Source organism: Citrus clementina, unplaced genomic scaffold, assembly GCF_000493195.1.
Source record: "Citrus clementina cultivar Clemenules unplaced genomic scaffold, Citrus_clementina_v1.0 scaffold_4, whole genome shotgun sequence".
Taxonomy (NCBI): Eukaryota; Viridiplantae; Streptophyta; class Magnoliopsida; order Sapindales; family Rutaceae; genus Citrus; species Citrus x clementina.
Genome location: NW_006262274.1, coordinates 1,539,274 through 1,681,699, shown reverse-complemented (window position 1 = coordinate 1,681,699; position 142,426 = coordinate 1,539,274). Strand labels below are relative to the sequence as shown.

The following is a 142,426-nucleotide window of genomic DNA, read 5'->3' as shown; positions in this document are numbered from 1 at the left end:
TTAAAAAAAATCTAGATAATCATTAATTATTATTATTATTAACAATTTAATAAAAAATATTATTAATTATTGTTAATAGATTAATTAATTATAATGCTTTTTATTCTTGTTATTAATAATAACAATAATCTATTAAAAAAATATTTATGATTATAATAAAATAATAATTATAATTATAATTCATTTAACAATAATTATATTTTTTAATTAAATAGAGGTTATTTTGAGAATTTAATATTATAGGGGCGAATTCATACTCTAGGGTTTTAATAAAATAAAATTGAGTGTATAAGGGGTTAAACGAAATTGTACATTTCAAAAAATTTATAATATTTATGAATAAAATATAAATAACAGAAAGTATAAGGGGCTAGATGAAATTTCACAGGCTGAGTGTACGTTACACTACATGTAACGTAGGCGGACCCTTACAATTAATATCTATTGAGACTAATCTAAATCAATTTTTATTATAGTGCAGCTTAGATTTCTACTTCCACTAATAATCAAGAGCATGCTCTACCTATATTTGTAGAAAAAAAAAAATTATCCTTACCATTTTATACGTGGGTTTGACTCCCATGACATGCCAATAGGACTCAAACCAAGACTCTCATTCTAATCTACCAAGCATGGTGTCAACTTATCTTATACAGGGGTAGATCAATCACTTTTTATTATGCTGAGCTAAATTTATGGTAAGTATTTGTGTAAATATTGATTCATGTGTAGGAGTAAAACAACAAATATATTAAGCAACACCATGTCAAAACTTTTAGTAAAACACATATATTTAATAAAAGAATAAATACATATATTTAATAAAAAGAATGACAATAATGCAATAAATAAATACATATATCTAATAAAAGAATGATAATAATGCAATAAATAAGCTTATAGTGTCAATTGTTAAATTAAAAAAATTATTTATCAATTCTTTTTATTTTAGTGATCTAGAATGTGAGATATTTGAATAGTTTGATTTAATGAAAAGAAATAAAGAATACGACCATAAAAGAAATACACCATGAAATTATGAAAAATATTATTAACTGTTAATATATCATTTTATAACTTTCTAATACTAGTGATAATGTTATATAATATATATATATATATATATATATATATATATATATATATTGACATTTTTTTCTAGTTAGACAAAACCATAGCATTTTTTATAATAAATTCAAGTAGTACTAATTTAATTCAATTTATTTAGAGATGGCAAAAATATCTGGGTCTCACCTGGATCCACAAAGATCTAGAAAAATCTGGATTCGCACATTAAAAAAAGCGGATCCGGATATTAAAAGTTAGGATCCGTGCAGATTTGCATCCGAAAACCAGATATCCAGATCCACATTATTTTTTAATTAAATTATTTATTAAATAAAAATATATAAGTTAAATAAAAAGTAATATAATTAATTAAAAAATATATAAGCTAAATTAAATTATAAGATATATCAGGATCCTCATTATTTTATGTGGATTTGTGGTATTTTTATAATTTTATTTGTGAATTTTTGGTTGTGTTCGACTTGAATTCATGTTATTTTTTATGTTTAATTTATGTCGTGGTATTTTTATTTGTGAATTTATGGTATTGTATGTTACTCTAGGTATTGAATTGTTAATTATTGAATTAGGATTAGATTTTATTTGATATTATTAGGTAAGTTATTAAATTTTAAATTATATTTTCAAATTGTTACATTTTAATTTATGTGGATCTGGATATCTGGGATATCCGCGCGCAATCTGTGCAGATATTACTTGCGTCCGGATCCGCATATTTTTTTGTGGATTCATATGCAAATCCAAATATGAAAAATATTAATATGGATCCAGATCTGGATGCACTCACATCCGGATCCAGATCTGGATTTTGCCATCCTTAAATTTATTCCATAAATATATGACATAATTAGTACATAAAACAACTCTCTAACTCTAATTGGAAAAGAAAGAGTTGAATTGGGGATATATTTAAAAGTAAAATAAAAATATATTATTATTATAAACGAAATTTTCTAGCTTAGGTCTGCCGCGAATCTTATGAATTTGGAATAAATTTTGATTATTGTAGGAGTAGGCATAACCAATTAACAATCAAAACGTGGAAATATTAGAATAGTAATCACACAATTTAGTCTAGTTTGCCCTCTTACTTTATCTTTCAAATGTAACCACTTACCTTAGTGTACCTCACATTATAATGCCATTGTTATAAGAAAATAAATAAATAAATACATGAGTTATAATTAATCATTTCACTATTGAGACAAAATTTTATTAAGTAAGAGTGTTCTCATATGTATGTCTAAAACACTTATATTTTCGAAAATATCTCACATAACAATAAAGAGTTAGGGAATTTTAATCTCACCCAAAATCCAACGAGTAAAAATATTAAACAAATGATAAGTAGAAAATAGATAGAGAAAAAAATCAATCACACATTATAAAAATTTACATGGAAAATTGTTATACCTGAGATAAATCACGGTCACTAAGGACGACGAGAGAAAAATTCACAATGTAAAAAATTATTATAATCAGTCTAATATTTTCTTCACACCAAAATTCCAATAACACACAATCTCTCAGTAGACCTATCGTTTCTCTTAAATTAGAAGCTGTCTACTTGCAGAGAAATTGATTGTTATGTTATGCTAACAAATGAACTCAATCTCCTTATATGTAGTGATTGTTTCTTATAAGAAAAATATTCATTTTCTTATGTAAGTTATATTCCTCGTTGAATAAATTAAGTTCCAAAGGGACATTACTTATTACTAAAATAGAAATTCTCCTAAAGAGGAAAATATTTTAAAAAATTCTTATTGAAAAAATGAGACATATTTCATAATAACAAGAAGTTTAAAATAATTTATTTCGGTAAATTTAGTATTTCATATATGGAATTCTGAATTCAACATTAATAGGCTTGACAGTTTCTTGTATGAATTTTGCGGTTGTGAATTTTTTGCTCTTAACTCTGGAATTTGCATCGTTTCGATGGCTAAAGGAAAAAATTGCCCACGATGAAAAGGTCATTTTAGGGCGCCCATGAAGATGTTTGGTTTGATTTTTAATGTGCATAATCTGGGTTGTTATAAGGAACTGCAAAGGTGAAGAAATGAGAAAATAAAAAACGAAGTGTGGAGTAATAATAGGAAGGAAGAAAAATAGTAAGTTGATTTCCTTTTAATGAAACCTTTTCATCCGGTTGCACTTTTGTTCTGGAGCATTTATTACTAGCGTTAGATTTCTGTCCTTAAATCCAACGGTTCAGCACGGTTAGTTGTTAGTAATAGAATGTGTAACATAGCAAGGTCCATACATATATGTATGTATATATGTGTGTGTGTGTGTGTGTGTGTGCATGTGGAGATTTGTCATTGGTTGGAGTAGGAAGTTGATACGACGTTGACAAATGACATGGCAGTTCTAGAGCACGCAAGACGTTTTTAAAAAAGATGACGGGAAATTCTTACTTTGTGTTTTCATAACAGTAAAAAAATTTCATCATCTAACAAGCTTTACCAATCTTCTTTGAATATCATCTTGCTGTCAACTGAGAGTGTTTCGCGCTCCGCCATCTTTTGTGTTCAAGACGTGAGCAATACAATCCCGTTATCATCTTCATTCGAATTTGTTTTCACAGCATGGCTTCATGTGCTTCTGCAGTATTATGACCAAATTATTGTTCAATGTTGTTTTTCAAAATCGCTGTTTCCATGAAGCAAAAATGAGAATCAAAATTATTGTTCAATGTTGTTTTTCAAAATCGCTGTTTTGCATGAAGTAAAAATGAGAATCAAAATGTTATTTTGAAATTTATTTTTAAAATTTAAAAATATATTCAGTATTATTTTAAAAAATAATCTTTAAAATAAGAAAAAGTAAAACATATTCGGTAGGATTATTTTAAAGAATTATTTTTAGAATAATTTTCATAAACTTAAAATTAAACAATGTATAATCATTTTCATTATTTAATTAGTTTGATTATTTTAATTTAAAAAACAAATTAGGTGATCTTGTTAATTTTTTTGTTTAAAGAAAAATGATAAACTCTTCATATTTAATTTAGTTAATATATTAAAACATAAACATTATAATGTATATAAAAAAAAGATTATTACCAGATAAATTGATTTTTTGATAATAATAATAGTAGTAGTAGTAGTAGCAGCAACAGTAGTGGTAGTAGTGATAGTAGTAGTAGTAATAGTAATGGTGATGGTAATAGTAGTAGTAGTGGTAGTAATAGTAGTGATACTAATGGTAGTAGTGGTAGTAGTGGTAATGGTGGTGGTGGTGGTGGTAGTAGTAATAGTAGTAGTCTAGTGGTAGTAGTGGTAGTAGTAGCAGTATTGTTAGTAGTGGTAGAAGTAGTAGTAATAATGGTGGTGGTACTAGTAGTAGTAGTGGTAGTAGTAATAATGATACTAGTGGTAGTAATAGTAGTAGTAGTGGTAGTGGTAGCAGTGGTAGTAGCAGTAGTAGTCGTAGTCGTAGTCGTAGTCATAGTAGTAGTAGTAATAGTAGTAGTAGTAGTGGTAGTAGTAGTAGTAGTAGTAGTGGTAGTAGTAGTGATAATAGTAGTAGTAGCAGTGGTAGTAGTGGTAGTAGCAGTGGTAGTAGTGGTGGTAGTGGTGGTGTTAGTAGTAGCGTGGTAGTAGTAGTAGTAGTAGTGGTAGTAGTGGTAATAATAGTAGTAGTGGTAGTAGTAGTAGTGGTAGTGGTGGTAGTAGTCGTAGTGGTAGTAATAATTGTAGTGGTAGTGGTAGTAGTAGTGGTGGTGGTAGTAGTAGTGGTAGTTGTAGTGGTAGTGATAGTAGTACTGGTAGTGGTAGTAGTAGTAGTAGTAGTACTGGTAGTGGTAGTAGTAGTAGTAGTAGTAGTGGTAGTGGTAGTGGTAGTGGTAGTAGTGGTAGTAGTAGTAGTAATGTTGTTATAAAATTTTCTAGAAGAAATAATAATAATAATAATGTTGTTGGTATCATTATTATTATTGAGAGATGGTGGAAGAAAATTGCTCATTTTAAAACTTAATATTTATTGTGAAACAAGAAAAATTATTTTCTTATTTCATTTGATAAAAGTGTAAAATAAATTTTATATTTTTAAACATTTTTTTAGAAATAATCTACCGAATATATATTTAGCATTTTCTAAATTTAGAAAATAAAAAACAGACATTGAGAACAATATCCGAACCATCCACGACGCCATCTACTTTTCTAAGGAAAGGGGGTGACAAAATTTGAGAATTCAATCCAATTTATTAAGATAATTGACTATGAAGTTTCAACTTTCAAGTGCTATCTGTTTGGTTTGATTTGAAATCTGAAAATAAGGCCTTAGAAAAAGTTTTAAGATGTGTCATTTGAGCTTCCATTATCCAGAAATTTTTTCACTATTATGAATACCTGCCGATAAACGACTTCTACAAATCAAGTAAAGAATTCTAATTCAGCTATACAAACTTCTGCTGCTTAAAACATTAAGAGACTACGATCAAGGAAACGCCGCTTTTTACATCTCATAGTCAAAGTGAACCAAAATGCAGTTGAGGTTTCTGTCACATTTCTATATGTCAACAATTAGCAGCTATAAACACGCAGAAAATTTAACAGAAGAACAGCATCGCAGCAAAACTATCATAAGCTTTCCAGTTTCCGTAATCTAGCTGAGTTATCTCGAGTGTTGTGACAAACTCTACTGATAATTTCCCATGTCAGCAATTCATCAACACTTGCTACATACATAAAGATTCACTGCAGGGTTAGCAGCTACATAAATCTTTCCGTTATTGATCCTTCATTTGTTTCGCATGAAAGTTCTCTTCAGGTTTGTTTTGTTTCACAGGAAAGTTCTCTTCGGGTTGCCTTTGCCACAAAAAGTTGGCTGTCTCTATCCACCTTGGATCCACCAAAAACTTAGCTTCCTTTGCTGCCCAGCGAGACTTTTCTGTTCGAGCATCTGTTGAAACCACATGTGTCACTGATGGATCAAGTTCTATCAAGCACGTGGCTCCTAACTGCTCCGCCATCTTCCATAGATAGTGAGTATCTGCTGGGAATTTAGTTGGAAAAACATGACTGAAGACAAGTTTACACCCCTTTAAGACTTCCCCCCGGACCATTTTGAGCACCTGCCAGCAAGATATGATGATCAAAAGTCCTCATAAACGTAGATCTTCCTATTGGAGTTAGTGTGCAAATAAATGGAGTTCTATAACTGAGAAATGACTTTCATAAACCAACATTTATACATGAGATAATAAATCAATTTGCAATGACAGAAAACAGATTCATTGGAATTAGATTGCATATGAAGACCAAAAAACAAAAAAAGTCATGGTAAATATCACTCATAGAAGAATATTAAGGACCCAACCGATACTGGTCATGATCACTGTCAATCATCCAAGAAATGTCTTACCTGCCTCACATCTCTGCCAGCAAGATCGTTCGCAAGTTCCTACAAAATGATTTCCAGTAAATAGAGTCAAGCACCTAAACAAACAATATCGAATTTCATCAACAACTGCTGAGGAAGAGAGATGTACATCGAAGAAAATATTGTGGATTCGCTTGAGAACTTTAAGAACAGATGCAAGTGCACCCTCTAGCTCACTTTCATCACTCCTCAACTGAGATAGAGATTGACAGTGGTAGCCAAATTGGCGACAACTTGAAGCAAAGAAATGATATCTTTCCATCAGTATCAAATTGTCTCTGTGCTTCGTCCATGCCTACATAATGGACGTCATCACGAAAATGATTCAGATAGACACCATCATTTCATTTCAGAAAAGTTCAAGTCAAAAAGGAAATCAACAATTCTTCAGCATGTTTTGTATATTTTGAACTCCCTTTAATATTTGCAAGAAAAAAAAGAATAGCCATGCAATTACCCCCAAGCAAATCATAGAAAAGGGGGAAAAATTTACTAGCTCAAAATTAATAGGCTCCCCAAGTATTATTCAGATGTACATTATAACAATTCTCATCACTTTATTGTGATGATTTATTACCGTACAGATAACAACAGATAGGAAATTTAGGTAGGAAATTTAGGAGGTTGAAACTTACGTTTTCTGTGTCATCAAGAATCAGAACAGCACTTTCTTGCCCCAGTACCACATCAAGGCCCTTCTGATGTCTTTGAGTGCCATCATCTCGTGAAATCACTCTAGCATTGAAGTACTCTCTGCTGGGATCAAGCAACTTAGCCATTTCTAAGGCATAAGGCCTGTCACCCATAGTGTATATGTACATCTCAAACATTTCACTTGCTTCTTTCAAAAATGTGTGGACAAATGGCCTCAATTTCGTCATCATATTCATAAATGCCAACATAAAGAGGCTCCCTTTTGAAACATCTACTTGTTTCACAACAAAATGAAAAACATAAAGCATTAAGAAGCCAATAAAACCCATATTGTGGAATATGATAATCCGACACAGCAAAACTTATAACCAACAAATATGTTGGTGAGCTCATCATTCAAAACATAATTGCAAAAACAAACCATGATGAAGTCAAAAGCAAAGTTGATAGCTAAGATTCTCAATAAGAGCTCGTATTAAATTTGCAGGACTGACTAACACAAAGCATAATCCTACTTCTGAATTAAATTCTGTCATACTCTTCAATTCATCATTGATTTAAAGGATCCTACCATAACCTTCATCTTATCTGCTCTTCCATGCACCTAATAATGGTTCTAATTACCCCTCTCGGCCTTTTTTTCAAGCAATAACAAGCTGGTCTATCCTTTTCTTTGGATTTAAATAGTTGCTTCCATGCTCATACTAGCAACATCATCACAATTGCTACTACAGTTAAGACAACCTAGAAGTGTCGAACTTTAGCTTTTGTAACTACTATTTCTCTCATTCTTTTCTTAATGCCAAAGAATTTTTATTTGTTAAGCCTTTTTACTTGTAGATTAGCTTATTCTTCTGAATAAAAAATCAAAAGTTAGAATTAAACCAATGATGTGAAACATTGAATAAAAATAATCAAAATTTAGAATTAAACGAACAATGTGAAACAAGAAAACAGTGCCTAATATGCCAATTATGGAATCATATATTAAGCTATTACTATCTACCTTGAAGAGAATCTGCTTGGCTCTTCAAGTAATCCTCCTCCGGAGTCAAATGGAGAAGCAAAGTCGAGTTAAGTAGCGTGTGATCAAGGTCAAGTATTAAATAAAGCTTTCTATGACGTAACAAATGCTTCATATCTGTGTTCCGCAAACGATCAATTTCATCATTTCCAAGCCTTAGGCCCTACAAGAAAAGTAGTTACTACAACTCATTAATCAAGTTAAAAGTAATAGAGAGCATATTACACTTTGCTAGTATAGTCATGTTTTCATATACCGATATGGAATACCCTGGAAGATAAAATGAGAGAGAAAGCACAGTCAACAATCAGGGTTCGTGATTCTACAAGTACTTGTTGGTAATCTCTGAAAAGTATACCTTACATATGTAACTGAATGTGACACCAGATTCCTCTTCCAACCTTTTTCCACACCTGTAACACATGCCCCCAAGGGATCCCGGATGTGGACAGTTATCCATTTCTAAGGACACTTCTGCACAATACAACATGTCTGCTCCAATTCAATCCAGCCAATTGAGTGTTTGAATTAATAAAAGTAAACCTAAAATGAAGGAGTGCATGATGTACTAAGACATTATATCATGCCATTCCAATAAAAGTGGTTTCTACGTGATACAGTGAGGCACACATATCTTGGACAGCTTAAAGATTAATGCAGTGAAATACAGAAAAAAAAAACCAATTACTACTTGGATTAGTCTATTACCAATAGTTCAAACTCAACCAGGTGGACATGTTGATTGAGGTTTACAATTCCTTTGAAGTCCTATATATCCCATTTCTCCAAAACAAATGTTTTCTCATATCCTTGGGCATCTATCAAGTTCAGTAGTTTAAACATACCACCTGAGAAAACTAAAATAATGAATGCAAATCACATGACTTCATGATTTATCTCCTGCAAAGGGTGGGTTGTCTATCCAAAACCGCTCACAGTGTTGCACCGTTAATTAGGCAACTCTCCAACAGTTCATCCAGTGGATAAAAATAGATCACATACATGGAAAAAGTTTACCTGTCTTTTCTTCAAGATTTCCAAGTAAGGTTGGCCCCGGACGCTCCTGTATGGTTTCAACTATCTGCGTCTTGCGCCTTTTTATCCTGTAAGTTAATTCATATAAGCAATGATTGAAGAAAATAACAGGGAAAAGGACAAAGAAAAAGTGAATACATTTCTTCCCTATGACTTCTATAACCAGTGTAAGTAAATATGTATCGATATATAACCCAATAAAAAGGTAGTATTATCAAAAGATTATTATTTGGCCCCACATCCAATCTTCATCCCCCCAAACATTTCCAAATGGTCAGATAGCTTATCAATTTGCTCTCAAAATAAAAAAAATTAAAGCAACCTTAGAATCTCTCCCTATTCAAAATGAATTTAAGCATGTGATAGCAGTTATGTATAAGAGTAGAATTGAACTAAAATATGTTAGATATGTAAACTCAACAGGAAATGATCGAATGGAAGATCAATAATTTGGACAGGCACATCATATATCAGTACAATAGGTTAAAACTTCCACAAAAATGAAAAATATAACAAATATCAATGAAATTCGACGAACCCTGATGAATTACACCATTCATATAGAATGAGAAAAAGCTACAATAAGAAAAGAAAGAAGCATTTTACCATAAAAATGCTCCAAGTAAAAGAGTACTCATGTTGCAATAATGGCAATACAACTAGTATGCACATGCAAAAGGATGTCATATTGATCTCAAACCAGAGACAAAATCATGTTGATATGCATCCAACTTCTACCTTGCCTTTTATGATTAATATACATAACCATTAACTCAAACAGCTGACACACCAACAAAACATGCCCTAAAAAAGGTTAATCAGTTAAATTCATTCATAACCCAAAAGGAACTATAAACTACCTTTCGAGGTCTTTGTCATCCCTGGCTTCCTCATTCTCAGCTTCCTCGTCGATAGACTCTTCGTCCTCATCTTTATCTTCAGCTTCTTTTTCTGGAGACGACCCTAACGAATTAGAATCAAGCTCAGCATCAAGAAATGCAGCAAAGTCATCACTGCTGGATGAGTTTACTGGAGAATCAGTCGCGAGGCTCATCTGAGTTATTCATCAAACACAACATTGTAATCTAAATGTTGAAATATTAAAGTTGGAGAACAAAAGGTACAACCTACAAACTATAACACACACAAAAGGCAGGGAAAAAAAATTCTGACACATTATTTTCCAACTATCAATATTTCTTTTCAATTATTAATATTCAAGTTTTTTTTTTAAAAAAAATAAAAGAATGGCACTGTTTTTCTTTAACCTTAACCCTCAGTTTCACTCAAGAAAAATGAAAATCTCCATTTTCATGGCAATTAAATGGTGGTAAACGGAAAGCCCATGCAAAAAACATTATTTTTTTCTTTAGAATAAAGTTAATAATGTTAATGTAGAGGGGCTTACTTGCCTCACGGTGTGGCCGCTCAGCTGAGAGATGCAAGAGGGTTGATCGATTTGGTTTCTTTGGCGGTCGATTTTGGCTGGACAAGAGTGAGAGGGAGAAGAGAGACTGTTAATACTATGAAGATTAAAATATTTGGATAGGAACTGGCTGCATTCTAATCATGACCCGGGATTTGACTGTAGAGCCCACCAATTGTTCGCCGCCACCTGGTATCAAAAACATAAAAATAAGTGAAATGCTTAGTATTGTAAATATTATTTAACAAACAACGTAGAAAAGCTAAAACCCACTATAAAAATTCATAAATAAGCAAAGGTTATGAATGAATTTAACTGATTAACCTTTATTAAGGCATGATTTGTTGGTGTGCCATCTGTTTTGAGTTAATGGTTATGTGCATTAATCATAAAAAGCGAAATAGAAGTTATATGCATATCAACATGATTTTGTCTCTGGATTGAGATCAATATGACATCCTTTTGCATGTCATATAGGTGATAATGCAGATATAAACAATCCAATTATATCATGAATTATTGCTGTAGACATTGTAAGTTGCCCTAACTCCGACTTTAATAAATTGAGCTCACTAGTGGCGTCCACAACAACAGCAAAAGAAGATATCGACGCAAGAGAACTACGATAGTAATAGAACCTTCCCTTATGGATTCCAGGAATGTGGTCTCTTAACATATGAGAAATTAGAAGGCTGATTAATAAAGGAACAAACAAAGCAGTCATACTAACACTCCAAGTTTTCTTTACTGTCCTTATAAGCATAGCCTTGTCCATTTTTAATGTATTTATGAAGACAAAATATATTCCCCCAATTGTCGATACTGTATGAGCAAACACCATCCCTCTTGCTTGAGTTCTTACGGTCCGATATCAAAACATCTTGATTCGACCTAAGAAAGAAGGTCCTAAGATAATTCCACCCTGTGCCACAGAAAAATAATGTCCACTCAATATGAATACATGATATGCTACTAGAGGCAAAAATTTTACCAATTCAACCAACTAGTGCCTAAGATTCTCTTCCGCAGACATCTACATTTTAAAAAATGCAATATGTCTGCATTTTGTAAAATGCGATGGAATTGGAGTTACAGATTGCAGTATTGCATACAATCCTCTGATTCACATTTCATAAATGTAAAGAAGTCTGCACCAGAAAATTTCATAAAATTGAGTAAATAGTAATCATCAAAAATACGAATTTCATTTGATTCAAAGGTCTGGGAAGAAAGTAAAGTATTTGGGAGATTGAAAAAGCCAAGCTGACTTGAAGCATCACAACGGGGAGAACAGAAGAGATAATCCGCTTGTTAAGATTAATGCCATGGTAAGAGAATTTCGCCCTCCAGTTATATACCAAGCAAGAAGTGAAATTGCGCTAGTTAACGCAAAACTACCGATTGTATTTGCCAAACTAAAATTCTTTTTAGTTTGGAGAGTGTTTCAATTTCATTTTGTCTTGACGAAAAAAATGAAATAAGAGAAATTTGGTCAAAATTTTCATCTACTTTTTTTTTTCCTGATGACCAGCTCAATGTTGAGGACTTGAGGGTAAAACTAAAGGTGGGCGTCGGTTCGGCATAGGAGAAAACCGAAATTTTTCTGTTCGGCTTGAAAATTTCAAAAGCCGAATAACACTAAAATAAAATAATAACCGAACCAGAACTGATGGGTTCGGTTCAGTAACAGTTCTGATTAAAGGTACTGTAATAGATCGGACCTGGGGAATCTCCTCTCTGCAACAACAAATATATGGTTTTTCACCATTTTTATTGAATGCACAGAACACAATCACACAACTCAATTAGCTGTGAAGAAAAACTAAACATAAAAAATTTACAGCAAACACACACGCATACACACACGCATACATACATACATACATACATACACGCATACATACATACATACATACATACATATATATATTCTCCATGCATAATTACGCTGCAAAAACGGACATCAGCAAAAATGAGTGTGTATAAAAGCAAAAACAAAATCATGTTGCAGGGTGATTTTGATCTATTAATAGAATGCACTCCAATTAAAATTACGAAATGAAACCAAATTAAAGTACCTGCGAGCTGTAATACGCAGTGAGGGGCTTAGAGAACTTGGTGACCAGTGACCACAACAGAGTCAACAACCTTGAAGGAAGCGGCAGCGGCAGTGACCACAGCCGAGCCAGAGCGAAGCAGCAGCAGCAGCAGCAGTGGACATAAAGGAAGCAGCGATGGCTGCTAGATCGTGAAGCCAGAAGGAAGCAAAGACAGTTATCTGCAGGCGGCAGCAAGGTCAGAAGAAATCGGCAGCGGCAGCAGCTCCAGAAGGAAGCGGCAGCGAAATTCGGCAGATTTTTGGGTTAGAATTTAGAAAATAGAAATTAGGGTTCAAATATATGTTGTGTGTATAACTTTACCTGTTTTCAGAGTAATAAAAATGCTATTGGAAATTGGTTTGGTTTCGGTTCTGAAATTTTGAACCAAAAATCGAACCGAGTGGTTGGATTCGGTTTCGGATTAAACTATTTGGATTTTTAATTAGAATTTACCGAATCAAAATAAAAAAATGTAAAAGGTTACAACAAAAAATAACTGGACGAGGAAAAAAAAAACTAAAAGAGAATTCAAATTGGTAGTTTAGCTGTTCAAATTCCTTACATTTTGTTTTGAATAATGCTCAATTGTATTTCTCAAATAATTAGTAGTTACAATTTTTTTTTAAGGAATAGAAAGAAAATTATGTAGATTTAGTTTCCAAATAATTTTAGTTAATTGGAGTTAAAGTCTTTCATTTCTTAAAATTTAAGATGATGAAATATATATATATATATATATATATATATATATATATATATATATATATATATATATATATCAATTTTAATCTATATCTTGTCATTTGCTTCTTTTTTTTCCCAGCCATAAAAATTCTTAACTCTCTTAAACAAAAATTATTTACTCTCTCTGATTGTTAACCTCACAACCCTTTGTTTCATTTATTTTTCCTCTCTACATATCATTTGAAAGCACAAAATTATTAATTTTAACCACCAGAACTCGTCGTCCCCCACCGAAAAATTCATCAAACACAAGTCTAACAAAAAAATTTGTGATTATGCTTGTCTATTGACAACGGCATTACTACCAAATTGTGTGTTTGCTTCAATATGATTTGGAATCAATTAATTTGTTATACATGGTATTAGAAATTTTACTTCAAATCTCAACTCTAGATTTGATTGGTAAAAAGATTTACCACACAGTCATAGCCCATTTAAGTTTTTTCCCCCTGCAAGAGTGAATGATCGAATGGTTTAAAGAACTCTTTTAGTAAAGGCCAGTTCAACGTGAAAGTGAATTCAAGAAAACATATCTATTTGAGAATATAGGGAATGAAATTTAGTTGACTCATGAGTCATGAGATGATTGCTTGCAATGTTCATATTTTAGGGCAGTTAATATTTGGATTAAGTATTTGCTAATAACTTTTATTGCCAATATATATGACAACAATAAAAGAACTGAGCAGTTCTAAGTTATCAAATTTATAATCTTAAGTACATGAAAAAGGATGTGCAAATGGGAACATGATCTCTACTCTATATTATGAATTCAAATAAAGAAAGAGAAAATAATAGTAATTTTGAGCAAACAAATAGAAACTTTCCCTTATGCTTTTTAACATTTATAGTATTAGGTCATAATTAATATGAGAATTTGCTTTAAGTGGTCTATAAAATAAGTCCAAAACAACTTAATAAGACAAAATGACAAGCAATTTGGACTTCTTTAACCAATGAAACAAGTTGGTTGCTTCAATCTTCCTCATCAATGACTTTGGTGCTCAACTCCTTCAGTCATCCTAGAAGGATTTCAACAACAATGCTGCACAAAACTAACAATAAAAGAAAATAAGAGGGGAAATGAATGAAAACAACAACGAAGAAAAATAAGTAGTATCAATGGTCTGCAGAATACAACTTAAGCCTATAGCTTGAGGCAATCACTATGCACAATAAAACTCAAATCACAGATACAAGTGAAGAACTAAAAGCCAAAACAACTTCATATATGAGTAGTGTAACAAGTCTGGAAATGATATCCCATATATAATGGAGGTAGGCCCTAAAATATTACAACATGTTTAACTCAAACATTTTGCATTAAATTAGTTCAATATTAAAAAAAAAATCTAAAAAAAACTCAAATAACAGATTTATGAACTAACACAGTGGATATTTTAAAACAATACAATAACAAAAAGTGGTTTAAAAGAATTCAATCACAAAACTAGTACACTAACATAATCATCATTTTACCATACTATAGGAATTGAAGAAGTTGGCTATTAAACATATAAATTTAAGTGAACATAATCAATCAAAGTCTAAGCATACTTACAACAATCCTCTTCATGATTCTATTGATACCAATTTAACGCATTGCTTCATTCTTTAATATTTCTGCAAATAATTAAAAATAAACTTTTTAAAGAGATCTTTAATATTGAAAGGTAATTATCACAAGATTTATTTGCAATATATCTAGATTTCATGTTTCAATACTTTTTCTAATTGGATTCAAAGGACAAATACACTCATCATATCCAAGTTTACCTTATAAATTGCACTTCCTCTTTTTCTTGCCAAGAGCCAACTCAATACCACTTTTGATTCAGCCAGTGTTGTTAACATCTTTCTTTCGACCCTTGGTTTGTGAAATATTTGGATCCAAAAGTAATGGCTGAGATGAACTAATACTAAAGCAAGATCATCTTTTTGTTGCCAAACGGTGGCTGGTTGGTTTGAAATACATGACAGCTTTTTGGCTAGCTCGTTTATACCATCCATGTAAATAAAGTATGCCTTGTTTGAAGATGCAGCAACACATCCTAATTTAGTAGCTTGGTGGCATATATGGCTTAGTCTCAAAGCCTCTAATTCTTCTTTACCATCATTTAAAAAAAAAAAATCTTTCAAATCTATCTTTCTAAATTTACTTGCCTCTTGTTTCCATCTTGAAAGAATAAAATGATTTGGCAGCTTATCAATGTCTAAACAAACAAACACTTTTTTCAGCATATGTCTATAAAGTATTCCAACAAACTCAATTTTTTTACAATCACAAGTATCCTCATAAGTTTGCAAATTTAACTTTACCATAAACTCTTCAGATTCTCCAAACTTTGTTCTCACTAGGTATTTGAGAAATTCGGCATCACATTCACTTTCTTCAACTTTTTATTGATTAACTTGACTCCATTCATCCTTGAATTTATTAAAAGCATTTCTGGTATATAATTGTGATGCATGTTTCAAAAGAAATTATCCATCATTGACAATTCGATATTTGTGTTCTGATTCAAAATCTTCATCACTTTCTTTTTCAATAGTCCTTTTCAATGCTTCCTCATATTTCACAGCAAACACTCTAAGATTTGTCGAGGATGTTATAAAGCCATAAAAAAATGAATTAGTGCCCTCACTTTGTCCTGTAGTATTCATTCTAGCAAAAAAAAAAAAAATACTACGATTATAAACAGGTACCCAAGAAGCAGATATTTCATATAGATGATTTAGCCATCCATTGTCTTCCAATTTATTTTCTATAATCAAACTCTTCCAAGTTTCTTCAAATCCCTCTACTTTGTAAGTAAACATGATACATTTTTTCAATCCGATCTTGAATATGGACTTCTTGAAATACACATATGACAGTTTCTCGACAAACTTCTTCTTAATACGCCAAAGGCATAATTGATGGTGAGTATTTGGAAAAACCTCGCAATTGCCCCTTTCACTACTAAGTCTTGGTCAGTAATGATAGAAACTGGAGTACGTCCTCCCATGGCTTCAAGCCATGCCTCAAAAAGTCATTGAAATGTTACCTTTGTTTCATCTTATATAAGTGTAAAACTGAATTGTATTGACTGTAAATGGTGGTTCACTCCTGTGAATGGTGCAAATGGCATATTGTACTTGTTTGTTCTATAAGTTGTGTCAAATGAAACTACATTCTGAAAACAGTGATTTGCCAACCGTGATCAAGTATCAACCCAAAAAAAATTGGTTGCTTGCCCTTTTTCTAATGTCCTTGCCCTTTTTCATCACATTAGATTGCATAAAAAAAGTTTGAGGATTCTCAGCTTGCTTTTTACTAAAATATGTAAGGACTAATTGGGCATCCCCTTCATCTAATTGCCTATGACGCACTTTCCTCAAATGATTATAACAATCTCTATTGTTAAATCTCATTTTCGAACCTTCTAGAATTGAACAAACTTTTGCAATAAGCAAATTTTCTCTATGAAAAGCTTTAGTCAAATTCTTAGCAGCTTTAGTCATATGTTTGTTTGACTTCATCTTCATTCTTCTAGCAGGAGTAACTACTTTATGATTGTGAGAGTCCTTGAAAATCATAACTTTCCACTTGTTTGACCATTTATCATACATAACCCGCATACTAGCTTCACACCCGTATTTGACTGTTGAACAATTTCTACTCTTTTTTTGTATTTACCTCACTTGCATCTTTTTCATTGTGTTCTTCCATAAAATTAGGCTTATTACTCTTAGGCACATACTGCCCTTGATGGACACAAGTAAATTGTCCACTGGTCACCTCATTATAGCCCACTCTACTCTTGGAAGAAGATTGAGTTCGAATCCAAAACCCCTCATATCTACCGTAATCTTCATAGTAGTTTCTAGCCTGCTCTAATGTTTAAAAAATCATCCCCACATATAGTGCCTAATTGTTCAAGATTTTTTTCAACCTCTTCGCCATTATTCCCCTATAATGTGTCAAATAATTGAAATAACAAAATGATTTAATAAAATGAAAAAATAAATAATTTATAAAAGATAAAAATATTGAAAAAATTATGAATTAGAAAAGTTAGCTAAAATTAACTGTAAAAAATAAATAAAAATATTACAACATATCAAATCTTCTATATTTTCAAGTATTTTCACCAAGAGTTGTGAGGTTAATAGTTGGAGAGAGTAAAGAATTTTGTGGGAGAGAGTTAAAAAATTTTAATAGTTGAGGAAAAAAAAAGCAAATGAAAAGTTATAGATTAAAAAGAATTAGAGAATTAGAGAAGAGAAGAGAAGAGTGGAGGGGAGAGAGAGAGAGAGCACATCACATGAAGGAATGGAGAAAATAAAAGAGTGAGAAAGATTTGAGGTGGGGTCCATATGGAGAGATAAAATATTAAAAGATCTTGAAGATTTAATTTCAATAAATCTCATCTATTGATTCAATTCAAATCTAATGGATATTAATTAGTATAAAATTGAAAATATTTTTGGGGGGCTGCTGATCCATCCCCTACACACACACACACACACATACAAGGTGGCGGAAATATTTTTCCTAATCACATGCTGTTAATTCCCATATAAAAAGAAGTGTTGAATAATGATGGATGGTTTATTAGAAAATACTATAATTTAGGTCTTTCTTGCATATTTAACTCTGACTTGGTTATTTAAAATTAATTAATTAATTAACTAGTAACAAGAAATTTTTAATTTAAAAAAAAGAGAATTTTGTATATAATTTTTGGATTAGAATCCTGTCTTAATTTAAATTCTTTTGAATTTTTAAAGAGTTTTCTGCCACCTGTAAATAAGGATAAAGATCCTTAAAAAAATTATGAAAAGTGAATTTATAATTTCTCCAAAAATTATTGATATCCACATAAATTATGCGATTGTTCTCGATCAAGGATCATGACCATCATATTATGTGCTTTGAAATGGTAATTTTTAATTGAGTCCTTATTATTTGTAGAAAAAAATTCAGAGATCAGAAGTTTATAAAATGAATCGATTAAATCCTTTCATGCACAAATTTATGTCATTCAAGTCCTTAACTTAATTCCTCCGTTAAAAATATTAACAACATTGAGGACATTTTAGTAAAAAATAATTGAGCACATCGTCATTCTTTATTTTTGACAAGAGGTAATAGTTTAAAGTAAACTCAAGTAATCTAAGTTAATGTTACAAAAATTGCCGCATTCTTTGTGTGAGAGAATAGATCGAAAGAACATGGGATCGCGCCAAAAATGTTGTATAAATCTACCATGACTTTGACCAAACCTTTGTCAGCATTGATTGAGTTCAATTATTGGAGAGAACCTAAGTTTAAAGGTTGGTAACTCCATTTTTCTAGTTATTTTTGCAAGTATTTTCTGGTAAAGTTGTTCCCGTGTTTAATGATCTTTGTGAAAAATTAGGCTTGTCAAGTCCATTTTTCTAAATGATGAACTATGTTTAATTATTGGTGGATTTTTTTATTGAATGTTGTATTTTTTTAATTTACTTTTTATAATTTGCTATTTATGTAATTATTAGACCGAATATACCATATTTGTTTATGTATTTATTGAACTTAATTTGCCTATTTTATGGGCTTTCCTAAATTGTTGTATATATACTATATTTCTTTTCAATTAATTGGTATCTTTATATTCATAAGACTAAATTCATCGTATTTGCTTCTTTGTTCATTTAAAACTGAATTCTATGTGTTATTATCAGTATTAATATTTATACATATCAAACTAAATTCACCATAGTTGTTACTTGCTTTCTTTTTTGTTGGGTTATTTTTCTCTTTTCAGTTTCTATTTTTTATATGTATTAGATTGAATTTGCTTTTGTATTTTTTTTTAACCAAATTACATTTAAAATTTCATTGAGGTTGAGCTTTTTTTTTTACTAAATAAAATTGTATTAGTATAGCATTTTTTGATGCAATACTTTTTGTTTAAAATTGATACAGGTACTTGTGTTACCTTTTCTTTTGTTGGTTAAAGTTAATGGGGGTGATGTATGAGATAGGAATAGGATATAGGGGAACCAAAGGAATACAAGATTATTATGTTGTTTCAAGAAGTTCAAGAAATCATGGTTAAGCATGGATACAGTCATATGGATATGATTGAAATTTCTGTTGTATTACCATGAACTACAAGTAGGCAGAGGAAGCTCATCTCAAAGGATAGTGAATTATAGTGGGGGTAATTCCTAAATTATGTTTAACGTAACATACAATCAGGGAAATCTCACCCGCTCAAAGTATTAAAATTTAATCGAACGGATAATGTTTAATTTGTCCAAAAGTAGCAATGGAGGGGAAACTGGGTGAATTGGTTTGTTTAGAAAAATAAGTAACCGGAACAAATGGTTTGAAGACTATTTGTGGAGGGAGAAAAATTAAAAATCAAAGAGGGAATGCTTTAGGGTTTATCAAAAGGGAAAAAACTATCCGTGAAAGAAAATTTTCAAAACATAATCGACCCCGTCAACAAAGTCGATGCCTATTCATCTGCAAGTGGTTGCTGTCAGCGTTTCTTCCTCATGCGGCTTGGCTGATCGGTCGAACGTAGGCAGAAAGATTGCTTGTCATTATGTTGCTTCACGGATTGGCTTTTCGTTAAGCAAACATCGTAAGCCTATCATCAAACATATCACATATGGATTCGATAAATTCCTTGATCGATCATTTCTAGTTGCTAATATTTCTTTATTCAATTGATTACATGTTCTTTTCCTTTTGTTTTTTATTTTAATTTTTTAAATTGACATTACATTATTGTATATTCTCTTTGGTCACTCTTAGTAAAAAGCAAAGATCATTCAATACATACCCATTGCCTGCTTTGATTGCCGAATATACTGATTATTGTTTTTGCTGAATTATGTTCTATTTAACTTGTTTCCTTTTTAGATAGTTGGCCATTTGAGCACTGATCTATGTCATTGATTGATTTTGAAAATACTGATTTCAAAGTTGAATTAAGTATTTATGAATTTTCGTATTGGGTTTTAGCACTTATATGTTGTTTGTTAAATAATATTTACAATAATAGGAAAAGACATTAATTTGACTCCGCCATTTTTTATCTGCATGCTAAATTTGAAAAATGGAATCAACTCTTTAAATAGTAGAAATGGCACTTTGTATGGAAATTAAAAAAAAATAGATAAGAAAATAGTTATGATTAAACTCCATCTCCTACCATTTTATATGATAAGTAATGGAAATATAAAGTAATATGATTTTGTTTACACAATATTAGTGTTTAGGCAATAGGCACCTCTTATTTTGTATTATGTATTGTCATTATAAATGCAATTTGAAAATAGTTAACTTTTCTTTACCAGAAATATTAACAGCTCTATTTGGTTTGAGTTTTTTCACTATTGTCAAATTTGATGGTATTTTATTTACATGGAGTTGGTGAATAGGGAAAATGGGATGCATTTGGGAAGAAATGAGAAAGAAAAATGAAGCAGTTACATGTGCTAGTCCTGCTTGAAACATGCAATCAGAATTTTTTGTTTTTCAATTTAACTGTTTGCAAGAGAAAATTATTCGTCTTTATTAGAGCATTTAAGAGATTAAATTGAATAATCAATTTTTTATCATGGAATTTCAATTGTAGTTATGAATCCATAGTTGTGTTCTCATGTTGAGTAATTTTGGGTTTATGAGGCTTGCGTTTCCAATATGAAATTTTTTATCATAGAGGAGAAAAGAGCAAGTTCAATATTTCATGCGTAAAAGAAGTTTCTGGTAATATCTCTTTATTGAATTTAGGCCTATACTTTCTTTGTCTTAAATACTGCTTGTATAAGTTTGCAATTTCATTCTTCCATGTTTGCATGATTTACTTGATAAAAAAGAAACAAATGACTCTCTTAAAAACTTGTTTGAAAGCATCAGTGATGAGCATAATTTATATACATATTTTACCCTTAATAATATAATTGCTAGTTATATTTATTTGTTATTTTTAATTAATTGAATTGTTTTATTGAATAGGGAATTAATTGGAGATTGTTGATAAAAAGGTCATGAAAACACTTCAAATTGAGAAGGAATAAAGATTAAATTGGAATACAAAAAAATGCAACCAAGAATTAATGGAAGTAAAGAAGACCAAAATTGGAAGTCAATCTCTTCAAAGGATGAACGGTGGGCATGCATTTGGAAAGCAAAGATTTGGCAATTTGGAATGCATGTGCTGGGCATTAAAAGAAGAAATCATTAATTGGCCTTTTGCTTTTGTGGTCAAACGTGTGCTTTGTTTTCAAAGTTTAGTAAGGAATAATTTTAAAAGGCCTTGGTGAGTGGGCTTTATAAGTCGGTGGAGAAGAATTAATGCAATTAGAATCCAATAAGGATTAAGCAAGTCAGTAACATTATATAAAGGCAAGAGGGCCACGGGAGGAAGGGAGAACTGGAGACGCAAGGATTCAAGATAGAGAAGAAAATCTGCAGCAATTCGGCTTCCCCATGGCTGAATTTATTTATTTTGTTGCTCCCAATTCAAGTATGTCTAGCTAATTTTCGTATACTGAGGTTAAGGATGAAACCCTATTCAATGAAATAATTATATCTTTTTATTTAATTAATTCCCTATATATGTTCTTTGATGATTATGGTTTTTATTTCACATGATTAATTGGATGTTAATAAAATCTTTTCATCAATTCTGTCATGCATTATTGATTGTTAGGATTAATATTCGATTAATTCTATGCTTGGATTTATAAAGTTTATACATGATTATCTTTGATTTTATGTCTTTCATTAAATTATTTACATGGAGTGCTTAGGAAACTTTGACTCTTTGTTATTCAATATGTTTACATGAGATTCTTAGATGTCATATTATTAAGCAGAAAAAGAACCTACACTAGATTTAATTACTTGGGCTTAATTGTTATATCCATGAGATGACATAGATTGATTTCGAGTTGTCACTCTAAAATTGGGGATTAATTAATAATTAGATAATTACTAGTTGAATAGTGGTGGATTCTGAAACCTTGGTAATTCTTATCTTATTGAATTCTCCTTTATTTTAATTTCCTTAGTTTAATTGGTTTAATTTTCTTAAGAACTCAATTTGCTCAACTAGGTTAGAATTAATATTAATTTTAGATTTAAATTAGACTTTTCAATTTATAACAATCCCTGTGGGATCGACCTCGTTACCACTATTCTATTTCTAGATTCGTGCGCTTGCGAGTATATTAAAATTTTCACAACAATCAGCCATGACTGCAGCTCAGAGGACTATAGCAGTAAGTTATTTCTAACTTTGTCTGCACAGGCTTATAATCAATCTATTCCTGTGATATTGTGCTTATCCTTCATATTTTTTGCTAAAGAATTGATAACATATCCATAATTTTGCAATCATTATTATGAACCAGGTTTGCAGATATGACAAACTAAGGAGTGATGTTATTTTGCTGACATAGAGGGGGAAGTGTTAAGGATCGCTTTTTTTTGTTATTAAAGCTGGTAATATCTTTTGCAAAGCATATATTGTTGCACAACCTTTTGACATAATAGTGATGCAACTTTTTGATGTAGTAATGATGATGATGATAATGTAACCAAATAACATTTAGCGTCAACGTAAATGGGAAGAATATTTGTGTTCGTGGGATGGTTGCATAAATGGATTAATTCCTCATTGTGATGGTTGATAAGAATTATGCAATCAATTATAGTTTTATAGAATAAAATCTGTTAATGTAGCAACACTATATACATAATAAGAGAAAATTCAGAATTCCGACCATTATAGTTGCATTATTAAATTCTCCAAATTAGTAGCTTAGTCCACTGTGTAAGGCAACCAACTTGGCAATTTAAATTTTTAATTTTGGGTTAGGCCTTTGATTGTTTGGCATTGTTTTTGCTTTTAATCTTGTAGCTGTTTTTGGGATTTGCTTCATTTGTTTGCAGGTAGCACGGTTGATATGAAAAGAGGTCAAATAAGCTCAGCCCTAAAGAATTGATTTCGTTCCATATGCTGAAATTGAAATAACATGGGCGAGACTGAGATGGCTAGATGGTTTCTTGCTCTAGTAATAGATTCATTTAAAAATTAATATGTGAATTTGTAAATTTATGAAGTTATCAATAATTTATTTAATTGTCACATTGTTCGTAATTGTTTAAGACTATTGGTTCCTAATTGTTTAAGATTCGAGAGGGAAATTACTATTAGTTATATCAGTGGGAAAATGTAAACAAACCTATCCAATTAACATATAAATAATGTATATATTAGCCAATAATGCTGAAGTGAAATTGAACTTCCAGCAAAGAAGTGAAATTGAACTTCCAGTAAAGAAGCAAAATTTAAGTCCTATCCTAATGAAGGATGTAATCTCTTTTCACTTTTCAAGCATCAAAGCGAGTGGGCTTACAGTAGAAAAAGTGTTGGTTGTTCAAGCAGCCTTACAGAATGAGAAAGGAGCAACAAAAAGCACACTGAGCAACCTCTATAGATGCAAGACCAATAACCAATCAACATTGCACTTGGTATTAAGTCAATTGGGTCCGAAGATCTACAACACTTTCTCGACTATCAAAAGCGTACAAAATCAAAAACATATTAACTATGCAGGTGAGAATGACAATCAGTTAAAGTAAAAAAGCTAATCAAAAGTAAAGTTTCAAAAATACACTAATCTATCCAACAATATTATCTACATCCACGAGCAAGGAGTATCCACTACGTTGTACTTTTGTACATGTGTGCACGCAACGTATGACATCCTAGTCAAAGCATACATGAGACACACACACACACAGAGAGAGAGAGAGAGAGAGAGTAAGACTACTAACTTCATTTGCAACAAAATCAAACAAGCTGGAACATCTTTTCTGCTAGACATGTTATTTTGCCTGAAAAATTATTTCTGAGCGTTGATAGAAATTTTAATAGGAGTTCTAGATATAGCATAATTGCAAGCAATTCCATGCCAATCAACTTTGCCCAGTTTATACAATCCGGTAAAGACATCTGATGTTCCTCTTCAGTCTATGGAACAACTGCATAAGAAACTTATATGCTATTTAGAAGAAAAACAGGACATCCAAATCAGATAATATAAAGTTGTACGATCCTTATGGGATCTTGCAATACCTCTATAATTTAAAGGGAATTCAGAGAATCATGCTCTAATTATAAACAATTTTTGTGCAGAATAATGAGTTCTCTAATTTCATCCCTTCATCTTAGAATCTAAATTAGAGACTTGCTCTAAATGAACATATAAAGGATAAATAGATAATAAATCTAAATTGGTAAAGCTCGATAAATTGACATTTTTATCAATATTTGACATAATAACAAGATCATTTCATTCGCAGGAACCCAAAGGTACTAAACTGGTTCAAACATTGAGTTAAAGAGTTTGGGGCAACAGAATCAATACCACTGGCATAACCATTACAACTACTGTTCAAATAGAATGACATAAAAGTTTAGGACTAAAATTAAAACCGTAATCATCGAAAGTAAAATCAATAAATAAATGCTTGTCATGTTAATGTACAAGTGTACACAACAAGTAATATACTGATGAGTATTCATATCGTCTCTACAGGGATTGACGTTATCGGATTTGTTACAACAATTTTAATAGTGTAATTTAACTCTAAATTAAAATAATTTATGAAACTTATGAACTAATTAAATTAAAAATGGAAATAACAAAATGCAATAAGGAAAATTTTAAGTCAAATATAAGGATGTAATCAATAGGAAATGAGTAGTTGAGTGATTAAATTCACTGAATGTTTTTTACTATTTTTGCAATTAAGATTATGTTGCTACAACATCTACTACAGCATTAGACAGAATCTCTTATGTATCCTCAGTTGTTGTCAGTTAGATATCTTATATCTAAATACAACCTAACAATGAACAGTTGTTACGCTAACATTAGATTTAACATTATACGTACTAGGTTCTAATTGCCCTACAAGGTGAATCCTTATGTCTAGTTTTCCACTAATTTTAGATCAGGCATGCCTCAATTCAAATCGAGATTAACTCAACGTGAGAAATCCAATCTAAAACCATGTATTGTCTTAATTTGTTCCACTAAGTCAGACATTTTTTAGACTATTTCTTAGCTAATATCCCACTAAATGGGCGGTCAGCCGAAATAGGGAATTGCAATAAGTAAAATTAATACAAAATGTTATAGTAAATACAACGCAACACACATATTTCAGTCAAATAATCATTAAGTTTGCTTAACACTCAACCACAACAAAGTTTAGTTCATGATTTGCAATAAAACAGGAACAAGAATTGCTTTAGCTACCAGATACATTCTCATAAATATTAAAAAACAAGAAAATAAAAACGAGAAAGTGAAGTTCGCTTATCTTGCGATTTCTCCTTCTTTTTCTCCTTAAATCCTATGTTGCAGCCCTCAAATCTCTTTTATTCTCTGTTTTCTTTTTATTTTTCTCTACTATTTTTCCTTGAGTGACGGCTCTCTCTTTCTTTTCATGCGTGCTCCTTTTATATCTTAGAATTAGAGTAACCAGAATTGTGTAGCTGTATGTCTTCCATTTTTGGAAACCTTGGATCGTAATCTTTTAGTAAACACGCACGAAATCTCAACTGCAGTTGTTACGAAATTGTTGCAGCAACAGCTACAACATCTTTACTGTTTCAAACTTGTTTTAATTCCACTACAGTTAAGTTCTCTAATCATCTCTACAAGTCTGCTGCAACAGTATTTCATACATAAAACTTGAGTTTTCTGGTCACCTACAATCATGCATATAATCTGAGCACAAAATGATCTAAAAAAATCAATTTATTGAAAATATACTTAAATAGACTCTCATGCAATAAAAACACATCATTTACTTTCTAAGTAATATTGGTTTGCGGCTAAAAGAATCATGATAACTCTCATTTCATAGAGTTATCGTGGTGGAATATAGGAGGAACATCGATTGAACTATCATCCATATGGCTAAAACTGCCAAAGGACTCACCGTATGGTTTTCAATAAGAAAACCAGTGTTATTAATGCGCTGGACTTACAAATGTCACAACTTAGACAATGAGAAGTATGTTTTCCATATCATCTAAAATTACAAAACTAGCTTTGTTCAAACTTTTCTTGACTAGGAATTCTTATTCTACACGTAAATCACTCTCTTGTTATTTCCTATGTGGTTAAGCCGACTGAAAGACAGTAACATTTGAAACCAATTTCTTCTTTTAAACTCAACCTCATTGTCATTAATACTAACTCTAGTTCTTCCATCACTTTATCATTAAAAAAATAATATTTTCCCTAGCTCCTTCATCATAAAAGACCAGTAATCCATGTGCTATACTTTAGCTTATACTTATTCAGGAGCCAAAACTTTACCCAATGTAAGAGTGGTTCAATTTACAAGCCCAGTCACAACATCTCTCTATCAACCCAAAAAACGATATATGGACAAGTATTGATTGCAATTAGCACTATGGTGTAAGTAAAAAAAATGTGTCTTATATAAGATAACATGCATACAAATAACTATAGGAGAAATATTCCAAGCTAGAATATTAAGACCTTAACTACTACAATTAGTATAAAAGTTAAGGCTCTTCTTGGTAATTGTTGAAAAAAAAAGTCTGAAGTGAAAAATGAGAAATAGAATCTGTACTTCCAAATATCAAAAATGCGATTAATGTATTTGAAAATCAGTATTTTTGAGAGAAAACCATTGAAAACGCACAAGTATGAAGAAAAAATGTTTGCTTCCACCCCTCCCCCCCCCCCCCCCAAATTCTACCATCCAAAAATATACAAAACAACATGTTTTGACTATCATAACAGTTGTCAAAAAAAAAAATATTATGAATTTGTATTTCCCCCCACATAATAGCTTCCATTTTGTTAACAAAAAAAAAAGTAAAAAAAAAAGGTTATTGAGAAAAAAAAAATTGCAACAAGAAGTGTAGAACTAAAATCGAAACCCTAGAAATTTACCTTTCTCTTAAGAATCTGAGCACGAAGAACTCCACTTTGAAATCGGCGAGGAAGGACCAGCAATCAGAGATGAGGATAGAAGTGGAAACCTCCCAAGCAGCGTCGGTTTGTTGAAACTAAACGAGCTACTAATTCACTACCACACGATTGTATGATTCGATCTTATGATTGAAGACATGAACAGCTTGCGCCACCTTGATTTGTAAGTCCATTTTTAGGTCTTTTTAATTTAATATTTGAAAATTTAATTGTGAAACGAGGTTGTTTTTCTTTATGGCGACCATTGTAAAAAGGAGTTGTTTGGGTTGACATGTTTTTGCCATCGTCTCCAACTGTTTCAGTCAGTCACATTTTTTTACTATTATGTACATATGGCACTTTTTTTTGGTTAGTTAATCAAATCAGGGACTGTAAGTTATGCAAGTAACTTAAGGAGTCCTTTATATTGGGTTTTTGAGGAGCTTTTCTTTCTTATTAGTAATTGTCCTGTCATTGATTTTGAGGTGGTCAGTCATGTCATGAAAGTGTTTTAATAAGATCTGAAAATCTTGTCAATATAGGTGTTAGAGTAGGTAGTGATAGGTTTGAAAAATTTAGTGAGGATCACTTTATTATAGGGCACTCGTCTGATGAAGAGAATGATCTCTTATAGATGTATGAATCCATTGTTGATAATGAGTGGAAACCAAATCCAAATAGTTTAGGTAGTCTGAAAGTAGAAAATACGTTTGAATCTATTGCATTATTAAAAGAGGCTATGGTGAAATATGCAACCCAAGAGTTTTTGAGTTTAATAAGATAAAAAAAAAGATCATGTTAGGCATAGTTATTTTATAGATGTGATGGAGTTATAGGGATAGCAAGTTACATTTTCATGTGTAATTTCCAAGAGTTATAATGGTTATGTTTTTTAATGATGCTCTTTAAATTTGAATTAATTTATAAAAATTGACTAAAGATTTTGTTTAATTTCTTGCAGATTTTTGTAACCGAAAATTGGTAAATAGGCAATTAGACTGAAAAAGAAATAATACCCAAGGGTAAAATTGTATGTTAAATAATTAATATAATATATAGGGGTATAGTTGTCATTTTATGTTTAAGTTAACATTTTCTGTAACTTTTTAACAGAAGAATTAGGTTAGGACTTGAATGACATAAATTTGTATTTGAAATGATTTATTCGATTCATTTTATAAACTTCCGGTCTGAGAATTTTTTTCTACAAATAGTAAGGACTCAATTAAAAATTATCTGCTTTGAAATATGAAAAAATGAATACCACATTATGGTACTCGACTATTTAGCTTTGTTATATTATATTCAAAAGGACTCGTGGTTGAATAAATAAGATGAAAGTTAATTCTCTCCGAGGATGACATAATTCTTTTTTTCTCACATAATCATTTTTTTCTCTTATGTTTGTGTAGAAATTGATCGAGGCTTGTTGTAAAAGATCAATCTAAGATTCAAAAACCAATTCAAATGCCACATAAAAATACTTAGTAGAAAAAAATATGTACATATATAAATAGAAACAAATTAACGATTTTTCGGCTAACAAAATCTAACACATTTTGTTATCCAGCTGAGGTCTAGAAATCTTGATTCTCTCACACTAACGAGAGTTAGAAACAAAAACTAGTTAAAGCAGTGGATTTAATTATACATTTGTACAAATTTTTCCATCACCTTTTTCGGATACTGCATTATTACTAATAATTCTATCGCTATTTGATGAGGCGAAGGAAAAATGATCGCTTCGTTTCGGTGAATATTGATTACTTTTATTTGCTTCACTAATTGTTACTGAACCTATACCGCATTGTATGACCAAAACAGATGTCATGCCTTTGCAAAAATCCACCGAAGCAAGCGTATCACCAATAACTCCAAGCTCCTCATACTCAACCCAAAGCTTCATTTCTTCCTCCAATCGCGAGGTCACCGCTCGCTTTTTGCCTACAATTACAAGGTTGTAGTACCCGTCCATTCTCCTAATCACATCTATTACTTCCGTTGTGTTTTTGGCAATCACCTGACTACACGCCACACATGCATTGCTGATATTATTGGTAATAAATTCATTTATTGCAATTTCATCTAAATGCCTCTCGCAATCATATTCACTTTGTTCATCCTCTATCACGGTGATTCTGAACACAGTAATGCTCAAACCAGGATGGCCAGACATGCGCGAGACCAACGCCAATGCCTCTCTGTCATCAGCCCCACCTAAGAAGAGCACTACAAGACTATAAGTGAAGTGGCCGATTGAGTAGAAATGGCCGGTAGTGGAGCTTTTATCTACCAAGAGCCCAACAGTGCAAGGTGCATGTGCTTGAATGTTCATGTTAAAATTCTGTAAGTTGGTTGTCCTTCCTTGTCTTTTTTTATTAAACGGAAGCACAACCAAAGGGATGAACTTTTCTTTCACTAGCTCACAAATGCTTTCATGCATGGTATCATACGGAGCAATCATTTTGTAAGGCAAAATAGTAAAGGGAATATCAGAGCTTCTAAATTGTTTCTCCGCAGCATGCATAATACGGTAAGTGGAATCTTCCCTTATTAATCTCAGTTTTTGGGCGTTGTAAGGTGCTAATACTGGTGATGCTCGACCAACAAGCTCGATTAGGTGGACTAAATATACGCACATTGGGCTTGTTTCACAAGGGTTACATGCTTTAAGCAGAGCGACGATGCTGCGGATATTCCCTTCAAAGTGAACTCCGCAAAAGATTCGTAATTCACTACTGATTGGAGTGGTTTGCAATGTCCTCATTTGTTTGTCTTCAGTCACTTTACATCTCGTCTGAGGCTTGTGGTAGATGCATATAATAGGCGTGACAATTGCATTCACAGCCAAGTGGGACAGTACCATCGTTGCATAAGAGGCTTCATCTATTGTCTGCAAAATAAATTAATACCATAACAATGCTCCGTTAATCTCATTAATAAAAGTTGTTTTTTTTCCAAAAATTAAAGTTAAAACATAAAATTCCCTAATCCACTGCTGGCTCTAAATCTTACCTTGAAATTCACTCGCAACCGGTTGAGTAACATGAACTCATTTATACCCTTGACGTTCAAAATGAAACTGAACAAGATACCAAATCTTAGACTTGTTCCGAAGAAGAGCACGGTGCATAAACTTCCAACAAGCTTCCCAACATAGGCCCCAACTAGTATTGTCTCAAGTGCTGCAAAAGATTTAAAATTCTTGATCGAATGTACATTCGTGAGCAACCCAATTCGAAGGTAGAAGAAAGGCAAAAGAATATTAGAGATGACGAAATCACATTTTTCTACTAGTGCTGAACCCAGAGGTGGTCCAGCAGGTACTATTAAGCCAACAATTAGAGCCCCAAGCGCAAACGAAACGCCTAACATGTCAGTTAAAGCTCCCATGGCTATGGGTAAAATCATTAATCCTATAACATAACCTTCTTTCACAGGCTTCCCTTCTGGCGTTCTATTAACTACCAACAGTACCGCTGGCCGAACAACTAAGAATGAGAAGAACAATAATCCAATTAAGCAAAGCGAGCTTTCAGCTTTATGCCCCAGGCTTTTGTTAAACACTGCTTCAGCCATTAACGCAATCCATCCCAGCAACTCAGCCAACATTGATGAAGACATGGCAAGTTGGCCTAATTCTGAAGTTAACAACTTGAGTTCACTAACGGCATCCGCAACAGTAGAGAAATAAGTCATTGACAAAAGGGAGGTAAAATATAATCGAAACAGTCCCCTTTCAACTCCAGGAGTGTAATCTGATAGAATACGAGATAGAAACATGGCAATCATGTATGGAATCACAAGGCATGCTATGGTGATAAACCATGTGTGTTTTGCAGCTCTTAAGATTTTAACGGTGTCCATTTTCACTGAAATGATGAAGATAAAGTACACACCGCTAAGAGTGGACAATGTATTAATCACCATCATTTCTCTTCGAGGAAAAATTGTGTCCATGATTATCTTGTTACGGGATAGAACCGACGGTCCTAGTACAATTCCACCCTGCAGGACCAAATTATTCAATTTCAGAAATATATAATATGTTAACAGTTAATCTGTAAAATGCTAATTTGAGCTGGAAAATATCTGTCTAGTTTTAATGGCTTAACTAGACAACTAGATATGATGTTGCATTAAATTACAGCTAAATAATGTTGTCTAGTTATAATATGATGTTAAATTATAGTTAAGACAGTTAGCCATTCCTAACGAAAATCCACACTTTAAAACATGAGAATGTCTCTGCACTTAAATTACAATTAAACAATGCCAAACATTTTATGACGTTATCAAAATGTTTGCACTTAAAAATTTTCCTGTTAGAGTTTGCAGGAAATACTATACTGTATTAATATAACCCCCTTGAATACGTGTTTCAGGAAATCTCCACCTAGTAGAGTAGGCATAGATATTGAAGCAATGCTACTCTCCTGAAAATACGGCACGAAATTTTCTTGGGCAAGGTGAACTCTTAGCTTTGGCGAGGCTCACGTTTGGCTTGCTCAAAAAATTTCGGGCAATATTTCCCTGACAAAATAACATTTCTATAATAAATAATATTTTGATTTCTTAAAAATCCAAAAACACATGAACAATGTATAGTCGTTGTATCCATGACAACATGTGAAATGAGGACGTACGCTCTCATGAGCAACAACGTATCTGATTTAGATTTTATAATAAAGAACAAAAGCTAGCAGTATAATTCGATCTGCAAAATATAGAACCGGAGGCCAAGAACATACCAAGATATAGCAGACAAGTTTTGGTTGCTTCAATGGTCTGAGAAGATAATAGACCAATCGGGACATGAAAAAAGACAAGATTAATTGAAGCATAACATATGGAAACACAGAACTGTCAGGAACGCGAGGTTCTTTGCCAATATGAATGCCTTTCAAGAACTTAACCCCTGAGTTATACATCACGCAGATCGTGTAATTCAGGCCGATGTTTGTATTGCTCGGCAAATATGATTCATAGCCATAGTTGGTCGCCATTCCTGTGATTTATTTTCTTCAATTCTTGATTAATATCACCTTTATGCATACGTTAAGTATTATTTATATAAGTAACCAACAACTAAACTGCAACATCAACTCGAAAAGAGAGGTTAAGCTTTGGATGTTAAACGTTTTAACGATAAGCAGTATGTGAAAAGATTTTGTGAAGCGCACACAAGGCAATTAGCAAGAAATTGGTTTTTTCGTTGCAGTTTCTTTTTATTAGTTTTTGGCCTAGTAAATATTAAACCATATTCCGAGTGAAAATATGAAATGAGCTGTAACCAGGGTGGTGGCTTCTCATCAAGAGAATAAATTTAGAGAACTATCTTTATATATTTAGTGTTAGCGAATAATCCCTTATCTTGTTTGTAAGTAAACTCACAAAACAAATTGTAAACAATTTGCTATTTCGTTGAACCAGAAAAAAGTTTATAACTTTATATATATTGAGATTCAAGTTTTTGAACCCAACTCTGTAAATATAATAAAATTGTTAAAAGTTATATATAATTTTATATTAAATGCATTGTTATAAAAAATAACAAATTTTATATTTAACTTCGTTATTATATGTCTGTATAATATGTGTAGGTGAATATTTTCTTAACGGGCTTGAAGTTAACTTTTATAGGCCCAGCCCATGAGTGTGAAATATTGACTGGGGGACTATGGGCTCATACAGTGATACGTATAGCCAAAAATTGAATTCGAAAACTCTTTTTTCCTTTTTTTCTTTTTCCTTTTTTTTTTGGGATTGGGCGGAAGGTGGGGTATATATGAATTACCAAACCTAATATGGTTATAATGGATTAATGGTGCGTTTATTAAATTAGAATCGAGATAGGCAGAAATGGAAGTGGGGTGAAATGAGAATGGAGAATAAAAATCAGAACAAATTGTTTATTTAAATTGTAAGAATCGAAATCGAAATAAGCTGGATTGCCATTAATGTATTTATTTTGTCGTGGAATTGGAATGAGTTAGATTGTAAAAAATTACTAAAAAGTACTTAATAAACTATTGCATAATTATTAGTTTATATTTTAATTATAGTGATTATTTTTTCAAATTTATTGTTAATAATATATTAATATATCAATTAATCATTATAATAGTATATTAATTAATTATAACTGATGATGAAATGAGAATTTTTATTTTGGGGGGAGGAGGATTTTGGTCATTCTTGGGAATGGGAGACTCATTCCCACCACCCCCCATAGGAATCAATTTCTCATTCCCCATTCCTAAATTCGGGTGGACTCTACGATTTCAATTCTGATTCGCGACTTTATTTTGCAAAGTAAACGTTGTCATTGAATCTGATTCTAGATTCTGATTCCTCAATTTGGGAAGTGAACATATCTTAAGTGTTATCTCATGTGAGCCATGACCATAAATTTTAATGAGGCCTAAACCTATGTTTTTATTATCCAGTTGTAAAATAATATTTTAAAAAGGTCACAAAATCTAGTACGTCTATATTGTTACAAAATTGCATTGAAGTGTGTGAATCTAGTGTACCATGGTAGGTGAACATGATGATTCTACTTAACATGGACGTAGTCAGAAAATTGTTTCAACTAGGGCAATTCATCATACAATCTAGACTATAAATATAACTTAACTGACTATATCGAATACGGACTATAAATGCAACTTAACTGATTGTAAAGGTATTTTGCTCAGTTTAAGTAATAATAAAGAGTAAATTCTGATTTCTCATCTCTATCCAGCTCTATCCGAAACTTTCACCTTTTTTTTTTTTAAAAAATACAATACAATTTTAAAATATTCAAATAATATACAACTGATGTTTAGTAGAGGTTTTATATTTTTTTAATTATTATCTTGTTTTATAAAATTTCTTGTCTTTTAAGTGTCGCTAATTCATGTTTATAGAATCAAAATAATTAATTTTAATAAACATAATTCTTACACTATGATGGCATGCAATTTATCTTTTACGTGATATTATATGTGATAACATTTAAATTAGGGGCTGGTCTTTTAAAGTACTAGCATGGGCACGATACTTGTTAAAAAAAATTAAAAATTTTTAATACTCAATATTTTTTATCAAAATGAATTGATGTCAATCTAATACCCATGTTATAGACTTGCAAATTATCATTTACTTGTATTTAAAAAAAAAATAAAGAAAGAAAGAAAGAAAAGAAAAAGAGTCAAAGAAGAAGAAGAAGACCCAAAAAGAAATTTTTTTATCCAAATTTAAAATCATTTTTCTTACCATGGGTAATGCTTGATTGGCAACGAATTAGTGGCAACGAATTAGTAGAACTTCTCGATTGAAGGCAAATCTTGACCTTGAACATTAATTTTATTATTATTTTTTGAATTAATTAATTTTATTAATATTAGTTTTTAATTATCTTGATTCTAAAATAATGAATTTCCAGTTTTTAGTTTTCAGTTTTCCACCACTAGCAAATAGTTAATAGCTAGCCAAATTAGGAGAGAGAAAAAAAAAGAATCTCCTCTCCACTTACTAGAAATTAAAAAGTAATGAAAGTCCACTTATTTTTATAAATAATAATTTTTTCACATCGCATTGTTAATAATCCAATAACCTTTATATATATAAATAATTTTTTTCTTACATCACAAAAGACTTTAGATACATTCTTTAGGAGAAAAGATGCAGCCTTTTTATAAATAATAATTTTTTCGTAGGTTATCGTTAAATCACAAATGATTCTAGATGCATTCTTTAAGAAAAAAGATACAATAAAAAATCTAATTTCTTTAACTCTGAGTTCAACTAATGTAAAACCTTTAACTCTTAACCAATAGTAACATCTCTTTTAAATCTCCATGAATTGAATCAAGAAAAGATGATAATTTAAACTCTGTACAACCTGATCCAAAATTGTGTCAATAAATATGGAATTATTCTATGAATGAGCAAAATAATATCTGTCGCGCTTTTTTATACAAATTCTTCGACCCCCATAGTTAAAGTTGGCTTGTTCCGACCCTGATTTATAAACCATGGTACCATGTTAGTTAACTCATTTGGGCTCATTGGTGGTATTCGGTAGTAGCAGTTGACAATGACAGAGAGAGACCAAATTGGAAATAAAATTGGATCAAATAAAACCCCACTTGCTGCCTTCCTTGTCCAAGGCCTAGGTTGGTCAAAATAACTTTTTAATGTTCAACGCACATTTGTTTTTCAAGATAATGTGGAACTAAACTTTCCATTCTACAATTCTTCTAGACGTTCGTTAGTGACAGTAAGCAGATACGTCAGCCGGAAGCAGCAGAGCCGCTTATTGATAATAGCTGCCTCTTATTCAGAGGTCACCGATGACATCTTACTAGCTTAAGCAGTTGCCACGTCACTGATGATTTGTTGGCCGGTTTGGGGACGCACGTGGAGCACATGCAAGGCTGGAGCAGTTAAGCTGTCTATCGACTGGGCTACTATTGCTTCGCCGTTGATGTTGATGAGGATGAGGAGACAGCGCCACCTTTTTTATTCTTTTATTTATTTTACACGTGTTCCTTTTTTTTGGTTTGTCCTTCCAGATCGCTGATACTACTCCAATAGTATGCTGTAGAAGAAGAGTCGCGATTTTACAAATAATTGTTAGTTTTCCTGAACTCCATTTGCTGGGCTCCGGCCCCACGAATCCTAAGCTCCCAAATTTAATTTAGGAACTTGGGTTGGAGTTTAGGATTCTCTTTCTCATTCCAATTATACAAATTAATTTTGGTTTAAATCATCGGAAAATATTTTGTTCGTTCAAACACGTTTAGCATTAATAATTACTAATTTTTTTTACGGAAAAGAGAGAGTGATTTTAAATTACATGCAGCTACTGTATCAATTTTTTTGGCCCAAGCATGATCACTCTACCGTGACGCCAATTGATGAATGAGGCTTATGGAAGCAAACTTTCATTTTTGTGTCTCTCTTGCTCTCGTGAAAGAGCATCAAAATACCATATTATTTTTTTAAAATTTAATTTTTGAATTTTAATAATAATTCCGTGTACTACATCGTATTAAAGATGAAGAATTAAGCCTTGTTTGGTATTGAGATGTTGTAACTTAAAAATTATAATTGTTGTGAAAAAAAATTTGTAAGTACATTAATTTATAATGAATATGACTTTTTAAATAATAATTTTGATAAAAATAGTAAATATATTATAGATTTTTCATCATATAAATTGTGGATCAAAACAACTTAGAATTTATTTAGGGCCGCTGCGCTAATGTTTACCAAATCTTTTAATGCTATAACTTTTAACTTACAATGCTCAACCTCAATACCAAATAGAATTTTATTGCCTTATTTAGTATTATATTCTTAATTTTTTAAATTATTATTTGTGTTTAATAAGTAAATTGAAAAAAAATGGTCTAAACCAGTTGATTTGGATAGTATAATAATGATAACAAATAAGTTTAAATTGTTATTTTTATATCCAAAAAAGTTATTAAGTAAATTTGAGTAAGTACAATTTAACACGCCACGATAAGAAAATAACACAAAACCTAAACACAACTCATTTTCAAACCAATTTTCAAGTTTATTTTCTAATATTACGAAATATAAGTTAGAACACAGACTTAGGTATGCTGGCGCAATTTTCGGAGCACATTAACTAAGATTTATATAGACAGCACTTTTACTTAATAATCATTGTTTACCATTAACCTACACGTCAAAATTTAGGTCGAATTTAGTTTATTTTCTCGTAATATTCTTCTAAAAGAAAAGCCTAAGATATATACAAATGTTGGCGTTTAAATCTCATCATTAAATTAGGCACATATCATGCAATTGGACGTTTATTAATTGTCGAGCATTCGGATTGGAACAAATTGTGATGACTTGGTGATTTAGTCGAGTTAAAAGTACTAACAAATATATAATTACAATATTACCCAAATTCTCCAAATTTGGTAATTTGCGGCTGTGGCGATAAAGTTTGACCCAATTCAATTCCAATCCTGGTGCCGGGAAGCTCAGTGGCAAAATCGAGGTTTCGTGGAAAGTCGATGGCAAGAGCTGAGCGAGCGGGACTAAAATTGGGAAATTACTTCAGTGCAAAGCAAACTATGGTGGCGGGGTTTTAGTGGTTTCGCGAAGCTTCGAGGTGACACGTGCCTCCGGGCACGGAGAGCGAAGCGCCACGACGCGACTAGAGATCTACCACGTCATCCAACCCAAAAAATATATTTTAATGAATAAATATCTAGGGAAAGGCTATAAATATCTCTCAACCCGCAAATATCTTAAGATTTCTCCTTTAATCTGAAACTTTCTCAAAGCCTAAGACAGAGCAGAGAAACGGAAAAAAAGACAGCTCTCGAAAAAACGCGAAACAAAAACGCGAAAAGCGAACCAAAAACACAAAACAAGGCGACCAAAAACACTTTTGAGTCTGTGATTATCAGAACGGAAACCACAATGGCTATTCAAAGCAAAGATTCTTCTCCGTCTCTTATGATGCCACTGAGTAGTGACAGGTTAGTTTGATTTTTGGAGTTTTTTTTTTTCCCTTATTTCTGTTTCTAGGGTTTTTGATTCCTTGATCTGATTAGATTTTCTTTAAGTGGGCATTTAATCAATTAGGGCTTTGTTTTTATCCTAAACGGCTTTTTGGAGTTTGCGTTTAATTTTTCTGATTTTTGAATACATCAAAATTTGAGTAGTTTAGGGTTTATAATTTGTTTTTTTTTTTTATAAAAAAAAAATTACCCGGTTTTGTGTCTATAGGATCTGACTTTTATATTTCATTTCTTAATTACTTGGAGCTAAAGTAATCCTTTTAAAGTTAGGCGAAAGGATATTACTTGCCCCCAAAGGAATTCCGTTTTTAAAATGGATTATTATCACTAGTGGACAAAAACCTTTTTTTTTTTAATGTTTTTTCGACGTAGCGTTTGCCAACTTGTTTTTGGATTCCTACCCATAAAAATGTTTCCTTCTATATAAAGGTGGTTGCTTTGCCACATTATCGAGGTTATTAGGAAGATGGCTGTTTGTAGTAAGCAAGGTTCTAACGTGTCTGCAATTGATTCCTCCAGGAAAAGGAAACGAAGAGATGGCGTTAATGTTGCTGAGACTCTTGAACGGTGGAGGCGATATAATGAATCGCTTGAATCTGGCAATGGCGAGGATAAACCAATGAGAAGAGTTCCGGCCAAGGGTTCGAAAAAGGGTTGTATGAAAGGTAAAGGAGGACCGGAGAATGGACGGTGTGATTATCGAGGTGTGAGGCAGAGGACCTGGGGTAAGTGGGTTGCGGAGATAAGGGAGCCAAACAGGGGAAATAGGCTATGGCTTGGTACTTTTCCAAGTGCTGTTGAGGCTGCCCTTGCTTATGATCATGCTGCTAGGGCTATGTATGGTCCTTGTGCACGGCTTAATTTGCCCGATGTTTCAAGATTGAATGAGTCTTCGAAGGATTCTGATTCAACGACGTCATCAAACCAGTCTGAGATTGAGGATGCTAAAGTGAAGAATGACGCAAGAGAAGCCGAATCTAAAATAATTGCCCAACCTGAGGCCGAGTTACTAAGTAGTCCAGTCAAACCAAAAGCTAAAGATGAGGCTGAGGATAATGAAAAGTACTACTGGGGTGAACAGCTAGATTGCAAGCCGGAAGCAAGAGACGAACCTATTCTGGGCAGTATTTGTGACGTTAAACCAGAGACAGGGGATGAGCGTAAAGATGCTACAGGAATTGATTGGCTGGAGGGATACGACTGGTCTAAGGATGAAATGTTTGATGTCAATGATCTGTTAGATCTGTTAGATAATAATCCCCTTTGTGGCTCCGAGCAGCAGAGTGAGTTGAGTTATTATAATCTTCAAGCAGGATCACTTGATCAAAGCCAATTTGGATACGAGAAACCATTGGACCCGTTTTTCCAATTGCGGAATCCTGATATGGAGCTTCCTGTTGGAGTTAACTATGCTGAGCATGGTGCTTCAGATTATGGACTTCAATTCTTGAAAGAGGAGGAATCAGATTTTGGATTTTGAGTGTACCATATCCTGGATGTTCGTTGTAGCTCAGTAAGCCAGGACTAAGCTGTGTCGTATGTCCCAGCTGATTAAGTTGAAGAGTGATGTGTTTCCATAGTTGATTTCTCTTTCTAAGTTTTGTTGATCTCTTGGTCTAAGAGGGCTGGGATACCTATTTAAATATATAGGTGTTTTTCGATGATAAACATTAACTTTTGTTCTTTTGTACTGACCGGTGTAACGGCTATTCTCTATAGGTTTTTTAAGATTGGAGAAATATGGCCACAATATTTGTTAAAGCCAGCTACCGCAGATATGGGGTTGGAAAGTTGCTTCTATCCTTTTATAGTTTAATTGAAATTCTTTGACTGTATATGGCAGTAAAAAATGACCTCGGTGGGAATTCTACATAGTTCAGTGTTTATGTAAAAAAAAAGATATGTGTTTCAGTGGGATACTCTTGGTTTGAGTGCACTTCTCATGGTGTATTGTATTTGTTGTTTGACTATGTGATGTTCTTGTTAGAGGGTGCTTTCTTTAGTTTTCACAATTTTACTTCAGTGTCGTGGGATGCTGCGTGTAGATTGCACAAAGAGTAAGATATAACGTTAATTCTGATGAGAGGTTGTGGGAATCGTAATAATCTGCTCGTCAAATGCTTCTTATTATCTCCTGTGTGCGTGCGTGCTTGTGTGTGTATATATTCGCAGTGAAAATGAAACTAAACCAAGGGATAACAGGGGGGTTGGCCATAGTTGGTCAGATGAACTCCTGAACAAGTCAAAGTTTTACCCCCTCAGCAGATAAAAGTAAAATGATCGAAAAATCAAATCATTATAACAATGGAACACAAAGTAAAATGAGAGTTATTGGCTTCTTTGAAAAGAGAGCCCTTCATATCAGCGGAGTTCTGACTTCTGAGGATTTTAAGCCTCATCATAATTGGAAGACATCGAATTCGCATAATTTTATCGGTTAATGATACAGCAAGATTTACTTGTGGAGCAAATATAAGGTTATTTAGTCCCCCATCGAACAGGAAAATAAATTATTTTCTATGCAGCAGATTTTATGTTTCTCAGGCAAGTGAAACTAAAATCTAAGTTCGTTCTTTTAAGGGAAGTGATGTAATATCTTTCCTAGTTAAATAAAACAGTTATTAGTGGATTCTATGTTTATCAGTTTTTTTTTTTTTAATAATATTGTATACAAAATGAAAAGCCCAAGGCGTATTATAAATATCCGATTAAAATCTAACAAATAATTGAAGTTCACTAAAATCCAAAATGAGAAATTAAGAGAATATTCACCACGACTATTGAGGAAACTCAAAAACTCTACAACACTTATATAATTAAGGGGAAAAAGGTGCGTGCCGACTAATCCAACAAGTAAAAGTGGATTGACTAGTGAAGCAGTTAATAAAAATAAATAAATGAAAACACAAAAAAGGTTGATGTGCCAATGAGTCACAGAATAGAAAACCTTTGTTGCAAAATTTCTTCCTTTTAAGTTGAAGATTGTGATCTAACACTTTTTTACTCTGAAAAAAATGTTTAAAATTATTTAAATTCTGCATTAAAATTAAGGCTGTGAGGGCATTATTGCATAGTCAGATTTTATCTATTTTATTTGATTTTCTGATCATTTAGCAGTGTAGTATATGACACTAGCAGATATCATAGTTCCTTAAAAAAAAAAAAATAGATATCATAGTTGGACCCTAAAAAAATTAAACCTTATTTAGTTAATTGAAGTTAAGAGTCAAATTAAGCCACAATAGGGGTGGGTGTGCGGACTATTTGGTAGTCGTAATGATTTCATCTTTTCAAGGGGGGAAATTTCAATATATTTATCTTATAAAAAGATTAAAAAAAATCTGAGCATATTTAAAAGCGAGTTTTGTATATTTATTAGTAGAATTTGATTATGGTGTAATTATGGTACTGTGCTACAGTTGCATCCAGTTATTGAATGCACTTAAATTGATGGGGTTTATTGACATCCAACAACTGAATGCAATTATGACACAATACCACAATTACACCACAGTTTTCCCTTATTAGTAACTTAATTTTGCATTTTTTTCCCTTTTTTTTTTTTAACTTGCCTTTAGAGATGTATATATACACACACACCTTCGCTGTAAAATTGAAGATTAGGTAACCAATATGGAAGTACCCATTAAGCCATGACTAGATATCAATGCAAACGGCTCAAAGCACGAAGTACAGAAAGAGCGAGTGACAACTCTCACACGTGCTCCAGCGCATCAAATTTCGCAATTCAAAACCTGTCCCACAGACAAGATCCTGACTCATCACCAATCACATCCGTCCATCACCAAACTCCAATAAAATTTCATCCCTGATCTACCCTTCGCATCACCAGTTATTTACATCAACTGCCCCTTTGCGACGTTAGTTTGCTGCCAAAGCACAGGTGTCTTGTTTCAACGACCAGTCCTTAACTTCAATTCTCATGCAAAACAGGCAGAAAACGCTCTGCACAGAAACCAAGATTCTGACAACAGACACAGAACTCACAGCACTTTTGGCTTGTCCGCCCCCACTGACTTTTGTCTCAGTTTCATTTCATTTTGAGTCACTCGCTCACCTTTACATCACTCTTTTTTATTTTTTTATCTCTCGCTTTCTTTTATGATCAATCAGTATAAATTTCAGACTTTTATCATTGCCTGAATCTTCATTTTCAGGTCAGAATCTAACCGGAATCTCAATTTTCTCTGCTACCCAGATGCCGTTTTCAGGTAAAATTTTCCAAAGTTCATTGCTTGACTGATGATTCTTAATCTTACCAATGCTCTGGCTGATGCTGTTGTTTGGCGTACTTTGCACGAACTTGTATTTGATCAATGATGAGTGTTTGTTTTGTTGCTGTGTTTGATTGTTTTATTTCTGATTTCCTGTTTCGTGGGGTTTTCTGTCACATGCATAATTTGCTATATGAAGTAAAATATTTACTCTCTCTGTGATATTTTGGTGGTTATATGATGTAATATTATTTTGTAGCATTAGTGCTATGCTATCAAACATCTTTTTCTAGTGAGGACTGTAGCTTTCTCTGTTTGGTAATGTATTGATTTTTGGAAAATAATAATAATAATAATTAAGGGGAAAAGAAAAGAAAAACATGGGTGTTTTTGTGTTGAATGCACTTTTTTTTTCCCGGAAAAATGTTGTTTGGCTGTAGTTTCTGTTTATATTGTAAACTCTGTAACAAAACGTGGGAAAGATACGACTGTTTGGCTTGATTTTTTCCCTTTCTTTTTAGCATATGTATGATAAGAATAAAAAACAGAGAATGAAAAAGTTAGTATATGTTGTGATCTTAGGTTACATTTCTTATTATGTAATGTCATTGTGGCTTAAATGCTATTATTGACGGAGAATTAATGCCAATCATTGGCTTGTGGCACTTGTAAGTTGTATAATTGTAATGTTGCCCTCCGCGTGTACCATCAGGGCTCACCGTATAGTTAGCATGTGGAGAAGGAACTAGGTGAGGGCATGCGCTAATATGGACCAATAACAGGGCAGGTGTGACAACGGATGTCAGTGCTCCCCATCACAAGGGCAGTCAAACATTTTGAAAATGTTATATTAGGTAGTAATGTAATTTGATGTAAATGATCACATTGCTCAAAGCACATAAATGATGGGTCCTTTGGATTTCATATTTCCTGGAATATGGCAGTTGAGCTTCATGTTAACTTTATAATGTGTCTTAACCGACTATTATTGCAGATACGTGTCCTCATTGTTATAATTGTAGCCGAGATTTTCGGAGATATTAATTCTTTGGACTTGATAAAAAATGAAGAGGAGAAGACATTTATATCAATCCAAGCATCCTTTTGATGATCATCGTAAGCATTTCCTCCTTTCTTTGTTTTCTTACTGTAATTAGTCATACACAAATCTTTGAAGTTCCTTTATTCATCAAGGCGATTTAAAATAACTTTTAATACTGAGATTGAACAGAAAGTCAATACAGAAAATTGGCAAAGGATTTTATTTGAATGTTGTTTAACTGATTTTCCATCTTTAGCTTTTGAGGCCTTTTTTGATGACTCATGGAGAACTTTGGAGCTTATAAGAATCGAGGATGGGACTATGACCATGCATCTCAAGGATAATCAATGTTATACTGAGGAGAGACGGCCATTCTCGAATCTTCGTATAAGATCGAGGAAAGCAACGTCATCAGATTGCACCTGCTTTTTAAGGCCAGGGATTGATGTCTGTGTCCTTTCAGCATCTCAAGATGCAGAGTCTTCGGATGAAGAAAATGAAGAACCTGTAAGTTACATTTTAGTTTGTATGGATCTCTTTTCCACTTGCTACTAATAAGAGGGACTTCAATTTCTTAGATTCAGTGGCAACGGAAATAAACAAATCTTTGGTACTGATTTGAAGAGCTATACTTTCTTTGCTGGTTGGTATGATTCCCTTAAAAGGAATGTTTACATGTTGCATTTTGCAATATTTTCCAAGTATTTTAAAGTCCTCTCTTATATCAGCATTGAAGTTTACTATGCATGCCATGATAGATTGCTATGCTAATAAGACTAATATGCTTTACTAGATGAATGTTTAATTTGGCAATACTTGTTTGCTTTGAAAGTTCTATTACCCTGTTTAATTTTGACCTTTATCTTCTCTTTCTTATGTAGGTATGGGTTGATGCTAAGATAAGTTCTATTGAGAGGAAACCCCATGAAGGTCAATGCTCGTGCCAGTTATATGTTAAGTTCTACATTAACCCAGGTCCTCTTGGTTCAGAGAGAGGAGCACTTAGTAAAGAGACTAAACTAGTTGGCATTGATCAAATAACTATCCTCCAAAAGCTTGGAAGAGATGCTTGTGAAGATCAATACTATCGATGGAATTTTTCTGAGGACTGCTCTTCATTGCAAAAAACTAAACTGTTATTGGGGAAATTCTCGTCTGATCTTTCATTTCTACTTGTTGCATCAGTTTTGAAGCAGACTGCATTTGACATAAGATCTGTGCAAAAGAAAATTGTCTATCAAGTTTTGGGTAGTGATGATGACAACTCTTCACCAGACTCCATTAACCATCTGAATGCTATAAATTTTAAAGTTGAAGACGGTGTTTCTACCTCGCATTTGTTTCAGTTTATTCCACCAGATACTAAAGAAGTCAGCACTGCTGGTGGCACAGAAGAAGTTGGACTGTTGCCAATTTATGACGTTATGAATTTGCGGCGCTCTAAACGTCGAAATGTACAACCTGACCGCTTTATTGGCTGTGATATTCCTCCAGAATCAGACATTGGCTGGGTTCGAATGTTTCCAATTAAGTCGGACAAGTGGGAAGAAGAAGAAGAAGAAGAAGCACAAGAGCAAGAGTTGTACTTACCATTATCACACCTGTTAGATGGACCATTGGGTTCTAGTCTTTCAGAAGAGAATGCAGAGGTTGAAATTAGAAATCCCATCAAGAGAAAAAGTCGGAGTAGACTAAGGGAGATGGAATCAAGTCTGACTAAAGAAATGGACCATGCATCAGAATTGGCTATTGTTCCTGTGCCTACTGAAGGTGATCCACTAGCGTTCTATCCAGATCCTCTTCCTTCCAAGACTCCTTCATATTTATCAAGAAAAATTAATGAAGTTTCTCCTAAGTTTTACTTGAAAGGTTCCCATTCAGTACGGAGGTGCAGTACTTCCCATTCAGTGAGGGGGAGAAATACTTCCCACTCAGTACAGAGGAGGACTACTTCTGAGTTCGAAGATAAGGAGCTTGATGATTGGTGGGAAGAAAAAGTTAGCAACAAGAAAGTTCAGGGTGAGAATGTTTTGGAGGTAGAGGATATGGGGCTTGAAAGAAGGTCATGGGGAAGGCCCTCCAACAAGAAAGTCAAAAGTAACAAATATCGTCCTGTGAGTTTAAAGAGTCAGGAATTCAGTGAAAAAGGGACTCATAAAAAATCAACTTTAAGTGCAGTGGCATTCAATAGACTGATAAATTCATACATGAAGAACATTGATTCCACAATCACAGACGAAGAACCAAATGTTGTTGACCAGTGGAATGAGTTTAAGGCAGCAAAATCTTCGGAGCAGACTATGGAAATTGACGAATCGTCAAGCGAAAATGAAAGCGAAGTTTCAGAAAATGAACCATTATGGAAAGAAATGGAATTAGCTATGGCTGAAGCTTATATTCTCGAGGACAATGAGGTGTATTGCAAATAACTTTTTATCGAGATCAGATTGTTGTTTTATGTGATTTTCATCTCACGACATTTTATGCATTTAATTTTTTTTCCCTTTATGGCTCAGTCAGTTTTGATAATGGTTTCAGGGTTCTAATGCTGGACTATCCTCCGAGGATCCACAAATATCAAGTATAGTCTGCCAACACGAGTTCACCCTAGATGAAGAAATTGGTATTTTATGTCCTATATGTGGTTTTGTGAAAACTGAAATAAAATATGTGACGCCAGCATTTGTAAGTCAAGTTTACAGTTGAAGAATGCTACCTATTTATTATTATTTTTCTTTTTTTAACTTGTCCTGGCAAACCTTCATTATCCTTGTGCTTCCTTGTGAGCATATTGTGTTAAATAAAGTCAAATACAAATACATTTCTGATTACCTTTGTTTTCTTTTTTGTTTAGTTGGAACCCAAAAGCTGGATTACTAGCAATAAGGTGGACAATGAAGAAGATACTGAGCATGGACTTGATAGCAATGAGGGCTTGAATCTTTGCTGCAATCTGGCATCCTCAGATATTCTCTCGCCAAATGAGAATGACAATGTGTGGGCCTTAATTCCTGAACTTAAAATGAAATTACACTTGCACCAGAAAAAGGCTTTTGAATTCCTATGGAGAAATATCGCTGGGTCTTTAGTACCAGCAAGCATGGATGCAGAATCCAAGAACACAGGCGGCTGCGTGATTTCTCATACACCTGGAGCTGGAAAAACTTTTCTCATTATTGCATTCCTTGTTAGCTACTTGAAGTTATTCCCAGGAAAACGACCTTTAGTTCTTGCCCCGAAGACAACTCTTTATACCTGGCACAAGGAATTTATTAAGTGGAAAATTCCTTTACCAGTTCATCTGATCCATGGTCGTAGAACCTATAGAGTCTTCAGACAGAAAAGGATAAGCTCCTTCAAAGGAGGTGTAAGACCTACTCTTGACGTCATGCACGTTTTAGATTGCCTAGAGAAGATACAGAAGTGGCATGCGCAACCCAGTATTCTTGTGATGGGTTACACTTCATTTCTAACACTAATACGTGAAGATGCAAAGTTTGCACATAGAAAATATATGGCTAAAGTGCTGCGGGAAAGTCCAGGCATTGTGGTACTAGACGAAGGGCACAACCCCAGAAGTACTAAGTCAAGATTAAGGAAGGCTCTGATGAAAGTTGAAACCGACCAGAGAGTATTGCTTTCAGGTACATTGTTTCAGAATAACTTCTGTGAATATTTCAACACCCTTTGCTTGGCTCGACCTAAGTTTATCCATGAAGTGTTGAGGGAATTAGATCAGAACTTCAAGAGAAAGAAAATGCGGATGAAGAATCCCCGCCAACTAGAATCACGAGCAAGAAAATTTTTTGTGGATACCATTGCAAGGAAGATCAATTCTGACGATGGAGAAGAGAGAATCCAAGGTTTAAACATGTTGAGAAATATCACAAGTGGATTTATAGATGTCTACGAGGGTGGAGCTTCTGACAATCTCCCTGGTTTACAAATATATACTTTGTTGATGAATTCTACTGAAGTACAAGTTGAGGTTTTGGAGAAACTACAAAAGATTATGTCTACATACAATGGCTATCCTCTTGAACTGGAGCTTTTGATCACCCTTGCAGCAATACATCCATGGTTGGTTAAAACATCAAATTGTGTTAATAAATTTTTTGATCTCAAAGCACTGGCAAGACTTGAGAAGCACAAGTATGAAATTAGAAAAGGGTCCAAAGTGATGTTTGTTCTAAATCTTGTGCATCGAGTTATCAAGCAAGAGAAGGTTCTGATGTTTTGCCACAACATTGCACCAATCATGTTGTTTGCAGAATTGTTTGAGAAAATTTTTAGGTGGCAGAGGGGTAGAGAAATTCTGATCCTCACAGGGGACATAGAGCTGTTTGAACGTGGAAGAATAATGGATAAGTTTGAGGAACCCAGTGGGCCTTCAAGGATACTTATTGCATCAATTACAGCTTGCGCTGAAGGCATTAGTTTGACAGCTGCTTCGCGTGTGATTATGTTGGATTCAGAGTGGAACCCCTCCAAGACAAAGCAAGCCATTGCGCGTGCCTTTCGGCCCGGTCAGCAAAAGATGGTTTATGTGTATCAGCTCTTGGCATCAGGGACACTCGAAGAAGACAAGTATCGGAGGACAACTTGGAAGGAGTGGGTGTCTCGTATGATTTTCAGTGAGGAACTTGTGGAGGATCCTTCCCGCTGGCAAGCAGAAAAGATGGAAGATGATGTATTAAGAGAGATTGTGGCGGCAGATCGGATGAAATCTTTCCATATGATTATGAAAAACGAGAAGGCTTCAACGAATTGATCAGAGCTCAGCTCCAAACAACAACACAAAGTGTAAGAAGCCATCTCTTCTTTGTTACAGATCCTCTCTCTCTCTCTCTCTATCTCTCTCTCTCTCTTTCATTTATGCTGTTTATTGACAAGATGTTAATAAAGAGATGGATTATTATTACCGTAATTCATTGCTGATCGCCATTATAACCATGTTTGCGGTTCATAGCATAACTACATGTATTATGCAAGTCCTGCTAATCATTTAATACATCTTTTATGAAAGTCTTATTGAACTCTCTGAGCTCAAAATTGTTGGCTGGTAATTAATTTTTATACACCAAAGTTTCTGGTGACATATATCCTGGCTTTTGATCTATATGCTTCCCACCTGAAATTACGTTACTCGCACATTGTAGATAGACTATCTGGTACGCAGTTTTTTCTAATCGCGTCATCCTGAATTTTGCTCTAGTGCTTCTGAAGTTTTGTGTATGCTGGTATTCTTACAACTCCTGTTAGCTGTTAAACCACTCAACTGAGAAAACCCAGCCCTTGGATTGAATGTATCAGTTTTGAGTGCAGCAGAGAATTCCAAATCAACAGAATTTTGCCATCATTGTGAAGTCTTGGTAGAAAAAAATGAGATTATATCAAACAACAAAAAAAAACTATTATGATGTTGCTACTCCAACCTGCCATGCTTATATATATATATATATGTATAATTGAAACTAGGCCAAATCCCCTTTGAAAGTTTGATCCAGGACCACCAGAAGGAAATATTTGACAGCAGATCCTGCTATAAATTTCGTACATTTAGAGGCATTTCATGAAGGTAAGACTCTAGTAACTTGAATGTGCGCAATCAAAGGTTTCGAATATAAGCGGTAGTTAGTGACTGTTAGTGAAGTGGGATTGAAGACAATATATAATTATCTAAGTGCGGACGTTTGGATTTATAGAAGTGCACATACATTTGAACCAGGTTGGTTGAGAGCGATACAAATTTTCAGTTTTGTTTTATAACCAAAAGATGTTGTTTTCGTAGGGAACCAAGTTCAAGTTCACATGTTATTAAATACGGGACATCCGTACAACTCTTATTTACAAGGTTTTCTCTTTTTGCGTGTGTCTAGCTGTCAAACCAAAGGACAGAGAAAATAGTAAGTACGGACATTCGTCATCCATCATGGCATCATTCATTCGCATGGTTTAACAGTTTGTTAAATTGGAAAAAAATAAAAGCATCCACACTCGAAATTATGGTTGACAAATTAAGGACTTGGGCCTGAGCTTGAACCATTAGAGTAGAAGTATAAGGGTTGAGCTTGAGTCGGGCCCACTGCAGGTCTAAGTTGGGCTTGGACCAAGTTTGAACTTTAACTTATTTTTTTAATTTTTAAAAAAATTATTGTAAACTTAAAAATTAGTTAATAATAATCAAGTTGTTACAATTAACAATGAATTAAAGAAAATAAATATTTCAAAATGAAATAATAAATAAAGAGAATGAAGCGAATAAAAAATTTAGAGATTTAATTTTTTAATATTTGATTCTCTAATTTAAGCACTCTCTTAATTAATTAACATTTAAAAGAGAGTTTCGTATTACAATTTTAAGTTCTTTGATTCATCATTAATATATAAATTAAGGATTTAAGCTTTTTTATTTTTTCATTATTTTCTAATTTTGAATTTATTATTCTAATTTATAAATTTATTTTTAAATAAAAAATTTAGGTCTAACCTGATTTTTTTTTTTCCTAAATTCTTATTAAAGCTCTCATGTGAGAGGCTCGGGCTAAAGTCCATGAAAATAGACCGGATAGACCTGAGTTTTTTTGCCATCCTTATTGAAAATGATAATATATATATAATCTAACTATCAAACTAAAGGAAAGAGGAAATAGTAGACAAAAATCGTCTCACGCACGGTATAAAGCTTCACGCTTATAACATGCTCGAAGAATAGTAGCTGAGAAAATTTCTTGCACCAAAACCATGGGCGATAAATAGGAAAAACATGGGTCGATCTAGCTTGAGATAACTTTTAAAGTTGTAAAATCTTGTCTTGGCTTCCATGTTTCATGCTCAAAAGAATAAAACTTTTTTTATAAAATCTTGGCTTTCCAAAGACGTAGAGAAATTTCAAGTTGTCAAATATGCAGGCGGCCGAAAGATTGTGTAAGCACTAATTAAGAAAAGCGATGACGCCAACCATGCACAAAATTTTTAGCTTATAATCAAGTATGATTTAATTAACAGCACTTGGAAAATCTTTTAATTTTCCCTCCAGAAGCTTCTATGAACCAAACACCAAAACCAAGTCGGCACAATTTAAAAAAATTCCAATTTGAACATAGGAAAATATTTTCGTATCTTTGTATTACACATTAATTGTCTCAACAAGATTCATGTCCTTAGCCATGTATATTTAGATAAATAAAATCCATGGCACGTCATTAACATCTATATATGAGGTAAAATGAGTCAACTTGGCTACTATTTTAATATCTCGATTGTTGGTTATTAAGGTAACAATTTGATTGATTGTTTATTCACACAATTGATCGTCTTGTATGCCTTTTTTTTTTTTTTCCTTTATTGTTTTATTTTTATTATGCTTAGTCGTGGATGAATAGATTTTTTTTGTCACCACATGCACTGTATGGTATAGTTGATAATCTTTTATTTTTATTACAATATTTTTGTCAATGTATAGTTAATTTAATATGCAAACTAATAGTCTTTGTCAAAAACTCTCTTTCCAAAATTCCCTTAAATAAAACGTTGAAGTAAAATTCAAACTTATGATTGAGACAAATAAACAGGTGATGTGCTTGCGAAACCAATTAGCTTAAAGAGATTATGTTGCAAATAAAAGCACTAAAGGAAAATGTGCTTTTCAAATTTTCAACTAGGAAAACGATCAAGTTGATGGAAGTTGGTGGGAAAAAAAATATGAAATGGACAAAGAACAACTGAACAAGAAAGGAGAATTAAAAGTAAATGGAGCATTAATCATGTCAAAGGTTAATCTAAATACACAAATGACAATTAGGGTAATAAAATAGGACAAAGTGGATGGATGAATTTATTAAATTAGGCCCCAAAACATCACCATTTGCTCTTTTTTTTCTTTTTTTCTTTTTTGGCCTCTAACGATACATAGGAAGTAAATTTAAAAAATATATATATATTTTAAAAATAAGGATGATTACTTACAACTTGTTATCTTAAGATATCATTTCTATGATCACTTGACCCCATAAGCTCTTTGTATTTCCATTATAACTCTATATTCGGGGTGGAATTATCACCACCATAACGTTTGTACATCAAGAGCATTCGTCAACTAGTGGGCTAGCTAATAATATCATCCCTACTAAGTTATTGCAAGTAGGAAGCAGGTGAGGAGTCTAGAAGCTGACGGAATTAAAATCTTGATTTTACCGTGATATTTTCTATCTCTTTTTCAATATCTTCGAGGTTGTTTTTTTTTCCATAGGAATTTGATTTTTAATGTATTATTAGAAATTGGTGTCAATTATTAAATTCAACATTCATTATCGTCGTTGAACAATCAATCAGCTAAACCATTTTATATAGTTTTTAGTTTCTTTGTTAAGGGTGAAAATTTTAAGCAAACATCATACCTCTTTAATGGCCTTGATGCGTGTGTGTGTGCGTTTTATCTTTGATTTAAATTCAATCACTTTCACCATTTGAAATATCAAAGAGCCGCTATCAGGAAATATGTAGATTAATAAATGGACAATAATATCGTCTGTTAATAACCCCAGACTAAAACGTGAATAATTTAAAAAGAAAAATTCCCGTCAACATTCAGGATATTTTTATATCGGTTGGTTGAGTAGAAAACAATGACAAAATGAAAGTAAAAAAAAAAAAGTGTATTGCTTTAAAAAAAGAAAAAGAAAAAAGAGATGTATTGGAAATATAGTAAATAAATTTTGTGATAACGCTATCTAATTTTAGATTAGGTGAAATCAATTTTCAAATATCTAAAAGAAATTCAACCTAACAAATACACACCGAACTCCGTCCCTCCCCATAAAAACGGCTCGAGTTTTAGTAGAAGTTGTTAAACAAAACCTTACAATTGATACAGGCTTGCCTATTTATTTAATACGGTCATAGAACTTTTTTTTTTTTTAATCAAATTCAAGCAAATTTAGGGATGCGAATGAGACTGCCCTGATTATGAGAATAGAACTGTAAAACTAATGGACGTTAACAAGTTAATTATGAAAAATAAAAAGGGGGATATTATCCCCCAATCACATTCAGAATATCAAAAGTATAAGAAGCCGACATTAATTAGTTTTTAATAATATCATAGAACTACATCAAATTTTAGTTTTATATCCACCAGCCACTTTTTTCTTTAATAATTTAAGATTAAAGATAATTTTATCCCTTGAGCCTTCCAAAACATTGCTCTGCCTTCTTTTATAAATCCAAGGATAACATAATTTTTTATCTTATATTCTTTAACGTGGTTAATGGAGTTAACAAAAAAGTAGTTAGTTAATATAAAACTAGAATTTGAGATGGTTTTAAGAAATTATCGAAAACTCATGGTGGCTACTTATACTTTCAATATTCTAGAGATAATTAAGAGACAACTTTTCAACAAAAAAAAAATGAAATAGAGAAAATTAAAAAAAAAGAAGAATGCAGTGCACAAGAAATACACGATTATGTTTGGTATAAGAGATTAAGGGCGACAATTGATCATGGCCATACTTGCACTGTCAAAACTGATCCAAATGGTACACAAAACGAAGTGAAGATTTATTTTTAGTTTTTTTATAACTTTTTAAAAAATAAAATACATCCCCGAATTTAAAAACTACAAAAAATAAGATATTATCTTAAGTGGGAATCGCATTTTCATCCATTCTATTTTCATTAAATATAATTTAGTCTAATTCGTCAAATAAAAATGATAGAATAAAAAAGATAGTACAATCTGTATATATGATTTAGTTACTAGTGTGTACTAGTGTCCATCATATGGTGTACACTTGAATATGTGACATAATTTTATAATTTTCTATGAATAATACTTAAGTTGTAGATTAACCAGGTGAACATGGTCACCCATTAAATCAATAGTCGTACTATATATAAAGCCAATCTATTCTAATGTATTCCTAAATATTAGTCTAATCTATTCTTGCACATCCGACGGCTAACATACCCCATAAGTTCTAAAATTTACTTTTTGTTGTGCAGAGCAGTAAAACAGCATTCATATATTTATCAACAATAATAGTTACACCATATGTATATGATCATCAAAAAGACACACACACTCACATAGAAAAAAAAAAAGAGTATATTAGCCCCTTTTAGAATTGAAGTTGAAACTTAATAAACTGTTTATTTCAAAAGTTGTGATAAAATTAGTGTTCGGTAAATTTTATAAAAACTGCTTATTTCATAATTTTCTTCATTTTTACAGCTACTTTTAAAAACAACTAGGGGGTTGCTTTTCATAAACAACTTATTAAATAAGCTACCACATTTTTTTGAAGTTCTCATTACAACTTTGATATTTTAAAAAAATAATCATTATGTCTTACTTTTTCATACACCCTAATGTATAAGCCGTTAGATATCACATTACTAGTACAACCAAACTACTGCCACAACTATTGTGTATTCTCTCCCGTATCAAAGTTTTAATCTAATAAAGTTATTTTTTTAATGTTTTACTTTTATTTTCTATTATAAGATTCAATAAGACTTGCATATGATTATGTAAAGTTTTTTTTTTAACTATGCACAATTTCACATGAAAGTTAACCATAACTTTTAAAATCAATTTCATAATCATGGCTTTTAATGTTCAATCTGGTTATATATATTTTTTTCTATAGTTATGGTGTATATTGCAAGTTTAATGTGAATGTAATGCATATTATTTTTTATTTTATTTGTATTATGTATTAGTATGAAATTTTATCATATTTTATATGTAACAAATTATAAATTTCATCAGATTTTATTTAATTGAGTTTTTTTTTTGACTTTATGTAATTTTATGTGTTTTAAAAAAAAGAAGACATGTCTAAACATTATTAAACATACTCTAGAAAAATAATTTAAACTTACGTCTGTTTTGGTCATTAAATAATAAAATAACACGTCTGTAATAAAATTTACTAAACCCATATACACTACTCTTTAAACTTACAGCAACCTGCAACAATATAATTTACCAATCATCAAATTACTTTTTTAATTAGGAGCTTATTATATCCGCATAACAAAAATTGCTTATTTAATACAACACAGCCCTTAATATTGTTTAGTGAAGGGAGAAATCAAATATCTACATGCAATCTTCTACACATAACAAAATACAAAGTTGGCAATTAAAATAAGCATCACCAAAACAACATGCGTATTAAAAATAATTATAGCTAAAAACTAAAAATAATAATAATAAAGTAGCGGTCTGGTTGATTGAATTAAACAAATAAAAGGATAATCTTTCTTAAACTTAGTCCAAAGAAGCTGCAACTTGCTCATCCACTTGCATCTTCCAGCGTAAGCCTGTTTGATAAGACCATCCCATCTACATTTTTTCCCCTAGGAAATAATATTTCTCAATCTCTACTTTCTTCTTTAATTTTTCTCTCAAATTTATTCCCAACTTGTAGTCAAAAATATTAAACGCAATCCTTTGATCTCTCTCTCGATCTCTTCACATATATACACGTACACAGACACAATTATGATGAAGGTGCAACCCTAGCCAAAACCAAAAACAAAGGAAGCAAAGAAAACAAATTCAGAAAGCAATGCCTGCCTCATCAATACAAGTCCGAAGGGCCAACAACACTACCCCAACACCACCACAAAAACAACCACAACCCACAACCCTAAGTCGGTTCCCGGTCCCGGAAACGCTGCCGTTTTACCACAAGCACACTGTGGGCCCCAACCAGTGCTGTTCCTATGCAGTCCAAACCATCAACGCTCCCTTGCCAGCCGTTTGGTCCGTGGTCAGGCGATTCGATAACCCTCAAGCTTACAAGCACTTTCTCAAGAGCTGCCACGTCATCAACGGAGATGGGCACGTGGGCACTCTCCGTGAGGTCCACGTCATCTCCGGGTTGCCCGCAGCTAACAGCACGGAGAGGCTTGAGATTCTTGATGATGAGCATCATGTGTTGAGCTTCAGTGTCATCGGGGGTGATCACAGGCTTAATAATTACCGGTCTGTCACCACACTACACGCTTCGCCATGCGGCACCGGCACAGTTGTCGTCGAATCATACGTTTGTGATGTACCGCCGGGCAACACTAGGGAGGAAACTTGCACTTTTGTTGAGACTATAGTACGTTGCAACTTACAATCTTTGGCTCAAATTTCGGAGAACATGGCTGCTAGATCGAACAAGTAAAAAAGAAACTCGATCATCATCATCATCATGAATGATTTTCTTGTTCATATTCTTTTTTGTTTTCGATTTGGGTTCGGTTCAATTCGATCATTTAACAATCAATCATGATGGATCGTTGATGCCTGCTCAATCGGAAATTGTAGATCGTTGATATGTTGGGTCACATTAGTTTAAATAGTTATATACAGTAAATTTATGTTTTCCATATTATATAATGTGGTTACCATTTATGTAATTTTTTTTTCTTTCTTTGTGGTTAATTTGATTCATGGGGAGTGGGTTGTTAATTTTAATTAGACCAAAAAATAGTGGATAGTCTTTTTGAACTATCTATCAGTTTAATTAATTTCATGCTAGTTCCATTCTCCTCTTTGTACTTATGTACCGTATGTATTTTTTGAGCCATTAATATTGTACTTTATATTCTTTATATCTCACCGGGAATTAATACATATTGATTCTCTGAGTACAATAATTAACCATGCCCGTATAGTTTTAAGACTTTTAGCTACGGCCATGTGATGCACGCAATTAGAAAGCATATGCATTGAAGAAAGTTACAAAAATAAGATAAGGCAAAGTGTTGAATGTTGACAAGATGCCTTCTCAATGACAATCTGTAAATAGTAGTATCTAATTGCAATTGTTGGGGGCTAATATTATACAAACAGAAATTGTACGACTTATTTGAATAAATAAATTGCAAATTGTATCTCACCTATTCGCCGGTCATTTATGGCACAGTCGGTGAGATCATTATGTATCAGGCAATAAAATTTTGAAGAATAAGATTTCAACTTACATATACTTTAAAAAAATTTAAAAACCCTAACTTTTAATTTTCTTATCACCGCATGCTGAGAGAGTTTGAATACTGCAATGGGATAGTACTCATTATTGATGTTGTTGTTGTTATTATTTTTATTATTTTTTGGGAGGAATCAAACAGCTGCAAGGCAACTTGGACTTGTTATAGAAAAACAAGGCAACTTGCTTATTTTTGCCACCTTTTTTTTTATTCTTTTTTGGCGTGTGATTTGTGTTTTAATTTTTGTGTTGTGAGAAAGGACGGTTTTTGCAAGTTGGGTTTGCAAGTGGGAAAAGGGCTTTTAATGAATCCTCAATTCAATAAGTTTAGTCAGTGAATTTCAAAGCTATCCATACGTTTCTGTCCCATATATTATGGGGATTTGATTTTGACCGCATTTGAATTCATCATCACTCAAATTTTTCTCGAGCCAACATGTGATGTGTACAATCAACTTGACAATTACTGCCCGCTTTATATATGAATGATATCACATGTTTCAGGGTTTTGCAATATGGATCGACTTTTCCAGGAAAATTCTTGTTTGGATAGTGAGATTGTTGTAAAAAGAAAGCAGAACTTTAAGCTTTTCCCGCAAGCCATCTTTCTAGCCGAGTGAGAGATTCATGTAACACGAATTATGGGATAAAGCTGTATACATAGCAGAGAGAGCTTTAGTAGGCGAAAGTCATTGTTACAAAGAATAGTGTTCATTGGGTAATTTTTTATATGGAGCAGTATTTCAACCCAAGAGATAACTAATACACGTATATTGTAGAACGGGTAATTTTTAAAAATCTCCCCTGAGGTTTGAGCTTGTTGCAAGTAGATGACGAGAATTTGTTTATTTGTAAAAAACCCCCTACCGTCAGTTAACTTTAACATTGACCGTTAGTTGACCGTGCAAAGACAATATTATCTTTAACAACAGTTTGTAAACGGAAATAACTAAAAAAAATTAAAATTGTTGGCGCGAAAAGCACAAACCTTATTTTTTGACAATTTTATCCTTGTCAATTTCAAAGATTTACAATATCATAGGTAAATATTATAACTATTTCATTTTCAAGTTTTTTATTTTATTTTTTTTGTATGAACTTTAAGAAAATATCAATAATTTAAAGAGGATTTTTCAAATTTTTAATTTTATCTTTCTTGTAGGAACTTTAAGAAAATATCAATAATTTAAATAGGATAAAATAGCCAATAATTTTAATTTTTTTTTAGTTATTTCCATCTACAAACTATTGTTAAGGGTAATATTGTCTTTACACAGTCAACTAACGGTCAATGTTAAAGTTAACTGACGGTATGGAGTTTTTTACAAATAAACAAATTCTCGCCATCTACTTGCAACAAGCCCAAACCTCAGGGGAGATTTTTAAAAATTACCCATTGTAGAACCAGTCAACAGCAAGCAGCAGTGGCCATATGGCCCATATTCACTCCCTTAATATTTTGGGACCCCTTTCGAGCTGTTGCTGCTTTGCTTCCATTTAAAGGATTAGGCAAAAAGTATGCCCAATTGTCTCTACCAGCAGATTAATTTGAAATCTTTTGCAATTGTCTCATTTTCTTAGACAATTAATCTTTTATCCTGCAGCTGCAATTAGAAGAAAAAAACACGATTTGCGTTCTGTTGTTTTTATTAGGGTGTTCAGAATCCAATCTGATCGGCTCAATCCGTCTGATCTGTAGAAATCCGATCCATGGATTGGTGGATTGGATTGAATTAAAAATTTGGTAATCCTTAATTGGTGGATTGCGTATGGATCTACTTCTATAAATTCGTAAAAATCCGCGAATCCACAAAAAAATAAATGTATTTATTTAATTAAAAAATGAAACTTGTAAATACGACATTAGTACTTACTAGTAAATAAATAAGTTAAAATATAATTACATTAACATTACATTATATCTTATTTAATAATAATATAAAATAAAAATAATTAAATAAACAAATATAGCTTCCTCAATAGTTAATTTCCATATAATGATCTAAACGAATGAGATTTTTTTCATTTTGGGGTGTTATATTTTGAAACTTTAAATGTATTTTCTAACTTTATTTAAACAATTAATTTATTTAAATCTTATTTAATTTTAAATTTAATTGATAGTAAATTTATTTTTATATTATTTTTTATTTAGTTAATTCATGAATTTGACATAATTAAAAATTTTCAGTCCGTAAATCAATCTGCAAAATGGTGAATTTGGTCAAATCTGCATCTGATCTGCATATGTATGGATTGGATTTGAATTGAATTTCATTAATTCGTGGATTATATTAAATTAAAAATTTAGAATCTGTAAAATCATGAATCGGATATAAATTAATATTCAATTCATAAAATCCAATCCGCGAGCAGCCGTAAGTTTTATACATAGAAACTTGGGAAACTCGTTATGGAAATATAGATTACAACCCGACACGTTAGGGCTCACTCGTGAAAATGGTGGGCTTGTTTAGGCCGGATTTTGGCCCATTATTATTCATGGGCCTCATTGGTATTTAATCAGGTTCCTTTTATGTTTGTGTAGAGATATTAGGCTAGCTCGAATTATCTTTCCAGCTCTTACTTTTTAATTAATTTAGTTTATTACCAAAATTATTCATATCCTCTCTCTCTCAGGATTTAGTTTGTTGCTTTTTCTCGTCTCATGGTCGTCGTGGTGATCATGGAGCTGAGCAAGAATAGCTAAGACAATATTAGCACATCCTCTTTTTTCAATTGAAACATATTAACGTAAATCATCCTCTTTCCTTGTACTATTTCCTACATCACTGAAGCATTAGAAGTGTATAATTTCATGTCAACTAATACAAAATCTTCTTAATTTTGAAATTTCATTGTTGTCGATATGACTTTGTGTTGGGTTATACCACATCAGTTGTAAAAAGGATTTGGTGGTAACTAGGGATGGTAATTTGACTTGGTCCGAATTTTAACCTGATTGACCCAACCTAAATTTTTTGGACTTTGACCCGAATTCGGGTCTTGGGTCTAGTTCGGGCCAAAAAATTAAGGTCTAATTAAATTCGAGTCAAAGTTCGAGCCTTCATTGACCCGACCTGCCCTGACCCAAAATTAAAAAAAAAAATTATGAAAATTATGAAATTTTGAGTTGTGAATACAACATACATACATACATACATACATACACACACACACACACACTTTATACATATGTACATACATACATACATATATATATATATGTGTGTGTGTGTGTGTGTGTGTGTATGTATAAAAGAGTAATTTTGGGTGCAATACATAGGGCAAAAATTATGGATAATAATAATTATTATTGTTGTTGTTGTTGTTAGGTTGTGGAATTGTGTGTTTTTATTTGTATAAGATATGAATTTTTTTTTTATTGAAAAATTATGGACATATAATAGTTCTAGAACAAAGTAATTTTGTGTTACATCATTGACAAACAAAGCAAAATCGGACAAAGAAAGCCAAATATTAAAGGTGAGAGAGAAATCATTGTGTAGGCTCAAAAAAAGTCTGACCCAACTCGACCCAAAATGTAAATAATCGGGATTTTTTCTGGTCAAGCCAGCCCGACCCAAACCATTGCCGTTCCTATTGGTGACATTATAATTGTGAGGGAAGACCACCTAACACTGGTATTAGAGTCCAAGTTCACCAACACCTTAATCGAATAATCTAGTAGGGGGAATGGGTGTCTATACTTCTGACCTAAGGCCCGATGTGCCTCCACCCAACAGTCTAATAGGGAGAATGTATGTTTATGCTTCTAATCCAAGGCCCGATGTGCTTCAACCCAATAGTCTAATAGGGAGAATGAATATCTATACTTCTTACCTAAGACCAGACGTATGAGGGAGATGGAAGAGGTTGGTAGTGACTTTATAAATACGAGGGAAAAACTCACCCCTTGAGCTATCTTTTAGAGTTGAGAGAGGTCCAAGATAGATCCAAGACCACCTAACGTTTTACAATTTGTAAATTATCAAAAGATTGTATATACCACAAAACTTTCTACATAGACAATTTGGGGGAAAAAAGTGCATTTTCCACATATTTTAATAACTTGATTATGTTCTAATAAAAGTTATGATGTTGAAATACGTTATGCATACCATTACGAACAATGAATTTATTTTTATTGTCTTTTCGGATTCCATCTAATCCATCCTGAACTTCAACAACATTCGTTCTTTCTCTTGAATGTTCGAATAGATTTAACATTACGAGCTCATACACAACATCGTTTGAGCAAATTTACATTCCCCCCCCCCCCGCGTCAAAGTCAATGGCCACCAAAAAAAAAAAATAGCGATTTGGGTGCGCGGTAAAATCTGTCAAAACTAGTGAATCACAGTGTAATATATCAAAAAAGTATAAGAACAGTGTGATATGGCGAAACGTGTGAAAAATTAATAACTGTTATACATACATGCCAAGATAAAAGTTAAAACACACATCCGCGTGAAAATTTGTGTACAAAAAAATTCACATTAATGTGCTGTGCCATGATGGTAGGAGAGAGTGAAGAGAAATATATATTTCGGAAATTCAGAAACTCAAACAAAAATGAATAAATCAATTCAATTTCTTTCTCAAATTCCCCTTGCAACGACATCACCATCATTTTTAACAAACAGGATTCTCTCTTTCCCTTTTTTTCAATCTCACTCAGTCCAATCACAGCATGAAGTGGAAACAATTCTATCATTTTACACAGATCCTCACTTTCCCATTTTTTTTCCTCATTCAATCAAGCAACAACTTGTATTGAAAAAAGTTTAGATGCCAATGCCATTTGCACGCTCTCATGATCACAGGTGCCCATCATAATTTGAAAGTACATATTCAGGGATAAAATAGCTTGGCAAACAATAGCTCATTCCAGGTATCTTGAAGGCCAGGCAAACACCAGTGAACACAATCAGCATAGCTAGAAGGATTAGCAAGCTGCTCTGGTGTCAGTGCATTCCATTGCTTCTTGTAAATCGACGTGTGTGCATCCTTCCGATAATTCGATAGCTGAGTGATATTCAGAAATGTAATCGGAAACTTTGAACGACTAAACACTTCTCCGATCACTCGCATTACGCCCTTTCGACAATCTGAGCCCCAGTAATTGGGATCTTCGATCAAAGTTGTTTCGTTGTAGCAGTTCTTCCCCGGCTCCCCTCCCCAATCTATGCCCCTACCAAACTTCAAAACATTAGTTTCAAATCTGTGCTCAGGGGGCATATCAAATTTTAATACAATTAATTTATTTTACTCACTTGCCATGCGATGGCGACATGCTAGTGAAGAACACTCTGGTTTTCTTCCGATCCAAGTTCAGTTTCACCCATCTCAACATACTCTTCATTGCCATTCGATAAGCATCTTCAGTTGGTATCTCCACAATTTCTTTTTCTTCATCATCGAAAGATCCTTTCCTGTAAATTAAATTAGACAAAACATAAAGTAACGTAAGCCACGGTGCAAATGCCATGAGAATAATGAATATTTAATACATGTTTTAGAGGAGAAGTTGATTAATTAATTACAAGATTTTCATCTTCAAACCCGTCATCCACCAGAGGTAAGTATTGAACACCAAAATATCAACTCCTTTCCAGTTTCGTCCGTGCTTATTAATCGAACCTTTCCTTACAATTCTATCAGAAATTCTATGAACCACAGCATTGTCCGAGTTTGATTCAAGAAGAAATGGTGCCCAATAGAACTCAATCGTCGCATTGTAGTCCTAATTAATAAATTGGACAAAGAAATCAATTGATCAGGGATATGAAAATAATCAATGTTCTGTAGTTTAATACGTACATATGTACATTTCAATTACCTTGGCTGTGAAGACTGTTAATGAATCGAAAGTTTCCATGGATTTGGCATTTTCAGGGATGAGTCTATGAAGAAGACACACCATGGAAACATACTGGCCACGATTCAGCGAGTCACCAACAAACATCATCCTCTTTCCTCGAAGTGTTTCCAGCATCAATGTAGCATTAAAACTGCATAATTTCACGTCAATTAGTGTACAAATCTTCTTAAAAAGTTAAAATTGAAAATCCAGTATCATGACCAATATCACTTTGTAATCAATCTGTCCATTTTATGATGAATCTATATATACGTGGCAAGTTTTTTTTGACGGATTGATATGCATTGACACCATGAAATGAACGTCCCGTCTGTATGAATTCACATTTATTTGATAATATGGGTCCCATTACCTAATGACATGAGAGAAAGATGTTGGGGTCAAAACAAAAGCAAAAAAAATTTCCGCCAATTGGCCACGTACGTGCCATGCATGGCATTGGCCGGCGCCCAATTTCAACGAGACAATAAATCAAAAAGCAGTTCAGAAAAAGAATATATATAAAATTAGATTCTTGAAACCGAAGTCTCTTCTTTAAGGCTTAATCTTAATAAACAAGTTAAAATATCCAGTAATAATTAATAAATAAAATTATTATTTAGATAATAAGAAATATTATTTACCTTGGAAGATCACAGCCGTGAGGCTGCCATCGCCAGTACTGATAATCTTTCTCAGGCCTGCCGTGTTCTTGACACGTCAGCTGCGGCTGAATGTACGGACACTCTGATTCTTCATAAAGCGGCCGATTTGCCTTGTCTCTGACCCACCGACCGCTGAACACGTCACATCCTTCCGGCGTCCTCCCTATCGCGAACGGCAGCTTCCCTACCCAAAAACAAAACCGAACTCAGCAGTAGGGTAATAGCATCAGAGTCCCTTAAATTTCTATAAATATCACAAGCAAAGTTACATTCAATATATTTTTTACCCGAGTCCTTCCATCGGATTTTGTTAAGGATTTTCTTTTATAACTATTGATTGGACTGCACATCACATAAAATGTAAATGTCATGTGCAAATAGCATCTTCCTAATTTATAATCACTTGACGTTTATTTGGAGGATATAGAAGACATATAGTAGTCAAATTATTGACTTAATATGATGAAGGCGTCCAAATTAAAAAAATATAAACTGAGCTTATATTTTTTCTTTTTTAAGAAATATAGGGACTATGCTGCTATTGTCTGCTTATCTGTAAATGATCAAAAAACTGGTATGAGTTGACTCACTGGTTGTCCTGATGGGTCGAGGAGGGATGGCGTCGATTTGACCAAAGATGCACCCGATGTCTTCGCCGTATAGAATGGTAACGAAGACGATGAAAACTAACAGAGTGAAGAGATAAGGAGAGAGCCGAGCTTTTCTGAGAACATAGGAGGAAGAAGAAGAAGGAAACGGTGGCTTCATTGTCGTTTTGAGGCGTTGTGTACAAGTTTCTGTGTGTGTGAATGAAGATGAAACGATGGCTAGTGGGTTTCAGGAGTTGTTTCTATGTAGTTGATGAATAAATATAGGATGACTACAGGTGGGACTACTCAATGAAATGATGCTCATGTGTATATTACAATTTTTTTTTTAAATTTAGGTTTGTACTTTTTAAATGAAATGATATTAGTGGGTTTAATTAATTTAACTTAAATTCTAAAAGCTAGTTATGAGTGAAATCATATGGGTTACGTGCCAAATAACTATGTTGTTAATTTTCATATTAGATAGTTATAGAGTGATTAGTTCGTAAAAATTTCTAAATATATATTTATTGTTAATTATTATTAGTAATCTATCAAAACCTCCTAGAATAGTTCTAGGATGGCGTAATTTTTATTTTTAAGTCTTTTGTGTTTGCGTAGTATTAGATTTTACATAATTGAGATTCATAATTTGCATCTCAAGTGATGTATAATTTATTAAATGATGACATCTCATATGTCATCATGTCACTCAGTATATAAAGTATGAATGTGCAGTATCACACAATGGGTTAGATTTACGCCATATGCATGCTAGATTTAAGAAAGGCATTGAGAAAAATATTAATTAAAAGTGGAGTGGGGATAATATTCATGATTGTGAATGAAGACATGAAATCACTTAACTTGTAAGGTAAGTGTGTCAAGAAAGTTTGTATATCATTGTCTTTACTTTCTGAGTTTAACTCATAATGATCACAACGTTATGAAAAAAAGGTTCGAACCATAATTCTTTATTTTTTTTCTTAGGATTTTAGGTGAGCATATGGTTACATATCAGCTTCAAGTAGTTGGCTCTCACCATGTGTCTTAATTTTCCCTAATCCTCACCCATATATACAATGGAGCAGTTGTTGCGCAGCTGAGAAAAACAGCGACGTATTGACTAATTAGGAGATCGAATAATTAATTAACATCTAATGATTATTAGTTTAGTAAGAATTTTCTTAGGTATATAGAAGAGGTACTGTTACAAATGTAATACTATTTATTAATGTAACGCGAGCTATAGTCATGTTTTGGGTTTCAAGAATCTATTAATTTTAAATTAAGTTCTTTTATTATATTACCAAACACCATATATGCCAACAAAGGCAATGGTTAAACTCCAAACAAAGAGCACTTTTTTTTTTTTCTTGAGAAGCAAACAAAGAGCACTTAAGATTGTGTGATTAAAGAATTCATAATAATTCAGTAGTATATCACCATCCACTTAAATAGTGTAATGGATGGCAGGTGATTAACTTTATTCAATATAGGGTACGTTTATGATTGAGGTTGGGCACAACACTAAAGTGTTTGGTAAACACTAACTGCTGTAACTTTAAAATTATGTTGATATGATTTTTCACTTGTATAATAAAAAATCTATTATATCTTTAATAATTTTATCAAATTATTATTTAAAATTTATATTTACTATATATTACCAACTTTTATTTCATAATTACAGTTTGTTTTTTCACAGTAGCTATAGTTTAAAAGGTACAATACCTCAATCCCAAACGCACCAATAATATTATTTAATTAATCAGTTGGTGGGCACTCGCATTCTTATATCTTAATTAATTAGTGCAATATTTCTTATCCAAAACGATGGAGTAGCTGCCACAAGTCTGGCCCTCAACAATAAGGATAATGCTTAATTTTTATACCTCAATGTTAATGTGAATTACTAGAATTAGATTTCATTTTCTTGTCATCAAGCACTACGTTATTGAAGCGTTTAATTTCTTTAAATGATTCTTGTACAGCAAACGAGGGATCTTTTCATGATCCATTAAATATAAGCCGGCTTAATTAATAAATTATCTATAATATTTTTTATGCATAAATTAGAAGAATCTTAATCTTAACAAGACATTATTGCTACCAAACTTGGACCGTTTTCGTGATCATGAAGAGCCCTTCAATTGTTTATGGCTTTTTCAACACGATTGCTGTTTATCTAAGCTATTATTTCACCAAACCACCTTTATTTTATTTCATTCCAAGACTTGTTGCCTAAATGTTGATTCACTATGATTAAATTTTACGGAGCCCACTAATTCCACTGAACTTGATACACCAGTTCCTTGCTTTAAAAGTTTACATCAATTAATTTAAAAAATGATGCAGTCAATGCGCAGTTACTTAGTGTTAATAGCATAGCAATTACAACCTAATTCATAAAACTTGAAACCTTAAACACAAGAAATAACTTTTTCACATTACAAGTTTTATGCACATAGGTTGCAATGTGGACGTGCCTATATATATTAAATCAAGGCCAAACCTAATTGGCTCAAGGAAAGGGAAACTGCTTCTGCAGAAGTTATGCTGCTTCACTGGCTGATTTTAGATTTTATTATTCTTCTTTTCAGTCCTCAGGCTGGAGATTTTATCTGGGTGCATGCTTTTCAGTTTTCGGGCACCATCTACAGATTGGGATAGAAGTAGAACTAACAACTAGTTCATTCTGAAGAGAAACATCATAGTGCCCCAGTGAAACTCCCCGTTGAGTTCTCAATTCGTACTTCGTAGATACTACACTCTATACCAAATCAGGCTGGGAAAGCACTAAACTTGCAGTCCAGACTAGAATTTTGCTGACTTGAATCCAAGTAGAGCTATATAGCGATGAAATTTGTGGGGGCTAGGAATTGGAATGCATGAATTTGTCCCGAGATGATAGAGCAAGAGTCCTAAATTTCTCTGAAATTTTGTAATTTGATTAAATTTTAATTTCCGAATAATGGATAAGCTTAAATGCTTATCATAAAATTGAGTACAAAAATTAAAGGTGAAAAAAAACTTTAAACTTACTTCTTCATCTTCTTCTATTAGATGCTGAAAACTATTTTCATCTATGATTAAAAAAGTAACATATATCAAGTCGATAAAAAATGGATTGATTAAGATTGAATTACATCTTGAACAACCCCAACTAAATGTATGTTATGAAATAAGGTGTCAAATATCACCACTCATTTTACAATCCAATCCAATTAAAATATCAATTCAATAAAAACTGAATTCATTGAGATTGAATTAGACCTTGAACAATCATAATTAAATGTATGTCATAAAAAAATTGTGGTTGATTTGGTGAATTAAAGGAGTAAAATATCACTACTCATTTAAAAGTGAAAGAAATTTAAAAAATAATTTAATGGGTTCAAATAAGCCCAAATGAGTGTACTCCGTATTGATTAGGAAGTGCTTTTGCTGCCGTCAAAAAGTAAGAACTCCCATCCCTTCAAAGAAATTAAGCATTAGTTTAATGGAGGTTGCTACGTTACAGAATCTGTAACATCCACTAGCTTTAGCTTAGCTAGTGGTACGTACGTAGTAGAATGTTTTAATTACAAGTAAGTCCTGGAAAATATGCATGCATCGGGCGAGTTTAATTTCCTTATTTCTGTATTAAAGAAAAATGTTGTTTCAATCCCACGGACGAACGTAGAACGTTGTTTTAACTCGTTTGAGATATATTAATATACTCTAATAACGGCTGCAATTTGCTTGGGCGAAAAATGGGCGTCCGAAGCCGCCGTCGAGATCGGAAATCTACTCAACAGTCATAATTCACGACGACGATGACGAAGAAGAGAACAGATACAACTCAGATTCCAGAACCAACTATTCGCAAAGCAACGCCGTCATGGAGGACGACGACTCCCTCCCTCCAGTCCTCGAACGCCTCCCTAAGCATTTCGGCGCCGCTCCTCAAGAAGACGATGACGAGGAAGACTGGCACTATGATCGTCAAAAGCAAAAAATAAAAGCAGGCATCCGTACGATAGTGAACAAACCGTATTCGGAGTCTAAGAAAACAGACGGTGACGATGAGTTCGGGACGTTTGTTGTTAGATCAAAGGACGGAGAGGAAGAAATCTACTGTTCTCAAATCACAGATACTACACCCTACACGACCTTGTTATTAATCACATAGGACTTATAAAATTAATCATAATTATCTGATGATTAATTATATATTATTATACCAGAAGTTGATCCTGTAGATTTTAAATTTTGAAAATATATCAGCTCATTATTTAATTAAATTAGCCGATATAACAAACGATCTTCCTGATTATAGTTGGTATAATTATACTTTAGCTAATTATCTGGTAAATAGTTCGCAATTTTATAACAGGTTAATAAAATAGATAAATATCAAGATGATTTTTGCCAAATAATTAGCTCATTTTTAATCAAATAATTATATATCAAAATCCAACCGGCTGTTCTCCTACACAAAGTCCTCAATTATATTAGCAAATTATTCAGAAGATCGTTTATTATATCATTGATCAGTAATTGCCAAACAATCTTATTTGTAAAATTAATCATAATTCTCTGATGGTTATATTGTTTTTGATAAGATTATTATATCAGAAGCTGATCTTCTATCAGCTGCAAATCATTAATTGTAAATTTACAAAATTAATCATATGTACATGATTAAATTTAACTAATTATCTATTTAATTTATCAAATTGCTTTTAGTAAAAAAATTTAGCATCAATGAAAAGAAAAAATTATAATTTTTCAAATTAACTTTAAAAGTAACATAAAAAATTACTCAGATTTTTATACTATGATTTTACTTTTAGGATTAATTTTTAGAATCAATGAAAAGAAAAAAAAAGTAATTTATCAAATTAATCTTAAAAGTAACATGAAAATTTACTCAAATTTTTATACTATCATTTTACTTTCAGGATTAATTTGGTAAATTAATTTTTATAAAGTAATTATTAGTAAGATTGTTGTAAGAATATTAAACATTGCTTTAAGTTGACTGATATTAATTTATTTATAAATAATTGTTAGTAAGATTATTTCACATGCACAAAAAAATTATTATCAGCTCTTTCTCACTAATATTTATTGGTTAATTTACTAATTAACTTTTTTTTATAAATAAATTAATTAATGTCAAAAATATTGCTGGAAGGGTATTATTGCAAAAGCTAGCAAACAACAAGTAAGGGTTACATATTTAACTGCAGGATTATTTTGAAGTAGTTTTTAGAAAAAAAAAGGAAGTAAACGGGTACTATTGTTAAAATACAAGGATTAAACTGTATTTATCACTGATATAACAAATTAACAAAACAACACATACCAAAAAATATCGATCATTAATGAAGATCGTCTAAAAGCATATAACTACATTAAGAAGATCGCATGAAAACATACAACCACATTAAGAAACAATTTTAAATGATACCAAAGGTAAATATCATAAAAAAAAAAATCAGTAGTGCTACACATCCCAAATTTTTTATCTCAAAAAGTTATCCCAAATGATGTGTCATTAATTGAGTGGTTGATAATTCTTTATAAAATCCAAGTGAATTAATTGTATTATCTCACCAACTAATTGATAAATGACACATCATTTGGAATAACTTTTTGGGATAAAAAATTTAGAATGTGTAGCATTACTCAAAAAAAATGTATACATTCTACATATGACTAAAAGCAATATCATTAAAAAAAAAAAAATTATGCATTCTACATATGAGTCTTGCGCTACCACACGTAGAGCTCAAATTCAGCTAAGTTTGCATCAATATTAACCCTACTTACTCTAAAGATGAAGTTGATAGAAAGAGAGCATGATAGTAAGCAATTCAAGCAAAAGTTCATGTTTGGAATCACATTTCAACTTCATAAACTTCAAGTCTCTCAAACTAATTTGCAATTCAATTAGGCATATCAGACATAATCCAAAATCATCACAAACCCATGAGCCTTACTGAACTTCTTATTGCACTACTAGTTCACTCGGGGTTTTTTGCACAACAAAAACTTAGCCAATAGGACCAAGACCACGGCTGTGTTCTTACCAATGCTCTAAGCTTCTCCTTAAAGACAACCTGTTGAGTGTACCACCATTCTTGCAACCGGTGATTGATCCCGTTCGGACAATACCATGGCGGCATGTTAGCACTTGATTTCAAAACGACGATCCTACGTGGTTTGACACAACACACGGAATGTCGTTTTGGAGCATGCTAGGCACGAGCCAAAGCTGGACAATTTCTTCAACGAAGCAATGGCAAGTGATGCTCGGTCGGCGCCGCTGATACTCCCGAATCGCCATCCCATGTTCCGTGTCAAACGGCGTAGGATCATTGTTTTGAAACCTAGTTGTAACATGTTGCCATGGTACTGTCAAAACAGGATCAAGCACGGCTTGCAAGAAAGGTCTTACGATCAAACGGCTGTCTTTAAAGAGAAGTTTAGAGCATTGGTGAGAACGTATCTCTTGATCGTTTTGGCTCAGGCTTTTGTTGTGCAAAGAAGCCGAGTGAACTAGAATCCGTATAAGGCGGTAACGAGCTCATTAGGGCTCCATCAACACATGCTACCTAAAGCTGGCTAGCTTTGTGATTTACTGTTTCAAATGAATTGGTAATGCATTATATAAGTGATGTTCCGTAAACAAGAAAAAAATAAGAGAGACAAAATGCGTAAAATTTGGTAAAAAAAAAATAAATAGTCACAAAATTAGGTTAATTGCCATAATATTGTTAGTGTCATCAACGCGAATAATGTTTTCAACATTATAAATATAGGCGGCTCAAGAACTAGGCGAACAAGATAATAAGTTTATTTATAATGTTAAAAAAGATTCCAAACATGGGCAAAATGTGTTTGAAAAAAAATAGAAAGCGATGTTAATGACCAAAGCCGGCTTTAAAGTATTTGAGGCCTAAGAATTTTTTTTTTTTTTGTGAGGCCTCTATTTATTTTGCAATTTTAATACTCAAACAAATATAAAAAGGCTCAAAATTCATTCTTTTTTTAATTCTTGAATTTCAACAATAATAAAAAAAGATAAAAAATTTCAAAAATAAAACCTAAAAAATAGTGAAGAAAATATCTTTTTTTATTCCATTAGAATCATTACAAAATAAACAAATAAATAACAATATTATTTTCAATAGAATATTTAGAATGATAGAACATGATGAATTGATGATCAGATAATAGAAATGTACTTCATATTTCAAAAAACTAATATTTTTTAAATGAACCAATGAATATAATAATTTTCTTTGGAGAGAAGAGAGCAACAAATTTTTTCATCTACTAATTTTTTAGATTACAAGGTTTTTAATAAATATTAAAAGAAATATTAAAAGTCAAAGATTTTAACATTAAATAATTTAATTTTTTTAGGAAATTGAAAAGGTAAATAATTTAATTTTTTTTCCTCGGAAAAACTAATAATGAATGAATTAATGGTTAAATAATATTATAAATTATATCTCTTTAACATCAAGGTTACCAAACATATATTTTTTTATAAAAATAATTCTTAATTATAGGATAACTAATAATTAGAGAGAAGTTTAATAGGCTCTCTGATTTCTTAAAATGCATAATTTAAAAAAAAAACTTTATTGATTAGAGAATTATTAAGAAAATACTCAAAAAAATATAGGTGACCACCTTATTTGCCTATATATAAAACCACATGTTACTAACCATAATGTTGTTGGTGTTGTAAACATGAATATGGTTTTGAAGATTATAACACATTTTATGAAGTTGAAAATATGACTCCAAATATTGGGGAAAAAACCTTGTTAAACGAAGTAGCAAAAAAAAAAAAAAAAAATTGCAGCCAAATTAGAAAGTAACGTCAACGGCTATAATGTTTTTGGTGCCATTAAAATGTACAGTGTTTTTAACATTATAAAAATAAACGGCTATCACATAATTATCAAACGACATCACTATTAACTTTAAATGATGTCGTTTGATAATTACGTTAAATTTTCTATCAAACATTTTTAGTTAGAGTATCCTAACATCTAAGAGATTAATTCAAAAAAATATCAACAAAAAAGTATATGCAATTTAATTCCTAAAAACTCTTGGGAGGATATACATATAAAATAAATTAAAAAAATTAAACTAAACTTCTGCCACTAAACAAACTCAAAATTTTATTATCTTGATAAAATCATACGTCGTGGTTGTTGTTGTTGTACATGTTTAATGAAAGTAACACCCATACGGTATACACGTAAGACAAATGCTCTATTGGTATTAACTATTAAGGTGTTGTGTCTTTTAAAATATAACTGTCGTGAAAATAAAATTAAATAAAATAGTGACTACGAAATAAAAATTAATAGTGTATGATAAGTATGAATTTTAAATAATAATTTGGATAAAATATAAAAGATAATTATAAGTTTTTTATCCTACAAATGTGAGATATAATTAAATTACCTTTTATGCCACAATAATAAGTATTTACTAAAAACTTTAAAATTGTGGTTTAAAAATTATAACTGTAAAACTATAATATTAAACAAGATCAAAGTTTTTAACTGTGTACACGTGCAAAATAACATTTTGACCCAAAACCTGAGTTAAAAAATAGTAAAGATAAGTCTGAACAGGACCATTAGAAATCGTAAATAACTGAGAAAAAAAAGCAAAAATTGGAAATCATGTGAACGGTACCAGGTTTATGAACCAATAGAGAATCTATAGCCCAACCACCCCAATTGCTTTAAGAGCCTTCAAAATCTTAGAAATATTAAGGCGAAGGTATGATTGATTGATTTTGGAGACGTTCTTCAAATCAAACTGGTCACAATAATTTCATCATCGGAACAATATCTGAATCATCATCACGATTTTTCGCTAAATAGACCTGATACATGTCAGTAACACATATAACTTTGTAAATACAATAAATATAAGCCGGCTTAATTAATAAATTACCTATCATATTATTTATGCATAAATTAGAAGAATCTTATGCTTAATCAAGACACTATTGCTTCCAAACTTTGGTTTGCTTTCACGATCATGAAGAACCCTTCAATTGTTTATGGCTTTTTCAAAGCGATTGCTGTTTATCGAAGCAATTATTTCACCCAACCAACTTTATTTTATTTCATACCAAAACTTGCTGCCTAAGTGTTGATTTACTATGATTAAATTTTACGAAACCCACTAATTCAACTCAACTTGATACACTAGTTCCTTGCTTTCAAAGTTTACAGCAATTGATGTCAAAAAAGATGCAGAGCCATTTGATGGTTTGAACTCATTAGGTAAGCTTATATATTTCTGGTGCCAGTCAGTTCGCAGTTAGTGTTAATAGCATAGCTATTACAACCTAAAACATAAAACTTGAATCCTTAAACACAATAAACCTTTCACATTACAAGTTTCGTGCACATAGGTTGCAATAACCAAGGCCAAACCTAATTGGCTCAAGGAAAGGGAAACTGCTACTGCAGAAGCTATGCTGCTTCACTGGCTAATTCTAGATTTTATTATTCTTCTTTTTGGTCCTCAAGCAGGAGATCTTATCTCGCTGCATGCTTTTCAGTCTTCGGGCACCATCTACAGAATGTGATAGAAGCAGAACTTGTTTACTGTGAAGAGAAACATCATAGTGGCCCCATGAAATTCAACCGTTGAATTCTCAAATCACAGATACTACACTCTATATGTAAATCAGGCAGGGAAAGCACTAAACTTGCAGGCCAGGCTTATCAGAAAAGGGGAAACAGAAATTATAAGTCTGAGCTTTTGAGCAACGCTGAAAGAATGTCTACAAGAAATACATTAAAAGTCGGAATAAAAAATGGTAACACATTTTCTAGTCAGCATTTCTAACGGTGATTACAATCTATTGTCGTTGATTCTTTTACTTGGCCTAATAAAATCATTTCATCCTTGATCAATTTGATTTGGAAATGAAGGAGACCAGGAGTGCCTTTATATGGCAGTGTACAATAGCCAATAGGCGGTACTCTGCTATTAACTTCAAGAATCTGCTTCAACGAAGTGATCACTAATCAAGCTAAACTGCAGGCCACTGCCCAGGTACTACAAAACTATAATTGCAGTCTTCTGCAGATTCTTCACAGAAAAACTGAGATATTGCAAAAATTATATATCCCGGAGTAAGCTTGTAACTGCTCAGAAGTTGATGCGAGAATAGGTGCTTCGATGCCCCTCAGAAGGTCCTCTAAATCTCCGAACAAATGATGCAAAAAAGTTCTGCATGAGAACAAGATAAATAATTGCAAAGTTAAAACGTGACACGATAGTATTTTAAATGTTGGGATTGAATAGAAGACGTGTCCATAAATTTAACTAGCGGTTGGATTACTTAACCCTGGCATCACTGTGATTTATTTAGCTTACTATATGATATTCCCATAAAAAGAAGGTCTATTCATATGACCCGATATTAAAATTGTCGGTTGAATCTTTCTTACGGTCATCTTCCTCTGCACCTAAAATCCAGTGAAAATATATTTGTATACGTGCAATCATCTACTTCAGAGTAGAAAGTGCCAGGAAATGACAAGGATTTAAAATTTAAGCATAGGCTCCGACTCCTTAAGTGAGAAGTCACCCTAAATATACTCGTATTGATACAAATTTTGCATAAAGAAATGACTATACTTAAAATAGTGTGTTTCACATACAACCACTGAAGAAGAGATTCTAGATACTGAAGCAGAAAAAAAGAGTACCTGCATTCTGTGTAGTATGCTGCCCCAAAAATCCAAGTTTGGAAGTGCCTAAAGCAACAAGATGGAGGATAAAGTTAAAGATAGAAGATTGGTCAAAGTATCAAGGGACCAAAAAGTCTAACTACTCACACAGGTTGTTTATTACATATAAACTTTACATGTCTTCGAATTGCTAAGTCAGTTGGTAATCACTAATTTGTAAGTAAGACTATTAATGTCTTCCTAACAGAAGAACATAACAATGTGCTCACTAGCTTCACATTACATGGAACAGCTTCCAGGAGACTTAAATGAACCATAACAGTCTGAAAATAGGGAATCATATACCACCAAGAAAAATTGAAGCAAAATGTTCATAATTGCCTATAATTAGAATGAAAAAGGGAAACGAGTGACATCAAGTTAACATGCATTTAACTGAAGAGATAAGCTATAAAAATACATAAGAAATAAATCATACATGTAGACCATGAATTCCCAGGAAAAAATATCGATAAGCTGTACCAGCAAGCAGATAGATCCCAAAAAGGCATAAGATTCTGAAAACCAATGAAAATTGTCAATTAAGATTTCTCCTTCAAACTATAACATGAGCCAGATTGTTGCCACTGAAAGTAAGTAAAAGTTAAAAAAGATCAGATGGTAACCCCTTACACAGTTACGAAGGTTCCAAACCAGCCCCATCCTCCTCCTTCAGCAGGTATAATTGTGGCACAACCAGAAGGATGCCGTATCTCTGTAGCCTGTTAAACTAATATAATCAACCTGAATGCTAATCATGCATGAAACAACTACCAATCTACCCATTCTTCATGTGTAGAGGAAAAAGACAATGGATATTGCATTAAGCAAATCAAAATAGCAATTCAAAGCCTTTACCAAATCAATTTTCGAAATATAACATGCACTATGCTTGCAATTCAGGAAAGCTAACTTTCCAACATTTTTTTTTTCCAAACAATGGTGTCCCTTCCTCGCTCAGACTCCCATAAACGATTGTCATACTGTTGCAGTGCCTGACACCCTGTATTTCCCTAAATTCTAACCCCAAAATCACAGATGAATCCTCCACCAACATATCATATTACCAGAAAAGGCAAGACATATAGTTCTCATACCAACATGCAATGCAGATGTGATAAATATCGAAAATAGATATTAAACTAGTCCTATAAAATCTATTAATGCAACATTTGCAGGAATCATAAAGTATAACAGTTGAAGGCTACAAAATGTGTGCATGCATATCTGAGCGCACAGACATTCACCACACACCAAAATATATCTTGTCTCGCCAATGACAGTCAATTCATGTTAAAAACCCATGTTACAAAACATAAGTGAAAGAGGGAATTAGTTACTGGATACTCACATAATTACAGGTACCTAATTTTTCCATAGACTGTGGCCCCTGTGAAATGGAATAGTAAATAAGTCATACATCATATAGAAACCCCTCCAGCAGAAGTATCTAATCATATTTTAGAATGATATCAAGGAACAAGGCCTTACTTGAAGTCCATTCGAATCACAGATGACAGAAACAGAGAGCGAGCAACTGTACTTCGGGCCGCTGTGTGTCATCTTAACAATGACACCATTGTTGGGATGATTTTTATCTGTCGTGTTCATGGGAACAGAGAAATAATCAAGCTCTCAAACTTAATTCAAATATAGAATGGTAAATAATCATCTGTCTTAAGCCATGACATAAAAGAAGATGAAAAACACCCGATGCTATAACAGAGCTACATTGGCGAATGGTGAACAAAACATCATCAATGCTAAAATACAACACAGGAAATTTTATTGAGAATATAATAAGTATCATTCTTGTTACCCCTGATAGTTATATTTGTGCTTGAGACATGCCCGAGACTGGTGCATACAGGGTAACCTGCATATGTCACAGCTCCTATTAGAGGCATAAGAATGATCATATCCTACAATAGCATATTGTCAGTCATGTTCCAAACATGTAACATAGACCTTCAATTAACTTCTGGTTTTGACAATAAAATGGGTTATGTAATCTTTATTAGGTTTAGATCCCTCTACATATCTGCTCCTTGTTCCTATTTTGGTTTTGAAATAATTGAGTTCATTTCAAATTTGAATAGTATTTACCTCCAATACTTTTTTCTACAAGTGCACTACATCCCAATCCACAGTGTGATGGACCTCCACAGTCCTACAACATCATGAGAAAATCAATTAAGTTCCAATGGGTTAAATGCTTTACTTGCTTGATTCAAGTTCTTCAATGACAAGACTATAACTTCAATAAGATTCTATGGGCATTTACCAAGCAGTCAACACATAGAGGTGGGTCGTGATTGAAAATCATCCCATCGCAAAGCTGCTCCAAAGAATTTGAGAAAGAGAAACTCAGTAAGAAATCGTAGTATAAGCAGTAGTATAATACCATATTAAGTGAATAGCTGCTTCTAAGTGGTCACCATCTAGGTGAATCCAACCTCATTGTTTGAACAATTGGACTTTAATCAACAAAATCTTGTCTCTCAATCAAACAAGGTTTTAATAGAGCCTATGTCAGCATCCAAATATTTAAATCAGTAAACTAGCTAGTTTGCTATAAGCAAGTCAAACAAGAAACATTATGTGTACACCCTAAAAGGTACAAAGACAATTTTAACAAGAAAGATCACTAGAATATAAAGAACTAAAATGTAACCTGATGGAGCCAACCTGAAACCAGAGCACAGTCTGATTCACTGCCACCTTGTAGAACCTGCACAACAGTTGCATAAACATATTCCACTTAATTCAAATAGGACCAAACTAACATATGCATTTATGCAAGCAAAGTAAACCCAAATTAATAGTCTTCAAATGTGGGCACTAGTTGCCCATAAAACCCAAATCCAAACTATGGAAGTCAATAGTTCCAAGTCCTTCAACTTAGCAATTAAAACCAAGATGCTGTTGCAACTCTTGCAACCCATTACAGCATTGTAAAAGCTTAAATATTACGGCCACGAGCTAAGCTTTGGGTACTAAGAGCTAACAGTTTCTTAAAAGCACAAAATAATAAAAAAATGGTGTACTAAAATCAACTCTAAATACAAAAAATGGTTCAATTTCTTTGCTCCAAATCACATTTCATGCAAAACAAAGACTTCCCAGCCAAGAAACAAACTGAAGCACTAAATTGAGAGAAAGAGAAAGTACCCATCTTCGCTGAGGACTCCGTGGGGATATTTATCAAGGGGAGAGGTCAAGCTATAGTTATAAACGTTGTCGTTGTGCATTAAGCTGAGTTCGCAGACGCCACAGACCCAATTAACTCGATGAAGAATCATTAAGATGCAGAGCCATTTTATCGAATCGCCACCCATCGTCACCGTAATCAACAAGTAGCCAAGATTTTCCTTTTTCCCGGGTTTTCTTTTCCTAATTTTTATTTATTTCACCGTGATGGGGGCGGGACGTAAGGAGAAATGACCGTCGCTATTCGCTAAATTAACGATGCATTAATCATGGACAGTGACACCACTTAATTTTAAATTATTTTCATTTAGACCCCTAAAACTTCTAAGAAATTCAGATCGCGGTAAGCTAAGGAATCCGCGTTGAAAATTTGTGTACAAAATTGAATCTCATCTCGTGGATGTCTCCCAAATCACATACTGGATTTTACAAAAATGACACAGAAATTTACAAACCTGTATCGTCAATTTCGGATATTTAAAAGGAAAAATATTCACCGTCTACCTATTTTTTACATACTTTTTAAAAATACACAATTCCTTCATTTTTTGGCTAGAATCCACTTAAAGTTACATTTTATTTCACTTTTCCACTTCCGTTTGGAATCCGTTAAGAAAACTAACAGAAACTTAAAAAAATAATCATTTTACCCCCAAAACAAAAATTACAATTTTACCTTAAAAATTACCAAAAATAATCAGATTAAATCTAATTATTTTCCCCATTGGTCAATAAAGAAATTAATTCCACAACCATCAAATGCATGTTTTTTTTAAAAATATTTATGTAATTAGAATGCTAAATTATAACAGTAGTATTAAAAATAGTCCAATCTCTCAAACCATCAATTGAATTTAAGGTAAGTAGAGTTTTATTATTCATTGAGTTATAATCTCTAGTAGTTAAGATTTTTTTGTACTTCATTAACGTACCAATAATGATATTCATCATTAAATCTTATTATTTTTGGCATTTTTAGGGTGAAATTGTAATTTTCGTTTTGGGGGTAAAATAGTCGTTTTTTTAAGTTTCCGTTAGTTTTCTTAACGGATTTTAAACGGAAGTGGAAAAGTGAAACAAAATATAACTTTAGGTGGATTCCAGCCAAAAAATGAAGGAATTGTATATTTTTAAAAAATGTGTAAAAAACGGGACGGTGGATATTTTCCCTATTTAAAATTGTCAAGTATTTAGGCTACTGTATGTGATTTTTTTTCATCAGCCCTATCTTGGGTCTCGATGGCTCATTTCTGGTCGAGGGCAATGACTGCCCACACTTACAGTTGAATGCAGCAACCATAAGATTCGGGCAATTGTAAGACATTCGCAGATTTTATTGCAGGCAATTGTCATATGCTAATTGTAAGCAAAAACCATCAAATGTGGAATACTAGAAAATTGTACTAGATTCCATTATTTATGACTATTGTACTCTATTTTCTCAATCCTCTTTTCCACATTCCTCAGGCTGAAAAACCTAGTAAGACTATAATTATGATATTATTCTCCTACCTCAATTATGAATAATCTGCACATGTGTCACCTCCTTAAAATATTCTAACAAAAAATGGATTTAAGGAGGTTTTCTTATAAAAAGACCATACTGTTTGACAGGTAAGCATCCTGATACTGAAGCATAAAAAAAAAAAAAACTTTTTCTCTCAAGTTGTTATCTTGGCAATTCTTGATCCCGAACTTAAGCATGAGAATGTTTTTATCGGTAATAACATTGGCGCCCTTACAATTTTCTTGTTTTGCAAGTAAGGATGTTAAATCTAGAGTTCAGGATTTCTTTCAACTAGCAGCCTCATTGAATCCCGACCTTCTTGTTGCCTAATCACTTTATGATGTGAATTTTTGGTGTCAACAGTTGACACCGTCTATGGGGAACGTTTAAAAAAAAACCCTCATTTCTTGAAACACAAAATGCCTATGGCCTCCGCCATTTCCTTCATAATAGTGACTCAAGACTTGAATGGCACTGTTCCTCTAGATCCTCTGAAGATGTTGGCACCAATAATCCCAAGGATGACAGAGATCAAGTTGAAAATGAATTAGCTCCTCTAACTTGAGGACATGCATTAGTGGCAAGAACAATTAGAATATGCTCTCAACGACAAATGATAGCTTGTACAACAACTCACAGAGGAGCTTCGCTCAACTAAGTGACCATACCAACGAAGGGAACAACCCTACGATGAGCACATTTGCACAAATTACCGCCATCAGTCTCAAGAGGTTATAATTGGTAGACTTGATAAGAGACAACGATATGATGATCTCCGATGACATGATCAACAACATGAAAGTGCTCGGTGTTACGATCATTGAAGGCATATTGCAGCAGAAAAAGGGAAGCAAAAAGTAATTATCCCGACGCTCTGGTAATTCGTCATGAACACTTATTAAATCTAGTAACGGGGAAGAAATAGCAAGAAGATATATTGGAACATCCATTTGGAAGTTGAAAGAAATGATTAACAGTAAAAATTTGGTAAAATCTTCGGTGAAAAAACTACTTCAATTGGATTACCTTTGTCATTTTATCATTTTGTGAACAATAACTTCATTAATTTTTTTTTCTTAAAAATCAAATCTATTAAAATGCTTTGGTTAAACAATTCAATTAGATAACTATGAGATTAATGCCAAACTAATTCATTCTAAGTTCTAATGCAAAGACTGACGGGTGTACAAAATTCTAATCAATTTATAACCTCCGATCTCATCCAAGATTTAAACAAGGGTGACTTAATTAAATAAAAATGCTTGAAATCACTCAACCGAATTCTAGGTCAAACGGGCTCTATAGTCTATACTCTAATATTACATTATTGGAAAATAAAAAAAATATGCAAAAGTGATTTGCATTTAATTAATTAAAATATTAGTCTCTTACTTGATTAATGTTAATACGAGTTAAAGCTTCTAAATTGCATCGCAATACGATGGTGTTTTATAACCTACTATTAAAAAACTTAAAAAATTAAATAACTACTAACACACCAATGGCATGGTTAGAATTCGTTATTCGGGACTTCGGCACTTTTCCCACCATTATTGCTTGTTTTTTCAGAAAACAAGTATTCATACAAATAAAAATATTAAAAAAAATTGGAAGAATGTGATATTAAGAATAAAATAATACTGTTTAAGTTAAACAATTATATCTAATTAACTAAAGATACAGGGTTCTACACGAAGTTAGCCCTTCGCTAGCTAAGCCGATGCCCCTTGCATATGTAGGCAGCAGCGCCTTTCATCATGTTGTTGCTAAGGATTCCAGCAATGTTCTGGTGGCGATGATGACGTGGATAAGGTCGCCATCGTTTGAGTGTGGAGCTCTCGGGTTTTGGGTTGCTTTGTGTGGTGGTTTACAAAGTAAAATATAGGGTACACAAGCATGGTGTTTTTAATCACATAATTGATCGAAGTTATTTCTAATAACAATTTCGCAAACATCAATTACAGCATCTCATATTTGTCTCGGTATCTACCACAACACATTTCATAGATCAGTTAATGGCACAAGGATTTCTGGCGTCACAAGTTCCAGATGAGGGAATTTCGCTGCCGACTCAATTTCACACATCCTACCACACTTGTAACCCTTACTTCTCTTGTAAGGCCACACCATTGTGTTGAAAAGTCAAAGAGTTTTGGTTGAAAAAGAAAAGTGAGCCACATGCATTGCTTTTGTTTTTCAAAGTCGGCACTAAATTGCAAGCTGTAAAATATTTGTCATTTGACAATCCTGCACCAAATGAAAAAAAATGAAAAAGTAAACAAAATTTGTCAAATTGACAGAGATGAAGATTGACAAATTGCAGAGAGATTAGGTAGAATAGTGCAAGGTTGAAGCCTATAAATTGAAGTCATTTCTTCATTCTAAATTATCCCAAAATTGTTAAGCTTATAAGTTTATAAACTTTTGAGAGTTCCGAGAGTGTGAGCAATTAGAGAGTGTGTGAGAGAGTACTTGGTGTATTTGGGTTCTGAGAAAGTGAGATTTCTTTACTCAAATTTGTACTCAAATAATTGTTAATAATACAATTATTTTTCTCTTGCTCCCGTGGATGTAGGTTTAATTACCGAACCACGTAAATTTTGTGTCTATTATTTTTCTATAATTATTTGGTGCGCTTGATTCCGCATTCCGCGCACAACACATTGGACTTCCCATAAAATGTGATTTACAAGGATCATCTTCTCCAACCTCACAGCATTCTCAAGCAAGTCTTTCAGAAACTCAACATCCACCTCACGCCCCTCAAACCCAATGAATGATACTCCTCTAAGATTTAAATGAGGATCATCCTTGATGTTTTGTACGTATATACAAGGTTCCACTGCATGGGATAACAGCAAACAAGGGATTAACACATTTGTATCATAAATATGCAATTTGAAAATGAAATAGGAACACTCTTATGGGGAAACCATTTAACCAAACACGTGCACACATAATCAAAAGTGAAATTTCATTGTTCAGCAATCCAAACAACAAATATTTCAAATTTCAAATCAAAAAAAGGGGAAACATCCACCTTCAACGTGAATTCCTAAAATAAAGGAGATGCTTTCAAAAAAGCAACACAGAGATGATAGCAATCTCGATCAGTTGTAGCCAAAGTCATTTCCAAATGCTTCAGATTAGGAAATTTAGAAATACATAAAAGTCTCCATATTGGCTAATGCACAAGGGTAATGTAAAAATAAAAAGAATAAAATTGAACCTACTTACAGTAACAGGCATCGGGTTTACTTTCAGTGTACTTAATTGTGGAAGAAAACTACCATCAAGCGCGTAGATCAACTAACATGGATTGTTCTAGCTTAACTGGCATTAAAAAATTGAACCTCCAAGCACTTCAAATTGAGTGATCGGCCAGAGACTCTAATACGCATCAATCTCTCAGCAACCTTCGGCCTTAACTCCCCAAGCAACGGACGGTAATATAGCAAATAATGAAGAGTCTCTTCAGGTATATCAACATCGGTTAAACGCAGGGACATAAGTGAACTGAAGCTGGAAGTATCTGAATATGGTGAAAAAGTATGTAACTCATGACCGCCTTTCTTTGACTCATTAAAGTCTAACTCAAGCCTTTGATGAATCCAACTATCAACATCATAATCAGACTTATGGGGGCAACAAATTCTTAACTATTGTAAATATTTAGTTTGAAGTAATCCCAAAATTGCATCAACAAGATTTATAAAGTTTCACCTTTTCACGCGAATGAAATAATTATCTTCAGATTTGTAATGGGTCAGAAAAAATTGCCAAGCGCCGAATTTTGTAGGGGTTGATAAAGTCCAAAGAAACAGTGAAAAATCTCCATGAATATCGCCATCTGTATGATAAAACGCTGGCTCTTGCTGCCTCATCAATTGTTAAGCGAGATAAAATACTTATCAAAATATCGTCTGGCAATTTACCAATACGATCATCCATGCTCTTTTTAGGGGCAAAATGTCAAATTTTTTAATGTTTTGAGCCGGGGTTTAGACTAGACTCAACAGGCATAGTCCTCATCCTTTAGGAAATTATATTAGATAATTTATGGAGCGTTGATCAACGAAATTTTAACGGACGACGTCGTTTGGTTCTAAGCGGATTGGACTTGATTCAATTGTTGAAACTTCACTAATCAAACGTTGTAAAATATGTACAAAATTTTGTCGACTCTTATCTTTATTTTCATCCTGTAACTTAAAAGTTGCCATAGAAAAAAAAATTAGTTATTGTTGGATTTTAATACATCACTAGTTATATCACTGTTTTTTTTATCAACGGTTTAGACTGTAGATTGTTTAGACAAATATTTTGAGGATAAATAATAGACTAAAAGATTAGTGCTATTGTCAAACTTTTGACGTTCAATGCGTTTAACGCATTGATTTGCATTTTTACATTAACTGTATTATATCTGTTTATCTGTTAATGTGTTAAAAATCTGTAATTTTTTTATTTATTAGTAGCATATTTACTCTGTTAAAAAGAAAATATCTTTATTTGATTTATATATATATATATATATATATATATATATATATATATATTTATTTATATATATATATTGAAAGGTATAATAATGGGCAACAACTAAGTTACAACAAACGTAACTTACATCAACGATCAACCTATGAGTTGTTTCCCATAACGCATTAGTTATTTGGCTAACTACAATTGAGCCAGGTAAAAAAATTATTTATTGGTTACTATAAGTTATATCATATGTAACTTAATAAGACCCACGATGATGATATTGAGTAAAAAAAAAAAATCAAATGTGTAACAGTTATAACATTTATACAACTGTTATTTTTAAAGTTTTTTTATGATATAATTGTATGGAATAAAGAGGCGCTACCCTCGAATAGTTGTATCTTACATTCGATACAAATTTATCACATGGTAATAAGATCGTAGTGAAAAGTCGATGAGGACTATTATACATAACATACAACTGTCGTAAAATTAATGAATGGATGAAATTTCTTTATCTAGTTAGATCATTGTGCTTCTTTATTCCATTCTTCTTCCCACTTGTCCGACTTGTCTTCCTAGTGATGTATATTATACATCACATACATAACATACAATTGTCGTAAGAAGAAGAAGAAGAAGCACAAGAGCATAAATAAAGGTTGATGTGCCAATGAGTTACAGAAAAGAAAAACCTTTGTTGCAAAATATCTTCCTCTTAAGTTGAAGATTGTCAGCAAAAAGTCTTGATCTAACACATTTTTACTTTGAAAAAATGTTAAAATTTTGAGTGATGATATAATCACAAACTTTTATATAAATTTATTTTATACAAAATGATGTGGCATCAATTCATTAGTTGAATGAAAATATAAAATAATAAAAATAAATCATGTGGGCCAAGAAATATTTATTTTAACCAATTTTATCATGCCACATCAATTTGCACAAGAGTTTGTGGCTATATTATTACTCTAAAATTATTTAAATTCTGCATTAAAGTTAAGGTCAAGAGGGCATTATTAGATAATCAAATTTTATCTATTTTATTTGATTTTCTAATCATTTAGCAATGTAACATATGATACTAATAGATATCATAGTTGGACCCTACAAACATTTAGATTTGTTTTTTCAATTTTTTTTAAAAATTGAACCGTGTTTAGTTAATTGAAGTTAGGAGTCAAATTAAGCCATAACAGGGGTGGGTGGGTGTGCGGATTATTTGATAGTCGTTGTGACTTCATCTTCAAGGGGGGAAATTTTTTATAGATTTATCCGATAAAAAGATTTAAAAAAATCTGAGCATATTTAAAAGCGCATTACGAATATTTATTAGGATTCCCCTTAGGTGCAACTGTGGCACAGTGCCACTGTTGCACCGTAGCCTGATCCTATTTATTAGTAACTCAATTTTGCATTTGTCCCTTTTTTTGACTTGCCTTTAGAGAAATGTTTATATATGTACACACACTCACACACCTTCGCTTTAAATTGAAGATTAGGTAAGCAATTATGGAAGTACCCATTAAGCCACAATTAGTCAAAGCAAGAAGTTCAGAAGGAGCGAGTTGACAACTCTCACACGTGCTCCAACGCATCAAATTTCGCAATTCAAAACCTGTCCCACAGACAAAATCCTGACTCATCACCAATCACATCCGTCCATCACCAAACTCCAATTAAGTTTCATCCCTGATCTACCCTTCGCATCATCAGCTATTTACATCAGCTGCCCCTTTGCGACTTTAGTTTGCTGCCAAAGCACAAATGTCTTGTTTCAACGACCAGTCCCTAACTTCAATTCTTATGCAAAACAGGCAGAAAACGCTCTGCACAGAAACCCAGATTCTGACAACAGACACAGAACTCACAGCAATTTTTGTTTGTCCGTCCCGACTGACTTTTGTTTCAGTTTCATTTTGAGTCACTTGCTCACCTTTACATCTCTCTCTCTCTTTTTTTTTTTTTTTTTTAAATTATCTCTCTCTCTCTTTTATGATCAATCAGTAAATTTCAGACTTTTATCATTGCCTGAATCTTCGTTTTCAGGTCAGAATCTAACCGGAATCTCAATTTCTCTGCTACCCAGATGCCGTTTCAGGTAAAATTTTCCAAAGTTCATTGCTTCACTGATGATTCTTAATCTTACCAATGCTCTGGCTGATGCTGTTGCTTGGTGTACTTTGTACGAACCTGTATTTGATCAATGATGAGTGTTTGTTTTGTTGCGGTGTTTGATTGTTTTATTTCTGATTTCCTGTTTCGTTGGGTTTTCTGTCACATGCATAATTTGCCATTTGAAGTAAAATATTTACTCTCTCTCTGATATTTCGGTGGTTAGATGATGTAATATTATTTTGTAGCATTAGTGCTATGCTATCAAACATCTTTTTCTAGTGAGGACTGTAGCTTTCTCTGTTTGGTAATGTATTGATTTTTGGAAAATAATAATAATAATAATAATTAAGGGGAAAAGAAAAGAAAAACATGGGTGTTTTTGTGTTGAATGCACTTTTTTTTTCCCGGAAAAATGTTGTTTGGCTGTAGTTTCTGTTTATATTGTAAACTCTGTAACAAAACGTGGGAAAGATACGACTGTTTGGCTTGATTTTTTCCCTTTCTTTTTAGCATATGTATGATAAGAATAAAAAATTGAGAATGAAAAAGTTGGTATATGTTGTGATCTTAGGTTACATTTCTTATTAGGTAATGTCATTGTGGCTTAAATGCTATTATTGATGGAGAATTAATGCCAATCATTGGCTTGTGGCACTTGTAAGTTGTATAATCGTAATGTTGCCCTCCACGTGTACCATCAGGGCTCAGCGTATATTTAGCATGTGGAGGAGGAACTAGGTCAGGGCGTGCGCTAATTTGGACCAATAACAGGGCAGGTGTGACAACGGATGTCAGTGCTCCCCATCACAAGGGCAGTCAAACATTTTGAAAATGTTGTACTAGGTAGTAATGTAATTTGACGTAAATGATCTCATTTCTCAAAGCACATAAATGATGGGTTCTTTGGATTTCATATTTTCTGGAATATGGCAGGTGAGCTTCATGTTAACTTTATAATGTGTCTTAACCGACTATTATTACAGATACGTGTCCTCATTGTTATAATTGTAGCTGAGATTTTCGGAGATATTAATTCTTTGGACTTGATAAAAAATGAAGAGGAGAAGGCATTTGTATCAATCCAAGCAACCTTTTGATGATCATCGTAAGCATTTCCTCCTTTCTTTGTTTTCTTACTGCAATTGGTCATACACAAATCTTGGAAGTTCCTTTATTCATCAAGGCGATTTAAAATAACTTTTAATACTGAGATTGAACAGAAAGTCACTATAGAAAATTGGCAAAGGATTTTATTTGAATGTTGTTTAACTGATTTCCATCTTTAGCTTTTGAGGCCTTTTTTCATGACTCATGGAGAACTGTGGAGCTTATAAGAATCAAGGATGGGACTATGACCATGCATCTCAAGGATAATCAATGTTATACTGAGAAGAGACGGCCATTCTCGAATCTTCGTATAAGATCGAGGAAAGCAACGTCATCAGATTGCACCTGCTTTTTAAGGCCGGGGATTGATGTCTGTGTCCTTTCAGCCTCTCAAGATGCAGAGTGTTTGGATGAAGAAAATGAAGAACCTGTAAGTTACATTTTAGTTTGTATGGATCTCTTTTCCACTTGCTACTGATAAGAGGGACTTCAATTCCTTAGATTCAGTGGCAACGGAAAAAAAAAAATCTTTGGTACTGATTTGAAGAGCTATACTTTCTTCGCTGGTTGGTATGATTCCCTTAAAAGGAATGTTTACGTGTTGCATGTTGCAATATTTTCCAAGTATTTTAAAGTCCTCTCTTATATCAGCATTGAAGTTTACTATGCATGCCATGATAGATTGCTATGCTAATAAGACTAATATGCTTTACTAGATGAATGTTTAATTTGGAAATACTTGTTTGCTTTGAAAGTTCTATTACCCAATTTAATTTTGGCCTTTATCTTCTCTTTCTTATGTAGGTATGGGTTGATGCTAAGATAAGTTCTATTGAGAGGAAACCCCATGAAGGTCAATGCTCGTGCCGGTTTTATGTTGAGTTCTACGTTAACCCAGGTCCTCTTGGTTTAGAGAGAGGAGCACTTAGTAAAGAGACTAAACTAGTTGGCATTGATCAAATAACTATCCTCCAAAAGCTTGGAAGAGATGCTTGTGAAGATCAATACTATCGATGGAATTTTTCTGAGGACTGCTCTTCATTGCAAAAAACTAAAATGTTATTGGGGAAATTCTCATCTGATCTTTCATTTCTAATTGTTGCATCAGTTTTGAAGCAGACTGCATTTGACATAAGATCTGTGCAAAAGAAAATTGTCTATCAAATTTTGGGTAGTGATGATGACAACTCTTCGCTGAACTCCATTAACAATCTGAATGCTATAAATTTTAAAGTTGAAGACGGTGTTTCTTCCTCGCATTTGTTCCAGTTTATTCCACCAGATACTAAAGAAGTCAGCATTGCTGGTGGCACAGAAGAAGTTGGACTGTTGCCAATTTACGATGTTATGAATTTGCAGCGCTCTAAACGTCGAAATGTACAACCTGACCGCTTATGGAAAGAAATGGAAATTGAAAAATCGTCAAGCAAAAATGAAAGCGAAGTTTCAGAAAATGAACCATTATGGAAAGAAATGGAATTAGCTATGGCTGAAGCTTATATTCTCGAGGACAATGAGGTGTATTGCAAATAACTTTTCATCGAGATCAGATTGTTGTTTTATGTGATTTTCATCTCATGACATTTTATGCATTTAAGTTTTTTCCCTTTATGGCTCAGCCAGTTTTGATAATGGTTTCAGGGTTCTAATGCTGGACTATCCTCTGAGGATCCGCAAATATCAAGTATAGTCTGCCAACACGAGTTCACACTAGATGAAGAAATTGGTATTTTATGTCCTAAATGTGGTTTTGTGAAAACTGAAATAAAATATGTGACGCCAGCATTTGTAAGTCAAGTTTACAGTTGAAGAATGTTACCTATTTATTATTATTTTTCTTTTTTTAACTTGTCCTGGCAAACCTTTGTTATCCTTGTGCTTCCTCGTGAGCATATTGTGTTAAATAAAGTCAAATACAAATACATTTCTGATTACCTTTGTTTTCTTTTTTGTTTAGTTGGAACCCAAACGCTGGATTACTAGCAATAAGGTGGACAATGAAGAAGATACTGAGCATGGACTTGATAGCAATGAGGGCTTGAATCTTTGCTGCAATCTGGCATCCTCAGATATTCTCTCGCCAAATGAGAATGACAATGTGTGGGCCTTAATTCCTGAACTTAAAATGAAATTACACTTGCACCAGAAAAAGGCTTTTGAATTTCTATGGAGAAATATCGCTGGCTCTTTAGTACCAGCAAGCATGGATGCAGAATCCAAGAACACAGGTGGTTGCGTGATTTCTCATACACCTGGAGCTGGAAAAACTTTTCTCATTATTGCATTCCTTGTTAGCTACTTGAAGTTATTCCCAGGAAAACGAGCTTTAGTTCTTGTCCCGGAGACAACTCTTTATACCTGGTGCGAGGAATTTATTAAGTGGAAAATTCCTTTACCAGTTCATCTGATCCATGGTCGTAGAACCCATAGAGTCTTCAGACAGAAAAGGATAAGCTCCTTCAAAGGAGATGTAAGACCTACTCCTGATGTCATGCACATTTTAGATTTCCTAGAGAAGATACAGAAGTGGCATGCGCAACCCAGTATTCTTGTTATGGGTTACACTTCATTTCTAACACTAATACATGAAGATGCAAAGTTTGCACATAGAAAATATATGGCTAAAGTGCTGCGGGAAAGTCCAGGCATTGTGGTACTAGATGAAGGGCACAAACCCAGAAGTACTAAGTCAAGATTAAGGAAGGCTCTGATGAAAGTTGAAACCGCCCAGAGAGTATTGCTTTCAGGTACATTGTTTCAGAATAACTTCTGTGAATATTTCAACACCCTTTGCTTGGCTCGACCTAAGTTTATCCATGAAGTGTTGAGGGAATTAGATCAGAACTTCAAGAGAAAGAAAATGCGGATGAAGAATCCCCGCCAGCTAGAATCACGAGCAAGAAAAATTTTCGTGGATACCATTGCAAGGAAGATCAATTCTGACAATGGAGAAGAGAGAATCCAAGGTTTAAACATGTTGAGAAATATCACAAGTGGATTTATTGATGTCTACGAGGGTGGAGCTTCTGACAATCTCCCTGGTTTATAAATATATACTTTGTTGATGAATTCTACTGAAGTACAAGTTGAGGTTTTGCAGAAACTACAAAAGATTATGTTTCCATGCGATTATGAAAAACGAGAAGGCTTCAACGAGTTGATCAGAGCTCAGCTTCAAACAACAACACAAAGTGTAAGAAGCCATCTCATCTTTGTTACAGATCCTCTCTCTCGCTCTCTGTGTCTGTGTGTGTCTTTCATTTATGCTGTTTGTTGACAAGATGTTAATAAAGAGATGGATTATTATTACCGTAATTCATTGCTGATCGCCATTATAACCATGTTTGCGGTTTATAGCATAACTACATGTATTATGCAAGTCCTGCTAATCATTTTATACATCTCTTATGAAAGTCTTATTGAACTATCTGATTTTATACAAAATTGTTGGCTGGTAATTAATTTTATACACCAAAGTTTCTGGTGACACATATCCTGGCTTTTGATCTAAATGCTTCCCACCTGAAATTACATTACTTGCACATTGCATATAGACTATCTAGTACGTAGTTTTTTCTAATCGCGTCATCCAGAATTTTGCTCTAGTGCATCTTAAAGTTTTGTGTATGCTGGTATTCCTACAACTCCTGTTAGCTGTTAAACCACTCAACTGAGAAAACCCAGCCCTTAGATCGAATGTATCAGTTTTGAGTGCAACAGAGAATTCCAAATCAACAGAATTTTGCCATCATTGTGAAGTCTTGGTAGAAAAAAATGAGATTATATCAGACAATAAAAAACTATTATGATGTTGCTACTCCAACTTGCCATGCTTATATATATGTATAATTGAACTAGGCCAAATCCCCTTTGAAAGGTTGATCCAGGACCGCCAGAAGGAAATATTTTACAGTAGATCCTGCTATAAATTTCGTACATTTAGAGGCATTTCATGAAAGTGCACATACATTTGAACCAGTTTGAGAGCGATACAATTTTCAGTTTTGTTTTATAACCAAACGATGTTGTTTTCCTAGGGAGCCAAGTTCGAGTTCGAGTTCACATGTTATTAAATACGGACATCCGTATAACTCTTATTTACAAGGTTTTCTCTTTTTGTGTGTGTGTGTCTAGCTGTCAAACCAAAGGAAAGACGAAATGGTAAGTACGGACATCCGTCATCCATCATCCGCATGGCTTAATGGTATGTTAGATTAAAAAAAAAAAAGTATCCACAAGTGAAAATAGAGTTGGCAAATTAAAGACTTGGGCAGGGCTTTTTCAAGTTTAGGCCCAAGTCCATTAGAGTAAAAGTGTAAGGATTGGGCCTGGACTGAGTTTGGATTTTGATTTATTTTTAAAAATTATTATAAATTTGAAATCAGTTAATAATAATTAAATTGTTATAATCAATAATGAATTAAAGAAAATAAATATTTCAAAATGAAATAATAAATAAAGAAAATGAAGCGAACAAAAGTTTAGAGATTTAATTTTTTAGTATTAGATTCTCTAATTTAAGCACTCTCTTAATTAATTAATACTTAAAATTGAGTTCAATATTATAATTTTAAGTTCTTTGATTCATTATTAATATATAAATTAGTGATTTAAGATTTTTTATTTTTATTTTTATTTTTTTCATTATTTTCTAAATTTAAATTTATTATTCTAATTTATAAATTTATTTTTTATTTTTTAAATAGAGGACTTGAATCTAGCCACACTTTTTTTCCTAAATCCTTATTGAACCTCTAATGTAGAAGGCTCCAGCTAAAGCCCGTGAAAATAGACGGACTGACCTAAGATTTTTTACCATCCCTATTGAAAAATGATAATTTATATAATCTAACTATCAAACTAAAGGAAAGAGGAAATAGTAGACAAAAATGGGTGTAAAGCTTCACCTTATAACATGCTAGAAGAATAGTGGCTGAGAAAATTTCTTGCACCAAAACCATGGGCGATAAATACGAAAAACCTGGGTCGATCTAGCTTGAGATAAACTTTTAAAGTTGTAAAATCTTGTCTTGGCTTCCATGTTTTATGCCCAAAAGAATAAAAACTTTTTATAAAATCTTAGATTTCCAAAGACGGAGAGAAATTTCAAGTTGTCAAATATGCGGGCGGCCGAAAGATTGTGTAAGCACTAATTAAGAAATGCGATGACGCCAACCATGCACAAAATTTTTAGCTTATAATCAAGTATGATTTAATTAACAGCACTTGGAAAATCTTTTAATTTTCCCTCCAGAAGCTTCTATGAACCAAACACCAAAACCAAGTCGGCACAATTTAAAAAAATTCCAACTTGAACATAGGAAATAAAAATTATCTAGGTTAAATGACTTGCCACATCCTTTTGAAAATAAAAATTATCTGATCAGTAGCTTAATATACTTGCGCAATAAGTCAATAACAGAATGCAATAAGTCATAATAAAATGCTGCTAGCAATAAGTGTTCTTAGAAACCCAAATTGTCACCGTCTATTTGATAACTGATAATCCCTTCTACACAATAACAATAAGTGTTTGACATGGAAAAAAGTGAATCCACCAGCACAGAAAGATAATTGATACACAAAACAAATTCAAACATACAAAATATAATAAAAACTTGTAATGATAATACTACTATGATTTAACGTTACTTGGTTGATACTTTGACGGACAAAATCCTAACCACCAGGTTACACTGTCATAGATATACTCACCATAGAGAAACCTTGCATGCACAACAAAAAATAAGAATGATCAAAACCTTTCTGCCAATCTGGCAGTCACTGCTCTAAGTTTTGAATACACCTTTCCAGCAGGAGATCCTAAGATGAGACTACAAAGGGAATCCCTTGCAATTTTAATATTGGCAAAGGATCCTAGTATGTGAATTTTCGAATCTGCAATCACAATCCTTGTTTTTGTGGCATTCTCGATAGCAAACTTTGTTTTGCCACCTTTACCAGATAATCTTCCTATGGCACGTGACAAATGCTCACCTCTTAGTGTCTTAACATCCTTGATCTCAAAAGATTCTATATACAGCTCATCCAAACGCAAAAGTGCAATGGCATCGATAACATCAAAACCAAGCATGAATGCATGAACAAAATCCGCACACTTCTGTAGATTACTTATGTCGGGTGTGTCTGCTCTAGTCTTCAATTCAACCCTACGAGCCTTGAGGTTCATACGGATGTCAATCTTCATCTGCTCATAAATTGGAGTGTATATTTCCATCCATATTTTCTTGAGAGGCGAGTACCGATGAGGTGTAACATTGACCTTCCGAAACTGAACTCGACCACCAGACATTTCATGAGCCTTCAATGGCCCAAACAGGGGCTTTGGTGGCAGAGACCCGGATTCATTTTGCAGTTGAGATGGAACTGTTTCAATGTCCATGGAAGTCTGCATTGTGAACAACCACAAGATCTGCTCCACAGAAAATTTAACAGATAGGAGTTACATAGAAACATCAGCAAGTTACTACCAGAAAACCTTCCATAACTCATTGATTTAATTTTCATATTTAGAACATTCAACCTTGCAAGAAAACGAACAAGAAGCGAGCAAGAACACCAACCTTTAAAAGACTAATGTTAATCAAATTCTTTCCTATTATAAACAATAGAAAAAGCCCACAAAATGTAACTTCAAACTAAAATTAAAAATAATAATAATAATTTGGGAATCAGGCAGAACATCATATTTGTTCAATACATCTCTGTTAATGTAATATTGAATTCGAGCAAACAATTAATAGCTATATACAGAATTCACGCACAAAGTTTAAAATTTTATTCATGAAGAATCATAAACATACTATCAAATTAATACAGTGAAAACCAATTAACGGACATCAATCACTCAAGCAATCACAGGTTCGGCCTAACAAAAATAAATAAATAAACAAATAGAAACCCTCGTTTTCAATCTAATACATCTGACGACTTCTTTTATTAAAAAGAAAAAAAAATGAATACGATTCAAGGTTACTAGGGTTCATACATTTTGCACCGACAGAAACTTAAATGAATGAAGAAGAGGAGGGCTGTAAATTACCAGATACGAGCTGTCTTCTCTCCCTGATCTCTATGTCGGCTAGAGCTTAGTGTGACTGTGATGAGAGGTTCAAGAGAAGAAAAGCTAAACGGTTTTGCAGCTGTCTTTGTACAATTTTTAGGGCTACGTTGTTTAATCCTTTCATATGTTAAAGGGATATTATCATTTAGATCCCTAACTATTAATATTTTATTAATTAAATACATAATTTGCAGTGCTCTGTTAACCAAGTCCTGAGAAGACCAAATTCCCAGTCTGAGGCGTTTACGTCAGCCAGTGCTGGTTAGGGATGACAAAATCCGGGTCCGGGTCCGGGTTTGGCCTTCCCGGTTCCGGACCCGGACACCATTTTCTTCTTCCCGGACCCGGATTAAAACCCGATTTTTTCATCCGGGTCCGGACCGGGTTCAACCCGGAACAATCCGGGTTTCCGGATTCCGGGTTTTGAACCCGGATCAATGAATCAGTTTCTAAAATTCTAAAAGTAAAATCTTAATACATATCCAATCAATAACACATCCGGATTGTAAATCATCCATAAACAATACAAAATTCTAAGCAACAACACATCCAATAATATAAATCCATAAATTTCAATATTTCAATTAATAAAACAAACACAAATATTTCTCCATTTTCTATGAAACCTGCAAGCAGCGGGCTTGATGTCTTGAAAGCGACGACTTTCTTGTCCTGCATGATGTGACAAAGCAAAAATAATTAGCACCTTAATCCAAGGTAAAGCCCCTGTTTGGTTGCGAAAGAAGTGAAGGAAGATCCATGGATTAGTTAAAGATTAATCAAGCCATTTGGTCTCCTGCGGCCAAATCGAATGTAAACGAATGGAGTTTAAGAGAGACAGAGAGCGGGGCAAACCGAATGAAGGAGCGGCGTTGAGGTCGAATTGCGAGCGATCTGAGAGAAGAGAGAAGACGCAAGGCGTCGACGACGGTGGCGAACCCGAGCTTGCGACGGCAGCAGCCTAGACCGATGATGATGAATAGGCACTTTTCCTGCAGCAGGCGGCAGCTGCGATACGAGAAAGAGGAATAGATAAAATTAGGTTTCTTTTTTTTGTTGTTTGTATTTATATTAATTAATTAATATAATTAAAAAAATAATATTAAAATAAGATATCCGTGTCCGGGTTCCGGATATACGGGTTAACTCAAACCTGGAACCGGACCCGGATATATCCGGGTTACTAAAATTCATTCCGGATACCGAATTTTTTACAATCCGATACGGGTTCAACCTGGCCCGGATTTTCCGGGTTCATCCGGGTCCGGGCCGGGTCCGAGTTAAACTGCCATCCCTAGTCATTGGTCTAAGGGCCCGTTTGAGATTGCTTTTAGGAGACCTAAAAGTGATTTTGAAACTCTAAAAGCTAATTTTAGTGTTTGGTAAAAAAAAATCAAAATTACTTTTGTCAAAATCAGCTTCTCCTACAGCTGATTTTGAAAAGACGAGAAGGAGTAGCTTTTAGATTGTGATTTTGAAAATCAATTTTATCATTTAATACAATTCCATAAATATCCTTAAAATTATTACTTAAATCCAAAATTATCTTTATTCAAATTGGAAACAAAATAATTTATAAAAAAATTTGTATTATAATTCATAAATATAAATTTATTAATATCAATTTATTGGTCGAATTATTATTAAATTTATTTCACTATATTATTAATCTAATTATCAATTATTTAAAAAAAATAAATATATTATAAATTTTATTTTTAGTAAAAATTATTATAATACACAAGTAAAAATATTATATGTACATGTTTTTATATATATAAGTAAATTTTATCTTATATTATGGATATTTTAGTCATTTATTTTCTCTCAGCAGTTTAACAGTAAAATTTACCAAACGTCCATAACTGCTTTCAAAACTCGCAGTACTTCTTGAAACAAAATTTACCAAACACTTAACTGATTCTCTTCACAGCTGATTATTTCTACAGCACAGCTAACAACAATTATTTTAAAAGCTACAGCATTCCCAAACTGGCCCTAAGACTAAGAAACTGTTAGATAGTTCATTTGGAAAAATTTTAAAAACACACATTTAATATAAATAAGTAAAGTGTATTCTTATTTAATAAAATATCAATACTATGGACACTCACTTAAAAACAAGTTATAGTTATTGATAATACATCAAAAGTTTGCCAAAACTCAAAAGAAACATATTAAAGTAAATCTGCTCACATTACATATAAGCACGAAGCTCCTCATAAGAAAGCGCCCAAATCAGCGTCAAGCTTCTCTCTTGCAAAACAAAAAGCTCAGCAGCCGTTACTTTCTAAAATGCACCATTGCCATGGCCAGTGTTTTCATAATGAGGTTGTTGGCCTACACTTTTTATTTGCTCTACCATGCTTTTTATTAGGGTTGTTCACAATTCTATCCGATCCGCTCAATTCGTCTGATCCGTAAAAATCTGATTCGTGGATTGGTGGATTAGATTGGATTAAAATTTTGATCATCCGCAATCAGTAGATTGGATATGGATCTACTTCTGAAAATCCGTGAATCTGCAAAAAAAATAAAAAGCATTTATTAATTTATTGAAGTTATACTACATTATTAGATAATAGGATTATATTTTTAATTTTTACCTCTTTCAATCATAGAAAACTACCTACTCTACAGTAAAGTAGAAATAAATATTAAATTTATATTTACTACTATGCTGACATGGTCTAACGATTATCATGTTTTACGGTATAAAAGGCCCACTACCTCCACCTCGAAACCTTACCAAAATTGTGTTATTCATCAAGAAATAAATATAAAAATGAGGACTGATTTGATATGTTTTCAGTAGGTATCTATCGGTGCTAAATGACTCCGAATCCGCGCTCCCCTTGAACCGTTAGAATGGAGTCCAACCCGAACAAAGCGTTAACAGAAACTCGCTTTTCCGATTTGAAGCCGCCGCTTTCCGAGCGAGTTCTCGAAGCCTTAGCTGAAGCCGGCTTTGAGTTTTGCACGCCTGTTCAAGCCGCCACAATCCCTTTGTTATGCAGCTACAAGGACGTAGCCGTGGACGCCGCCACCGGCTCTGGAAAAACCCTAGCTTTTGTCGTCCCTTTAGTGGAGATCCTCCGCCGTGCCTCTTCTGCTCGGAAACCCCACCAGGTCCAAAAGATTTTCTCACTTGTGTTTGGCTGCCTAGAAGCTTCAGGAAAATTAAATTAAAACATAGAAATTTATATTTAAATGAACTCAATGAGCTCAAATAGCTTTTTTTTAATTACTTTTTACCCAAAAAAATGCATATGAAGCTCTTTCACAGTTAAATTTTCTACAAAAACACTTCCTGATTCTTTGAAAAGCACTTTGCGTGAGCACTTTTGCTTCTCTTAGCACCGCACTAGAAAATAGTCAATAGTTCTTCCAAGTACTTGAATAGTTTTTACCTCTAGTTGTAGTTGATTCTAAATAAATTGACTGCATTGCACTGGCAATTTTATTATGTATCCAGTGAATTGCATTCGCTTTTAGTGATTACTTATGTTGATAAATTAGTTTTTGAATTGAGTGCAGATAATGGGGATGATTATCTCACCAACTAGGGAGCTATCATCGCAAATATACCATGTTGCACAGCCGTTCATCTCAACTTTACCAGATGTTAAGTCTATGCTTCTTGTGGGAGGTGTGGTGGTGAAAGCAGATGTGAAGAAAATAGAGGAGGAAGGAGCAAATTTGTTGATCGGAACACCTGGGAGGCTATATGATATAATGGAACGTATGGATGTCTTGGATTTTCGGAACCTTGAGGTAGTTGCTTGGATGGTTGATTCTCTATAGTGTATTAATTTCTAATCTTGGTTTGGATAGAGATTGATGATCTTCATTGTCTTTGCTATTTTATGGAAATCTTGGCTTCAATTCACACCTCGTTTTTGTTGTTAGTGATTATCTAGAGTACTTATAATCCATGTTGCTGAATTTATAGTTTGTCAGTTGACAATGCACAATGAGTGCATGGATCAGCTAAAATTCCTTGTAGCCTTTGTAGGGCAGTAGCCTCTGGATTTGTTTAATGAAGACAACTGGACAAATGACAGATGTTTAATGAGATTATGACTGAAGAATGCACTAATTTAGAACGTAATTTTTGAATAATTTTTCTCAAATATAATACTTGGATCTTGTACTTTGGTGACCTTATGGCTTCATCTTGTTGGTTGTGCAGATTTTGGTTCTAGATGAGGCTGACAGGCTCTTGGATATGGGATTCCAGAAACAGATCAGTTACGTCATATCTCGCCTGCCTAAACTTCGTAGAACTGGCCTTTTTTCAGCTACGCAAACTGAGGCAGTTGAAGAGCTATCCAAAGCAGGGCTGAGGAATCCTGTGAGGATTGAAGTGCGAGCAGAATCAAAATCACATCATGCATAGGCATCATCCCAGCAACTAGCCTCTTCAAAAACACCTTTAGGCCTTCATCTTGAGGTGTTGCGTGTGAATATATTTTGGTTGCAATTTACGTTGCATGTGGTTAAACAGAATTGAAACAAAATAAATTCAAATGATGATTTTTGGAATTTTAATTTGACATATTAGATCCTGGAAGACATGTATCAAACCTGGAAGTCACTTGAATTAATTTTTTATCTTCTTCTTCAAAGCCATAAAGAAAACTCTGGGTTGTGCTGAATATTCATGTTTGATGTCATTTCAGACTAATTGGATTTTTCCCCCTAATTTGACAAAAATAGTAACCCTTTGTTATGATTTGAACATTAACAGTCTTTGTAAGTTCTGCATTTATTCTGAATTAATTTCTCCTTTGATTCTGCAGTATTTGGAATGTGAATCAGATAAGAAACCATCACAACTTGTTGATCTGCTTATAAAGAACAAGTCTAAAAAGATTATAATGTACGTTCAGCATGGAAATTTCTCAGAGGATGGATGAAGCTATCTTTTTGTAGTTAATGGCCTATGATTTATCATAATTTCAAAATAGGATTAATGTATTTCTTCAGATATTTCATGGCTTGTGCTTGTGTTGACTACTGGGGAGTTGTTCTTCCACATCTGGCTGTTTTGAAGAGTCTCTCTTTGATTCCTCTTCATGGAAAGATGAAGCAGGTAGGATATTAGTTATGAAATATCCTCAGAATCTTAGATTATAATTTCAGAAGTCGGCTGGTGTATATTATCACTTATTTTGATTTATTTTCATTGCAACTAGACTGCTTGGGAGAAAGCATTAGCTTCATTTACATCTCTTTCCAGTGGCATTCTTCTATGTACGGATGTTGCTGCACGTGGACTTGACATTCCTGGTGTTGATTGTATAGTGCAGGTGACTTTGTAAATTGGAGAAAAGTAGACCAGTCATTATCCGTGTTACTTTATGTGTGGTGGTTAATGTGTTTGTTATCTTGCAGTATGATCCCCCTCAAGATCCAAATGTTTTCGTTCACAGAGTTGGTCGAACTGCTAGGTTGGGTAGACAAGGGAGCTCCATTGTTTTCCTATCACCCAAGGTGTCTTTCACCCGCATACTGACTCCCTTATCATGTACTATTCTTGTTAAAGAAAAATTTCTAGGGAAATTAATTTAATTATACTTGTTCAGGAGGAAGCTTATGTAGAATTCCTGCGGATAAGTCGGGTTCCTCTTCAAGAGAGGAAATGGTCTGATGATGCTTCTGATGTAGTTCCTGAGGTGATCATGATTTCTATCTTATTCTCTTCCATTGTTTTTGGTTTTGGCAATTTGTTCTATGTATTCCGGTGTGTGGTGAGAAGAAAATGGTTGATCCAACATAGTATCAAAACTTGTTTCAGATTCGATCTGCAGCAAAAAAAGACCGCGATGTCATGGAGAAAGGTCTCAGAGCATTTGTTTCTTATATACATGCATATAAAGAGCATCACTGCTCCTATATCTTCAGGTGACTGCTGCCTTCAATCCATAATTTCTCTCTGCATTTTTTATTGTTTCGTTATAATGTTTTTTATCTATCATATTATATAGGTGGAAAGAACTTGAGGTCGGGAAATTGGCTATGGGTTATGGCTTACTACAACTTCCTTCAATGTCTGAGGTAAAAATCCATTCTCTTTCCACCAAGGGTTTCGTCCCAGTTAAAGACATCAAGTTGGAGGACATCAAGTACAAGTAAGAACTAACAATCTGTTATCAAAATTTGTTGATTAAATAGAATCAAAGAGCCTCGTAGTTTGCATTGACAATTGACATGGAAGTCATCATAGAGGAAGAAACCCCATATTCGATATGTGAATGTCTTAAATGCTTTCACTTCACAAGCAGTCTTCTTTTTCATTTAGCAAGATATTGACTTCTTTCAATATTTTTAAAAGATAAATTTATTTTTTCAACCAAGTTCAGACAGACCATTGTTCAAAACCTTTTTTGTTTCCAAGGAAAACACGCCGCACAATTAGCTGAATTTCTTTTGCCTCTTTTTTCAGTATTGAAAGGAAAATGATGGGAAACCTTATGATTTTTGTATAAGAATCATCCAACATCACATTCCTCTTATCATTTATGCTTTTTCACATATGCAGCATTGATGGAATTATTTATTTTTTTAAGATCTGTGTAAGCCTGTGATCATAGCTGATAACTATATTAAATCAGGGTAAATCACGTGAGAAACAAAGGAAGAAGAATTTGCAAGCAAAGAAAGAGGCACAGCAGCAAGAACCAAAACGACAGAAACCGAACAAGGCCTCAGATGCTGCAACTACTGTGATGAGGAAGAAAACAGCAAAACAGAGACGTGCTACCCAGGCAATCGAAGATGAAGATGAGCTGGCTCGGGATTACCGTCTACTAAAAAAGCTAAAAAAGGGGAGTATAGAGGAAAGTGAATTTGCAAAGATGACCGGGACAGAAGAGTTGCTATAAAGTGCATTATGCAGATCACGATTCTGCAAGTTTTGATGGTGATTGGGTGTTGTCAGGCCTCAATGAAGAAAGCTACTCCCCCCAGTTTTAGTCTCTTTGGGGGGCCTAAGCAACTTGTAAGATTCAGCTGTTGATTTGTTATTATTTTCCTCTAATGATATGCATTATTGGTGTTCTGTCAGACCTCGGAGAAATTTCTTGCCTCATTGGCACTCGATACAAAAGTATTTAAATAAATTTGTAGATTTGAAGAACCGGCTCTCACGGGAGTTGCCCGTGCATTTCTTAAAAATTAGTAATTTCATATTTGATTTTGTTATATTCAGTTGAATAAATTATGCCATTAGCTATAAAGCAACCGGTACAAATGAAACTGATTGGATCCGAATTTCCAGAAATATCTTGGCTTACTTGCTCTTGCTTGTGATTGTTGGTAAAATTTACGGAACTTAATCGTAACAGAGAGATGGATAAAAGAAATATGCTTCTATAATGGTGAAGATGTCTGATTAATCTCAAGCTTCAATTTTTTCTTCACCAGCATTTGTAGAATAGTTGTTGATGTACAGTCGACTGACTGACCGACTGACTGTAAGCGATGAAGAAGACCAAGAACGAAGTCAACAAAAGCATTTAAAGGCACAGCAAAAGCGAAGCTTCCTGCCATGTTCCAAACTCACTGTCAAGACTTGACCTTCGTCTTCGTCTTCGTCTTCGTCTTCGTCGTCGTCCCATGTATCTTAATAATAAGAATACTTCATCATCTTCTTCGGACTTACATCAATCGTAAAACTCTAAAAACTCTCCGCAACTCCCTCCTCTCACTTAAAAAAACTCTCCACTCCCTCGTTCTCTTCATCACCATGTCCAATTCCAACGACGACTCCTCAGCCGTCGATCCTCCTCCGTTCGACCCATTGCAGCCGTCGATTCCCATCTCTTACCCCATTAAAACCCTCCAAGATCTTCACTCTCGCGCTTACTTTGACTCCTTTCACTACCCTTTTAATAAGTCGACTGTTCCTCTTCATCCTCTGAACGGTGCGTCTCCAACTCTACCTGCCAGGCCGAGGATTTTGGTTTGCCATGACATGCAAGGTGGCTACGTGGATGATAAGTGGGTCCAAGGTGGGACCAATGCCGACGCCTACGCTATTTGGCATTGGCATTTGATGGATGTTTTTGTTTATTTTTCTCATAGTTTGGTCACTTTGCCTCCTCCTTGTTGGACTAACACTGCTCACAGACATGGCGTTAAGGTAGTGCAATTTCTTTTTCTTTTTCTTTTTTTTAATTTATATTTCGTTCTTGAACAATAAGTGCTTAGTTAGTTGAAAATTAAAAGACATGCCTTTTATGTTTTGCTTTTGTTTTCTTTGCTTCTTGATTTTAATTTTGTGTTTGTTTAACTGTTTGTAGTGTATGGAGTTTAAGGGAGGAAATGATTGATTGTGGATAAAAACCTCATATAAGCTTTTACTCTTTGTAGTGTTTGCTTTTTCTTTATTCAACTTTATTAATGATCTTTTAATATAATATGTTCAACGACAATGTACACATCAAGACGATTTTCCTTTTTTCTGCGAGTTTGTGTGTGAGTAGGGGGTGGGGGGTTAAATTCTTGAATGAAAGATTGATCAATTATGGGAAATGACCATAGCTGTTATAACAATAATTATAGAGACTGAGCAGAAATTTTTTCGGAGGGCAAGTACTATGCTTTAAAGTTGGTGCAGTGTAAGCTCAAAATGTCTAGATGGTATCTATGATATGATTACGACATGGTGGTGCAAGGCTATCCAATTGGGAGTTTTTTTTGAATTATTATTATAGACCATGATTTGCCTTTTATTTTTTATTCCTTTGGTAGCTTGACATTTTGAATATTGATGGTGTACTTTATTCTCAATCCATGAGAGTGGTAAGTGAATGACTTGAGGAATTTTAATTGTATATGATGATATTTCTCTTGTGCTCATGGAATAATAGGTTTTAGGGACTTTCATCACAGAAGGGGATGAAGGAAAAGTTATTGCCACTGAATTGCTATCTACAAAGGAGTCTGCTCATACTTATGCTGAGCGCTTGGCAGAGCTTGCGGTTGCTTTGGGCTTTGAAGGGTGGCTGGTATAGGTTTTATTAAATCTCTGACTTTTCGATTTTATTCTAGCTTTTTTCAGTTTTAAGTACTACATAGAGTGTCATCTGTGCATTCCCTTCCAGTTGTTGATATGGGAACTGTTACTTGCAGCTTAACATGGAGGTTAAACTGGATGTAGATCAAATCCCTAACTTGAAAGAATTTGTCAGCCATTTAACTCAAACTATGCACTCCTCAGTGCCTGGATCTTTGGTTATCTGGTGAGTGTGAGCATTAGGATATGCTACGTTCTCTTGAATTTTGTGCTGTAGTAATTTGTCTTAAATTTATATTTTATCGATTAATATTGTTTTTGCAGGTATGACAGTGTTACAATTGATGGGAAACTTGAATGGCAAGATCAACTGAATGAAAAAAATAAACCTTTCTTTGATATTTGTGACGGCATATTTGTAGACTATAAATGGGAGGTAAGCCCTTATCTTTACCCCTTGTATGGAACTTAATGGTGGGTTCTTGTATTCAATAATTCTTGGGTGCCTCGTAGGAAGACTATCCAAAGCTTTCAGCAGCTGTTGCAGGTGATAGGAAGTTTGATGTCTACATGGGAATAGATGTATTTGGAAGGAACACTTTTGGAGGTGGACAATGGCATGTACGTGACCTGTTAACTTTATGAGATTTGTGAATCTTCATTTTAAAAGTTTCTTACAGTCTACGTTTTAATTCTATATTATATTATATCTAATCTTCCAATTGATTTCATTCAATGTGGACCCTATTAGGAGAAGTTTGAATTTTTCCATCGTCTAAGTCGCTTCTATGAATTTTTTCTTTTTTTTAAAAAAAAAAAAGTCTCTTCTACCCACTTGTGGTGACATACTAGTTCGGTAAGCAAGATAAATTAGCTCATCTTTCTGTCAAACCAAATTAAGATTACCTGTTTGATTGTTTTTCTTGTTGAAGTAGCATACTTCGACGTATTTCATTTATTGGTTGTGAAATTATCTTCAACTCCCATGTAATATGTACTTTTGAGTCTTTACTTACTAGACATGTTTTAAAGTATATTCACATCATGATGCCAGATATTATTATGTAAAACAGAGTTATGTAAAAGTTCTGGTAGTTTGAATTTTTTGAAGTGTGGAAAGTTTTCTTTCGTAACTATATTCTTTGTAAATCAGACAAATGTCGCTCTGGATGTGATAAAGAAGGATGATGTGTCAGCTGCCATATTTGCTCCTGGATGGATCTATGAGACTAAGCAGTCACCTGACTTTCAGACTGCTCAAAATCAGTAATCCTCCTATCCTTTGTGAAATTCCATGAATGTGGAAGTTCTGCGCACATACACACACAGCTGCTATGTATTTTTGCTACTATCAGTATACCCTGTTTACTGTATTTCACATAGGTGGGAACAGCACTCATCTGGGACGCCATATGGACCCTTTTCTTAGGAGCATAAATAGCTGAAAAATGTCACTATTCACTTCTGAACTTATTCTCGTCTTCAAAACTTTCCTCTTTTTCCTCATAGCAACAGATTTTCATATCTTTTAGTGTTAAACCTGAACAAATTTTCAAAATTTGCTGAATTCTTTCAATGATACTTGGGTTCCTCTTACCTGTACCTGTCCCGGATTATGATTTATGTTCTGTTTTACTACTTCAATTATTTGAAGATCTTTCCAATGCTGCTCATCTATAGCAGTGTAACTCTTACTTTCATTGTTGAGATAGTTTCCTCTAATATCTATACAATTGTTTGGTAAGCTTCATTTTCATATACCTTCGTTTCTGCAGTTGGTGGTCCCTTGTTGAAAAGTCATGGGGAATTCTACAAAATTACCCCAAAGTATTACCATTCTACTCAAATTTTGATCAGGTAGCAACGATGTGAAATTTCATACTCTGTTCTTGTATTTAAAACCTTAATGCTGGGCACCAGTCAATTGCTGCTCATAAGATGCCAGTTCATAGGATATTGACCATCACAACATTGTTCAGGGTCATGGTTTACATATTTCTCTTGAGGGTGAGCAAATGTTAGACAGTCCGTGGAATAACATTTCTTCCCAAGGCTTTCAGGTAAGCACTGATTAGACCTGTGTTTCTTTTGTTGTTACTTTTTGTAGTTTAAAATTGTGGTCATATTGACAATAATAATATTCATACTACTCCAGAAATGAAAATGTTCTACGTAAACATGACCTGTTGTTGCTCTAGCCATCAAACTCTTTATCCGCTTTAACTTTCCCCTATGCTTGTGGCAGCCTATGCTTGAGTTTAAAGATGACCCTAATCCAGATACTATTCAAGTCCTTGTTGAGTAAGTTTTAAAGATCGTATATTTCTCCTAATATTTGTAAAATCTGAACTGATTTACAGTTTCCATTTCCATGGATGGTATGCCACATGATATACATTTTCTTATGTGGGTAATGGGAAGTTGTCTAAGCCATTAAGTACTGTAATCTGATTTGATAAATTTTGATCTTTCTGTGATACATCAGATTATAGGTCTTATCATGAGAATAAGAAAGTATGTTGTCCCAAAGGATGAAAAATGGTCTGCTCAACCTCTTGCACAGCTCTATTTTTCCTGCCATCAAAACTCAAGTGCAAAGCATCCAAAGTAAAATTAGATCTAAGCATGGAATTAGAATACATCAGTATCTCCATGTTTTGGTGGGATTGCTGTTAGTTCCTTAAGCTATCATACATTACCTCAACAGTGCATTCCTCGTTCACAATCTCTATTTTTCATTAATTTGTTTAGGGTAAACTTCAATTCATCCCCAAATAAAATAACCAGCTTCAATTTACCCCTCAAAAGTGTGAAACCCCAATTTACCCCCATTTTCGTTCAGAAAATGAGGGTAAATGGAGGGCTTCTTGAGGAATTTTTTTGTCTTCTTAACAGCAAAAGGGGGTAGATTAAAGATTGTCATTCTAAGTAGGGGATTAATTGAAGTTTACCCATTGATCTATACCGTGCATCAAAGCTCTGCCTCACCTAATCATTTATTTGCTATTGTAGTTTCAAGGAAGCATCGTATAGTGGAGGGGGGAATGTAACGTTTAAAGGAACTCTTGAAGAGAATGCCAGTTTCATTGCAAGGCTTTTTCAGGCAGAGCTTCTGTTGGGGAATTTTCCTGTTTATATCACATATTCTGTAAGCTATTTCTTTATAGATCAAGAAGGAAAATCACAATTTCAAATGATTATTACTAGCTTTAATACTAGACTTAAGTTCTATGTTGATGTCTTACGTTCACCTGGCCATTTGATGAGAACATTCGTGCTGAGATTGATTCAATGCCTGCATTCTGAAACTAGAAACTTAGAACATTCTGTACACAAGCAGGCATTAGGATCCATGCAAGAACTTTGAGTTACTTTTTCTTTTTCCCACCAATTACCTTAGTATAATCCACAGTGTAATTCTACTTCCATCTAGACTAACTGTGAGAATTACCACCATTGCAGGTAAAATCAGAAGAAACTTCTCTACTTGGCCTCCTTCTCGAGTTCTCTTCGGCCAGAAAAGAAAGAAAGTCAGTACTTCTTGCATCCCGTAGAATTGACCAATCTTCAACCAAATTCAGTGAATTGATTGTTCCACGCCAAGTTAAAATGCTAGAAACTACCACAGAATGGGCCACATGGGAAGCTAGAATTATAATGGATGGATACGCAATAACAGGAATCAGTGCTGTATGCTACATGCCAGAGCCTAGCAGGCGGACTCTAGAGTCCACATCAAATGTTCAAGATAATGCATCAGTTCACACTCCGGCAGAATACTTTGCAATCCTTGGGGATATTTCTATTAAAACTAGTGGACAGAACTCAGACTTCCCTCTGTCTAGTTCATGGCTCGTTGAGGCACAATATGTTAAATTTGCTTCAGATTCTCAGGGTACTAAAACACTAAGTGCTAAGATCATCTGGAAACTAAAAGACGGGAATGATTCTGTATTCCCCCAATATAATATCTATCTTGGGAAACCAGCAAAACAGGCAGTCGGAAGTCTGGATGGAAGGGTAGAGTCAACACAAGAGTATCTTGGGGTGGCACGAGTTGAATCATTTTACATTTCTAACCTCATCATTCCTTCAAACACTGATACTCTCAAGTTCATTATTCAAGTATGCAGTGTTGAGGGGACAAGCCAGAATCTGGACAAGTCTCCATTTCTTCTACTGGATGTCAAAGATAAGTAATCTTAATATTCTAGCACTTTATCATCCCCCTTAAAAGAAGAATAATGTTGTTTGTATCTGGCAACTGTTGTATGATTGTCCAAGAAATGGACAAGTCTCCGTTTCTTATACTGGATGTCAAAGATAAGTAATCTTAATATTCTAGCACTTTATCATCCCCTTAAAAGAAGAATAATGTTGTTTGTATCTGGCAACTGTTGTATGATTATTCCTTACACTAAAACTGTTCTGTGATGACACATTGGCATTAGTAATATGTTTACCACACAACAAGCTTCTCCATTTTTTCTACCGAAAAAGAGCAGAGCTGAGTTAGTCAAAACTGGAGACTATCGTTTTTGGTCTAGGTAATATTTTTCTCGAGTTCAGTGAGTCCCCAACACATAGACTAAACAAAGATATTGAAAGAGGGTATAGGCATACATGGCTTGAAGAATCAAGAACACTGGACTCTGCGCTTAGTTCCAAAACTAACTGCTATAGAACAATGAAAAGGAAGAGCTATTCTGTGAACAGGGCCTTAAATAAATGGAACCTATATGAAATAAGAATGATCAAGAAATAAGATAATTAATCGAAAGAATGAAAGATATTTGATTGAATTGGTAAGTATTATCCTCGAGCCCTCAAAAGAGAAAATGAGGATTCCATATCTTTCTTGTCTCCCTTGAGAATTATAAAAAGAAAAAGAAAAAAACATGGAAGTTGATTTTTTTTTTTTTTAAAAAAAAAAAGGCAAGCGCGTTCCTTAGTCTTTTCATGGTGACTTTTAATTAAATTCTGTTTCTTTAAACTTCATTTGACTCTCACTTAACCTATATCCTGATCTGGCCGGTGGGAAGTTCATTCATGTACTAAACCAAAATGGGTCAATTTTCTTAGAAGTTCTATGCCTGAATTTTGTCTTATTTATTAGATAATTAAATCTTATGGCTTCTTTTCGGCTGCCTTGACTTTTTCATAAGAATGGTCGAGTCTTTGATGTGCATATTATCAAACAGAATCATGTGAACTTGCACAGACATTTAAGCTGTGAACAGTATATGATGTGAATTTTTGGTGTCAACAGTTGACACCGTCTATGGGGAACGTTGAAAAAAAAAAACCTCATTTCTTGAAACACAAAATGCCTATGGCCTCCGCCATTTCCTTCATAATAGTGACTCAAGACTTGAATGGCACTGTTCCTCTAGATCCTCTGAAGATGTTGGCACCAATAATCCCAAGGATGACAGAGATCAAGTTGAAAATGAATTAGCTCCTCTAACTTGAGGACATGCATTAGTGGCAAGAACAATTAGAATATGCTCTCAACGACAAATGATAGCTCGTACAACAACTCATAGAGGAGCTTCGCTCAACTAAGTGACCATACCAACGAAGGGAACAAACCTACAATGAGCACATTTGCACAAATTACCGACATCAGTCTCAAGAGGTTATAATTGGTAGACTTGATAAGAGACAACGCTATGATGATCTCCGACGACATGATCAACAGCATGAAAGTGCTCGGTGTTACGATCATTGAAGACATATTGCAGCAGAAAAAGGGAAGCAAAAAGTAATTATCCCGACGCTCTGGTAATTCGTCATGAACACTTATTAAATCTAGTAACGGGGAAGAAATAGCAAGAAGATATATTGGAACATCCATTTGGAAGTTGAAAGAAATGATTAACAGTAAAAATTTGGTAAAATCTTCGGTGAAAAAACTACTTTAATTGGATTACCTTTGTCATTTTATCATTTTATGAACAATAACTTCATTAATTTTTTTTTTCTTAAAAATCAAATCTATTAACATGCTTTGGTTAAACAATTCAATTAGATAACTATGAGATTAATGCCAAACTAATTCATTCTAAGTTCTAGTGCAAAGACTGACGAGTGTACAAAGTTCTAATCAATTTATAACCTCCTATCTCATCCAAGATTTAAACACGGGTGACTAATTAAATAAAAATGCTTGAAATCACTCAACCGAATTCTAGGTCAAACGCCTCTATAATCTATACTCTAATATTACATTATTGGAAAATAAAAAAATAATATGCGAAAGTGATTTGCATTTAATTAATTAAAATATTAGTCTCTTACTTGATTAATGTTAATACGAGTTAAAGCTTCTAAATTGCATCGCAATACGATGGTGTTTTATAACCTACTATTAAAAAACTTAAAAGATTAAATAACTGCTAACACACTAATGGCATAGTTAGAATTCGTTATTTGGGACTTCGGCACTTTTCCCACCATTATTGCTTGTTTTTTCAGAAAACAAGTATTCATACAAATAAAAATATTAAAAAAAAAATTGGAAGAACGTGATATTAAGAATAAAATAATAGTATAATACTGTTTAAGTTAAACAATTATATCTAATTAACTAAAGATACATGGTTCTACACGAAGTTAGCCCTTCGCTAGCTAAGCCGGTGCTCCTTGCATATGTAGGCAGCAGCGCCTTTCATCATGTTGTTGCCAAGGATTCCAGCAATGTTCTGGTGGCGATGATGACGTGGATAAGGTCGCCATCGTTTGAGTGGGGAGCTCTCGGGTTTTGGGTTGCTTTGTGTGGTGGTTTACAAAGTAAAATATAGGGTACACAAACATGGTGTTTTTAATCACAGAATTGATCGAAGTTATTTCTGATAACAATTTCGCAGACATCAATTACAGCATCTCGTATTTGTCTCGGTATCTAGCATAACACATTGCATAGATCAGTTAATGGCACAAGGATTTCTGGCGTCATAAGTTCTAGATGAGGGAATTTCGCTGCCGACTCAATTTCACACATCCTACCACACTTGTAACCCTTACTTCTCTTGTAAGACCACACCATTGTGTTGAAAAGTCAAAGAGTTTTGGTTGAAAAAGAAAAGTGAGTCACATGTATTGTTTTTGTTTTTCAAAGTCGGCACCAAATTGCAAACTGTAAAATATTTGGCATTTGACAATCTTGCACCAAATGAAGAAAAATAGAAAAGTTAGCAAAATTTGTCAAATTGACCGAGATGAAGATTGACAAATTGCAGAGGGATTAGGTGGAATAGTGCAAGCTTAAAGCCTATAAATTGAAGCCATTTCTTCATTCTAAATTATCCCAAAATTGTTAAGCTTATAAGTTTATAAGCTTTTAAGAGTTCTGAGAGTGTGAGCAATTGAAAAGTGTGTGTGAGAATACTAGGTGTATTTGGGTTCTGAAAAAGTGAGATTTCTTTACTCAAATTTGTTAATAATACGATTATTTTTCTCTTGCTCCCATGAATGTAGGTTTAATTACCGAACCACATAAATTTTGTGTCCATTATTGTTCTATAATTATTTGGTGCGCTTAATTCCGCATTCCGCGCACAACACATTGGACTTCCCGTAAAATGTGATTTACAAGGATCATCTTCTCCTACCTCACAGCATTCTCAAGCAAGTCTTTCAGAAACTCAACATCTACCTCACGCCCCTCAAACCCAATGAATGATACTCCTCTAAGATTTAAATGAGGATCATCCTTGATGTTTTGTACGTATATACAAGGTTCCACTGCATGGGATAACAGCAGACAAGGGATTAACACATTCGTATCATAAATATGCGATTTGAAAATGAAATAGGAACACTCTTATGGGGAAACCATTTAACCAGACACGTGCACACAGAATCAAAAGTGAAATTTTATTGTTCAGCAATTCAAACAACAAATATTTCAAATTTCAAATCAAAAGAAGGGGAAACATCCACCTTCAACGTGAATTCCTAAAATAAAGGAGATGCTTTCAAAAAAGCAACATGGAGATGATAGCAATCTCGATCAGCTGTAGCCAAAGTCATTTCCAAATGCTTCAGATTAGGAAATTTAGAAATACATAGAAGTCTCCATATTGGCTAATGCACGAGGGTAATGTAAAAATAAAAAGAATAAAATTGAACCTACTTACAGTAACAGGCATCGGGTTTACTTTCAGTGTACTTAATTGTGGAAGAAAACTACCAACAAGCGCGTAGATCAACTAACATGGATTGTTCTAGCTTAACTGGCATTAAAAAATTGAACCTCCAAGCACTTCAAATAGAGTGATCGGCCAGAGACTCTAATACGCATCAATCTCTCAGTAACCTTCGGCCTTAACTCCCCAAGCAACGGACAGTAATATAGCAAATAATGAAGAGTCTCTTCAGGTATATCAACATCGGTTAAACGCAGGGACATAAGTGAACTGAAGCTGGAAGTATCTGAATATGGTGAAAAAGTATGTAACTCATGATCGCCTTTCTTTGACTCATTAAAGTCTAACTCAAGCCTTTGATGAATCCAACTATCAACATCATAATCAGACTTAAGGGGGCAACAAATTCTTAACTATTGTAAATATTTAGTTTGAAGTAATCCCAAAATTGCATCAACAAGATTTATAAAGTTTCGCCTTTTCACGGGAATGAAATAATTATCTTCAGATTTGTAATGGATCAGAAAAAATTGCCAAGCGCCGAATTTAGTAGGGGTTGATAAAGTCCAAAGAACCAGTGAAAGATCTCCATAAATATCGCCATCTGTATGATAAAACGTTGGCTCTTGCTGCCTCATCAATTGTTAAGCGAGATAAAATACTTATCAAAATATCATCTGGCAATTCACCAATACGATCATCCATGCTCTTTTTAGGGGCAAAATGTCAAATTTTTTAATGTTTTGAGCTGGGGTTTAGACTAGACTCAACAGGCATAGTCCTCATCCTTTAGGAAATTATATTAGACAATTTATGGAGCGTTGATCAACGAAATTTTGACGGACGACGTCGTTTGGTTCTAAGCGGATTGGACTTGATTCAATTTTTGAAACTTCACTAATCAAACGTTGTAAAATATGTACAAAATTTTGTCGACTCTTATCTTTATTTTCATCCTGTAACTTAAAAGTTGCCATAGAAAAAAAAATTAGTTATTGTTGGATTTTAATACATCACTAGTTAGATCACTGTTTTTTTATCAACGGTTTAGACTGTAGATTGTTTAGACAAATATTTTGAGGATAAATAATAGACTAAAAGATTAGTGCTATTGTCAAACTTTTGACATTCAATGCGTTTAACGCATTGATTTGCATTATTACATTAACTGTATTACATCTTTTTATTTGTTAATGTGTTAAAATTTTGTATTTTTTTATTTATTAGTAGCATATTTGCTCTGTTAAAAAGAAAATATTTTTATTTGATTATATATATATATATATATATATATATATATATATATATATATATATATATATATATATATTGAAAGGTACAATAATGGGAAACAACTAAGTTACAACAAACGTAACTTACATCAACGATCAACCTATGAGTTGTTTCCCATAACGCATTAGTTATTTGGCTAACTACAATTGAGCTAGATAAAAAAATTATTTATTGGTTACTACAAGTTATATCATATGTAATTTAATAAGATCCACGATGATGATATTGAGTAAAAAAAAAAATCAAATGTGTAACTGTTATAACATTTATACAACTGTTATTTTTAAAGTTTTTTTTTATGATATAATTGTATGGAATGAAGAGGTGCTACCCTCGAATAGTTGTATCTTACATTCGATACAAATTTATCACATGGTAATAAGATCGTAGTGAAAAGTCGATGAGGACTATTATACATAACATACAACTGTTGTAAGATTAATGAATGGATGAAATTTCTTTATCTAGTTAGATCATTGCGCTTCTTTATTCCATTCTTCTTCCCACTTGTCCGACTTGTCTTCTTAGTGATGTATATTATACATAACATACATAACATACAAATGTCGTAAGAAGAAGAAGAAGAAGAAGCACAAGAGCATAAATAAAGGTTGATGTGCCAATGAGTTACAGAATAGAAAAACCTTTGTTGCAAAATATCTTCCTCTTAAGTTGAAGATTGTCGGCAAAAAGTCTTGATCTAACACATTTTTACTTTGAAAAAATGTTAAAATTATGATTGATGATACAACTACAAACTCTTATACAAATTTATTTTATACAAAATGATGTGGCATCAATTCATTGGTTGAATGAAAACATAAAATAATATAAATAAATTATGTGGGGCAAGAGATATTTATTTTAACCAATTTTATTATGGCACATCAATTTATACAAAATAAGTTTGTACAAGAGTTTTTGACTATATCATTACTCTAAAATTATTTAAATTCTGCATTAAAGTTAAGGTTGTGAAGGCATTATTAGATAATCAGATTTTATCTATTTTATTTGATTTTCTAATCATTTAGCAGTGTAACATATGATACAAATAGATATCATAGTTGGACCCTACAAACATTTATATTTGTTTTTTCAATTTTTTTTTTAATTGAACCGTGTTTAGTTAATTGAAGCTAGGAGTCAAATTAAGCCATAACAGGGGTGGGTGGGTGTGCGGATTATTTGATAGTCGTTGTGACTTCATCTTAAGGGGGGAAATTTCTATAGATTTATCCGATAAAAAGATTAAAAAAAATCTGAGCATATTTAAAAGCGCATTACGAATATTTATTAGTAACTCAATTTTGCATTTTTCCCTTTTTTTGACTTGCCTTTAGAGATATATTTATATATGTATATATACACACACACCTTCGCTGTAAAATTGAAGATTGGGTAAGCAATTATGGAAGTACCCATTAAGCCATAATCAAGCCACAATTAGTAAAAGCAAGAAGTGCAGAAGGAGCGAGTGACAACTCTCACACGTGCTCCAACGCATCAAATTTCGCAATTCAAAACCTGTCCCACAGACAAAATCCTGACTCATCACCAATCACATCCGTCCATCACCAAACTCCAATTAAAGTTTCATCCCTGATCTACCCTTCGCATCACCAGCTATTTACATCAGCTGCCCCTTTGCGACTTTAGTTTGCTGCTAAAGCACAGATGTCTTGTTTCAACGACCAGTCCCTAATTTTCCAATAAGGATAATCATTTCCGTCGAAAAATGGAGGTCTAGTGATAGATTGGCCTTCCATGATGGTTGAGCTAATTTGGGTTCTATGGATCATCATCATCGTCATCATCGTCGTCATCATGGTCATCATCATCATCGTCATCATCATCATCATCATCATCATCATCATCATCGTCATCGTCATCATCATCGTCATCGTCGTTATCATCATCGTCGTCGTCATCATCATCATCGTCGTCGTCATCATGATCATCATCATCATCATCATCATGATCATCATCATCGTTGTCATCATCATCATCATCATCATCGTTGTCATCATCATAATCATAATAATTTGGGAATCAGGCAGAACATCATATTTGTTCAATACATCTCTGTTAATGTAATATTGAATTCGAGCACACAAATAATAGTTGTATACAGAATTCACGCACAAAATTTATAATTTTATTCATGAAGAATCAAAAACATACTATCAAATTAACACAGTGAAAACCAATTAACGGACATCAATCAGTCAAGCAATCACAGGTTCGGCCTAACAAAAATAAATAAATAAATAGAACTCGTTTTCAATCTAATACATATGACGACTTCTTCTATTAAAAAGAAAAAAAAAAGTACTATTCAAGGTTAGTAGGGTTTATACATTTTGCATCGACAGAAAGTTAAATGAATGACGAAGAGAAGGGCTGTTAAGTTACCAGATACGAGCCGTCTTCTCTCCTCGATGTCTATGTCGGCTACTGCTTAGTGTGATGAGAGGTTCAAGAGAAGAAAAGCTAAAGGGTTTTGCAGCCGCTTGTCTTTGTACAATTTATAGGGCTTTTAAACGACGTTGTTTAATCCTTTTTACTATTTATGAATGGTTTTCGTTTATTATGGGGATATTATCATTTAGATCCCTGCCCATTAATATTTTATTAATTAAATGCATAATTTGCAGTGCTCTGTTAACCAAGTCCTCATAAGAAGACCAAATTCCCGGTCTCAGGAGTTTACGTTAGTGAGTGCTGGTCATTGGTCTAAGATTAAGAAACTGTTTGGTAGTTCATTTGGAAAAATTTTAAAAACACACATTTAATATAAATAAGTAAATTATATTCTTATTTAATAAAATATCAATACTATGGACACTCACTTTCTAAAATGCACCATTCTCTACCCACCCATAAAATCCTAAAACCTTAAAACACCATTACCATGGCCAGTGCTTTCCTAATGAGGTTGTTGGCCTACACTTCTTATTTGCTTACCCACATTAGTTTTTATTGTGTGGATTTCGAAAAAACCATAAATACATGAAAACTCAAACCCACAACTTCATTTCAAATAGTGTACACAAATGACTAAGCAATAGACTCAGGACTAGTTTAGAATTCTTGTAGTGGATGGAATAAGATGTTTTATGTTGTGCGGTTGAAATAAGTTGCTAGTTGAAAAAATTCAAAATACAAGTTTGCAACCCAAGAGGGGGGGTGAATTGGAAATTTAAAAATTATCCTAGCAAATTCACACAACAAGTAATCTAATGTCTTAATAAAAATTGAAAGCAATAAGTTCAACAAAAGCACAATAATTAAAGAGTAAAGGAGAAGAGAAACAAACACATGAATTTTTACGTGGTTCGGCAATCCCCGCCTATGTCCACGCCTCCAAGCGATCCAAACTTGAGGATTCCACTATCCAAGCCTTTCTAAGACTTCAAACGTTTACAATTGACTTCAAGGTGTCAATGAACTTTTACAACAAGAGATTATATCTTCAATCTCTTCACCCCAAGTGTTTTTCACACTTGTACTCTCACAATTTGATGAGAAATGAAAAACACAACAATGAATCTCTCTTTAAGAGTGGATATACAAATTGAAGAACAAAGATGATTTAATGAATGATGATTCAAGAAGTTGAAGCTCAATATATGTTGTGTGCACTTGTTCTTGCTTGCTTGGATTTGCAAAAATGAATTGGTTTTGAGTTTATATAGTTTGAACTCAAAAACTAGCCGTTACTCACAGTGCATTATTTTTTGAAATTATAGTTTGACCTCAAAACTTTACAAAACTATACTACGGCCCAAAACGTTATGAAACTTTACAAATAAGTCCAATTTCAGAATTTCTAAATAATATTTTGTTAATCCCAAAACTTTTTGAAATTATGATATGCCAAAGATGCTATGACACTTTTCAAATAAGTCATTTACCAAAATTTCAAGCAATACTTGTTTATTTCAAAGTATTCAAAATTCTTTCAATTAAACCATAAACTTTGAAAAACAACCAATTTCATAAAATCATTTTTCCATTAAATATGAAATATTTATAATGTGAAAATAATGATTTATTTAAAAAACTAAAAACAATCAATTTCATAAAATCATTTTTCCATTAAATATAAAACCTTTATAATGTAAAAATAATGATTTATTTAAAATGTATAAAAACTAATTTGAGCTTAAAAGATTAATCATTCTTAATCTTGTTTGTTATCATCAAAATCAATATTATGGAAACATATATGTTAACAATCTCCCCCTTTTTTATGATGACAAACATTTCATGTATTTAAAGAATGATTTCACAAAAATAATTTGAGCTTAAAAAATATATCATTCTTAATCTTGTTTGTTATCATCAAAATCAACATTATGAAAACATATATGTTAACAAAAATAACTCAGTGTTTAGTAAATTGTGTTATTGTAATTACTTTCAGTTTTTTTAAAAAAAAAGTATGTGTCTTTGGTAAATTTATTATCAAAGTACTATTTTATTATATAATGGCCTAAATAAACATAAGTGTAAATTTTCTTTTGTTTGTATATAAGCATATAAGAGTTTGTGAAAAAGTAAGATATACTTATCCTTTTGTTAAAATATTAAAATTACAATAAAAAATTAAAAAAGTGTGGTACTCTATTTAATAAGTTGTTTATAAAAAACTTTAAAAGTCTGCTGCAAAAATGTAGAAACTTATAAAATAAATAACATTTTAAAAAATTTATCAAACACCATTTTTACCAAAACTTATGAAATAAATTATTTATAGCATTTTAACTATAATCCCAAAGGGGGTTCTAATGATGGCTACTTTTGTCCATTGACTATAAAATTAGTAAAAAATAGAAAAATAAAAAAATTGACTATACAACAGAACTTCATTAAATTAATACTCGATAAATTCATAATCTTGATTAAATAATTACTTTTTTCTCCCAACTTGGGACCAACATGATAACTTAATCATTTGAGAAGTTATTAAATAAAAAACTTTCAAAACATTCTTGTTTTTCTACCGACCCAATTAATAGGTATATTAATAATTACCTGAATTGAAACTAAATATATATCATATGTCTATGAGGTTTTTGATAAATAAATTTTCAATGTTTCGTGCTTGAAATTAATTTCTGTTATTATACTAATGTAATATGTGAAGAGGAATAAGAGAGAGGTCAACTTAATATATTTCCTCCAAGTGCTCTTCTAATGTGTTACTATATAATTGTAATCTAGTTGTACAATCTAATCAATGAATTATTAAGTGATTGATACATTTAAACAAGATTTAATTAAAATGTATCATACAACTTTACTCGATGTACTCGATGTACTAATATTTATTAAATTAATAGATTTTTTATGGTTCAAAGAATGTTAATTTATAGTAGTTATACTACATTATTCAATAATAGGGTCATGCTCATAATTTTCACCGCTCAATCATAAAAAATTATCTACTCAATGGTAAAATATTGTTGATAACCGTACGATCATAAAAATAAATATTAAATCTACACTTATTACTATAACGTAAGGATCACCGTCAGTTCTCTACAGTAGAACAACTCCACTGTCTACCGAAGCCTTTGTTTTTCATCGAGAAATAAATATAAAATTAAGGGACTGATTTGATATGTTTTCAGTAGGTATCAATGGATGCTATCTGACTCCGAATCCGCGCTTGCCTTGAACCGTTAGAATGGAGTCCAACCCGAACAAAGCGTTAACAGAAACTCGCTTTTCCGATTTGAAGCCGGCGCTTTCCGAGCCAGTTCTCGAAGCCTTAGCTGAAGCCGGCTTTGAGTTTTGCACGCCTGTTCAAGCTGCCACAATCCCTTTGTTATGCAGCTACAAGGACGTAGCCGTGGACGCCGCCACCGGCTCTGGCAAAACCCTAGCTTTTGTCGTCCCTCTAGTGGAGATCCTCCGCCGTGCCTCTTCTGCTCGGAAACCCCACCAGGTCCAAAACATTTTCTCATTTGTGTTTGGCTGCCTAGAAGCTTCAGGAAAATTAAATTAAAACATAGAAATTTATATTTAAATGAACTCAACGAGCTCAAATAGCTTTTTTTTTTTTTTTACTTTTTACCCAAAAAATGCATATGATTTATTTTTCAGTTAAATTTTCTACAAAAACTCTTACTGATTCTTTGAAAAGCACTTTGCGTGAGCACTTTTGCTTCTCTTAGCACCGCACTAGAAAATAGTCAAATAGTTCTTCTAAGTACTTGAATAGTTTTTACTTCTAGTTGTAGTTGATTCTAAATAAATTGATTGCATTGCACTGGCAATTTTATTATGTATCGAGTGAATTGCATTTGCTTTTAGTGATTACTTTGTTGAGAAATTAGTTTTTGAATTGAGAGCAGATAATGGGGATGATTATCTCACCAACAAGGGAGCTATCATCGCAAATATACCATGTTGCACAGCCGTTCATCTCAACTTTACCGGATGTTAAGTCTGTGCTTCTTGTGGGAGGTGTGGAGGTGAAAGCAGATGTGAAGAAAATAGAGGAAGAAGGAGCAAATTTGTTGATCGGGACACCTGGGAGGCTATATGATATAATGGAACGTATGGATGTCTTGGATTTTCGGAACCTTGAGGTAGTTGCTTGGATGTTTGATTCTCTATAATGTATTAATTTCTAATCTTGGTTTGGATAGAGATTGATGATCTTCATTGTCTTTTCTATTTTATGGAAATCTTGGCTTCAATTCACACCTTGTTTTTGTTGTTAGTGATTATCTAGAGGACTTTTAATCCATGTTGCTGAATTTATAGTTTGTCAGTTGACAATGCACAATGAGTGCAAGGATCAGTAGCCTCTGGATTTGTTTAATGAAGACTTAACTAGACAATTGACAGATGTTTAATGATTATGACTGAAGATTACACTAATTTAGAATGTAATTTTTGAACAATTTTTCACAAAGATAATACTTGGATCCTGTACTTTGGTGACCTTACAGCTTCATCTTGCTGGTTGTGCAGATTTTGGTTCTAGATGAGGCTGACAGGCTCTTGGATATGGGATTCCAGAAACAGATCAGTTACATCATATCTCGCCTGCCTAAACTTCGTAGAACTGGCCTTTTTTCAGCTACTCAAACTGAGGCAGTTGAAGAGCTATCCAAAGCAGGGCTGAGGAATCCTGTGAGGGTTGAAGTGCGAGCAGAATCAAAATCACATCATGTATCGGCATCATCGCAGCAACTAGCCTCTTCGAAAACACCTTTAGGCCTTCATCTTGAGGTGTTGTGTGTGAATATATTTTGGTTGCAATTTACGTTGCATGTGGTTAAACAGAATTGAAGCCAAATAAACTCAAATAATGATTTTTGGAATTTTAATTTGACATATTAGATCCTGGAAGACATTTATTGAATCTGGAAGTCACTTGAATTAATTTTTTATCCTCTTCTTCAAAGCCATAAAGCAAACTCTGGGTTGTGCTAAATATTCATGTTTGATGTCATTTCAGACTAATTGGATTTCCCCCCCCTAATTTGACAAAAATAGTAACCCTTTGTTATGATTTGAACACTAATAGTCTTTGTAAGTTCTGCATTTATTCTGAATTAATTTCTCCTCTGATTCTGCAGTATTTGGAATGTGAACCAGATGAGAAACCATCACAACTTGTTGATCTGCTTATAAAGAACAAGTCTAAAAAGATTATAATGTAAGTTCAGCATGGAAATTTCTCAGAGGATGGATGATGCTATCTTTTTGTAGTTAATGGCCTATGATTAATCATAATTTCATAATAGGATTAATGTATGTCTTCAGATATTTCATGACTTGTGCTTGTGTTGACTACTGGGGAGTTGTTCTTCCACGTCTGGCTGTTTTGAAGAGTCTCTCGTTGATTCCTCTTCATGGAAAGATGAAGCAGGTAGGATGTTAGTTATTGAAATATCCTCAGAATCTTATATTACAATTTCAGAAGTCGGCTGGTGTATATTATTACTCATTTTGATTGATTTTGATTACAAATAGACTGCTAGGGAGAAAGCATTAGCTTCATTTACATCTCTTTCAAGTGGCATTCTTCTATGTACGGATGTTGCTGCACGTGGACTTGACATTCCTGGTGTTGATTGTATAGTGCAGGTGACTTTGTAAATTGCAGAAAAGTAGACCAGTCATTATCCGTGTTACTTTATGTGTGGTGGTTAATGTGTTTGTTATCTTGCAGTATGATCCCCCTCAAGATCCAAATGTTTTCGTTCACAGAGTTGGTCGAACTGCTAGGTTGGGTAGACAAGGGCGCTCCATTGTTTTCCTATCACCCAAGGTGTCTTTCACCCGCATACTGACTCCCTTATCATGTACTATTCTTGTTAAAGAAAAATTTCTAGGGAAATTAATTTAATTATACTTGTTCAGGAGGAAGCTTATGTAGAATTCCTGCGGATAAGAAGGGTTCCTCTTCAAGAGAGGAAATGCTCTGATGATGCTTCTGATGTAGTTCCTGAGGTGATCATGATTTCTATCTTATTCTCTTCCATTGTTTTTGGTTTTGGAAATTTGTTCTATATATTCCGGTGTGTAGTGAGAAGAAAATGGTTGATCCAACATAGTATCAAAACTTGTTTCAGATTCGATCTGCAGCAAAAAAAGACCGTGATGTCATGGAGAAAGGTCTCAGAGCATTTGTTTCTTATATACGTGCATATAAAGAGCATCACTGCTCGTATATCTTCAGGTCACTACTGCCTTCTATCCATAATTTCTCTCTGCATTTTTTATTGTTTCGTTATAATGTTTTTTATCCATCATATTATATAGGTGGAAAGAACTTGAGGTCGGGAAATTGGCTATGGGTTATGGCTTACTACAACTTCCTTCAATGTCTGAGGTAAAGATCCATTCTCTTTCCACCAAGGGTTTCGTCCCAGTTAAAGACATCAAGTTGGAGGACATCAAGTACAAGTAAGAACTAACAATGTGTTATCAAAATTTGTTGATTAAATAGAATCAAAGAGCCTAATAATTTGCATTGACAATTGACATGGAAGTCATCATAGAGGAAGAAACCCCATATTCGATTTGTGAATTTCTTAAATGCTTTCACTTCACAACCAGTCTTCTTCTTTTTCATTTAGCAAGATATTGACTTCTTTCAATATTTTTAAAAGATAAATTTATTTTTTCAACCAAGTTCAGACAGACCATTGTTCAAAACCTTTTTGGTTTCCAAGGCAAACTTGCAGCAAAATTAGCTGAATTTCTTTTGCCTCTTTTTTCAGTATTGAAAGGAAAATGATGGGAAACCTTATGATTTTTGTATAAGAATCATCCAACATCACATTCCTCTTATCATTTATGCTTTTTCACATATGCAGCATTGATGGAATTAATTTTTATTTTTTTATTTTTAAGATCTGTGTACGCCTGTGACCATAGCTGATAACTATATTAAATCAGGGATAAATCACGTGAGAAACAAAGGAAGAAGAATTTGCAAGCAAAGAAAGAGGCACAGCAGAAAGAACCAAAACGACAGAAACCAAACAAGGCCTCAGATGCTGCAACTACTGTGATGAGGAAGAAAACAGCAAAACAGAGACGTGCTACCCAGGCAATCGAAGACGAAGATGAGCTGGCCCGGGATTACCGCCTATTAAAAAAGCTAAAAAAGGGTAGTATAGATGAAAGTGAATTTGCAAAGATGACGGGGACAGAAGAGTTGCTATAAGTGCATCATGCAGGTCATGATTCTGCAAGTTTTGATGTTGATTGGGTGTTGTCAGCCCTCAATGAGAAGAAATCTTAACCTGCCGTCTGGTTGTGCCCCAACCCATGTAAAGCTTGTTTTGCCCTCCTCTAATGATATGCATTATTGGTGTTCTGTCACACCTCAGGGAAATTTCTTGCCCCATTGGCACTTAATACAAAAATATTTAAATAATTTTGTAGATTAGAAGAACTGTCTCTCACTGGAGTTCCCTGTGCATTTCTTAATAATCAGTAATTCTGTATTTGATCTTGTTATATTCAGTTGAATAAATTATGCCATTCGCTATGAAGTAACCATGACTTTAAAGCATGTGATAAACACCGGTACAAATGAAATTGATTGGATCCGAATTTCCAGAAATATCTTAGCTTACTTGCTCTTCCTTGTGATTGTTGGTAAAATTTACGGAACTGAATAGTAACAGAGAGATGGATGAAAGAAATATGCTTCTATAATGGTGAAGGTGTCTGAGTAGTCTCAAGCTTCAATGTTATATTCACCAGCACTTGTAGAATAGTTGTTGATGTACAGTCGACTGACTGACTGACTGACTGTAAGCGATGACGAAGACCAAGAACGAAGTCAACAAAAGCATTTAAAGGCACAGCAAAAGCGAAGCTTCCTGCCATGTTCCAAACTCACTGTCAAGACTTGACCTTCGTCTTCGTCTTCGTCGTCGTCCCATGTATCTTAATAATAATAATACTTCATCATCTTCTTCGGACTTACATCAATCGTCAAACTCTAAAAACTCTCCGCAACTCCCTCCTCTCACTTAAAAAAACTCTCCACTCCCTCGTTCTCTTCATCACCATGTCCAATTCCAACGACGACTCCTCAGCCGTCGATCCTCCTCCGTTCGACCCATTGCAGCCGTCGATTCCCATCTCTTACCCCATTAAAACCCTCCAAGATCTTCACTCTCGCGCTTACTTTGACTCCTTTCACTACCCTTTTAATAAGTCGACTGTTCCTCTTCATCCTCTGAACGGTGCGTCTCCAACTCTACCTGCCAGGCCGAGGATTTTGGTTTGCCATGACATGCAAGGTGGCTACGTGGATGATAAGTGGGTCCAAGGTGGGACCAATGCCGACGCCTACGCTATTTGGCATTGGCATTTGATGGATGTTTTTGTTTATTTTTCTCATAGTTTGGTCACTTTGCCTCCTCCTTGTTGGACTAACACTGCTCACAGACATGGCGTTAAGGTAGTGCAATTTCTTTTTCTTTTTCTTTTTTTTTTAATTTATATTTCGTTCTTGAACAATAAGTGCTTAGTTAGTTGAAAATTAAAAGACATGCCTTTTATGTTTTGCTTTTGTTTTCTTTGCTTCTTGGTTTTAATTTTGTGTTTGCTTTCACTGTTTGTAGTGTATGGAGTTTAAGGGAGGAAATGATTGATTGTGGATAAAAACCTCATATAAGCTTTTACTCTTTGTAGTGTTTGCTTTTTCTTTATTCAACTTTATTAATGATCTTTTAATATAATATGTTCAACGACAATGTACTCATCAAGACGATTTTCCTTTTTTTCTGTGAGTTTGTGTGTGAGTAGGGGGTGGGGGGTTAAATTCTTGAATGAAAGATTGATCAATTATGGGAAATGACCATAGCTGTTATAACAATAATTATAGAGACTGAGCAGAAATTTTTTCCGAGGGCAAGTACTATGCTTTACAGTTGGTGCAGTGTAAGCTCACAATGTCTAGATGGTATCCATGATATGATTACGACATGGTGGTGCAAGGCTATCCAATTGGGAGTTTTTTTTTTTAATTATTATTATAGACCATGATTTGCCTTTTATTTTTTATTCCTTTGGTAGCTTGACATTTTGAATATTGATGGTGTACTTTATTCTCAATCCATGAGAGTGATAAGTGAATGACTTGAGGAATTTTAATTGTATATGATGATATTTCTCTTGTGCTCATGGAATAATAGGTTTTAGGGACTTTCATCACAGAAGGGGATGAAGGAAAAGTTATTGCCACTGAATTGCTATCTACAAAGGAGTCTGCTCATACTTATGCTGAGCGCTTGGCATAGCTTGCGGTTGCTTTGGGCTTTGATGGGTGGCTGGTATAGGTTTTATTAAATCTCTGACTTTTTGATTTTCTTCTAGCTTTTTTCAGTTTTATGTGCTACATAGAGTGTCGTCTGTGCACTCCCTTTCAGTTGTTGATATGGGAACTGTTACTTGCAGATTAATATGGAGGTTGAACTGGATGTAGATCAAATCCCTAACTTGAAAGAATTTGTCAGCCATTTAACTCAAACTATGCACTCCTCAGTGCCTGGATCTTTGGCTATCTGGTGAGTGTGACCATTAGGATATGCTACGTTCTCTTGAATTTTGTGCTGTAGTAATTTGTCTTGAATTTATATTTTATCGATTAATATTGTTTTTGCAGGTATGACAGTGTTACAATTGATGGGAAACTTGACTGGCAAGACCAACTGAATGAAAAAAATAAACCTTTCTTTGATATATGTGACGGCATATTTGTAAACTATACATGGAAGGTAAGCCCTTATCTTTGCCCCTTGTATGGAACTTAATGGTGGATTCTTGTATTCAATAATTCTTGGTTGCCTCGTAGGAAGACTATCCAAAGCTTTCAGCAGCTGTTGCAGGTGATAGGAAGTTTGATGTCTACATGGGAATAGATGTATTTGGAAGGAACACTTTTGGAGGTGGAAAATGGAATGTATGTGACCTGTTAACTTTATGAGATTTGTGAATCTTCATCTTAAAAGTTTCTTACAGTCTACGTTTTAATTCTATATTATATTATATCTAATCTTCCAATTGATTTCATTCAATGTGGACCCTATTAGGAGAAGTTTGAATTTTTCCATCTTCTAAGTCGCTTCTATGAATTTTTTTTTTTTTTTTTTTTCAAAAGTCTCTTCTACCCACTTGTGGTGACATACTAGTTCGGTAAGCAAGATAAATTAGCTCATCTTTCTGTCAAACCAAATTAAGATTACCTGTTTGATTGTTTTTCTTGTTGAAGTAGCATACTTCGACGTATTTCATTTATTGGTTGCGAAATTATCTTCAACTCCCATGTAATATGTACTTTTGAGTCTTTACTTACTAGACATGTTTTAAAGTATATTCACATCATGATGCCAGATATTATTATGTAAAACAGAGTTATGTACAAGTTCTGGTAGTTTGAATTTTTTGAAGTGTGGAAAGTTTTCTTTCGTAACTATATTCTTTGTAAATCAGACAAATGTCGCTCTGGATGTGATAAAGAAGGATGATGTGTCAGCTGCCATATTTGCTCCTGGATGGATCTATGAGACTAAGCAGCCACCTGACTTTCAGACTGCTCAAAATCAGTAATCCTCCTATCCTTTGTGAAATTCCATGAATGTGGAAGTTCTGCGCACATACACACACAGCTGCTGTGTATTTTTGCTACTATCAGTATACCCTGTTTACTGTATTTCACAAAGGTGGGAACAGCACTCATCTGGGACGCCATATGGACCCTCTTCTTAGGAGCATAAATAGCTGAAAAATGTCACTATTCACTTCTGAACTTATTCTCGTCTTCAAAACTTTCCTCTTTTTCCTCATAGCAACAGATTTTCATATCTTTTAGTGTTAAAGCCACACAAATTTTCAAAATTTGCTGAATTCTTTCAATGATACTTGGGTTCCTCTTACCTGACCTGTCCCGGACTATGATTTATGTTCTGTTTTACTACTTCAATTATTTGAAGATCTTTCCAATGCTGCTCATCTATAGCAGTGTAACTCTTACTTTCATTGTTGAGATAGTTTCCTCTAATATCTATACAATGGTTTGGTAAGCTTCATTTTCATATACGTTCGTTTCTGCAGTTGGTGGTCCCTTGTTGAAAAGTCATGGGGAATTCTACAAAATTACCCCAAAGTATTACCATTCTACTCAAATTTTGATCAGGTAGCAACTATGTTAAATTTCATACTCTGTTCTTGTATTTAAAACCTTAGTGCTGGGCACCAGTCAATTGCTGCTCATAAGATGCCAGTTCATAGAATACTGACCATCACAACATTGTTCAGGGTCATGGTTTACATATTTCTCTTGAGGGGGAGCAAATGTTAGACACTCCGTGGAATAACATTTCTTCCCAAGGCTTTCAGGTAAGCACTGATTAGACCTGTGTTTCTTTTGTTCTTACTTTTTGTAGTTTAAAACTGTGGTCATATTGACAATAATAATAGTCATACTACTCCAGAAATGAAAATGTTCTACGTAAACATGACCTGTTGTTGCTCTAGCCATCAAACTCTTTATCCGCTTTAACTTTCCCCTATACTTGTGGCAGCCTATGCTTGAGTTTAAAGATGACCCTAATCCAGATACTATTCAAGTCCTTGTTGAGTAAGTTTTAAAGATCGTTTATTTCTCCTAATATTTGTAAAATCTCAACTGATTTACAGTTTCCATTTCCATGGATGGTATGCCACATGATATACATTTTCTTATGTGGGTAATGGGAAGTTGTCTAAGCCATTAAGTACTGTAATCTGATTTGATATATTTTGATCTTTCTGTGATACATCAGATTATAGGTCTTATCATGAGAATAAGAAAGTATGTTGTCCCAAAGGATGAAAAATGGTCTGCTCAACCTCTTGCACAGCTCTATTTTTCCTGCCATCAAAACTCAAGAGCAAAGCATCCAAAGTAAAATTAGATCTAAGCATGGAATTAGAATACATCAGTATCTCCATGTTTTGGTGGGATTTGCTGTTAGTTGCTTAAGCTGTCATACATTACCTCAACAGTGCATTCCTCGTTCACAATCTCTATTTTTCATTAATTTGTTTAGGGTAAACTTCAATTCATCCCTAAATAAAATAACCATCTTCAATTTACCCCTCAAAAGTGTGAAACCCCAATTTACCCCAATTTTCGTTCAGAAAATGAGGGTAAATGGAGGGCTTCTTGAGGAATTTTTTTGTCTTCTTAACAGCAAAAGGGGGTAGATTAAAGATTGTCATTCTAAGTAGGGGATTAATTGAAGTTTACCCATTGATCTATATTGTGCATCAAAGCTCTGCCTCACCTAATCATTTATTTGCAATTATAGTTTCAAGGAAGCATCATATAGTGGAGGGGGGAATGTAACGTTTAAAGGAACTCTTGAAGAGAATGCCAGTTTCATTGCAAGGCTTTTTCAGGCAGAGCTTCTGTTGGGGAATTTGCCTGTTTATATCACATATTCTGTAAGCTATTTCTTTATAGATCAAGAAGGAAAAGCACAATTTCAAATGATTATTACCAGCTTTAATACTAGACTTAAGTTTTATGTTGATGTCTTACGTTCACCTGGCCATTTGATGAGAACATGCGTGCAAATGAGATTGATTCAATGCCTGCATTCTGAAACTAGAAACTTAGAACATTCTGTACACAAGCAGGCATTAGGATCCATGCAAGAACTTTGAGTTTCTTTTTCTTTTTCCCACCAATTACCTTAGTATAATCCACAGTGTAATTCTACTTCCATCTAGACTAACTGTGAGAATTACCACCATTGCAGGTAAAATCAGAAGAAACTTCTCTACTTGGCCTCCTTCTCGAGTTCTCTTCGGCCAGAAAAGAAAGAAAGTCAGTACTTCTTGCATCCCGTAGAATTGACCAATCTTCAACCAAATTCAGTGAATTGATTGTTCCACGCCAAGTTAAAATGCTAGAAACTACCACAGAATGGGCCACACGGGAAGCTAGAATTATAATGGGTGGATACACAATAACAGGAATCAGTGCTGTATGCTACAGGCCAGAGCCTGAAAACAGCAGGCGGACTCTAGAGTCCGCATCAAATGTTCAAGATAATGCATCAGTTCACACTCCGGCAGAATATTTTGCAATCCTTGGGGATATTTCTATTAAAACTAGTGGACAGAACTCGGACTTCCCTCTGTCTAGTTCATGGCTCGTTGAGGCACAATATGTTAAATTTGCTTCAGATTCTCAGGGTACTAAAACACTAAGTGCTAAGATCATCTGGAAACTAAAAGACGGGAATGATTCTGTATTCCCCCAGTATAATATCTATCTTGGGAAACCAGCAAAACAGGCAGTCGGAAGTCTGGATGGAAGGGTAGAGTCAACACAAGAGTATCTTGGGGTGGCACGAGTTGAATCATTTTACATTTCCGACCTCATCATTCCTTCAAACACTGATGCTCTCAAGTTCATTATTCAAGTATGCAGTGTTGAGGGGACAAGCCAGAATCTGGACAAGTCTCCATTTCTTCTACTGGATGTCAAAGATAAGTAATCTTAATATTCTAGCACTTTATCATCCCCTTAAAAGAAGAATAATGTTGTTTGTATCTGGCAACTGTTGTATGATTGTCCAAGAAATGGACAAGTCTCCATTTCTTCTACTGGATGTCAAAGATAAGTAATCTTAATATTCTAGCACTTTATCATCCCCTTAAAAGAAGAATAATGTTGTTTGTATCTGGCAACTGTTGTATGATTATTCCTTACACTAAAACTGTTCTGTGATGACACATTGGCATTAGTAATATGTTTACCACACAACAAACTTCTCCATTTTTTCTACCGAAAAAGAGCAGAGCTGAGTTAGTCAAAACTAGAGACTATCGTCTTTTGTCTAGGTAATATTTTTCTCGAGTTCAGTGAGTCCCCAACGCATAGACTAAACAAAGATATTGAAAGAGGGTATAGGCATGCATGGCTTGAAGAATCAAGAACACTGGACTCTGCGCTTAGTTCCAAAACTAACTGCTATAGAACAATAAAAAGGAAGAGCTACACCGTGAACAGGGCCTTAAATAAATGGAACCTATATGAAATGAGAGTGATCAAGAAATAAGATAATTAATCGAAAGAATGAAAGATATTTGATTGAATTGGAAGTATTATCCTCGAGCCCTCAAAAGAGAAAATGAGGATTCCATATCTTTCTTGTCTCCATTGAGATTTATAAAAAGAAAAAGAAAAAAAAATGGAAGTTGATTTTTTTTTTTTTTAAAAAAAAAAAGGCAAGCGCGTTCCTTAGTCTTTTCATGGTGACTTTTAATTAAATTCTGTTTCTTTAAACTTCATTTGACTCTCACTTAACCTCTATCCTGATCTAGCCGGCGGGAAGTTCATTCATGTACTAAACCAAAATGGGTCAATTTTCTTAGAAGTTCTATGCCCGAATTTTGTCTTATTTATTAGATAATTAAATCTTATGGCTTCTTTTCGGCTGCCTTGACTTTTTCATAAGAATGGTCGAGTATTTGATGTGCATATTATCAAACAGAATCATGTGAACTTGCACAGACATTTAAGCTGTGAACATTATCTTTGTTGTTAGGGAAAATAAAAAATCTAATTGTCCATTAAAATAAACCTTAAGATCTAGGTAAATGTTGTCTTTCCGTTGTTGCTAGGAAATTATTTGTTCTAGTACCCAAGGACGCTATCACCATTCTAGAGAATAATACCAGTACGTGGCACGATCGTGTAATTTTCAAATTTTTGATGAACAAATTTTAAGCGTCCGATTGAAGCATGAAAGAATGAAACACTTATTGCATGTTCATTGCAGCTCATATATATGAACACCAGAGAAACACGTTGAGTCAGAAGAAGCCAATGCAAAGAAAGACAAAAAAAATAAAAAATCAAATCATAAAAGACGTGATCTCAGTGGAATGTGTTACACAAGTTGACAAATCAAACTAGCCATAAAGCCTATCAATCACTAATTTATAATCATAGAGTTTGATAAGCTCATGCGTACAGCTACAAATTGCTTCAAAAGGGCTATACAAAAAGCTGTATGTTGATAAGGATATTGCTGCAAAACTTTCAAGTTTGACTTGTAAAAATGCTTTAAGATTAAACAAAGCCAAATGAGGAATCTTTCACTCAGTTCCTGCCCCCTTTTGTTTTTTCATATCATCTTCTTTTAAACTATTGCTTTGATTCGACACATAATTGTATCAGAGATGGATTTAGAAATTAAATTATAATATTGAAAATTTCACATATACTACTTCCCATGAACTGAGCACTTGCTCACACTGCCCCACGTGAACACACTTGAAGACGAACTTGTGAGCTGATGGCACGTACGCATTAGTAAGCCAAGTTCATGCTTTTCTCTTCTATTTTATTAGCATATAATCAATAGTTTGATTTGCAAGTATTCTAGAGATTTTTTTTTTTATTTATGCAAGTAGTCTAGAGATAATATATATAATTGGAAAATATGTAGCTATTGTTAAGCATTAGTTCTTCACTTTTGTGGAGTTCACACGAAATCGAGTTACTACAAAAATTAAGTAATACGACATTATTTTACAGTAAAATAATAATAATATCTATTGTTTCCTATATATACGTGTGTGTGTGTGTGTGTGTCTCTATATATATATTGCAAACTTTGGTACCTCAAAATTTAATTTATGTTATGCATATCAGCCTAAGCCACATTATTTATTCAATGATCTACGCTTAGATTCATTTATATGCTGGAGTCTTGGTTTTGGTCATTCTCCATTGGTGGTAGGGAGATAGATTTTGGCCTTGTCAAGTGGAATTAATGGTTATATCTTTGCAAAATGTAAAAGCATATATACAAATAGCGGCCCTATCTTACATGCCAACCAAACACTGCTTTATTTCTGTAACTTGGAGAATTCTTATATTTACTTGTTTGAGAAAATAAAAGATTACAAGAAGTTGGCTTAGTAGGACATCTTCAGGATTGAGGTTTCATGACTTTGAAGTTATAGCTGTTATGAAATGGAAGCATTAGCTATCAAGGAAAAGTAGATGGGTGTTTGATAAACTAATAATAAATTAACTTGAAGAATTTATGTCAATTAATATAGTTTTAAGAAGTCACCGACCCGCCCTGCCAACTCTCACAAGTTTACAAGTAGAAGCATAATTTGTTTAATAAGCAAGTTAAAGTACGTACTTGAAAAAGATTTTAGTTTAGTTAACTTCTCACATGCACATGCTAAAGTTGACCCTATTTACTCAACCCTTGTTTAAGACAAATTCATCTGTGTCAAATTAATGACCTACTTTCACAATGATTAACTACCAGTCATAATATTTAATTAACAAGAAGTTGAAAAACGTACAGAGGGCAGATTTTAATTAAGAAACCATGTCATGTCCAAAGATGCTCTCTCTCTTGAGGGAGTCATGAATTACATTATTGCTCGATGAAGTAAAATTGAGGTATTGATGGGGGAGGTTATTTTGGAGAAGAAACGACTTGTCATCTGGGTCTATTTGTGGAGTTGGCATCATCGGTTCTTGCTGCATCTGGATGCACAATATCTCTGCTTCAGCCACTGCTAGTTGCATTTGCAGCTGAGACACTTGGTTTTGCAAAAAAGATATGGCACCAACACAGCCATATACTGGGTCTCTCACTCTGGCGTTTGCTTCATAAACCAAACTGCTCACTGCATCTGCCCTTTGATGCACCGGAAGCTCCTGCATCATCATGAAACATACAAGGTTAAGCGAGGTTCAAACCCCACAAACTTTTTTCTGATTTTATCTGTTAAATCAACTAGTATCAGGGGCTGAACTATGTTGAGACCCTTTCCCCTCAGATAGTCAGATTTACTGTTTTTATGATATGGCCCTCTTAGGTTTGTCATTTATACGTTGTGTCTCCCCCAAAGGAAAATCACGATTCTGCCACTAACTAGCTAGCACCCACATCTAACTATATACATACATATATACACGTACGAAGACATAACTAGATATACATAAATATACATGTGCATCTATGTACGTATGCATGTTATGCCGATGATTGAGAGAGAGAGAGAGAGAGAGAGAGAGAAGCGCAGAGACCTGCAACATTTTGCTAACGTTGCTAGCACCAAAGACCTTATGAACAATGGCAAACTTGTGGGGATCATCAGGAGGGAAGTAAGGAGCAAAGATGCAGTCTTTGGCGCAACGGCGACGCAGCAACTTGCAAGAGGCACATGGAGAATTTCCACCCATTTTCCTCTGTGAAAAAAGAAAAAAAAAAAAAGTGCTTCTAGGAAGGAGAAGATGGCTATAGAGATACAACAGAGCTAGCTTTTAAGGGCTTGAAGAGAAATGAGATAGGGGGTTTGTGTATTTATAGTAGTTAAGGACATGTGATGAGTGTGTGAGTCGAGTGTACTATAGATCAAAAGCAAAGAAAAGAAAAAGGCTAGGAGCTACATACCAATGATAATAATTATTAAAGATATGAGTTGGGTTTAGTTGATTAATTAATTAATATTAATATCTGAGGGAGGAGAGTAATTGATTTAAGTATATGATTGAGTATTGATTAAGAGAGGCCTCATGTTGATGCTGTAGCAGCACGTTATAGATCAAAGCAGGAGGGCGGCTATAGATTATTGGATGAGTGCAAAATGAACTATTGATTATGACGATGTAGGAGAAGGATCTATAAACTTTGAAAAAATCAAAGTTTTTCATAAAAGAACAACTTGCTAAAGAATATTCAAGACAAATCTTGAAAGAAAGCTTCTGTCTAAAATAAATTATAAAAACCTGCCCATGGTATACTTCAAGTAATTTGGTCCTTTCATTTGTTAGCTAATTACAGTAATTAAGTATGACTATAGAATTTCAAAAAGGATGAAAATAGAGACAACAAATTGAATGTAGAATCAACTCTAATCTCATAATGAATGGGATTAATGGGTTTGAGTTTTAATGATTCAAACTTTCAACTTTATAAGTCTTAATTTGAGGCAGATTTTTAAACGAACCACTAAATTATGCTATAATTATAATAATTTAATTAGACTCTTGATAAAACGTAGACCACACTAATTGCCATGTACAATATTTCAAAAACAAATATTTACATACATATATACCTAGCTAATCAATATAAAGTTTGAGTGAACCCAACTGTAGTTGACCTTAACCAAAAGGCGTGTTGGGTTGGCACCTATACTAAATTTAATAATAGGCTTTTTTATGGCATCCACGTTCCCTATTTTAATCTTCTTTCTAGCTCTAATAAAATTGATCAAAGAGCTCTAGCCAATGTTAATTTTCAAGCCTCTTTGTGCGTGCATGAGCTTGGGTTTTTTTTTTTTTTTTTTGTTTCTTAAATTAGGGCAAGAGATGGTCAAGAAAAAAGTTGTGAACTACGGGAAACCCTAATTAGCCAAGACCAAGACCAAGACCGAGACACCAAAGAAGAGGCTCAACGTGAATGTTTGTTAAGCACACAAACATTCACGTGAATGCACAAAACAAAGACAAACACCTCTTTAATTTTCTCCCCAGACCACATGGTTTGACTCAAAATCATTATTTAGATCAAACAAACACTGGTCATATTAAATAATCATATTAACTTAAATAACAATTTCATTATTATATGCGTGGAGGAACTAATCTGGTGGTGCATCAACAGATTAAAATTCGACTTATTCCCATGATATAAATGGTTAATTTCAAAGATAATTACCATCGATTTCAGAATTATATATTTTGGTATAAAACTGGTAAAAACCTTTGATAAGCAAATATGAATTGGGAAGATAGCTAAAACTAACCAATTTCTGCTCATTTTGAAAATCGATAGAACTCCCTTTAACGTTGAGATGTTAACCAGTACGATATTACAAACAATATATAAATTAAACAATATATAATTAAAGTTCATCTGTGATGTTCAATGATTAGAGTTACATAACAGAAGAAATAAGAACCGTCTTATTCTTTTGGACACTTTAAAGTGCTTCTGCTGCTTTAGCTTTGTTTTATAGTTGATTCAATAACATGACTTGTCGTCTTCTAAAAAGGACAATAATAATAACACGACTTGTAAGTAAACAAGCTGAGAAATAGATACTCGGCATCAAGAATTAGTTAATTGACCAGCCAAACATATCTGCTAATATTTTTCTTCATATATTTTGGCTTTCATAATTAGTTCTCAGTGGGTAAGTGGAGAGTGTAGACTGACCCGTGAACGAGTCATTTTCATAATCGTTTTCACAGAATAGCAGAAGAGATTCATTCTGATTTCATTATATCATTAGTTTTGGCTATATGGCTTGAAGAAATTTGTGACTCTTATTTTACTAAACAATAATACAAAATCAAAAGAAATTGAGTGTTCGTTTATTTTTTATATTTTTATTTAAATGTCCATTTAGTCTTTATGTTTTAAAAAGTACCTCAAAACAACATGTAGTTAAATATATTACAGTTTTACTCTTATTTTTTCCTTTCTTTTATAATAATATCCTTTCAACAATATTCTTGACATTAATTAATTTGTGACTCTTATTATTAAATTAACCAACAACTATTAGTGTGAAAGAACTAGCATTTTTTAGACAGTGCAACAATCTTTCTAATAATTGTTTATAAATAAATTAATATAAGTAAACTTAAAACAATGTCTAATATTCTTGCAGTAATCTTATTGATAATTATTTTATAAAAAATTAATTTACTAAATTAATCTTAAAATTAAAATAACAATAAAAATATTTGTGTCAATTTTTATGTTACTTTTAAAATTAATTAGATAAATTATCTTTTTTTCATTAATATCCCCAAGAATATCGTTGTAAGGATATTATTGTAAAAGGAAGGAAAAAGTAATGCTAGGAGTATAATATATTTAAGAGTAAGGATGTTTTGAGTTTTTTTTTTTAAATATATAAAATAAACAGATATTTAACCGAAAATATGAAGACTAAGTGAACTTTTTATCTTCAAAAGAATGAGTACTCTATCTTTATGAGTAAACACATTTTTTGCTTCCGCTTGTTATGATGAAACTTGTAATCATATAAATTCTCATTTAATATTTAGAATTAGGTATTGATTCTCAATTGAATTTAGTTATTCAAAACTATAGACGATGCCAAATCCTGTAAAGGGATTTAACCCAACTTAATTATACTAAAAGCATTGACTCATTTCACATTCAAAAACATTAGTTGTTAGTCATGAATCATGACATTGCACACCAATGACCAATTGGCCGTAAGAAACAATGTTGTTAGATACAAGATATACAAATGTGCAATTGCAGGGTAAGCTAATGAATCTCAGCAGAAATTTAATAATCCGATCATGATAATGGAATCGAAGAAAACACGCAACCCCACTAAGAAATTAATGCTATACTGACATGAAATTAAGCTGTGATGACTATTAAAATGAAAACCGGTTTCGAGGGGGAGATTAATATTGAAATTTGCATACGAGTTGTGGAACCCTAAGTTCTATTACTCACTATTGCATTAATGACCCATCACATGATTCCAAAGCTTCTTTTTTCACTTCCAGTACAAAACAGCTCCATTTTCATTAAATATGTCGGTCTCTTTTATCATAGATTATACAATTAAGAAGAAGAAGAAGAAGAAGAAGAAGAAGAAAACGGAATCAAATGGGGTTTCTGATAATCACAAAACCCGAAGTTCTAGAAAGATGAGACCATGCATAAAGACAACGTTAAGAAACTAGATCTCTGTTGTTTGATTGGATTCTGTGAACTAATGTTCGAAATTTGAGGCAATAATTTAGAAGGAAAAAAACAGACATCTTATCAACTTTGAAGGAAAATAAGAGAAAACATGAGACATCCAATGCATGCATTAAATGAGCATCGTGGCTAAGCAAGATTCGTTTTCGAGATGCATATTTTTCTATCAGGATATTATGATCATAGTTTTGTCTTTCGTTTTGGTAATCTCACTACTAGCAGACGAGATTGGTAGAAAGCTCATTTTTGTACGAAAAAGTCTTTCGTAGGTATAGAATTGTGAAGTGTACAAGATAGAGAAATATGATAAACTTCACTCTTATTCATTTTAAATGGTTCTAGAGTTAATTTAGGTGCATCGTCCTGTCGTATTCACGTTCTTATTAGACTTCATATCCTTTCAAAATATTTGGATTTATCTATCTTTAAAATTAGAGAGAGCAAATTTTTAAATGAGTGCACGACAATTTTTTGGCTAGTATGATAATTGTAATAACATAAAGGTTTCCTTTTTTTTTTTTAACGGGAGTACATATTACATTAAAAGAAAATAATCAAAGATAATAATTTGATGGGATTCAATTTTAGGGTTGGCCACTGGGCCAGTCTTTAGTTTGAACTGATATATTCGATTTGGTTCAGTTCTAACTTCAGATGAGTTGGATCGATACAACTTTTTTTTTTTCATTTCATTTCTTATGACTTATATTATCTTAATACGATAATGCATTTAATACGCTTCAAATCTGCCATTTCAATCATTTCCCATATGCATGTTGAAAAATTATGAATAGTAGCACAACCTCTTGACTGTTTCAAAGCCTATTCAAAGGCCATGTAGCAGAAGCTTATGATAGGAGCAGCCGCGAAGCTAAAGAGAGGCTAACCTAGGGTTAAGATTTTTGAAAAAAAAAATTATAAAAAAAATTTCTTGACATTAAATTTTTTTTAAACATAACAAATTGTAAACTAACGGCGGCTTAGCATTGGCAATTAAATGTGTTGATGGCTCCATGAATTGGATCCATTGACGGAGGGCAACCATTGACGGTTAGGTGAAGTAAGGGTCGACTTTCAGGTTCTAATGTGAGGATGGCACCAACTTAGTATTGTTGAGTTTAGAGAAGAAGAGGACTACTTATTTTACAAATTTGGGGGAGATGATGACAAGAAGATATTATCTTATTTTAGCTTTCGAAAAACAAGAATTTTACTTTAACATTTTAATGAGAGATATGAATATGACTAGTTTCTTGTTGCTTTTTATTTTAATGTTATAATGCAAAATCAAAGGTTTGTTTTTGTTATAATTTATTTTTATTTTATAGTGTAAAGTTAAAAATATCGTTGCACTTTGACCATGAATGGTAATTAAAAAAATCTTAGCCCACACTAAAAAAGTTTGCTAGTTAGATAGGCGAAAAGTACCCTGCCGAGAGAGACAAGTGGTGTAAGAAAGTACGTTTTGTGAACTTCAAACTTAGTTGGACCGATGGACTTCATATTAGAGTACAGGTAAATTGCAACACATAATCAACACTTACATTTTGAAGGAGAAGAAAAAGCGTCTAATTAGAACAATGTCTTCTTATGGTCTTTCGCACAACATAAGCACCGTACATGCACGACATGAGGCTATATCAGCATGAAATATGCAAGACGTGACGCCGATAGCTGCTCGTTATCCTTTAATTTCACCCGACTAAGGATGGAAATGAATAAACTCCTTCGTCAACAAATGGCTAACAATAATGGAAATGAATTGCTTGTTAATGTGCTTGAATTTCATCCGACTAAGGTTTAATAAAATGGAACCAACTCGTCACTTTAACCCATACTCACTATAGAAGAACATCATGCTGCATGATCGGTGAAATTCCCGTGGTAAAGGGTACACTAGCTCACTTCATTTGCACTATGCCACCCCGAGATGAACTTGGAATACTCGATTTTTATTGCACTCAAGGCAATAGAGTGGCCTGTGGCAATGTGGAAAAATTTGAATTTATAGCTCCGCCTCCCGCCAATTAGTAAGTCGCTACTGTTGTTTAAATAATTTTGCTCTTATTTTGATCTTATTATTTATTTCTATCCACTATCTAAGTTAAAAGTTCTATGTGACTTTAAGTGACTTTTAAGTGATCACCATAGCTATCCAATTGTAATAATCGTCCTTGTTGTTATGACTCTTTCTGATCTGCTTTCTATATAATGTTATCTTTTCATATATATATATATATGTATATAATAACACCAATCTTTTGTTCTAAAAAGGTACATACAATACATCAAACATATATAAAAGAGTCTATATATTGTCCACAACACATGCACGATATAAGCACGATACACGCACGACACGAGGCCTATATCAACACAAAATATGTATGACACGAGGTCTATATATAGCAGCACGACACGTGGACGACATAAGCCCTTGCTGATGCTGAGTCTTGATTTTACGTTTAAAAATAATATAACAAAATTGCTTCTTGTCGGTTGTTTGCCACCCTATATTCCCATTACATTCTTAAGAAAAAGCATAAGCGGCTTAAGTTACCAAGTTGTGGAGGTGTGACGAGCAGCGAAGAGTAAGTAATAAGTTGATGCGAGTGGTTGAGTTACTGAGTTGAAGATTATGTGTGAAGAGAGATGGGAAATGATGTTGAAAATCTAACCACATAAGCTCTGAAACAAGTTTATCTACGTACTTTGAGACATCTGGCTAAGGGGTTCAAAGAACTTTAACCTCTACCTTCACCCCCTATCGAATGGTATTCAATGAAATTCCTCATCTTTTAGATATGCAAAGCGAGATCCATGTCAATGGTCAGTAAAATTTTGATAATTTCGTGCATTTTTTAAAAAATTTATTTTGTACATGTTTAATTTATATAGATGGGTGTTTGACTGAAATTCCTCTTTTGACCATATTTCAAACTAGCTTATAGCTTATACAAAGTAACTTTCAATAAGAATAGGAGTTTAAGATCTTAGAAATATGTTCATAATAGGGTTGCATTGACAAATATACGATAAACCGTCATAATCTTATATAGCATTGAAGTTCTTGTTGAGGATATTAAATAAAATTAGATTATTAACTAAAATTAGTACTTTTTTTAATAAGATGTCATTTAACAATGTTATTTATTGGATGTGGATTTTATCCTAATCTCATTCTTCCTAGTCCTTTGAGGATCTTCTCACAAGTAGCAATAAGTTGCGTGGATAGCCAAGATTTTTTTCTTTTGTTTTCTAAAATCAATTCCTTAAATTAGTAAAGTAAAATAGTAATTATCTTCCATAAACAAACCAAAGTATTCTCTTTCATTAACTATTATTTTTTTTCACGTCATCCATTTTCGAAAAAAAAGTTATTTTGTTTATTATACGTTTAAAAAATGAAATTCAAATTACAATGGTAAATAACTCGACACCAACGCAATAAAATATTGTTTATAGGTTTAAAAATCAATCCAAAAACTCACTAAACAATTTTTTTTTATATTAGCATCAAGAGTGTACCGAAATTTTACAAAATACTAAATACGTTTTATATTTGAAAATAAAATTATAACCTAATTTCTTTAAAATTCCTTATCGAACTATAAACTGGACGGGCTCGGAGTTTTTGCAATTGGACTTTCCTTCTTAAAAGATTGGTGCTATTAAGACCCCTTCCAATAAAATCTATTTTGCATGTTTGTGAGCCCAATAATTAGTTAGAGAACACTCGGGGTGACTTGGCAGACCCATAGGATTCCTTTCTGATGGCCCAAATCATTGTGAAATGGAATGATCCAGTGGGCTGGATTATTCAGTCACGATCTTTTTAACCTCTTTCTTTTCCTTTTCGATATGAGAATCCTTCTTTACTGCTCCTATATGTATGATTTCTATTACCATCTTCAATCAATATCCCCCAAAAGGGCAAAAAAAAAAAAAAAAAAAGTCACACGATGTCGTTTTGCTAACATCAGTCCAAATATGGTAATTGGTAAATAAGGATATCTACAGGTGACATACAAATATTTTATTATGCAATTATGAATACTCCCACCTTAACCATGTTTGATTAGCTTGATTGTTAGTGTGGATTATTTTCATCTTATCCTTAAGATACTCTATAAGCCCATATCTACTTTATTCTCCCTATCGAATCATTTTGATAACCAGTCCCAAAAGATCGTTTTGACAGGCCCTTTCACACCTGCTTCCCACAATTAAAAAAAGCACACTTGCCTTTCCATAAAAGCAATAACTTATTAACATGTCAATATCATATAGTAATTAAAAGAAAAAAAAAATCCATTTCTATATGTATTAAAATATTAAATAATTACAGATACGGGATAAGATTTTTTTATTTTACTTTTTTTTTTTAAAGATGGGGAACGAATAAGATTTAAATCAATTTTTTTAATCCCTATCTTCTCAACTTATTTATCTTTATTAATTAAAGATATTTTAGTTATTATAAATAGACCTCTGAATGATAATATAATTATATATATTTAGATCTGCGGTAGGTCAATCTACACAAATATAAAAAGACTTTTTATTTTATTTTAAATAATAACATTATTTATTAAAATAGTGTTACACATTGTAAAATTTTATCTCAAATAAGAATATGACATTCATTAGTTGGTTAAATATTATTTAGAATAAAATTTGAGATAAAAATTTGAAATTACTATTAAGCTTCATTTGCTGCAGCTTTTGAAGTAAAACTTATTTAATTAAATCTTTTATTAATAGAGTTTTAACCTAAAAGTTTTAGTTGTTTGGTTGTCAATGAAAATTTTTATTAAAAACTTATGAAATTACTTTAATATGTAAATTTTTTAAATTTATATTATAAAAAAATAAATAAAATAATCAAATAAATAAATGATATTTTAAATATTTTAATATTAAAAAAAACTTCTCAATCTCCACTTCAAAAGTTCAAACTAATAAAAATAAAATAATTTATTTAAATTTTAAAAATTCTACTAACAAAAGCTAAACAGCAATAAAATAAAAGTTTATGGAGTTGGATAAGTCAATCACTTCTTATTAACAGTCATTTGCTAATTATAATAGAATCGATACTCATGGTTGGTTCTTAAAATTTTTGTCTTCATTTTAGCCATACAGCTAAGAAAGTGATTAGACCGCCAACAATAGAAAAAAAATTAACAATAATTTTCGTCATATCGAATTCCCATAATACCCCCCAGAAGGCCAGATATTTCCCAAATATTCTACTAGAAACCTCTATTGATGACGTGACACGAGCACGCCACGCGCCCACAGCCACCTCACAATCATAGCCGTACACGTGTTACGATCCAATGGCCCACCCCATCTCCAGCTAGCAGTCACCCTCGTATTTTATATTCACACCACACACCACACTCCATCATCATCATCAACCCTCACAGCCTCACAGCCACCGTTGCGTTTCACTTCATTTGCTCCTCTTTTCAAATCTTTTTGTCCTTGAAATCCGTAAACAAAAACATTTGAAAAAAAAAAAATGTTGCTCGAAGCATCTTCAGCTTTATCCCTCGTGAGCCCCCAAAAGGAGGCTCTAAATCCTCTGTTTTCCTCTGTTTCTTCAGCCTTTCCGCCGAACCCGAGTCTCCGTTTTTCTTCACCGAAAAATGATAACGGCGTGGTGGTTTGCGCCTCTAAAAATGCTAACAACAGCCCCTTAACCGGCGTCATTTTTGCTCCCTTTGAAGAGGTGAAAAAGGAGCTCGATTTGGTCCCAACTGTGCCTCAACTGTCTCTTGCCAGACACAAGTTCACTGACGATTGTGAGGCCGCAATCAACGAGCAGATCAAGTGGGTTGCTTTTTCTCTTCGCTTTGAACGCTTTAGATAATTAAAAATTTATCTTTTTCCTCGAAAATATTTATTTTTTAGGTTATTTTGCATGTTGTTTTTAAATTAGTTCTTTTTTTTGCAAGATTGTTCATGCAGTCTTAGTTTCTGTTATATGCTTGTGAAAATTGTTGGATTCCTTTCTTAATCTGTTGTATTTTAGGCGTGTAAAGTTTCTTTGTAACTTTCAGTGTTTGCTTAAAAGCTCTGTTTTTCCGTGATAAAAAAGTTGCCTTTTCTATGTATTGATGTTTGTTTTCTTCTAATGACTTCTTTTTTTTTTTTTTTGGGTGCTGTGACAGTGTGGAATACAATGTCTCCTATGTGTATCATGCCATGTTTGCTTACTTTGACAGAGACAATGTCGCGCTCAAGGGTCTCGCCAAGTAATTTTTTTTTTCCAAAAAAAATTTTACAACACTTTAAAGTTGTTTTGGCTTTCTCCTTGTTTTGGTTAAAGCTTACTTCTTATTTTGCATTGTAAATAGGTTTTTCAAGGAATCAAGTGAAGAGGAAAGAGAGCATGCTGAGAAATTGATGGAATATCAGGTGTTTAATTGGCAGCTTTCATGGTTTTTTGTGATTGTTTTTGTGCATCAGACGTTCATTAGTTGATTTTCTAAATTTTCTTTGTTTCTAATCATTAGAACAAACGAGGAGGTAAAGTGAAGCTGCAATCAATATTGATGCCTCTCTCTGAGTTTGATCATGCTGAGAAAGGAGATGCTTTGTATGGTAAGTGTCATGATTCAATGCATGCTTTTCATGACGCATGTTTTTCATGATGCTATCTTGCATTTTACGAAGTATCATTTGACATAGTGAGACGTATACTCTACTGTAGGGATGGTTATTTTTTGAAAATTAGCCCTAAATGTGAATTGTGTATGATTTTGATCACTTATGGAATGTGCTTCCATTACAATGCACCGAGTAATATCTCATTTATGCTATTTTGAGAATTGTGAATTAATATCTGTTCACCTAACACTGCTGTTACTGCTGATCAAGGATTTAGCTTGCATTTTGTTGCATGACACTACTTGGTAAATATGGACTACGCAATGCTTTCTATGCAATTCT

The 142,426-nt window shown here is 33.3% G+C and overlaps 15 protein-coding genes and 2 pseudogenes across 23 annotated transcripts in view; 9 read left to right on the top strand and 8 right to left on the bottom strand.

Annotated features, from left to right (window-relative positions):
- Positions 1-5,418: 5,418 nt before the first annotated feature.
- Positions 5,419-13,087, bottom strand: LOC18043523 (RNA polymerase II C-terminal domain phosphatase-like 4). Of its 4 annotated transcripts, XM_024185649.1 has the most exons (11): positions 12,701-13,087; positions 11,353-11,544; positions 10,605-10,811; positions 10,057-10,250; positions 9,179-9,264; positions 8,520-8,653; positions 8,144-8,324; positions 7,119-7,408; positions 6,593-6,778; positions 6,466-6,504; positions 5,419-6,175 (listed from the first exon to the last, which is right to left on the bottom strand). In XM_024185649.1, the coding sequence occupies exons 4-11, from the start codon at positions 10,248-10,250 to the stop codon at positions 5,831-5,833; spliced, it is 1,455 nt and encodes a 484-aa protein (XP_024041417.1). In that variant the 5' UTR covers positions 10,605-10,811; positions 11,353-11,544; positions 12,701-13,087; the 3' UTR covers positions 5,419-5,830. The 4 variants fall into 4 exon arrangements, with proteins under 4 accessions (XP_024041417.1, XP_006435822.2, XP_024041416.1 ...); XM_006435759.2 differs by lacking the exon at positions 11,353-11,544; XM_024185648.1 differs by lacking the exon at positions 11,353-11,544 and having other exon boundaries at positions 10,609-10,811.
- A 16,036-nt stretch (positions 13,088-29,123) lies between these two features.
- Positions 29,124-32,484, bottom strand: LOC18043522 (cation/H(+) antiporter 15). Its single transcript, XM_024185553.1, has 3 exons — positions 32,230-32,484; positions 30,494-31,486; positions 29,124-30,371 (listed from the first exon to the last, which is right to left on the bottom strand). The coding sequence occupies exons 1-3, from the start codon at positions 32,482-32,484 to the stop codon at positions 29,124-29,126; spliced, it is 2,496 nt and encodes an 831-aa protein (XP_024041321.1).
- A 5,262-nt stretch (positions 32,485-37,746) lies between these two features.
- LOC18043521 (dehydration-responsive element-binding protein 2A) lies at positions 37,747-39,872 on the top strand. Its single transcript, XM_006435757.2, has 2 exons — positions 37,747-37,995; positions 38,557-39,872. The coding sequence occupies exons 1-2, from the start codon at positions 37,937-37,939 to the stop codon at positions 39,515-39,517; spliced, it is 1,020 nt and encodes a 339-aa protein (XP_006435820.1). The 5' UTR covers positions 37,747-37,936; the 3' UTR covers positions 39,518-39,872.
- Positions 39,873-41,916: 2,044 nt separating this feature from the next.
- On the top strand, positions 41,917-48,317 carry LOC18043520 (SNF2 domain-containing protein CLASSY 1). Of its 2 annotated transcripts, XM_024185425.1 has the most exons (7): positions 41,917-42,269; positions 42,985-43,126; positions 43,267-43,388; positions 43,571-43,821; positions 44,196-45,728; positions 45,853-45,999; positions 46,169-48,317. In XM_024185425.1, the coding sequence occupies exons 3-7, from the start codon at positions 43,337-43,339 to the stop codon at positions 48,083-48,085; spliced, it is 3,900 nt and encodes a 1,299-aa protein (XP_024041193.1). In that variant the 5' UTR covers positions 41,917-42,269; positions 42,985-43,126; positions 43,267-43,336; the 3' UTR covers positions 48,086-48,317. The 2 variants fall into 2 exon arrangements, with proteins under 2 accessions (XP_024041193.1, XP_006435819.1); XM_006435756.2 differs by lacking the exon at positions 42,985-43,126.
- Positions 48,318-54,555: 6,238 nt separating this feature from the next.
- On the top strand, positions 54,556-55,935 carry LOC18043519 (abscisic acid receptor PYL4). The gene has a single exon (XM_006435755.2). The coding sequence runs from the start codon at positions 54,894-54,896 to the stop codon at positions 55,497-55,499; it is 606 nt and encodes a 201-aa protein (XP_006435818.1). The 5' UTR covers positions 54,556-54,893; the 3' UTR covers positions 55,500-55,935.
- A 5,035-nt stretch (positions 55,936-60,970) lies between these two features.
- LOC18043518 (protein trichome birefringence-like 33) lies at positions 60,971-63,709 on the bottom strand. The gene is made up of 6 exons (XM_006435754.2): positions 63,425-63,709; positions 62,814-63,018; positions 62,149-62,320; positions 61,853-62,052; positions 61,583-61,741; positions 60,971-61,500 (listed from the first exon to the last, which is right to left on the bottom strand). Exons 1-6 carry the CDS (start codon positions 63,600-63,602, stop codon positions 61,161-61,163), a joined length of 1,254 nt encoding a protein of 417 aa, XP_006435817.1. The 5' UTR covers positions 63,603-63,709; the 3' UTR covers positions 60,971-61,160.
- Positions 63,710-72,860: 9,151 nt separating this feature from the next.
- On the bottom strand, positions 72,861-77,586 carry LOC18043517. Its single transcript, XM_006435753.2, has 11 exons — positions 77,374-77,586; positions 76,891-76,933; positions 76,487-76,540; positions 76,309-76,372; positions 76,022-76,078; positions 75,694-75,800; positions 75,554-75,592; positions 74,836-74,924; positions 74,642-74,720; positions 74,182-74,229; positions 72,861-73,699 (listed from the first exon to the last, which is right to left on the bottom strand). Exons 1-11 carry the CDS (start codon positions 77,538-77,540, stop codon positions 73,619-73,621), a joined length of 828 nt encoding a protein of 275 aa, XP_006435816.1. The 5' UTR covers positions 77,541-77,586; the 3' UTR covers positions 72,861-73,618.
- A 4,662-nt stretch (positions 77,587-82,248) lies between these two features.
- Positions 82,249-82,870, bottom strand: LOC18043516 (annotated as a pseudogene).
- Positions 82,871-85,156: 2,286 nt separating this feature from the next.
- On the top strand, positions 85,157-90,080 carry LOC18044758 (SNF2 domain-containing protein CLASSY 1). Its single transcript, XM_006435750.2, has 7 exons — positions 85,157-85,508; positions 86,227-86,368; positions 86,509-86,630; positions 86,812-87,062; positions 87,437-88,150; positions 88,274-88,420; positions 88,590-90,080. Exons 3-7 carry the CDS (start codon positions 86,579-86,581, stop codon positions 89,679-89,681), a joined length of 2,256 nt encoding a protein of 751 aa, XP_006435813.1. The 5' UTR covers positions 85,157-85,508; positions 86,227-86,368; positions 86,509-86,578; the 3' UTR covers positions 89,682-90,080.
- A 2,007-nt stretch (positions 90,081-92,087) lies between these two features.
- LOC18044757 (RNA-binding protein pno1) lies at positions 92,088-94,749 on the bottom strand. 2 transcript variants are annotated; one of them, XM_024186706.1, is made up of 3 exons: positions 94,572-94,749; positions 93,696-94,388; positions 92,088-93,065 (listed from the first exon to the last, which is right to left on the bottom strand). In XM_024186706.1, exon 3 carries the CDS (start codon positions 93,045-93,047, stop codon positions 92,388-92,390), a length of 660 nt encoding a protein of 219 aa, XP_024042474.1. In that variant the 5' UTR covers positions 93,048-93,065; positions 93,696-94,388; positions 94,572-94,749; the 3' UTR covers positions 92,088-92,387. The 2 variants fall into 2 exon arrangements, with proteins under 2 accessions (XP_024042474.1, XP_024042475.1); XM_024186707.1 differs by having other exon boundaries at positions 94,343-94,388.
- A 1,734-nt stretch (positions 94,750-96,483) lies between these two features.
- On the top strand, positions 96,484-100,840 carry LOC18044756 (DEAD-box ATP-dependent RNA helicase 18). Its single transcript, XM_024185303.1, is given in 11 exon segments — positions 96,484-96,845; positions 97,254-97,490; positions 97,909-98,169; positions 98,519-98,598; positions 98,706-98,811; positions 98,915-99,028; positions 99,114-99,212; positions 99,305-99,394; positions 99,517-99,623; positions 99,707-99,849; positions 100,332-100,840. Coding segments are annotated over 11 exon segments (1,770 nt in total). The 5' UTR covers positions 96,484-96,584; the 3' UTR covers positions 100,604-100,840.
- LOC18044755 (cytosolic endo-beta-N-acetylglucosaminidase 1) lies at positions 100,660-107,177 on the top strand. Of its 2 annotated transcripts, XM_024185300.1 has the most exons (12): positions 100,660-100,719; positions 101,145-101,862; positions 102,593-102,730; positions 102,855-102,964; positions 103,063-103,174; positions 103,252-103,359; positions 103,892-104,004; positions 104,514-104,595; positions 104,718-104,798; positions 104,984-105,039; positions 105,751-105,886; positions 106,201-107,177. In XM_024185300.1, the coding sequence occupies exons 2-12, from the start codon at positions 101,269-101,271 to the stop codon at positions 106,936-106,938; spliced, it is 2,268 nt and encodes a 755-aa protein (XP_024041068.1). In that variant the 5' UTR covers positions 100,660-100,719; positions 101,145-101,268; the 3' UTR covers positions 106,939-107,177. The 2 variants fall into 2 exon arrangements, with proteins under 2 accessions (XP_024041068.1, XP_006435810.1); XM_006435747.2 differs by lacking the exon at positions 100,660-100,719 and having other exon boundaries at positions 101,023-101,862.
- Positions 107,178-110,971: 3,794 nt separating this feature from the next.
- Positions 110,972-111,593, bottom strand: LOC112098899 (annotated as a pseudogene).
- Positions 111,594-117,723: 6,130 nt separating this feature from the next.
- Positions 117,724-122,241, top strand: LOC18044754 (DEAD-box ATP-dependent RNA helicase 18). Of its 2 annotated transcripts, none has more exons than XR_002905898.1 (11): positions 117,724-118,137; positions 118,547-118,783; positions 119,172-119,432; positions 119,783-119,862; positions 119,970-120,075; positions 120,180-120,293; positions 120,379-120,477; positions 120,570-120,659; positions 120,782-120,824; positions 120,972-121,115; positions 121,611-121,702. XR_002905898.1 is itself a non-coding variant. In XM_006435745.2 (11 exons), exons 1-11 carry the CDS (start codon positions 117,877-117,879, stop codon positions 121,879-121,881), a joined length of 1,770 nt encoding a protein of 589 aa, XP_006435808.1. In that variant the 5' UTR covers positions 117,724-117,876; the 3' UTR covers positions 121,882-122,241. The 2 variants fall into 2 exon arrangements, 1 of the variants encoding a protein (XP_006435808.1); XM_006435745.2 differs by having other exon boundaries at positions 120,782-120,888; positions 121,611-122,241.
- A 199-nt stretch (positions 122,242-122,440) lies between these two features.
- LOC18044753 (cytosolic endo-beta-N-acetylglucosaminidase 1) lies at positions 122,441-128,459 on the top strand. 2 transcript variants are annotated; one of them, XM_024185301.1, is made up of 11 exons: positions 122,441-123,132; positions 123,869-124,006; positions 124,131-124,240; positions 124,339-124,450; positions 124,528-124,635; positions 125,166-125,278; positions 125,787-125,868; positions 125,991-126,071; positions 126,257-126,312; positions 127,025-127,160; positions 127,478-128,459. In XM_024185301.1, exons 3-11 carry the CDS (start codon positions 124,137-124,139, stop codon positions 128,219-128,221), a joined length of 1,536 nt encoding a protein of 511 aa, XP_024041069.1. In that variant the 5' UTR covers positions 122,441-123,132; positions 123,869-124,006; positions 124,131-124,136; the 3' UTR covers positions 128,222-128,459. The 2 variants fall into 2 exon arrangements, with proteins under 2 accessions (XP_024041069.1, XP_024041070.1); XM_024185302.1 differs by having other exon boundaries at positions 123,869-124,012.
- A 2,603-nt stretch (positions 128,460-131,062) lies between these two features.
- Positions 131,063-131,982, bottom strand: LOC18044752 (LOB domain-containing protein 12). The gene is made up of 2 exons (XM_006435743.2): positions 131,791-131,982; positions 131,063-131,418 (listed from the first exon to the last, which is right to left on the bottom strand). The coding sequence occupies exons 1-2, from the start codon at positions 131,944-131,946 to the stop codon at positions 131,074-131,076; spliced, it is 501 nt and encodes a 166-aa protein (XP_006435806.1). The 5' UTR covers positions 131,947-131,982; the 3' UTR covers positions 131,063-131,073.
- Positions 131,983-140,883: 8,901 nt separating this feature from the next.
- LOC18044751 (ferritin-3, chloroplastic) overlaps positions 140,884-142,426 on the top strand; it is a 2,599-nt gene continuing 1,056 nt past the window's right edge. Inside the window, exons 1-4 of the mRNA XM_006435742.2 lie at positions 140,884-141,304; positions 141,646-141,729; positions 141,832-141,892; positions 141,991-142,078. Coding sequence (XP_006435805.2) covers positions 140,994-141,304; positions 141,646-141,729; positions 141,832-141,892; positions 141,991-142,078 — 544 coding nt within the window. The 5' untranslated portion in view covers positions 140,884-140,993. The remainder of the gene's footprint in view (positions 141,305-141,645; positions 141,730-141,831; positions 141,893-141,990; positions 142,079-142,426) is intronic.

Excerpts from the sequence above, each read along its gene's own strand:
- LOC18044753 (XM_024185301.1), top strand. The coding sequence starts at position 124,137 with ATGGAGGTTGAACTGGATGTAGATCAAATCCCTAACTTGAAAGAATTT. Across the intron at positions 124,241-124,338 it reads CCTGGATCTTTGGCTATCTG|GTATGACAGTGTTACAATTG; the intron begins GTGAGTGTGACC and ends TTGTTTTTGCAG. Across the intron at positions 126,072-126,256 it reads TTTCTTCCCAAGGCTTTCAG|CCTATGCTTGAGTTTAAAGA; the intron begins GTAAGCACTGAT and ends TACTTGTGGCAG.
- LOC18044754 (XM_006435745.2), top strand. The coding sequence starts at position 117,877 with ATGGAGTCCAACCCGAACAAAGCGTTAACAGAAACTCGCTTTTCCGAT. Across the intron at positions 120,478-120,569 it reads TTGTTTTCCTATCACCCAAG|GAGGAAGCTTATGTAGAATT; the intron begins GTGTCTTTCACC and ends ATACTTGTTCAG. Across the intron at positions 121,116-121,610 it reads TTGGAGGACATCAAGTACAA|GGATAAATCACGTGAGAAAC; the intron begins GTAAGAACTAAC and ends ATATTAAATCAG.
- LOC18043523 (XM_024185649.1), bottom strand. The coding sequence starts at position 10,250 with ATGAGCCTCGCGACTGATTCTCCAGTAAACTCATCCAGCAGTGATGAC. Across the intron at positions 6,505-6,592 it reads TCCACAATATTTTCTTCGAT|GAACTTGCGAACGATCTTGC; the intron begins GTACATCTCTCT and ends ATCATTTTGTAG. Across the intron at positions 6,176-6,465 it reads CTGGCAGAGATGTGAGGCAG|GTGCTCAAAATGGTCCGGGG; the intron begins GTAAGACATTTC and ends TCTTGCTGGCAG.
- LOC18043518 (XM_006435754.2), bottom strand. The coding sequence starts at position 63,602 with ATGAAGCCACCGTTTCCTTCTTCTTCTTCCTCCTATGTTCTCAGAAAA. Across the intron at positions 63,019-63,424 it reads TCGACCCATCAGGACAACCA|GGAAGCTGCCGTTCGCGATA; the intron begins GTGAGTCAACTC and ends GTTTTTGGGTAG. Across the intron at positions 62,321-62,813 it reads CACGGCTGTGATCTTCCAAG|TTTTAATGCTACATTGATGC; the intron begins GTAAATAATATT and ends GAAATTATGCAG.
- LOC18043517 (XM_006435753.2), bottom strand. The coding sequence starts at position 77,540 with ATGGGTGGCGATTCGATAAAATGGCTCTGCATCTTAATGATTCTTCAT. Across the intron at positions 76,373-76,486 it reads CTCTATGTGTTGACTGCTTG|GACTGTGGAGGTCCATCACA; the intron begins GTAAATGCCCAT and ends ATGATGTTGTAG. Across the intron at positions 74,925-75,553 it reads AATTAGGTACCTGTAATTAT|GCTACAGAGATACGGCATCC; the intron begins GTGAGTATCCAG and ends TTAGTTTAACAG.
- LOC18043522 (XM_024185553.1), bottom strand. The coding sequence starts at position 32,484 with ATGGCGACCAACTATGGCTATGAATCATATTTGCCGAGCAATACAAAC. Across the intron at positions 31,487-32,229 it reads AACTTGTCTGCTATATCTTG|GGTGGAATTGTACTAGGACC; the intron begins GTATGTTCTTGG and ends TTGGTCCTGCAG. Across the intron at positions 30,372-30,493 it reads GGTTGCGAGTGAATTTCAAG|ACAATAGATGAAGCCTCTTA; the intron begins GTAAGATTTAGA and ends TTTATTTTGCAG.
- LOC18044755 (XM_024185300.1), top strand. The coding sequence starts at position 101,269 with ATGTTCCAAACTCACTGTCAAGACTTGACCTTCGTCTTCGTCTTCGTC. Across the intron at positions 102,731-102,854 it reads TGGGCTTTGAAGGGTGGCTG|CTTAACATGGAGGTTAAACT; the intron begins GTATAGGTTTTA and ends TGTTACTTGCAG. Across the intron at positions 103,175-103,251 it reads TTGTAGACTATAAATGGGAG|GAAGACTATCCAAAGCTTTC; the intron begins GTAAGCCCTTAT and ends GGTGCCTCGTAG.
- LOC18044758 (XM_006435750.2), top strand. The coding sequence starts at position 86,579 with ATGAAGAGGAGAAGGCATTTGTATCAATCCAAGCAACCTTTTGATGAT. Across the intron at positions 86,631-86,811 it reads GCAACCTTTTGATGATCATC|CTTTTGAGGCCTTTTTTCAT; the intron begins GTAAGCATTTCC and ends TTCCATCTTTAG. Across the intron at positions 87,063-87,436 it reads ATGAAGAAAATGAAGAACCT|GTATGGGTTGATGCTAAGAT; the intron begins GTAAGTTACATT and ends TTTCTTATGTAG.
- LOC18043520 (XM_006435756.2), top strand. The coding sequence starts at position 43,337 with ATGAAGAGGAGAAGACATTTATATCAATCCAAGCATCCTTTTGATGAT. Across the intron at positions 43,822-44,195 it reads ATGAAGAAAATGAAGAACCT|GTATGGGTTGATGCTAAGAT; the intron begins GTAAGTTACATT and ends TTTCTTATGTAG. Across the intron at positions 46,000-46,168 it reads AATATGTGACGCCAGCATTT|TTGGAACCCAAAAGCTGGAT; the intron begins GTAAGTCAAGTT and ends TTTTTTGTTTAG.
- LOC18043519 (XM_006435755.2), top strand. The coding sequence starts at position 54,894 with ATGCCTGCCTCATCAATACAAGTCCGAAGGGCCAACAACACTACCCCA.
- LOC18044757 (XM_024186706.1), bottom strand. The coding sequence starts at position 93,047 with ATGCAGACTTCCATGGACATTGAAACAGTTCCATCTCAACTGCAAAAT.
- LOC18043521 (XM_006435757.2), top strand. The coding sequence starts at position 37,937 with ATGGCTATTCAAAGCAAAGATTCTTCTCCGTCTCTTATGATGCCACTG. Across the intron at positions 37,996-38,556 it reads ATGCCACTGAGTAGTGACAG|GAAAAGGAAACGAAGAGATG; the intron begins GTTAGTTTGATT and ends TGATTCCTCCAG.
- LOC18044752 (XM_006435743.2), bottom strand. The coding sequence starts at position 131,946 with ATGGGTGGAAATTCTCCATGTGCCTCTTGCAAGTTGCTGCGTCGCCGT. Across the intron at positions 131,419-131,790 it reads ACGTTAGCAAAATGTTGCAG|GAGCTTCCGGTGCATCAAAG; the intron begins GTCTCTGCGCTT and ends ATGATGATGCAG.